At 42.1% G+C, this 106073-nt stretch overlaps 2 protein-coding genes across 3 annotated transcripts; one reads left to right on the top strand and one right to left on the bottom strand.

Annotated features, from left to right (window-relative positions):
- Nucleotides 1-3975: 3975 nt before the first annotated feature.
- On the bottom strand, nt 3976-48141 carry LRCH2 (leucine rich repeats and calponin homology domain containing 2). Of its 2 annotated transcripts, XM_068411929.1 has the most exons (21): nt 47856-48141; nt 32451-32595; nt 29764-29890; nt 27617-27722; nt 27379-27515; nt 27026-27159; nt 25536-25623; nt 24364-24475; nt 23954-24051; nt 23795-23862; nt 22958-23062; nt 18393-18461; nt 15808-15856; nt 14553-14669; nt 11212-11256; nt 10718-10768; nt 9578-9635; nt 7630-7742; nt 6341-6478; nt 5981-6058; nt 3976-4811 (listed from the first exon to the last, which is right to left on the bottom strand). In XM_068411929.1, exons 1-21 carry the CDS (start codon nt 48127-48129, stop codon nt 4692-4694), a joined length of 2232 nt encoding a protein of 743 aa, XP_068268030.1. In that variant the 5' UTR covers nt 48130-48141; the 3' UTR covers nt 3976-4691. The 2 variants fall into 2 exon arrangements, with proteins under 2 accessions (XP_068268030.1, XP_068268031.1); XM_068411930.1 differs by lacking the exons at nt 10718-10768; nt 11212-11256.
- An 8828-nt stretch (nt 48142-56969) lies between these two features.
- LOC137669773 (UAP56-interacting factor-like) lies at nt 56970-71310 on the top strand. The gene is made up of 9 exons (XM_068412067.1): nt 56970-57097; nt 61130-61273; nt 64639-64781; nt 66760-66887; nt 67742-67826; nt 68259-68302; nt 68389-68463; nt 69136-69247; nt 70004-71310. Exons 1-9 carry the CDS (start codon nt 57016-57018, stop codon nt 70097-70099), a joined length of 909 nt encoding a protein of 302 aa, XP_068268168.1. The 5' UTR covers nt 56970-57015; the 3' UTR covers nt 70100-71310.
- Nucleotides 71311-106073: the final 34763 nt, after the last annotated feature.

Below are 106073 nucleotides of genomic sequence, written 5' to 3'. Positions count from 1 at the left end.
CACCCTCGCCTTGGACAACTATACTTTGCCTTTCCCAGTCCTGGTCTTAATGCCTTTTTTTTTTTTCCGAAGAGTCACCTGTAAACAGGAAATATTTCACCAGTTTTGTGTGTGTTGGGGTGGTATTTTATTTATTTGCTTTTGTTTTTCAAGTAGAGGTCCCTGTTTAATATGATGTACCCTCCTGAAAGAAACACCTACATTAACCTGACGTAGTGAGAAAAAAAAGAGAAATTTGATTTATCAATACAAAATCATCTCCTACCTGCAGAAAGTGCTAAAAGCTCCCACAAGTTGCTTTCAGTTGAATTAACGTGATTTATCTCTGCATTGGTATACAGACTGATTCAGAGACAAACAGGCAGACTGCAGCTGTATCAGATACAACAGCTACCTTTCATACAAGCATTTAAGAAATCAGCAAAAGGAAGAAGTTCCAGACCTTTGTCCTTCTCTTCAATACATGGAAATTCATTTTTAGTGAAAACAGATGCCTTTTCATTTTTTGTTTGAATTTGGCTACAGATTTATGTAAAAATCTGAAAAGACTGCTGCTAAATTGTAAGATATTTGAAATAAAGTTTTTAGAGCAGTAAATAACTGATGGTAGCTCTCACCTGCAATTTTATTGAGGTGACATACCTTCCCATAGCATGAAAGCTGTGCTTTAAAGTAATTTTTCCTACCATCTTAATACTGTATATGGCATATCAGAAAAATTGTATTAAATAAATGAATCAGTGTAATTACAGATTCCTTTGACTTAGCAGAGATCACTATTTTTAGTCAAGAATTGGACACTGAAGCTTTGCTAATGTCCAACAAGTTTAAGCCACATTTGCTATGGTCTCCAGCTCAGGTGTTCCATAAATCAAAAAGGTGAAATCTTTACTGAAGTCAAGAGGAAAACTTGCATTGACTTCAGTGAAGCTAGGATTTTTCTCAGAAATTCTTATGATTCATGCCATAGTTATTTATTGTTTCAAACGTATTCCTCCATATTTTATGATAATTTTAGTTCTTGGTTATATTTTGGGAGGCCTCCAAATACACGAGTATAGATTCCCAGCAGTGCCCCAGCTAGCACACTGGATTAGCAGTGTTATACAATAGATGTGAAGCATTTCTGAGATACAGTGTGGGAAGTCACCACACTTGACAACGATTATTTTAATGCCACTGCTTTAAGATCTCATAATATCTGGGATATTATTGCTTAAATGAAAGATCATTCATGTATGACATACTGCATCAAATGACAAAAAATACACAAGGCCAGAAGCCCTGTCAGTATGCTGATTCACTCTGTAATTTACAGTTCATACCACATATTGCAGTAACTTTGTATAGCATTCACAATAACAAAAGCACCCTAGTTAACTTTTAAATTTATTAGGAAAACTTAATGCAGCTTCCTAAAGCTTTTAATGTTGACTTTTCTTCATGTCCAAAGTAAAAACTGAGTGACTACAATAGGAATTAGGCAGGCCTCTGTTTTTAACCATCCTATCAGCTGTACCAAGTATTAAGTAATGACATTGCATCCTAAACAAAATAGGAAAATGATATCTCAAACATACTAAATGTTGGGAGCAGAGATTCTGGAATCACAGTAGTTCACCAATGCCACTGGAGCAATTTCTTAAAAAAAAGTAAAGAGAAAGGAGGAAAGTGGCGTGCAGCAATGAATAATGTGAAGTCACTACATGTGTGAACAAACAAAAATAAATAAGAAGATGTTGGAATCAAATGGAAAGGGAGAAATGGGATAGTAGACAAATTCTTGTACAGGGAAGACAGCAACAATTTCCACAGGCTGCTTTAAAATTAAAACATAAAATTCAAAACTTTGGCATCTTTTTTGCAGTTGCTCCTAAAAAAATCATGATGGGAACAGTCAATTTTAGCAATGCTTTAGATTACTATTATTTGTAAAAGCATCTAAAGAAAGATGAGAAAAGATTTATCCAGACACAGTGGACCTTTTCTCAGATTGCTCCTAAGGGTACTTGAAGGCCTTTATCTTTGCAATGCTAAAAAAGAAACCCTGGAAAAATCATGATTATCCTTCCCCACAGGCACGAAGGCGGCCATAATAGTTTCTAAAGAATGGCAAAGCAAGACTGTTTCTAGCAATTTTGTGGGGAAGAACTCCAGAGTACTAAAAAAAAGAAAATTATGTTAGTAGTTTTCAACTTCAGAGATACAGTTTAAAATGAGTACATTAATTTCATATCCAGTTTTCAAGTTACTTAGGAAATAAGCTAAACTTAAAAAAAAACTGGCAAGCATCTGGCATGCTACTTCAAGAGAATTCTTAACGTTTACACTGTGATATAACTTTATAAATTTAGTTCTAGTAGGGAAAAAAGTTACTTTAAAATCAGAAAACATATTTAAATACGACAATGAAACAGTAGCGTAGATCAGTTTAAGCCAGATAACTGAAAGTGATAATTTACAGTTAGCAATTCTATAGCCAATATACTGAAATAGAACTTTGTTGTTGTCAAATATCATAGCAGGAATTGAAAGTGTCTTACACTTTTTGAATGGTTGTACTCTTCAAACATAGCCGACAAGTATTTTGCTTAATGCATTGCATTACTTTTTCATTCTAGTCTTAGCATGACTTTTCAGATACTGCCTTTAATGAAAAATAGATTAAAGTTGTTAAAGTATTATGTGAATGATTTAAAAAACAATTAGAGATTTGAAATACAAAATTTCAAAGGTCAGAGCAATCCATTTTCCTTAAACAAGTATTTATGTAACCTAAGATTTATATCTAAACTTTGCAGATTTAAGTTTTACACTAGCCTCTCCATGAGCTGTATTTGAAGAAAACACTATATAAATAATAGTGGGTTTTTAACTATTACACATGAATTAGCTTGTTTCAATGCATTTAAAAATAATATATCTTTTTAAAAAAACCTTGTAATCAGAGAAAGGTTATTTTTCCTCTCAGCTATTGATTTTGAGGACTATAGCAAATGAAGTAAGGAGTAAACGATGCCCCTTCTTTATTCTTTTATGAATTATATTGCATGGGGTCTTGATGAATTGGAAAGAACAGAATCAAATCTTACTACATGCTTGGCAAACATATCCCTCAACCGAAATTAATTTAGCCTGAAATAGAAAACCTGTGACAGAACTTTTTTTTTTAAATTGAGCTACATATTTATGAAGAACAAACTAATGTAAACAGATTTATTACTAAAATTATCAAATTATTTGCAGCTTGTTTGGAGAAGAACTCAACTGTGTATGGTTTCAGAATGTTCTCAAAACACCGAGAAATTGCGCAGAAACAGACGAATACATAAACTCAGAAATTCCAAAAAACCGCCACAGTGGAAATTTTTCTTTTTCATATTTATCCAGAAAAGTCTAATGTCTCAGCACAGTGAGATTTGTACAAACCGATTTGTGTGCTATGCCATATTTGTGTAAATTACACAATAAATCCCGTAAACACTACAATGATAAAACACTGATATTTCTCAACTAATTATGGATATACCTGTTGTAAAAATGTAATGTGAGATCAGGAGCAATATTACACAAAATCCTGAAAGTCACAGCGTAAACCTGAGATTTTGGCAGTTTTATCAAAATGTCCTAAATTACTCTGTATGCATCACTAGTTCTCATGTCCTACTCACTATGTATATTTGTTTGTCCCAAACAAAGAAAATTAGACAACTTTTTGTCCAACAATACATTAAACCAAAAGTGATTAGGTATTATCAAATTAAATAGCATAAATAAGTATTTACAGTATTTTCTAATTATTAGACAACAAAATAACCAATTGTGCAACAAACTTAAAACATCCAACATCAAAAATGTGAAGTATTACTTAAATCTTCACGTACTGATTTTACAAAAAAACTATTAAAATATTTAAAAATTTCCATTTTATCTATTTTAAACAAAGAAATTTCAAAAATGTTTAAGACTATTAATAGTTATCAATTACACAGGCACTTCACATGTAAACAATCTACAGTACAACTGAAAAAAATATTTGGCACCAACCTAGAAGACTGGAAAAAACTCAATAGAATGTGTCCTTTTCCCATTGGATACTGTTTTGTGTAATCACCATACGCTCAGACTAAATACTGGCAATGTTAGAAGTGTGTAAGTTTCAACCAGGAGTGCAAAAAATAAAGAACGCAAATATTAAGCTTTCTGAGAGAGTGAAAGTGGATTACAAGCGATCAGTCGCTCGCATTTTTAACATCATACCATCACTATATTTTTGTCTTTCCTTTAAATCAAATTATTGAATTGAAAGATTAAAGTGAGGGGGGCGTGCTTTGTACTTCTAAAATAATTCAAACAACATTTTCAATGTAGGAAAAGAAATCCAGCATTTAACTGTAACACCGAGATGTTAAATGGCAGCTTTTAACCTAAATTAACTGTAAAGAGAACCTGATGCTACCACAATCTGTGCACCCAATTACAAAAGAAAAAAAAAGGAATAATTATGTTCTTTTAACTGTCAGCTGACTCTGAGGTTTTCACGTAAAACTCCAAAGTAAGGCTCTCTACAGCATCTGGACAGATACTAGTTTTTGATGGCTTGGATGTTCCCATGTAGGAAGCTGAACTGCCTCAAAGCAATCCAAGTCAACAGATCGAACGGTAAGTTGCCTAGCTTCCAAGTAGTCATGTCACATGGAGGAAAGCTGAGATACTTTCAACACTGGCAATTCAAGCAGAGCTTGAACTGTGAGGCCAACCTTCACCAGACCCCTTTCCTCCAGGATGTGATGAGGCAAGCAAAGTCTCTCCTGCAAAACAAAGCAGTACGTGTATCAAGCTTCATTCATTTTTTCCCCAAGGCAGGTAGTAAATGCATTCTCTCTGAAGTCACACATACATCACCATAATACACTTGCATAGAAAAAGTCTTTAGCCTTAAATTTCGCATGTGGTTCTCTACAGTAACACAATGGTCAGAAACTAATTATATCTAAGATCTGTTTAAAGTGTTAAACTATGACAACATCAGAAGATACATATAAGACTGTTAATTTCATAAAGCCAAAGACTCTGTTTCTTTTCATAAGCAGAGCAAGAAAAACAGGCTGATGGGCACTGTTGGCTCAGTGGCCTACTTTCCCCTTCCCTTGTTTTGTAAGCTTATTACCAATTTTTTCCTTGGGAAAACTTGGAAGTGCTTATAGACTGGGTCCTCAGTAATGAGCCATTTCCCAAGAAAGTCATCTTTCAGTTTCAAAATTCAGCACAAGCTGGACAATTTTCCCAACTGCTAGCTGGTGTTACATGTAATTCACAAGGTAAATCTTAGCATCTCTAATTTCTGCATGGTCTGTGGCTCCACACTAGATAGAAGCTGTGGCAGAGCAGTAACCCAGGCTTCTAAATCCATGAACTAATTTCTATGTTCCACTAAAAAGGGTTGAGGGAATTTTTTGCCTCTCATAATATGCAGGAAATTATTTGCTCTTTAGTTTTTTCCCCCCTCACACAGGAAAGTAAGAGGATGAACTTGGGCAACAGAAGCATGAATAATGGGCTCCAACTACGGCTGTGCTAAAACAGATAGCTAATCAGTTCAGCTACGTATTTCTGCAATTGCAGGATTTTTCCTAAGCAGACACTGAAATTCATGCCAAAGTGAGTTGCTAAACTCAAAACTTTCAAATATTACAACATCATCCTCTCACATCAGTTCTTTTGTTTAGATGATAATTTATTTTACAAGGTGGTCAGGCTCAGTATTATTTTTACCATAAGGAGCTGACTAGAAACCCATAAGTAGCTTCCTCAAACTCATGTCACAGGCCAGAAGTGGGACTTCTTTTATATCTTCACATTCCCTGGTCAGTGTTACAATCACTATTGCTTCCTGAATTAAGCCCCCCCAAAAAAACAACTTCAGTATTTGCTGACTTTTTCTGTGGTTATTAATAAGTCAATAAAGCAGTTAGCATACCTGTGGAACGCCCAATTTTTTACAAGCATCGAGAAAGTTTTCAACATTTCTTCGGCACTTTGCCATACTGAGTTTAGGCTGTAAAGACAGGATGTTAGATATTCATCATCCATTCATGAAGGATTGTGTATTTATGATGCACATTCAGTAACAGTTGCTAAAACACAACACATTTATGAAGACTCAGTATATGAAAATAGCTCTTAAACTAAACTTCTGACTCTTGTTTAATGCTTCTTGCAAAAAAATTGAAGTGAGGAATGTAGCCAATATGGTAAACATGATTCATGATGTTTTAGTATTGAACTTCAAAACCTTGTTTTCACGTAAGATGCAACAAAAGTGAGGTAATTTACTTACCACTGCTGGTGATGGTACGTGAATGCTGGCAACAGAACGTGGCCTTATGTGATTGGCTAAATGGCAAAGAACTACTCCATCCATCAATGCTGCTCCAATGTCGTCAGGCAAAATTACTTTTAACCTTGATTCAAGATTCTATTAAAAAGACCATAAGTAAGTTACTTTCAACATTAGCTAATTTTTCATTTTAAATCCAGGGTATTTTAAAGCAGTTTAAAAGGGACATTTTAATACTAAAGTGAAGTAAATGGAGTCAACTCACACTTTACTGAGTATAAATATAATTTTCTCTTTATTAACCTTACATTCCTTTTGCTTGGTTTTTTTTTTTTAGTGACACAACTACATACTGAGAAAGACCTTCAGCCAACAGCTACCACGATACATAGCTCTCAAAACCACACGATGAATTCACTCCTCATAATAGGAAAGCACAGAATTTAAGGATAGAAATGTTAGGCTGAACACCTCATTAGCTGTTAGCGTGCAGAACTTGTGGGTTGAAATCATACACAGTTTTTACTAGAAGGAGGAAAAAAAAAAAAAAGAGGGGAACACAACCACTTTGGGCATGGCTATTTCACTTGTGCAGGTGACAATTAAATAGCTGAGCAAAGGGTAGCCACGAAGTAACCACACTTGTGTTGCAAAACAGAGAAGGGAAGTGAGGAATGTTTTTTCCCACCCCGCCAGCAACAAGCCTTCATTGCTCAGGAAGTGAACCAGACAAGACAGAAACAGCCTTCATAGAAGTCGCACCCCAAATTAGTACTGCCCTGGAAAGCAGAGCTGCTACAATTTACAGTTAACTATAACTGTTAAATGTCTTGCGAACAGAACTATATAGAAAAGAACTTACTGGAAGTCTGAAATTTAGATCCTATTCAGTATTTTTAACTCGTAGCGACTTTCTACACTCAAAAAGCATTTGGCTATTCAGAAGACTACGACCATTTTCAAATCTCAGGTCAAATAGCAGCAAACACAAGCAGACTTATTGTCTCCCTAGGAAAACCTAAAACCTCAGAGACCTAGAAAAATTTTCATTTTTCATTTCACTTCATTTTTCAGCTAAAAAAACATCTAAGTTCCTGGTTGGTATTTTGGTTGGACCAAAAATAGTACCAGTGTAGCCTGTTACAAGAAATTCCTTAGGAAGAAATCTCTCACTACAGAGATGCCCTTGTACAACCGTAGTGATTTGCAGGCCTTTATTATAAAGGTTTAAATTGTGGTACAGAGCAAGCCAAATGCACTGCACCCATATAGTAAATAATGGTACATACATTGCGAAGCTGTCTTATTTGTTCCCTTTCTTCCCTTAAATGCTCCATTTTCCTCCTCATGGTAAATCCAGGATCCACTGCACCATAGTCCTGGCGAGATGCACGGCTGAAAGCTATTAAACATTACTGAAGTTAGTTTTCAGAATTCAGATTAAAAAAATGCAATGACTAAAAGTCTACCACCAAGGATAAAAATGGGAAAAAAAGTTGCAGAACTTTTCAGAACAAATATATTCAAGTATCCTCATGTAAAAGATGCTATGAAACTTATCTTTCAAATAAAATACATAGATCATCTTAAGTGCCAATGGATAACTAGAAAATATAGACACAGAATTGAGTTCAAATATTTGAGATATACACTCCATTTGCACTTTTCCAAGCATATCTTGCAATCTAACTTTGAAAGTATTTTCATTGTGTTTTACTTTTAATCGAGTATAAAGCCTTTATGGAGACTAAAAAAAGGGACAGAACTCCCTGACATATCTTGCAATGAAAGACTTAAAATGCATATGTACACACACATATGCGCATGTGTTAGGTGTGCATATGCAGAGACACAGTGATTGCTTGTTAAAGAACTAATTGAAAAATATGAAATATCTCATCTAAAAGTTCAGAGTTGTTCTTTAAAAAGGAGGTCTGTTACATAATTACATTCACTTTACTGTTCTTCATGATCTGAAAGCCTTCAAATGACAATTCTGTTTTATAAAACACTGGCAAATAAAAACTCTTCCGTGGCAACACCACGGTATCCTTAAGTATTTTACCCCATGCTTTTGAGCAAAAGAATCAATACTTACACCTTTAGAACTTAGATTTTGGCTTCTAACTGAGACAAAGTGCCATTCACTTTCCCAGAACAGAGTGAAAGGGATTGCTGCTGTTTTACGGACATAAGCTGGCAGTGGCTCCTAGGAAGCCTGAGAAAAGATGGGCTGAAAAGTTCTAACAAGCCTGCTTCCTCCTATCAAATCTGCACCTTCGTGCAGCCAAGGATGTAAATAACTCAGAAGCCTCTAAATGATCAGAGCCAGGCATGTCCTGGTACATGCAACCAACCTATCTCTGGCACAGAAGTTTCACACAACTGCTTACAAATCTCAAGTGACTTAAGAGCCCTGAAGAAGCCACTTGCATTACCTCAGACATACTCTACTACTGATGGCTCACAGGTTAGCATTAAGGAGGTCAAGCATTGCTACCATAAACACTGAATGAAATTAAACTGAAGAGCTGAGATCATTCTTTCTTAATGAATTGGCACAAAGACTGTTCCCTTAAGAACAGAGAAGGGTGGTAATTAACTGGAAAAAGGACTGCACAGTGGCTTTTCCAAACTATGTTTTACACTGTTGACATCCAATATTCACATAGACACTTGCAAATGAAAGAATACTGTAACTGAAAAAAAAAAAAAGTATTATTTCTACCTAAATTTCAGAGGTCTGCTTTAGACACTACAACTTTCTTATGAGGGTATGGCAGAGTCTTGGAAGAGTCAGGGTGCAACAAAGCACTAAGCCATAAAACTCCTGGCAAAGCTTTGCTCAAAGCATCCTTTCATATGACAAATTACAAAAATCTGCTTCGCTTGAAACCCTCCTGCCTCAGCCACCACGTCTCAAGAACAATTGCATGCTGTTTCCCTGTTCTTTGACAGTGACTAAATATGCACAAAAAAAATCATTAGGGAAAAAAAATAAAAAATAATTAAAAAAAAAATCACTGTGCAACTTAGGGAACTTTTATTCATTTGCCAAAGCAGCTGTCTATGTCTTTCCCAGTACTATGCTTGTGATAAGTACACTAAGTGGATTGCTTTACTGTGGCATCTCTTCATATTCATTCCAGTCCAGGCATCTGCTGTCCTTACCCGCTGTTCCAGCCTGGGAAATAAACTTCTGTTCTATCATGCTATGATAAGAGAGCAACAGCTTACCTGACCTTGGTTTGAGACCAAATGGACCATGAGTGTTACTATCTGTCCTTTCATAATCCTGTTAAAAGAGACAAAGTAAATTTTTTCCATTCATTAAAAGAATTAACTTTTGTTCCCATCAAGAAAGTGTTTAAATTATTCTTGACTAAGAAAAGCAAGTCCTTCTGCTTAACTACAACACTCTTTTGAAGGAGAGAGTTAGAAAATAAATTGAAAGTAACCTCAGTATATGCAGATAAAATTTTCTTACTGAGGAAGAAAAGCAGCATCAGATCAACTAAAATCTACTCTAAAACATTTCAAACTACTGCAAACCATTCTGTGAGCAGAGTTCCAAGCCAGCTGTAAGCAAATCCAAATATCCTCCCAATGCTTAGCATCAAAATATTTCAAGAAATATTTACTTTCAATTATGAATATCAGTTTTTTCTCATTTCACCATCTAAAAAGACAGACACACTCAGTAATTTGGTATGTACATAAGCTATCCTTAATTTCAACTCATTTCACTGTATTTGGGAGATGTTCTCATTCTGCTTCCTCAGGTTCCTTATTGATATGAGACAGAAATGTTAATGATCTCTGGTATGCTTTATTCAGAGCTCAGTAGTGTAGTGCAGCCACAGTGAGACTACATGGACATGCCTTAAAAAGGAAAGCAACGAGTGAATGAAGCTGCAAGGCTGTAACACAAAGGCGATAGCCAGCACTGTAAAGGATGAAACTCCTTAATGTCAGTACCTTTGGGTTCCCTGTGATATATAAAATACTAAACCACAGGTTTTACTTAAAATCCTCTGGATGGCTAGTGCATAGGGGACGCCTACAAATTATGGGAAATTTGATTTTTCTTTTATTAGCTATTTTCATTAGGAGAGATAATGGAGACAAAGCAATGCACTTTTCTACACACCAGTCAAAAAAACAAATCTAGGAGAGATCAGATAGTTGCAAAGGTAAAACAAGTTGTAATATCTGTCTCCAGTTTCTACCTATTTTTGAATTTTTATTATGATGAAATATTTCTAATTGCAGCTTCAAAGGAAAGTAACAGCTTTACATCTGCATGGAAAACTTGGTGACAAGTAATGAGCACAAAGAAATGTTTTTTGAATGAAAAACAAAACCACGAACTTGTACCTCAGATGACACAGGAGACTGTGGGGACACATTAGTATTATCACTGTCTTGCTAAAAAGAAATCAAAGAGATGAAATTATAAAAATGAAAATTATGATTTAACAAGAACACAAAATTAGGAAACACGCAATACATGAGATGCAACATTTGCCAAGTATGTGACAAACTGGCAGCAACAAAATTCAAAAAATGTAAGTCAAGAAAACACTGTTCACTGTTTATGTCAAATATTACTTTTACATTACCTCTGCTTGACGGGTGAATTAACTTTCCTATTACCAAAGCAAGTAAATGCCCTACTTTTCCCCAGTACACAATCTTTTTCAAATAAAGGAGTATAATACTTATTTCTACTATGGCTTTGGAATGTAAAGTTTGTTTGCGTGGACTCTAGCCAACGTCCTCCAGCTCTGTGACTGTGCCCCACAGGTGTTTATGAAAGACAAATGAATAAAATGTTTTCTTAAATATTTTACACAATTACTATTTCTCACCTCATCATTTTCATTTCCACTTGAACTCTTTCTGGAAGACTTATACTGCAAAACATACACAATTATTACTTTAAAATGGAAGTATGGTTTTCATTTGAACTAAATGGCTTGATAACACTCACATGTTACTTATTAGTGGTGAAGCTGCTGAGAAAAAAAAAACATGTTACAGAATCAAAGGAGAAAAAAAGAAACAAAATAGAAAAGGAACATCTAGTTCCTAGGCTAGTCAAGATGTTTGTTATGTTGATGAGAGGATAATAGCGTTTTAAAACTAAATACTTTCATAATGTGAACTCTGACTGCATATGACAGTTGATCCAAATGAAAAGATCTTAACAACTGCTACTCTGAAGCATTATTTGTTAGAAAAATTTATGCAACCCATGAAAGTTACTTTTACAACATGTTTTGTTATGTAACTAAGATTGCTTGCATTTTGAGAGATTGACTCAGCACTGTAAAAAAAAAAAAAAATTAAAAATCAATATTTCCTTTGCAACTTCAAAGTCTGATCATATCCTTTTATCTAAGACCAGCACTTTTTCCACAGGTCCGTCTGATTTGTTGTGCACTGCCTTCATCACTATTCCACTTCTTGATTATCCTAAAAGTGTAGGAAATGAAGGAGGGATTGAAGGAAGAAATATACAAAAGCAGTACTTCAGAAAATAAGTGTATTTCATCGTCTGCAGAGCATGCGTACAAAAAACCAGGAAAAATCCATGCAGCTAGAATTAAAAAGATCCATCACCACAAAATTGATAAACGCGTTGTACGTATATGGCCAGCTTACCCATCTTTATGATATAACACACAGAACGGGCTAAACTAAGAGACTAACTTTGGAACTAAAAGGATGGTGCTCCTTCAAAGATCTGACCTTTAGGGGTACATACAGGTTTTAGAAGAATTTTTTAAAAAGGAAGAAAAATGTGCCTTGAAACTATGTTCTTTAATATTAAATAAACACACAAACTTACATGGCTCTGCTATAGAAAATTGTTATTTATTAGGTATGCATAGAAGATGCTTGTCTTCTTCAAAGTTACAACAGAGCAATATTGGACTGTAAAAGTGAACAGCTTTAGAGAGTTGAATTTTCAACAGCTTTTGAACTACATGCTGAACAATGCTGACAACAATTGTGAACAGCCTCTCTCTTGAAAACTGAAGTCTAGGACACACATAGCCTTTGTTAGCTATCCTACTGCCATTCATTTTCTGTGCAAATTAAACATGTCTTTTGAAGAGTGACGGAATAAAGTGTCAGTTGTTGATTTGTGGGATTCTTTTGTTATTTTGGGGTTTTTTTTGAAGGTTTTGGTGGTTTTGTTTGATTGTTTTGAGGGGGGTGTGGATTTTTGTTTGTTTTGCTGGTTGGTTTTTTTTTTTTTAAACTATGCACAGAGTACAAGTAGTTCTGGGGTCAGATAGAGACCTATTACATATATCCATAACTGGACATTTCTCCTCTTGGGTTTATTTCCTGTATGTTTGCAGTACAAGAGAATATATTACTTTGGCAGCTGATAAGGCAAAGCCTAATTTTCTATGCCCTGCACACCTCTGCTGCTGACTTCTGTTTACACAGGCCTTTGGCCAGTTCTCTGTTCATGTTTTTTCCACCACAATCAACCATATCAAAGCTAGCACGTAGTAATTATTTTCCACTGTGGATATGCTAACAAGAATTTCAGCTTGGATGTAGCTAGAACCCAAAATAACTACAAACTATGGCAGGGGGGAAAAAAAAAATGCATTTTGGTTGATAAAATTGTCTTCAGTGGTAAGATTCTTTTTACATATTTAATGCAACAAAGATTTCAGGTTCCAGCAAGACTCAGTGCAATGCCATAAGAAAAGGAGTTCTGATTCACACAGGCATTTTCCTACCCTTCTGCTGCACAGTACAATTGCACAGTAAAAATATATCATATGTATAACAAGGATGCTCTATACTTCCAGATGCTGATCAAAGTAAATTTTCCCTGTTCTAATGATGCCCATTGCAGTAATTTGGCATGTATTCTTAAGATATTAATGTTTAGCGGTACAGATATGATTATTCAAGGAGCTTTTTTGTCAAGAATCATGGACACGGTGTGAACTGTATTTTCACTGGTTTCTCAGAACAGTAGTGGTACCTATTTTTTTTTTTTTTCCCAGTTTGCCATGGAAGACAGACTTCGTTTCACTCATTTATTGCCTTGTTTTTGCAAACAAAACTATCAGTGATAAAATATTTTTTGTTACTGGTACAGCCTCCTTAATTCACTTTTGAGACGTGTCTATAGCTGTATGTAATGTGATTTCAGGTATCTGCTTTCATCACAGAGCTCAAAACTGAAATCTGTATTAGCATTTAAAGATGTCCTTTAGTTATGAGGAATCACTAACACAGGTCTTCTGTATTGATAGCACAGCTTTTTAAGGAGTCAAATGACTGAATTCTGTTTTACTTAGAAGTTTCTCTCCTTCCCCTCAAAGGCTGCAAGGCAAAATTAATTTTGGGATGAAAATTATGGAAAGAGGTCAACAGAATTCAGGTTAGGATACAACTCCATATACTCTTCAGGACAAAAAATTAATAGCTTCTGTAATCACAAGAACGTATCTGAGCTGTATGGCATGCTCTATTTTTTCCTAGAATTTAATTTCTTTGAAGTTCCCTAGCATTTCACAAAGATGTTTGATGGCAAAAGACCCAAGACACTAACTTCATAAGTGACAAATTTAATTTTACCTCAACCTAGCACTGGTCAGAATTCTCGTATTTCTCTACTATACCCCAAAACAAATTTTATCTAATGCTGCTGTAACTTTGTAGCTGTTCTGCACTACGCAGACACTGACATCTGGTGATCAATGGGACACACTACAGCAGCAGAGTAATACAGAGAAATTTCCTCTCTAAAATGCAAACTAATGCAGTGAGAACCAAAATGCATAAATTATTCTTATAACCACGCTGCACAAAAAGGTAATGTATATTTTCCTTGCACTACAAAAAAAAAATCTCTCAAAATGGATAGGGAAGGACCTATGACTGAAGATTAGTTTCTGGCTTTACCAGAAGACAACTGTAAATTATTTCCTTTTATTTAAAGGATAAACAAAGTCTTTGGCTGATTTTTTCCTCCTGATTTTCCTGCACTCTCACATTACCCTAAATACATACATATATATTATTTAACTCAAAAGAGCCAAATAAAAAATTACAGGTTACATGCAAAGTTAAAAGCATGACAGCCTTTGATGTTTTCTTACCTTTACCTAGTTAGAATATTTCTCCTACTCTCATTAAAGAAGTGTCACCCACCCACACTCTCCCCCATTACCTTGAAATATTCTTTTCTAATTTGTTTACTTCTCCTCCTTTCTTCATTCTGCCAAATCACTGGCTGTGTTTCTGGCCAGTGCTGCTCATCCACTGAATCCTTCTGGTTTTCCAGGGGCTATAAGGTTCAGAAATATTTTTACGTGAAAAGTTAACTATAACTCATGTGCAGTAACATAAATTATTATGAACTATAATTATGAATTGTTTGCCTCTCTCATAATCTAGCTTTACGACATGAAAGTGTTATCAGTCTTAATGGTAATTCTCGTAGAAATTATGTATTTCCTTTCAAATTTGAAAACACTTCACAGAAGAAAAAGAATTTATGAAATAATTCTTAAGAAAATAACACCCTTTTCTGCACTGAACCTAGTTTTTGCAGGTATGTTAGGAAGCCACCTAAGGCTGCCATAAATAACTTCAAAAAAACCAGAAGTGTGGTTAGCCACTAGCATATCTAATTTCTCAATCTCAATATTCATTGCACAGGAAAAGGATGGCTACAATAAATCTAAGTATTTGTCTGCTGTTCCTATCTAAAAGATTATACACATCAATTAACTGTAAAAGAAATCTCTTTCAAAGTATTGCATTATGCAACATATTCTGAAGAGAAGTAATTTATTCTTAAAATAACAATGAAAATGTATGAATATGTCTATTTTATGAAAACTGAAAGCAGACAATCTGAAGGGACCATTTCATAATAATGCTAAAACTACATTTCCAACTATTTCTTCATATTAAAATACCAGGCCATTTAAAGCAATTGTAAATACCTGACGGATTAAAATCTAAAATAATTTTAAAAGTACACTCTACAGTTTCACTGCAATTTTATCATATCATGCAAGCTTCTCGGTGAGGTATGGGGAATGGAAGGCCTACATAATTCAAACCATTTAGAAATGAAAATAAAAAGAGAACATTATGGTGAGGCAATAAAATTTATATGTAAAGAAATACGAACACCAAGTAAGTAAAACTTATGTTTCATTTGTTTCAAGATCTTAAAGCTAGTATCATATGCTCTTAAAAGGTCTCCATTATATACAAGCCAAATTATCTTGAAGCATAAGTTCTTGAAAGGTTTTATATTTTCCACAATTACATACATACAATAACTATGTGTGTAAGCAACCATATGGATGTATAAAAGTTTTCTGACAGAAATACAAAACCAAAACAAACTAAAAAAAAAAAAAAAATATCACTCAAATATGAAGTCATCACATTTACATTTGGGTATTTACCTGCCAGCTGTATGGGGACACTGGGCAATTCACTTCATCTGTTGAGACACTAGAAATTAAGATGAGAGGCACTATGAAATTTACTACATCTTATTTTTTGTGTACTTTAAAAACAAGTTACTTTAAAATATCAAAAAAAGTGAACACTTAAAAAGCAGCTTCTCTGCAGCACTACAGTATTTTTGGCTGTCTAAGGATGTCACAACATGGCTAAAAAGTATGACCATTTGATTAAAATCTCAAATCATATTTCACTCTCATTTACCATACACTGACAATGGGCCTTCCACACTACAGTACTTTATTCAGATCAAGCTTTTAATTAAGCATGTTGATCTTTAGAAATTACTAATGCACCTTCATTGTTTTATTTCTCAAAGCAACCAACGAAACACTTCTTTCAAAGCTGACAAAACACCTATTCTTAAACTTCTGGAAGACTCACATGCTTCATTTCACTGTCAGCTCTACACAGCAAAGTAGAAGCTTATACTAACAGAGAAGGGAAAAACATTTTAAGATGGGACATTGAAACTGCAAAATCTCAAAAAATACTTTCTGGAACATGGACTGCCTGACATTATTGAAAGTTCTCAGGAAAATAAAAATGTTTAGATTTCATGTCACTTCAAATTTTTCTTTCTAAATCTTTCTGTGAAATTCACTTCTATCATCTTATCAGCAACCATTTCATTCATATTCTGACAGCTGGCTTAGAAGCTGTGCAATACACCAGAAGGCTAGCAGCTGGGGATTGAATGCAAGAAGGATATAACACCATGAGCATTTATAATAAACCCTAAAGGGAATGCAACTAGGCACTTAGCTTCTGCTACTTTGTATTCCTTTTCCTTCCTTTGTCTTTCTGTTTGCCTAAAACCAATCTACTTTTTAAAGCTGTTAGGCATAGGAAATTTGTCTGAATCACGTCCAACAGCTTGACAGGCAATCCAGTTGAGAATTGTAGGAACTGCTGCAATAAAAAAATTGAGTTTTGCTGTTGATACATACATCTCTATTAACTACGACATGTTCTATAAGTGTAAATTCTTTAGTGACATGACAAGTCTTTCTACTCCCTTTGTATGTTCCTCATGCAGTGTGTGATTTGGGTTCCTATATACCAGTGCAATAAAACAACAAATAGCCTGCAACATCGTCCTTATCTTGTGTGCACATCTCAAAACTAAGGGGGTGGGGGGGGTGGCTGGGGGTTTTGAGGGGTGTTTTTTTGTTTATTGGGTTTGTTTTGTTTTGAAGTCTCAGAACTGTTTGTTTCATTAACAAAACGGGGAAAGGTAAATGTAACCTTTCCTGGATTGCCCTGTAATATGAAGACCTAACATAGCTGTACACGACAACAGGTGACAGCATCCCAAAGAACAGAAACTATAGGTGAAGTAACCAAGGACTGGAAAGTTCCAAATGCAAAACAATAGTTGCAGCATGGTTCATATAGCCACAGGACATGTGTGCAACTAGCTCTTTAACACCACAGATACCAATGAAAGAGAAGATAGCAAAACCAGGACATATCACACTGAAATACCTACACTGTGTCCCTTTTCTCTTCAAGTAAATGCTATTCTAATGTGTACCTGAACTGCAGGGAACCATAAAGAGCTGTCACCACCCCCAGTGCTCTCTACAAACACCAACAGCAGTTATGGCTTTCATGTCTCAGATTCACAGCCAAACTAGGGTCTGGACACAAGCAGATACAGATTCTTTTGAAGGCAGGCATGTTACAAGACTATGGGGCGAGCAAAAAAAATATCAAAAACCACCGTTCAAATGGAGTTCTCATTAGGAGGTTGCCAGTAAGCTCTCCTTCCTTAGTTTAAAAATTAAAATAGATTATTTCTTGACCAAACTGATTAAAAGAAATGATCTACGATTCCTTAAGGGAGGGAGGGCTGAAAACTTGCCAAGTTCTCTCTCACTCATGTAGTCAGAAATTGGAAGCTGTGATTTCTCAATTTCCTAAAGACAATGCACTGGGTATTTTTTTTTTGTTGCTGGTTTGTGGTGGCTTTTTTTAATTTAAAGAAAGAACATAAGAGTACAGCTCCTGCAAACAATGGATTCCTCATTGACACATCCTCCCCAAGCAGTAAAGGTTTTGCAGACTGAACTCCCAGCAACATTTTTCCAACAGCTCTTAAGAGCACAGAACGACTGCGAGGAAGGAAAATTTAGATGCCTAAGCACAGCTACAGTGCAGTTTATGTAACACGGGATCTAACACATCTGCACAGGACTGTTACCTATGGGAGACATGACCTTCTGGACTGGAACTGGATGACTAAAACACCACTGAATGCTTATCTTTAGGCACTTGGAATTGCTGCCATAATCAGACCCACAAATTAGTTTCTGGATGACATCAACTTTCCTAAAGGTTCAAAAGAACAGATTTTTTTTTTTAATCTGAAAGAAGCTCAAGAACAGATTATTTGTGTAGCTTCTATTTCATCCTGAGCTAAAAACATTATGACAGAAGATGGCAGTAGTGACCCAAAATAAATATCAAAATTAAATTAATAAAACATTGAAAGCTGTGATACATTTAAGTATATCGATACCATTTTTCAGATTCCATTGGCTGCTTTGGCCTGTTCCTTGTGCTTACTGAAACGGAATGATTAAGAAGCCTAGAAAGAAAAAAATACATATTTATTCTACAGCTTTGTAATTAAGCATTTTCCTTAGAATATGTTACTTTCACTGCGTAGCATTTCCTGTAAATAAAAAGTTTTGAACATTAAGGTGACATTTTCCATAAAATTAGAATATGTGTACACATATGAAATCCAAGCCCAATCCTGCTTCCACTTAAGTCAACAATATTGTTTCCAGCTCTTGAAATATTTCAAGTTCTGAATTTTAAGTAAAACTTGATAATTCAAACCAAAATGAAGTCTCCTTTTATTTTTCTCCCTAAATACATACTATTTCAATGGATCTCACACTTGTGTAAATTTATGCTGCTCTCAACACAAAAGGCACCACTGTTCACTAAAACTAGAAGACAGAAGATAGTCAGCCTAAAGCAGACAAGAAATGATACACAGATTGAGCACAGTAAGTCAGTCAGCAGGAGCAGGTAAGAAGGCAGCTGAGTAAGAAACACTGCAAGTGCAAAGGAAATGTAGGAAAAAGGAGAGGTGGAAAATGGAGAAACACAGGCTAAGAACTAAACGAAGAGGCTCACGCACAAATGAACCAATGGAAATTCCATTTTTCTAAACAGTAAACATTCAAAAAAGCCTAAACTTACATAGAGATCCAGAAGTATTTTTTCATCTGGAACAAATACGTACCACACGTGCACACACAAAAAGAAGATATGGATGTTTAAAGTGTTAAAAATAAAGCAATCAGTAACACTTAAAATGAAAAGTTTTCAAATAAGTGTCATGTTGAACAGTAACAAGAATGATTAATTCTGAATTCTGGGAGGTAGTAATACTACACTTTGACACTGACTTAATGTGCAGAACTATGATCAAAGTCTATTTACACTGAATTATGTAGAGAACTAGAATGTATTAAGAATTAGAAGAACATCAACTATTCAATGGAAGAAAGTAAAACAGTAGGCATCTTTTTATATTTATAAATATATTTATAAATTTATATATTATAAATTTATATTTATAAATATATTTATATATTATATTTCATTATATAGGGCAGTACAACCATTAACTTTAAATGGCTGATGATTTTCAATCAGACTTCTCTGATTGTTGTGATAACTTTGAGCTCAGTAATCTCATTTGTAGTTTAAATCTTTCACTGTGTAAACCTCAATTTGATGGGATTATGAGAAGTTAAGCCTGTAAACCAACAGTCTGCAGCATTCACAGTCTGCAGCATCTGCTCCCTACATTTTGTCTTCAGAAACTTAACTTTGAGGATGCATTCCAGAATTAAATTATACTATAGCCTGAAAAAAGTGTTACAAAAAATTAATATTCAGAGCATAGGTTACCAATCCATAATATAAACATGCTATTTTAAAGTCATTAATTTTTAGAGAGAATTCCCATTTAAATTAGCCTCATGTCTTCCACTGAAAGCAATAACAAATTCAGAGAGACTTTGTAGCAAGATGTGGCCATTACAATAGAATGACCTTAAAAAAAAACAGAAATTTGAGTCACCTAAACAGTTTGATGCAACACTTGCACCAAGTGACATTATCAGTGTAAATTCAATGATTCTATGTAACACAGGCTATTTCTTTTTTATACTCATTATATGAAATGTAAGAAAAAAGTATTTAAGCTAATTCAAACATATATATATATACACACACTTTTCAGCTATGCAGTTTCTATGAAACATGTATATAATTGATGTTTGAGTTTATTATAAACAAAGTATATTTTTATACTTTGTAAAATAAAAACACACACAATCATTTCAGAAACTTCCTGTTTAGAATTTGAAGAATATTGATGGGGAAGTAACAGCAATTTTAGTATCTGTGAGGTTTGCAGTTACTAGTCTAGTCAGAGAAATCTAAATTTCCTGCAGAATGAGGAACTTGAAAGTTTTTAGTTAAAGAAAATGGTGAAGAAAATTAATCTGAATTCACTTAATTGCAGACTAAGGAATTCATGGCAAAATAATTTCTTCAGCCAAAAGAGAGCGGAGGGTGAAAATCACTGTAGTCATGTTAAGAGCTGTCTTCCAGGAAATACGATGCAAAACTGAGTATGCAAAATGAAAGTACAAGCAGCTCATATTCAGAAATCATGCTCTTTTAAGTGTGGTGTTAATGGTGCAAAGACTCCAGCAACTGTTTTCATTCATACTACAACTCATTAAATCCAAAACTTTTTTTTATTAGATAGACCAATTATCAGGCCAATGACTTACTGATGGTCATACTAAATCACTAAATAAGAACTTGCATAAGACACTTGTTATTTAAAGAACCATAAATGCATTGCAATCTATTTCTCATAACAAAATATCTTAGGCTAACTTAGCCAATCCCTTTATTCTGTTTTTGTTCAAGAAATGGCCAAAAACGTTTCTTTTCTCCACATTTTAACTCTGGAAATCTGAAGCTCCACAAACTTTATACCTTGATGCACGTCCTGCCGCCCTTGTCCTCTGGAAGAGTTTTTCACTGAATGAAGTCCTATAGCTTAATGGCCTTCGTCTGTATTCACATTTCATGTACACCAAAGCCAAAGACGGAAGCAGGACAGGTTGATGGGAGAGGACAGGGAAGTCATTAGCATAGCAAGCAAAAAGAAAAGAGACTGCATAATATTTAAAAAAAACCACTCTGCACAAACAGGAATACGATTAGTAAGAAATTATTTCATCATGCTTACTTTTCTGAGGATTCTGTTTACTCAGATTGAACATATTTTCCACAAATAAACACAGAAGTATCTTCACTAAAATTCTAAATATTATTCTTATCGGTGTTTATGGCAAGAAATTATAAATTCACAAAACTAGATTCAAAATCAGGGCTAAATTTTATATCAGAGGTGATTCTTCCCCCATGTACTTAAAGACCACAAGCAAGCTTTAAAATATAAATGCTAAACTAAGAATTAAAAGTTAACAACTAGTAAGACTGCATATGTCTGAACAATTCAAGAGCAAAGCAGAACCATTAGCAAGATTACTGCATTAAGATACAACAACATATGACGAGTAAAATTTAAGTTGCAGTACTTCAGAAGAGGAGTGGCTTGGTATTTCAAATGATTAGATAACCAGCAAGTACTAAAACTAATCAAACAAGACCCACATGCAATATAAATAACCACCATAAAAACCTAATATAAGAAAAACACACTTATTCTCTCTTTATTAATAAATTAATACAAGAAAAAAATTAGCATTCTTAGTCTTTTTTGCAATACTTTGGTAATAAGAATGTATTAGCACTAAGATTTCATTCTTATTTTTCCCTTCCCAGTGTGAACAACCAATTCTTAAATACACTGCATGGAGTTGTAAGTAAAACCTATTTTTATCTTTTCCCCACACACACCACTGCTATTATATTTAACTAATATAAAATGCTGGTGAATTTTTAAAGGTCTGCAATTCATAGTATCAGGATATCAATTTGTCTAAGGACTTCATGTGTATTTCAACTACCTTAAAAGAAAAACAGCACAAAATGTCATCATTAGACAGAAATTCACACAGAAACAAAAATAGTATTTAAGCTGGTATGAAGTTAAATCCATTACTGTGGGATAATGAATGACTGTAATGAACTATTTTAGTTAATGAACTACTATTAACTACAACTTTTACCTTTCAGGAAAGAGCTTACTCTCAAAGTACCTCACTGGTTATTTGCCTGCTTGGTAAAGGAAACAGAGAGAACACAGTTCCTACCCTAGCCTGCCGATATCCTATGCAACTCCAGGTATTCCTTCCTGCTCTTCCTTTTACACAGTTGTTAACTTGTTCTATTATATTCCTTTAATCTGCTGCTTGTTCTACAGCTCCTTTTCAAGAATCATTCTGTTGTGATGTCCAACATGAAGTGGAGAAAGTCAGGCAGTTCATCAGGATGAACTTACACTGTTCAAATTATTTATTTTTATATATATTTATATATACGCTCTGTCATTTGACAGAATAATGTTTGAATGAATTTCTCCTCAGTCCATAGGAAATTTGCATCTCACATCAGACTGAATGGAGGAAGTACCACCTAAATTACCTTGTATTTGAATAAAAATAACAAGTCACAAACAAACTGTATGCAGGTTTCATAACTCATATAAACTAAGACAAAGTAATTTTAACATGTTATCAATAATCTACCTATATGAGCATTAAACGTGCCTACTTAAGTATATTGCTTTAAAAAAAAAAAAGAAAACAATAAAAAAAGTTAATATACATCAAACCAGGAACTCAAGAGACTTTCACATTCATCTCTTCCTCTCCGTAGTGGCATATCACTGCTTCTCTACACTGCAAATTTATGAAAAGAATCATAGGACAGGTATCCTGCAAGAGTCTGTCACTTTGTTTTACAACTGGACAAAACTGTTCTCAAAATGATAAGGTGTCAAGAGCTTTTGGGTATAAGGCAGGTTAAAGAATAAATTAATTGTAACACAAGTTATCTTAACTAATATTGTAATACCTGTGTTTTTGTTCTTGCTGCAGTAACTGAGCTGCTATTTTTCTCAAGTCAGTCACTTCTTTGAGCTCATCATCATCTTCAGCCAGCAGCTGTTCTTTCTGAAGTCTGAAAAATTAAACATTAGTGACTTGCCTGACTTCAGTAAAGCAAGACATAGAAATGGCTACATTATTGGACAATAAGTAAGAAGCACTCCCTATAAGCTTATTTTCAGTCCAAGAAGGAGCACTCTGTGTTGGGGCCCCCAACATACGAAGGACATAGAGCTGTTGGAGTGAGTCCAGAGGAGGGCCACGAAGATGATCAGAGGGCTGGAGCACCTCTCCTATGAAGACAGGCTGAGAGAGTTGGGGCTGTTCAGCCTGGAGAAGAGGCGGCTCCGGGGAGACCTCATAGCAGCCTTCCAGTACCTGAAGGGGGCCTACAGGAAAGCGGGAGAGGGGCTTTTTACAAGCGCATGTAGTGACAGGACGAGGGGGAATGGTTTTAAACCAAAAGAGGGTAGATTTAGAATAGATATTGGGAAGAAATTCTTTATTGTGAGGGTAGTGAGACACTGGCACAGGTTGCCCAGAGAAGCTGTGGCTGCCCCCTCCCTGGCAGTGTTTAAGGCCAGGCTGGATGGGGCTTTGAGCAACCTGGTCTAGTGGAAAGGCGTCCCTGCCTGTGGCAGGGGGTTGGAACTAGATGATCTTTAAGGTCCCTTCCAACCCAGACCATTCTATGATTCTATGAATATGAGATTTCTTTCCTCTGTATGCAAGGAGCTTAAAACAAAACCACCCTTTCCCCCCCACTGTCAGTAAAATCTTCCCAAAAAAGATCAAGAAGATTTACCTTTTTTCACCTCCCCAATCCTCATTCTGTTCTATTTTCTGGGATTTCTCAGGATGTTTTCCCCGTTCCTTACACAGAATGAAAAATAAACTTAGACTTGAATTAAAAAAAAACAACCCAAGCCTACTGCACAGTTTTTCTTTTGTCAGGCTATGCTACCTTGATATAAGACAGCAACGGTCCAATCTGTACATCGCCTTGCTCAGGAACAGGTCCCTCTTCTGCATTTGGATCAATGTAATCATACACCTCCTGGTCTAGTGAGGATTGATGAAAAATGGAAAATATTATATTAAACAGTTCTCTCAACCAAATGTTATTCCCGAGAGAGAGAATTACTTATGAAAAATGCCAGACAAAGATAAAACAATGAAATAATGTCTCTTGAGCTAGAAATAATCTTTTTCCTTTCTTTCTGGCCTTGTCTATTTGTGATTATTACATTATTTTCTGAAATGATGAAAATACAATGCCAACATGTGATCATATAACTTTGTGCAATTTTCTTATATTAGATTACCTAAACAAAAGTACATTACCTAAAATGACAGATGCACAACAGATATTACCTTTCTGTGGATCGAGTTTATTTCCCATTACATGATTGTCATTCTTTAATGTCTGATCCCTTGTTGATTCTGATACCTGGGAGTGAAGGCTGATTGTATCATCATCAGATGGCTGCAAAGACAGTCACATTTAGTACAGAACTTACTTATAAATTATATTATTACATGATTTGCTAAGAAGTCACAAATTATAGTCTAACTGACCCTATCATAAGCAATGGCTCCCAGGACAGATAAAATAACATCAATTCAGGTGGGTTTATTTTGTGGGTGGAGTTTTTTGAGGTGGGTTGGAAGGGGGTTTAAGAGAATCACTGTTTAGGGAGTGACAGACAACTGTCCAGTATGTAATGTAATACTGAAACACTGTATTTTGTTCAAAGAGGTCCAGTCCAGCCCTAAGAAAACTGTCCTTAGGTACTTTCTTATCTAAAGCCTCCAACTACTTTGATCCTTGTTACACCACTAAGAAAAAGATCACAGCTTTACTTTTAATGATTTGGAATTTTCTTTAAAAAAACCCCAACTAGTAATACTCCTTGGTCTACAGTTTTCCCACTAACAATCACTCTGCATTTGTAATACTTTTCTAAGTTTCAACAAATCTTTTGTTCTACACTATTCAGCTTTGATATCACTGTTATTAATTACAGCTCCTTTATCTAGATTTCTACAAATACAGAGATAACTTGTGGGGATTTTTGTTCATCGCTCTAAACTTAGCAAATCACTTAGAAGTTTATTAAAATTTAAACAAGAATGAGGATTACTCACATATACAACACTCAAGTTTAGTCCAGATAAACTTCCATTTTCTTAAGTACATTCATTTCATTAATAACAAAAGAAAGTTTCAAATACATTTTGCCCTTTGTGTAGAAAATGATTATACACTTCACACATTAAAAGATCCAAACAATTCCTTAGGTCAGAATTCAGTTTTAAAATGTATGAAATTTGGACTGGAATGAACCTCAACCAGAAAAGTCAAGGCAATATGTAAATAATTTGTCTCTGATACTGGCAGACTAATGGTTTAAACTTGACCGTACAGATATTCAAAGAATGTTAAATGCAACTTAGTTTAAGTATTTCTCAAATGATAAAAAATACAACGGAAAAAAATTCATAAAAACAAAAATTGCACAAATTCAGCAGTGAAAAATACTCACTTCTGTTGTCGACAACCTTTTATCCCCATTATCACTTCCGATGCCAGAGTCTGGTCCATGATTTTTATTGGGATAAAAGTCTTCCATGCTACATTAAGAAAAACAACACACAAAAAAATACAGGAATGAAAGAAACAGTAGTTTCACTTCTCTAAAAGAAAATAAACATCCTTCTAAAAATATGTTCTCTAAACTCATCTACAGTTGCTGATACAGAATTTTTGCGCAATTCTCCATATGCAGAGAAAAAATTCTTAATCTCCTACACAAGTTGTTCAAGTAAAAAATGTCAAAGCAAATTTAAAGTGGAAACAACCAATTACGGTACGCTCTCTGGATCATTTTAGAATTGTTCTATTTCATTCAAAAACACCAGTCTTCAGGAAAGAAGGCTTCCTCTGAAGAACTGCAATTCCTATTGGCAGACATGGTTTTCTTCTAGCGGCAAATATATATTCCCTAATAGACTGTCATATTATAATGGTTTAACTCTGCCTATCTGTGAAATATTTCCTCCAAATTTATGCCTTCTGAAGACATAGAATTGGCAGCATCAGCAGGATATTGTTTTCCAACTGTGCACTGGAGCTTGGTTTACATCATAAGATTATCTGGAAGGTTTAATTAAACAAGTTCTCGCTCCTACAGATGTGATGTACAGTGGTAATACTCATGACCTGTTCCTTTGCAATACATTTTAGTACAGGCCTTAACCTCAGTGGAGGCTTTTGGGGAGCAGTTGTGGACCGCAGTTTTTAGGAGCATTTAGAAGCTATCTACAGACACCATGGACTATTTCCCTGTAGCACAGGTGCCCGAGACCAAGACCATGGACTGAATCTGATAGTTCAGATGGTTCTGTGTAAGCTTTATTCATAACCTTCATCTTTCCTTCACCCTTGAACACAGAAAGGAACAAGCTGCACATGACATTTTGAGAAAATAGGCAAAAATAGTATTCTTCCATATGGTTTTCAATGGCAAGCCAACTGACAACAGAAAAGACAAAAATATTCCCATTTAATTACTCAAGAGGTACTCAGTACAGAAGTCCAACAAAATATTCTGCACTTTTGACCTTGAGTAATCTAATAAAAAATCCATGGTATTCCATTGATGTTTAAGTTAGTTTCCCTTAATATATACATGGGAGGCAGACTTTTCAACAAACTAACTTGATATTCAAGACATTTATGGGAACTTCTCATCTATTGTTTTGACATATCTGATAGGGAAATAAATAGCTGAGTTTTCCAATAAATAAATTTAAAATACATCTTTGTTCTGATCTCCAAATCTTTATCAAGTACAACGAAAATTTTTCAACTCAGATGAGCCAATTAAGCTCCCAGTAACATGTCATAGTATTTATTTTCTAAGGTCTCCTAAATAAAGAACAATTAAAGTACTGAAATTACAGCTATTATCTATAAACAGATAACTTCATAGCAAATGCTAAAGTAAAATAAAACAAAAACCTCACTACTCACCTGTCTGTGAGTGGCTGGGAGGGGATTCGTTTACCTAATGACGGAAGATCCAAAGAATCTGGTTTTTTATCTATTCTGAGGCATGCCTGAATGCTGAGGAATTTAAATATATGTACTTTACCCTTTAAACATATCTGTTGGGAAGCAAATGAACAAAAAAATTCTTAATTACATAGCATGTCTTTTGAAAATGCACCCCAACAAATACTTTCGACACTGAGTTTGTACCCACAACTTCCCAGTAGGAGAAATGCAGCTAAAAAAATGAAAACCTGATTGGTATAACTTAGAACACCTTCCTCTTTCTTAAGATCCTAATGCAAATTGATGAACTAGAATGCTTTAATACTAACCTGTGCTGGTGGTATCTGCATTGGATTGTTATCCAAAACTATAACTTGTAAGTGACGTAACTTTCTGTAACAAATAGGAATTTCTGTAATTTTATTACAAGAAAAATCCAGTTTTACCAAGGGAAGGTCTCCTAATTCTGTATCGGGGTAGACAAAAAAAAAAAAAAGAGAAGAATCAGGTATCTTCTTAACACTACCTAATTTACCCACATCAAAGAAATGAAGACTAGTAGCTTACCATCTGGCAACATATGGAGATTATTTCTTCTTATGTTTAATTCTTTAAGTGACTGCAATTTTCCTATCTGCTGGGGAAGAACCTGGAGTTCATTGCAGCTAATATCCTAAGAAAGATATAATAACTAAATTAACTGAACCTCTTAAATGAAATTAAGTAAAGGAAAACTGCTATCAAAACTACTATAAAGCATACTATGAAAAAAAAAGAAATCCTATCTTTCTTGCTTTTTCTGCAAAAGGAAGAAGTACCATAACAGATCTTGCTGCTTCTTCAGTATTTAGTGATTCATGTTTCAGAAACTCAATTTAAAAAGTTAAACCAAGGAATAATGAAAGACTGGTTCTGAGATTAAAACTGTAGCCCAAGAATCAGGAGTTCCTGGTGTAGTTCCCACATCAGTTAAAAAACTTCTTGTGCTATTGCTGGCAAATGATTTGCGTTCTGCTCCTTTTATAAAAATTCCTCTTCCTTAGAAAACCTTGAACCAATTCATGCAACTAAATTTCCAAAGAGCAATATCAGGCTCACCAACTTTTTGGATACAAGCACCGGAGGGTGACAAAGCTGCACCAAGCGAACACAGACTACAGCTACTTCTGTCAGTAGTTTAACATTTATTTACATAGTCCAGACTGAGTCAACAATCACAACGATATAAGACCTTTTTTATTTCTGATTCAGTAAAATTGACTTCAGAGACTAACTTCCTAGACTAGCAACAATGACAGATACCTATATCTGATGAAAAACTGGAAGCTGATTTTAAAGGCAAGCTGAGTCAGTAACCAGAAGCCAGGCCTTAACTGGACAAACCCAGCCTCCTTCTCCACTACACACCTCCACAGCTTCAGCTTAGGCACTGGTCATCTGCTTCTGGCAACCACGATGTCTGCACATAGCTGGATGTCTGAAAGCACAGGCTGCTTGGGATCAACTGTTGTGTATCTATTGCAAGTTCTTCTCTGTCCACATCACCAGATTTAAGATGTGATTCCCTTCCTAAAAGCATCTTTCTAGCACGTGGCTTAGTTGTTAACTTTTTTTTTTTTAACGTATATATTACTTATGTTCTAAACAGGTATAACACAGGTACTGGAATGAAACTCTCTAGTATGTCCTTAATCTCTGTCATCAAGCACACATTCCAGGTTTGACAATTTTGAAGAGTAAGCCAAAAATACCACAACTGCAATTCTGAAAAAAACATTCACTTCCTGTAAACAACAGGAGTGATCCCACCTTGAAATCCTATGACACTGAAGTAAGCATAAAGAATTTCTTATTAGAAAAGCCTCACAAACATGCAGGATATCTCAATATTATTTGTAAATTAAAAAAGAATGTTGATTTATAATTCAGAAATTAGGTCATGTTAAAAGAAATTTCCAAGGCATAGCCAGCTACTCTGGAAACAGGAAAAGGATTGCTTGCAATGAAGAGGGGGAAAAAAAAAAAAAGAGGAAAAAAAAAAAATCAGACCTAGTCCAAGTGCCAGGTCAGTGAATAATCGTGCATAGTTCGCCAAAACATATGAGTTTAACATAAAGGATCAGAAAAGCCCAGAATATTAAGAAATATAGAGAAAGTAATGGATGACAAAGCACATAAACTGACTATCACACATCATTCTATTCACTCCAATCAAAAAAAAGGAATAGCAGAAATGGAAAAAAAAAAAACAAGCACACAAAAAAAACCACCCCAAAACCATAGAACAAGACAACAATGACTGAACGGCATAACTTGCATAAGAGTACAGAGAACTCTTCAGCTGGAAATAAGATTCCTGATAACATATAAGAAAAATAAATAGAATTATGATTACTGTAACAAAGGTAAACAGAAAAAAATCACCATTTTTAAAAATATACAAGTGAGGGACTCAAATTAATCTGAAGAGCGATTTTATTTATGAACCCTTTAAGCTTTAGTTAACCCAACATAGTGATTTGTTTTTAATCCCATTTTTGAAACTCTGCAATATATTACACGTGTAATTTGATCTCAAACACTAAGAAAAAGCAGTAACTGAATTTACATTTTCTAGTTCTATATATAAAAAATTATTTATGTTTTTCTTATACTGTAAATAAACCATTTATAATTTATGTTTACTTAGTAAAATGGTTCACAATTGTACTTACCAACTCCATTAGATCTCTCAACTTTCCAATTTCTTCTGGAATGGAGACCAGCTTATTATTACTGACAACCAGAACTTTAAGTGGAAGATCAAACAGGTATTTTGGCAACGTTGATAAAAGATTTCGACTTGAAAGAAAGCAAAAGTGGAGAAGCAAGGCTAGATTATAACTTTCTTTTAAGCCTGATGGAGAGTCTAAGATGAACATTGTACATTTTTTCCTCTTATTCCAGAAGATATTCTGTACCTATTACAATTTCATCTAAACTTAAGCTACAATCTCCATCATCCTTCCCAGATAAAGCTTCTCAGATATGCGAATTTTAGGCCCCCATGACACTTGAGTACATACTATAACTGAATCTAACACTAAAATGTACAGAGAAATCTGTTAAAAGAAATGTGTTTGATGTTTGCTTTTATTCTGCTTTCTGATACCTTCAGAAGGACCACTTGATCTGACAGTCTACCAACATAAAGTTCATGTTCTCAGCAAAACAGAACTTTATGAGGCCGTTGCTTCTCACGTCATGTGGTCATGTCACTCCCAAGCCATCACAAAAAGCCCTTAACATCTATTTATTACTTTGCTGAGCAATAGTCTGGAAAGTATGTTTTTAATTAAAATTAATTTATTTTGTGTATATCATTTTCCAAATGCATGCATGTATGTCTCCTTTGTACACAAGAAATATAATGTTACTGACAATTTGATTTAAATCCATATTGGAAAAACTACCAACTGCAGACTGCCACTGCCAGAAATACATAGAATTTTTCTAATAAGGTACTTGCACATTTAAAAAAGCCATCGGAAAACCAGCTTGTTCAGATGTAGTATGAAAGCAATTCCTTTCATACATTAAAGTAAAAAAATTCAGTAATTCTGTTGCTTTAAGTAGAACTGTGTAGAGGCCAGAAGTTTTATTTAAAAAAAAAACCAAAACCCAACCTTTTAAGTGTTAACATTTGTGTTCACATTATATTAAGAAAAACTCAGAAGTTTTACTGTTTAATTAATATGTATCAGAGCACTGTTTTCATATTTTAAAAACCCAAAGCTTTTTACATTATTTTTCTCCATGACTACTGTTTATAGGGCTGCAAAACCAACAAAAATAAATGTATGTTCTTGAAACATTTCAGCTTCAAAGAAGTACTGCAATTTTAACACCATAAATGAAAGTAAACTTCTACCAGTATCTTTATAAAAAGTCATGTATTTATTCTGTTAATTCTAAGTGAACAACACAGTAAGTTTTGGAAGTAGCTATGCAGTGTCTCTTTTTGTATGTTGTATTTCAGGCAGATATGACAGGCTTTTTTAGTTGGAGAGCATAAGAGGCAAAAATATAATGTGCACGTAAACTTTTTTGAACTGATTATAAAAATGGGGCAATGAAACAGTCATTCTCTGCATCATTTAAATAAATGGTTCGGTTTCGTTGCCTCTTTTTTTTTTCTAAAAGAGCTGCCTACTTTACTATGAATTGCATAATACATTTCTTCAGTCACCTGAATCCAAAATTAGAATTTGAGACCATGTGGTTTTCTTCTGTAACAAAGTATTGAAACTAGTAAGCCAGGATTTTAGCCTGTTCTTCTACTCCTGTAGTCCTCATGTTCATGCATTGTGAAAACAGTCCTCAGACATTAACACAAAAATGAAGACAAAGCACAGTAAGGCAAATGATGATTAGAAGAGCAGACTCTTGAAGTAACATGCAACACCCAGTTAGAACTACATGCCACTTTATTTCTGTGTAAAGAATCATATTCAGCACCTCATAATTGAATGGAATTCAATCAAAAGATAAATGGGTTGTTGCTGCTCTGTGAAGAAAGTTAGGTCAAATCTCTTTCAGAAAACACTGCAGTTTTATCATATCATTAATCCTCTCTAGAATTGCCACAAAACAGACTACTCTTAAATTATCACTGTAAGTACTGATACTTGCAGATTTCGAGACATAGTTCGTGGTTTAGTTCTTTGGGGTTCGTTTTGTTTGGTTGGTGTGGGGTTTTGTTTTTTTTTTTTTAACTTTCGTCTTTTCCAAGGATCAATTCACAGAGTTTTTTCAAAATAAATTCTGGAAACAAATCTCACATGTTAAATAGCTCTTAGCTAAGAAGACTGTTTTGGACTTGATGTAGTCAATGTAAGAAACAAGGAATATTGTGGAAAACAAGGTCTTGGCTCTTTATAGGAGGGTTCTTCTAGATTCCCTCTCCTTCCAGAGCTCATATTAAGCTCCTGTTCTGAGAAGATCCAACCATATGTTTTCCAATTTTAAGAACAGCAGTACAGCAATGGATGTAAATAATGTGCAAAGTGAGTAGGGCCTTCTGCCAGAGTAATCTACCCTCCTGAGAGCAGCAAATTTTTACACATGTAGTTTCTGAACATTGTCTGTCTGCGTAACACTAAAAACAAAGAAAACTTTGTAAACTCTCCTTATCCTCAGCTACTATAATTTACAGACTGAAATTTCATAACGCAGTCAATTCCTTCCGACAAAGGAAGCAACAACTGCTGGCCCTAAAACATCAATAAGGCAAACAACCAACAGAATACTTTTACCTAGGCAAAATGAGGGCACAAGGGCACTCAATGACCTTATGAAGTAGAATGATAACTCTCCAATGAGGTAAGTTATATAAAGACCAAAAATAACAAGCATTACTTACCTAATGTTAAGGTAGGTAAGCATTTGCAGGTTTTTAATAGATTCTGGAATGGATTTGATGCAGTTGTGATACAAATTTAAAGTTTCCAGTGGTGCAAACAGCCAGACATCAGGAGGAATTTCAGTAAATCTGTTCTTTGAAAGATCTAGAAGAAAAAAAAAAAATCCTTTCTTAGTAAAAAATTTCCCTGCAGTAAGAGAAGATATAAGTACCCACTGTTATTCTTGTCATGCTCCTAAAAATAAGGTGTTGCAAGAAGTGTAAAATAATTCAGTTTTACCAGACGCTACTGCATATAATTAACACACAAGACACTTAAAATACTAAAAGATTATTGTTTCATATACTCTTATAACAGAAAATAGGAAAATGACAGGAATGCAAAAATATATCACCCACTACATAATTAAGAACATTAAAATGCAAGTGAATATAAATTATGATTGTCCCTCCTCTACCAGTCTTTGTTCTGTGCAACCGTCAGGTTTTTTTCCCCTCCAATTCTAGGCACAACAGTAAGTCAAGGTACAAACCCAGTAAACATTACTTTTCCTGTTTGACAGCTACATTAGAATCTATTGTCATCGTACAAAATATCTGCAGTGCTAAAGCCAAGTTTGAAAAAAACCCTTACATATTTATTTTGCTAAAGAACTACAATTCTCAACTAAAAAATATTCCTTACTGTAAGCACAGTAACTGAGACATTCTCCAGTTACACATTTAGAACTCAGCTAAAACGATAATAAAGTCCCAAAAACCAATGCCAAATGCATTTATCTATAAAAAATAAGGATGCAATTTAGCCTAGCCTAAGAGCAGAAAGAGGAGATATCTTTGACAACGGAAACGTACTTGAACTAGAGTTAACTTGACAATGCATGAATGCATTACGCAAACCTGCACGCAGAAGACATGAAAAACCAGTATGCTACAAAAATGCATACCATCTCCGACCGTATGAAATCTTTAAAAAGACCAGAAAATTCAAGTGGGATGTGACCAAGAATCCTGGAAATTATCAGTTAACTACCCAAACCTGTGTCATAAAAAGTCCATGAAACTATCTTGGAAAAAAAGAGATACTTACTTGAGAATGGCTGTCTACTTTTTTGAAAGTAACTCTGGTTCCCAACCCAAGATGTTTCAAAAGGATGTGGTTTCTCAGAAGCACTGAACAAACTCTTAACAGAGAAGCAATACAGATTCCTTGCTATTTCAGGCTTTAGTTCTCAGTTTTTAACACTTGCATGACATAACTCTGTTTCTGCTTAGCTCATATCACATTATCATTGGAACAAATACATAGTTTGTTCTACACTAGACTGAAAAAACAGACTAGGAAGCGGCTGGAAAAGTGGCTCAAAGTCTCTGTGAGGCTCAAAGAAGACAGCTCAACAGCCTAAAGTATAACTGGCAAACCAGCTACGAGCTGCATTTCTCAGGGTCCACACTGGAATCTATCATTTAGTATCTTCATCAACAACCTGGAAAACAGGATAGAATGTGCCCTCAGGAAGTGCACAGACAACACCAAGCTGGAGGAAGTGAAGAGGCAACTCACATGCTGGAGGGATGGGATGCCAGCCAGAGTGACCTCGACTGGCAGATGCCCATCCAGTTTAATAAAGGCAAATGCAAAGACTTGCACCTGCAGCAGAGTAACTCCTCACACTAGTGTGGGCTGGAAGACAAAAGGGTAGAAGATAGCTTTGCAGAGAACACCACAGTTATGCTGGCACACCACAGGCCAAATACAAGTCACCAGTGTGCCTAGCAGTGGGGATGGCCATTCACACAGTGTGCTGCAGTTGCCCATCAAATAAAACACCACTTTCCAGTAGCATTATTTTTGGAAGTAGCCTCAACTTTGCTTCTTGAAGTCTAGAATATGTGAAATTTGTGAGCTGACTGCCACTCCAGTATTCCTAAGAAACATTCTCAAGCTAAAGTATCACAAAGCCTTCCTTTAGATGAGGGCATCCACTGCTGATGCTGAATTCTGCAAACTCTAGCTGCAAGAGGCAGAAAGATTTAGGTTGCAGGACTAGCATTCTTTATGAACTGAATGAAAAATGGAATAAAGTTAACTAAAACTAAACATTCCAACTAAAATTAAAAAGCTATTAAAAAAAATCAGCATAGCTTCAGAAAGTTTTCAAAGTTTTTCAATGAGGTTTATTTTCTGTTTTCCACCACATCAGTTTTCAAACCATTATAGAAAAATGGCAGCTTTCACATGAAAAGAATTTTCTTCAAAACCCTTTTTAGATTAAACAAAGGCTCTCTTATTCTAATACTCAGCAGAGTGGGATAACTGTGTGCAGAAAAGATGCCCACAGTTTTATTGCCGGCACAGACCTACAACCTCCACCACATGATGAACGGTCTTTGATACAATCCCATTCTGAAGAAATCAGCTCTAAGGCTCTTTCTGATTTTGTTTTATCAGCAGCTAGAAAGATATTTGAAGGCTAGTACAAAGATCTAGTCCACAAAATACAAGTGACAGAACCCCACCCTACTGCCACTGATCTAAAGAGCAGTACTGTAGGTTATGTCTGAACTGGAAGATTCAAGACCACCATGAAAATACTGCTGCTTTATGTGCATCCAGCCATACCCCAACCACACGTCTTAGAAAGACACAGGTTAAAAAACAGCTTTGCAGTTCCTTCTGCAGAAATAAAACCCAGAGGTGGGCCAGACAACAACTATAGTGTGCACCAGTGCTCTGCTCTAGACAATGAGTGGACCAGGACTGTAGTATTCAACAGGCAACAAAAAAAAAATTTTTGGCCTGACAAAAATCGCATTAGCACAGTCTGGCTGAAGTCCCTTAGTGTATCCTCATACAATTTCACATTAGAAAAAAAATATACAAATATTGTGAAACTGGTATATACTACTGTTGAAAGCACTTTCCTGAAAACAATGCCTTAAGACACTGTGGGGCAAGGATTCCACTATTCCATTATGAAAGCTGGAAGTCCTATTAAAATAGGAAATTATACCCATCATCTGTCAATAATAAAATAAAAAAGTAAATAAATAGTTGGAAGATACTACAACTTCTCTTCCAAGCAATTTTTCATTCATTCATTACAAACAGTATTAGAATAGCCCCAGGGGTTCGGATTTTTCTAAAGAGAAAGATTTAAGTGTATATAGTTTTCCACAACATTCATGTATCAAATGTACTTAAAGTTTTTTAAAAACAAGTAATGCTATTCTTTATCCAAACTGAAAAATGACTTCTGCTCCAGAAATGTTTTCAAAATGAGCAAAAAAATGTATGAGTTCATCTATTGTGCTAAATAAAATATAGATGTGAAGCTTACGCAATTTAGGTGCCTTTTGAAGACTAATAACCCAACCTATGACTGAGAAAATATTGTTAAAAAAAAAGAAGGAAACTTCTGGAACAGCATGTTCCTCTATAAACAAGTCAGACTTCATCTCAATCAAAACTGAAGGACCTTGCTAGCACTTAACATAAGAATGGTTTTGTAAGGGTTAATAGACTGAAGAAGCAACGAAAGCTGCTAAATGCAGAACCATGGATGATTTAAGATGACAACTCTTCTAGAAGCGAGATTATAGGAATTCTTTGCTTAACCAGTTTAGACTGGAAACCTCTAAATTGGTGGTGTTATTTGAAGACTAAATAGAAGACACTATCCATGACTGCTCATGATCACGGGGTATTTCAATTCACTATCTCTGCAGAAACAATGTAAGCAAGAAGTACACCATTACTGAGGTTAAATTTAAAAGGGGAACTACAAAAACATGAAGTTGGTTACAGCTTAGTTTCTTTTTAACAGAAAGAGTAAAGTCTTTACTGACTGTAAGAGAACAATTGAAAGACAATGTATTGAAAGTTCAGAAAGGAAAGAATTTTAGGAAATCAGAGTTTGGAGGAGAAGCTATTAGAAGTAAGAAGGTATCTTGTATAAATATAAGCCATGATCAAAAGGAAAAACAAAGCTCAAGCTGCCAGGTTACAGCAGTGCGCAGTAATGTAGTCAAATAGTATTAACATCATGTTTACCTTGGTTTTGCACTTCTCCCTCAGCATTCATTGCTGCTTACTATCAGAGGCATGCTGCTAGAACAGACTGGCTTTTTATTTGATCCAGTACAATTGTTTTTATACTCATACTTTGCATGCACTACACGTTGAATTTGAAATAGAAGGTTTAGTTGGGAAATTTACACTTGAACCTCTCGTCTCTCTTTTCATAAAAATATGCTAATCCACGATATTGGTGTTGGGTTGTTTGCTCAAAGTATTCCAAAATTTTATTTAGAAACTAGACCGAAAAGACAACAACTCACCCCCCTGCAAAATCCAGATCTGCTCTCCTAATTCGTAATACACACACATTTTCCAAGCCAGTTTTTCTAGTAATGCTTTAGCAGAGTCTAAAATTAAAAGTATAAAAAAGTGTGTTCAGACTCGATCCTGAAAATACACTTTTAGCCAATCTAAACACAAATCTGAGATCGACACACAGAACAAGGGTAAAATTTATTAGTCTGTCAGATGCAAGATGATCGTGGAGAGGTAAAAAAAAAAAGCGGTCTCAAACACTGCAGAAACACTTGCATACAGTGACTCCAGGAGGCAAAAGTTTTCCATGTCCACAAAATACTCAGTAACCTTATAATTCAAATTATGTGATGGTTAAAATTTATATTGAACAATAACAACATTAAAAAAAAGCCTGTTTAATTATATTTCACATTGCGATTATTCATTCCCTCGACAGACCAATGGTACTGAAGAAACACAGGCAGGCAAATGTTCTTAGTGTAACACTCCAAAACCACCTTATGACCACATGTCCTACCAGCTATTCTGTTACATTCTGTCCAAATGTAGGATGATTGTACATACTGATATAAACAGCAACTACTTCAGCTGCAAAACAGACAAAAAATTTTTAGAATTTACTAGCAAAGAATGTTCAAGAATTAAAGCAAAATAATTTTTGCATATAACTATGTATTTCACCTACAAACATACATTTGCCCTCCAACAGTCAGAGCTATAGTGAAGGACTACACAGAATAAACTGAGCACCCATCAGCTCTTATGCACAATAAGGAAACTCCGATACACCTGTTAGACACCTATAGCTCTCACGAAACTAAATTGACCAAGGTACTCTCTTTGTCACAAGGAAAATTAAATACATTTAAAGCCTATTGTCACAGAATCAAAGAATCACAGAATGTTAGGGATTGGAAGGGACCTCGAAAGATCATCTAGTCCAATCCCCCTGCCGCGGCAGGACAGACTTGTCAAAAGTCTATGTAATAATATTTAAATTGATTTTTATCTGTTGTGTATACTCTTAAGTAAAATAGAAGCACAGTCTGTCTTCATCTAACCCGTGTGGTTGCTATATATTTTAATTGACATATCAAAATGACATAGAATAGACAAAACCTCAGAACTGGTTCATAAGCCCCACAAGCATTTATTATGGAATCACAAACAGCAGGGCTCACCCTCTGCAGCACAGTCTTCCCACAAATGGGAAGCAACTTTTTTAACAGAAGACACAGGCACAACTTGTTATGAAGTTATGCCTGAGCACTTAACAGTAATGTTGTTTTACTTTCAAAAAAATATTAGGCACTTGTAGAAAATAAGATTTCATATGTAAGTATTTAATGCCACCTAAAAGATCATCCTCCAAATATTTTTAATACAACATGGTCACAGTTGAAATTTAATGCCAAGTCATCTGGAATATTAACTGTAAAACCTGTATCTAGAAAAGCTCCCTCAAACCAATGAAACTTTTAGAAGAGTATAAGCCTCTTTAATCTGAGCATGGAGTCAATGTGCAGAAAGAGCAAATAACTACAGAAGCAAAAGATCATTTTAAGAAATAAGCTTTTTGGTGTCCCTGCTCAGAAGGACTTACTTTAGAAACTGTATGGTTAGAATTTTCACATTTAAACAAACGTAAATGATGTTACCAGAATTTCATCTTCACTTCATTATTAATATTGCAGTAGCTTATGATTAAAAAAATGGAAGGAAAGTCTTACACACACTTTGCATTTTCAGCAATATTACACGTGCAGCTACTTCTACTGCTGTTTCCAGTGTTGCTTCCTATTTATCTCAGGCACAATTTTGAAGGGATTTCACTTCCACATGCTTCTCTAGCTTTAAAGTATTGTGTTTAACTAGTAACTCAGAAGTGAATATGCTGACATTTCGAAATTAAGATTCATCCAGCCACTACTCAATTCTTGATTTTTTGAAAATGGCAACTCAAGTCAAAGGCACAAAACAGCACTGGGAACAGAGACAGAAAGTTATTTCATTGCACACCCGTATCTTGATACCGCATGCAGGTCCTGGCTTATCTCAAAAAAAGATACAGTACAACATATACAAAGGGTATATACACACATACGAAAATTTTTTAGTATAAAAGGAGATTATACAGAATAGGTTTCATCAGCCTGGAACAGACAACTGAGGACACAATCTATTTTCATTATTTTCAGTAAAAACATGGGGCTGCAAAGGAAGGTATCAAGTAACAGATTAAAAATATTATTATTAGCTTTTAATAGAGAACCCTGGGCAAGATACACCTTTTGTATCAATACAGTCATGTCCAATTTATATATCAGAAAAATTTTTCTAATATATATGTATAATTTTCTATATTTTTCTAATTATATAGTACATAATCCTACATATAAGCATGATCAGAGCGACTGCACATAAATAAAGACTAGTACCAGGGAATATAGTGGGAGACAGCAGCAAAGACAAAAAGAACCCTTTGCAAGTGATGTCACAGTAATTTGACACTAAGGGAAATAATAATGAGAAGTTTCTGAAACTAAAAGGAGAAAGAGCGCCGATACAGAATTGCAGCTTTTATACAGTCACAAAATTGCAACATGTACCCATGAGAAACTCACGACTTCGGAGCAAGTTCAGAAAAAGTATAACGGAAGTGTTTCCTTGTTGCCAATGTGACACTGTTTAACAGCTAGAGAGAGATGAAAAAACCTTCTAGGAAAATTAATTACTTTGGCCAGTTTAACAGCTTACAGTGCGTGTTCAATCATTTATTCAGTCTCTAACACATGCAATGCCTTCTTATACGCTACTAAAGTGAAGCACGGGGTACTGGATTGTGCTAATGTGAGTGACCACGTTTCTCACAGCAATACGCCATCAAATGTTTTAGCACAGGGCTGCTCCGTATTAGAGAGAAGCTAACCATCTTCTCACATTGCTTCTCCGTTTCATAGTCCTCTTGCTTGTTTCTTCTTCAAGCTGTTTAAAAGACACTCCCAAGACTGTAGGTGGCTACAAGCAGCTTTTACTTTTTTTAACTGGGTGTTTGACAGAGCACAGAATAACTTCCAATGTTGTGAAAGAGATATTACAAAGAGATATTGCAAAGTGGTGTTTGACTTCTAAATCCAATAACAGAAGAGCTAGGAAACACCTGCTTTATGGTTATCCATGGCACTAATTTTAGTTACATACTCAGTCTGTGCGGTTAAAGTGACAAAGAAACTGTACACGACCGTGTAATTAAAGTTTCTCATCAAGCCCAGAGGGAAGGTTGTACAGGCAATCAGAAACTGTATTTTACAAGTTCTGAGTTCTTGGCTTTTCAAACTAAACATCACCACTAAAGAAAAAATCCCTTTTTTAAAAAAAAAAAAATAAAATATATATACTCTCATTACTTTAGGAGCTTAAACAAAAAAAAGCATCCCGTCAGCTCAAACCACAGTTCTTCCATGTGAAATACATGTTTCTGTAACTAGAACGGACCAACAGTTGTCTCTCACAGACTTCTACTACAGGGGAAGAAGGACTGAGATACTGCATACGGGCTCTGAAATCAAGGTAGCCTTGAGGAACCCACTATTCCGGCCCATCCTCATTGGACCTGGTCTCCTAGTCTACACTGGACACGTCTACATTGAACATGTCTCATTCGGCAGTTCAGTTCAAGCAATTCTTGTTTTTCATGTAAGTCTGCTCCACTCACCACATGTTGGTTCAGGTACATGAGGTTTTTCCTGAAATTTGCACTCATCAAAAACTAAACCAGAAGCTCTGATCTAAAGGTTGGAACAACTAGGGGGCATGTGGGTGCTGACCTGCTGCACACCAATGCAGGGATGAAACTGAGATGAATTCAGGGAATTCCTCACCATGTTGCCACATAAGAAGGATCCAGACATTTCAAACACAAGACGGTACACTGCTCCAACTCTTGAATATATGTGTCCGGTTATTTTAGCATAACATGATTAAAACAAAAAATAAAGAACACATCACCAAGAGGAGGGAATCATTTACTCCTCAGATTGGCATATGAAGGAGTAAACTGGCACACCAATTGGTAGACAGTCAAAAGGACATTACTACATGTCAAGGATTATCTTCCTCTCCACTTCTGAAGGCATCTTGTCACCACAAATTGTTTGTAGTTTGAAACAGTAAGCAGCAAATCCCACAGGAAGCTTATTTTTTCCCCTAAACAACACCACACTTTAGTCTAGACTATAATTCTTAAAACAGCTTACTACCAGAAAGAGTGAAACGTGTTTTCCTGACAAGTCAGCAAGAGTTATTAAGCTTGTGTATTACAGCACAGGGCATCTTCCTCCCACTTAAATTGGCCACTACTTATTGGTTTAATTCTGTCAATTTCTTTTTTGGTTTTGAAATTTTTAAATTCCAAGTTTCAGTTTCAAATTATTTTAACTCTTTCACAGAAAAGTAACATAAGGGAAAGTAAGCATCATTTGTAAATGAAGCAAAGTCTGGGTTTGTTAAGAATTACCTAAAATGCACACAAAACTCCCAAGTAAAGCTTCTTATGTTAGTCTCTGTATGCTCAGTTATATACATCCAAAGCCTTTGCCCTGAAGAGCTTAGAATTTAAACATCATGAGGCAGAAACAAAAGGCTACAACCAAAATGTAACCAATGGTTACTATATGACATATCTTTTGTGCAGATAAAATTGCTTGACACTGGAAAAACTAAGCAGAAACATTTTTAAAGCAAACTAGACTGCTGCAAGACAACATTGGAAAACAAGGTAAGTGAAGTTAGATTGAAGCAGAAAAAAACCTGAAGAAAATGGGTAAACTAGCAGTCCACGAGCACAGAGTGAATGGGGTCTAGCAACAACTACAGTATGTTCTCTTGAGACACGAAGGCCACTGCTGTAGCAACTTCAGCATCTGTTCTTATTTGCTGGTGCCTCCTGCTGACTCCATCTCACTCGTGCCAGACCTCATGGCAGCATTTAAGAATGGCTGTAGCCACTTTTATTAGCTTAAAAAAAAAAGCAGGCAATAGCACTCATTACTGCACGTAACGATTTGAAGTGAACACTTCCACACACCTTTTAGTTCTAGGTCAGTCTTTAATATATCAAGTCCACTATGTACTGGTTCCACCTATTGAAACAGTGGTAAATTGACAAATTAAAGTAGATGTTTGTTTGAAAACACAGATGGTCAGGGATTTGCTTCATTGTGCAGTTACATCTGCTGGTCAGCAGCCTATGAACACAGGCCTGAGATGCAGGGTTCCTTCAACCCTTGTAACCACAAACACTTTTTTGAGAAATCACACATTGACACTTGGGAACACATCGACATTTGGGAACACATCAGTGATAAACATGTCTGCCAAGCAACAAAATGTTCTGGTTCTGTAACAGAAAATAAGACTTTTTTTTTCCCCCCACCTAAAGTGCTATACCTTCTCTAGATCTGCCAGACCTGGCAGCAGATTCTCCAAGCAAGCAGCAAACAATTCCAGGTCAGTTGGAAGAATGAAGAAAATCAGACTGTTGGACAGACACAGAGAAGCAGAGAATTCAGAAGTCTCTCCACACTATCATGTAGAACTTCCACCACAAAAAAGATCTAGTGAGTATCTTTGCATTTTCTGTGGACTTCTAGCCTTCAGTCCTGATTCAGTTACCTTTCTGCTAAGGACACATTTCAGCATTAAACACCAGCCTTGCCAGTAAACTGAAGATATACTTTTGCATCAGCTCCAACAGAGCTTCACAAGTCACATGAGAAGATACTTTTCACAAATAAAAAAAAAATCTGAAAAAGCAAAAGCTAGTCCATTTTCTTAACTGCATAAGGTTTTGCAATACAGTTTGTGATCTAAATACATTTGCCCCCTCCTCAAATAATAAGTAGCAAAGCAGAAATATGTATCACAAAGGGTTCTTTAGATCAATCAAAAGCAGAAATATCTGAGAGGTTAAATCTTTTTGATATTCCAAGGCACAAAAATAGTCAGCGTGATGGCAAATTTAGTAGCGATGGATGGAGAATACAAAAAGTCAAAAAAAAAATCACACATTATATGTTTCTGATAGGTCAGTATTTCAGATAAGGCTACAACATTTAATTTTTTTCTAAAACTAATAATCAGTGGTTTTAACTTCAACTCACTGAACTGTGACTTTTCCTAACTTGTCTATAATACCATGTACCCTTAACAAGCATCCTTATTACTGGCCTTCAGCAAGAAAGCCTCAGGCAACACACACAATTCATTTGCCCTTAGCCCAAACACTGCATAGGCTAAGAAACTACTGTGGGGAATTTCCACAATTAATTGCTTATGAACTGCGTCACTTCCAGATTTTGCATCTGATGCATTTCTGAGCATAAACACTATCCTCTCCTCCCAAAAAACCCATACAATCTGAGTTTCTATTTTCATTCAAATCTGAAGACATTATTACATGTTTTTCAACATGTTTGATGCCTAGGATGTAATCTAGATTTAGGATATACATCATATATGAATGTTATTTTCTTATGCTGAAAACTGTATTCGGTGTTGCTATTCAGTTACCTGCCATCACTTCAATCAACACTGGTACCACCAATGAAAATAACTTAATTCAGACAGGAAAATAAAATTGGTTTACAAGTGTATATTGTAAAAGCAGAAGAAGAATATAATAAATTAATATTCTCATGCAATTCACACTCAATATTAACCTGTAGGTTTTGCTTTTAACCCATAATCACATGAATGACTATATACCTTAAAAGGGCCAGAAAGATGATGTAAAAAATCAACAGTCATGCAAGTAATGCTAGGTAATTGTATCTTAAACGACAAGTGTGTCTCCTCCCACCCCATCCCCTCAGCACACACATGCAGGAATCACAATGTGGGAACTCTCCCTGTGATGCCAAGATTGTTATTGGCCATGACAGGAGGGCTCATCCTGAAGTCATATTGGGAATACACTGGTGTTACTTCTCAGCTATATAAGAAGGTAGCAGATGGTGAGAAAGGAGAAATTTAAAAGTTAATATATTTACAGGCAATGATTCACCTACTTATAATTGCTTGGAGGCTCCCTCAGAATTAAAAATTGGGAATCAAGTTTGTTGTGGCAAAGTCATACCTGATGGCATCACTGTATTTATCCAGAGCAAATAAATTGTTTCTTGAGCTGCCAGTCTAGTACCTTTCATATTTACTACCTTAATGTTTAAGAAGTGCTCACAAAAAAAGGGGGGGAAATGCTGAAGTTCAGCATCACAATATAGCACAGGAACCTACCTTTAAAAAAACAAAACAGAAAACACAACTCTTCAGCTAAGCAGACAGTGATTACATTGATGTGATATACTCAATTACTTAACTGCCAGGGGCCTAATGTTGCTCACGCAGTGAGAAACAAAATTACACATGTTAATAAAATGACTGGAATATTCAATACACCTCTTTATATCTCATGACCTACGATTTTTTTTTTTTTCAGAAGTTCATTTAAGAGCAGCACAAGATCTGTTTGAACAGCCAGAAGACAAATTCAGAGAAATAATAAAATAAAGTTTTATGGGCCAAAGAGCTGCAATGACAATTCATAGTTACAAAAAGATATTACAAACATAAGGTCAGAGGCTAAACAGACAGGTATCACCATTATGCTTTTAGCTCAGCAATGATTTTTGTCACATAATTTACGATGCCAAAACCATGCTACAGTATTTGCAAATTATGTACTGGCAAGCCATTACATAAGCTAAACGTAAAATATGTCCAACCCTCAAACAAAAACATCTCAGGGTATTTTTGATAAATAGACAGCAGTTGTGCTTTAATATATCTGAACCTTACCGAGAAGTGTAGTGGTTTTCTTTCTGTTGCTGATTTTATTGATGTTAAGGCAGAATATTCTGGATTTACAGTGACGCTGTAGGTCCTACCACATAAGGGTTTGTGATACGGAAAAGAAATCATTTACATCCAGATTTGTTATAGGTTGTTTTTTTAAATGTTTGTTTCAAGTACCACAGAACTGAATTTCAGAGAGTCACTGACTTATAACAGAAAGTGAAACACAAAGATTTTTGACCCAATCCCCTACCTCTCATGCCTCAGCCTAAATCTATGACCTTATTCATGGGTATATCGTAATGTGAAACAGTGATAACTGCTACAAAAATGCCAATAACTAAATGACTATTGCCTCTGAGGCAGTTGCTGATCCTCCATGAAGCTCTATGCCATACCGATACTCTGTAAAGAATGTCTGTGATTCACCAGAATACCATTTACCCACTTATCAAAACAATTCTACAGGTTAAGTCAAAATAAAGACTACAAATCTTTTGTTTACAAGCATATTTTGAAAGACATCTGAAACTTGTACTTCAAAGGATTAATTCTTAAGTCAATGATATATTAAATCAGGATTGTTATGAGATTGCACTTGTATAGACCCACATCAACTATTTAACTAAGTTGTTTTTAGAACAGTAAGCAATATGGCTATTTTTGTCAGAGACTGTCCTTAAACATTTTCACACAATCTTTCATGAGGAAAATTCAATCCTGATGGTAGTGACTGGGCTCTACTACATCCTAAAGATAAAGACAAGATCACTGCAGACAGCTTTTACTCAAATATGTTCAGATTCAAAATAAAGCAACAAAAAAACAAACCCAAAATGCAATTAGTAATAATTAGAAGCAAACACAAGATATGCATACTTGATGCACCTGCTTCAGGATACAGAAGAAGTCTTTTTAATAATAGATTGCCTGCATACAATGCTTCAGCTATTGAATATTTGTACATAGAAGGGACCTACTATGTTGCTGAATACATTTTTATGCTACTACAAGGAAAAAGAGCTATTATTTCATGGAATCTGTTTTTATTTTTATCTTGCACTTCCACTATGAAATAGATAACATACTTTTACCTATCCCTATTCTGCATTGTACATAGGGATGCATCACATGTGTCAGGAAAAAAAGCTAATAACCTACAAATCATCAGCAGGCTTCGTACTGGCTACAGAAATTGGATTTTTAAATCAGTCCTTCACAAATTCTACACCCTACACAACCTAATATACCACAGAAGAATGAGTACATCATTATTTAACCCTCTGCACAAACGCAGCCCACAACAAAGAGCAGCAGAATGAGTATTTGATAGACCAGGAGTACAGGATTGTCAGAGATGGATAAGGTACCACAATGGGCAGTCTCATATTCAAAACAATAAGCCAGCTATTCATAATCCACGGGGAAAGAAAAGCCCCCCCAAAAAAAAACAAAAAACCCCATGGAATTAATTCACCCAAACAACATTTTGGAGTGCCACTACTACTTGTGAACAAAAGACACTAAACCTATTGTTAATATTTTGTTCTAGCACATTACTCGAAATTATCCATTTTCAGCAACTATTCCAGGAGCAAATAAATCCAGAAGTACATCAGAGACAAGCCAAAACATAACAGAACCCCCATGGAAAATGTAGTTTTGTCTTCTAGGAACTGTATAGAAAAATGCCTCCAAGTTTACTTCACCTAAAAGCCGGGGAAAATCCAGGCTCATACCCATGCTATCTGAGCCTTTACCAACACGGTGAATACATTAAGCTCTGACACGCACACCGCTAGATGCGCGCACAGCCCTCGCACTTGTAACCATCTTCCTGCTGAGCTGGGAAGAAAGACCGACCCGAATACCCCAGGTAATAAAGCTTCGCTGCAAGGGATTTGCCACCCTTGAAGGTACAAACCAACCACAGCATGGAGCTCTTATTCCCCAGAGCGCGAAAGAAACGCCTCCCCTCATCCCGCACACCCTCCTCCAGGCACCGTGTGCGCGCACACGAGTTGCCAGTCCTCATCCTTACGGCACGTATGGACAGACACACAGAACACAGCGCCCAACTCCCTGTGCGTGCCCGCCTCTCTCCCCCCCTGCACGCACACAGAAAGCACAACCTCTCCCGCAGCGCACAGGCACACACAGACGGGAACCTCTTGTCCCCACTGCACAAGCACACAGGGAGCGCCGGCGCCCCTGCCCACCCCAGAGACACACACACACACAGCACAACACCCCTCCCGCTGCACACACGCCCCCCGCACAACACCCCGCTGTGCACACGCACACACGGACGGGGTTCAGCGGGAGCCCCTCTCCCCGCAGAGCCCTGCCCGTGCACACACACAGCAGCAGCGCTCCGCGCAGGCGCACGCTGCCGGGGTACCCTCGCCCCTCGCCCCCCCCTCCTCGGGCACACCGCAGCAGCACCCCCGCCTTTGCACGCACACAGCGCAAACAAGGTCCTCCCTAGTGCCCAGCCCGCCACCACGTACCCCCAGAGCAGGAACGCTGCCCCATGAGCACACACAGCAGAAGCAACCCCCCAACGCACGCAGAGGGGGAGCACCCCACCACTGCATACCCCAGATCCTCCATCCCACTGCATGCAGGGGGAGCCCCTTCATTGTCGTCGTCCCCTCCCTCCCCCAACACGGAGCCTCCCCACTATCCACCATCGCCCTCACAGAGCGAGGGCCCCTGTTCCTCCCCACTGCCACCACAGCAGCCCCCACACACACCCCAAGATTCCACTGCCACCACCGCGGGGCTCCTTAGTGCTTCTCTCCATTACCACCGCACCAGCCACGCCGCTACTTTACCACCACAGCACGTGCCCCCCACTGCTCCCCCCCCAACTGCCACCACAGCGGATCCCCCCGCCGCATCCTCCCCATTGCCCCCACTGGGCACCCCCCGTGCCCCCAGTGCCACCAGAGCAGGCCGCTCCCCTGCCGTTCCCCCCAAACTGCCACCACAGCCCCCAGCCCCTGCAACCCCCCTTCGCCACCACAGGAGACCCCTTCGCTGCACCCCCTCCACTGCCACCACAGCGGGGCCCCCGCACACCCCCCTGCCACCACAGCGGGGACACCCCCTCCTCGCCCTCACAGGGCCCCCCATCCGCCCCACATTACCCCCACAGCCGGACCCCCTCGGCAGGAGGCCCCGTCACCCCTCCACAGCCAGAGCCCCCTCACCTGCTTGCGTGGTGTCGCTGAGGTCGTAGCCGCTGCCGGGGAAGTCGCGCAGCTTCCTCCCGCTGAGGCAGAGGATGCCCGAGCTGCCCGCCTCCTCCAGGGCCCGGTCCAGGCTGCGCACCGTGTGCGGCTGCGGCAGAGTCGCCGCGCCCCAATGCGGCCCGGCCGAGAAGGAGAGAGTGAGGTGAGCGGGGATCCCCAGCCCCCCGGCTCCGTTGCCGTTGCCGTTACCGCCGCCGTTGCCGCCGCCACCACCCCCCTGCCCGGCCGCCATCTTCGCGCGGCGCAGACCAGCCCCACAATAACAACAGGCGGGGGCCGCCCCGCCACCACTGCGCAGGCGCCGCCGAGCCCGCAGGGGGCAGGGGGGGCCGCGGGACTGAGGCGGGGGGGGCCGGCTGGCGGATGGGGCGGGGCTCTTGAGCGCACCTCGGCCGCCCTCACCAATCCGCGGCGGCGTGGAGCGAAGGGGCGTGGCTCTGGTGCTCCTCTCCTCCTCTCTCACCAATCCGCGGCAGCGAGGGCAAGGGGGTGTGGTTCCCCGAGGCGGTGCTCGCCAATGAGGGGCCGCGCGCGCTCCAGGGGGCGGGGCGGTTTGTGGCAGGCGGGCCGCGCGCGGGGGCCCGGCGCGGGGCGCTGAGGGGAGCTGGGTGCTGCCGCCCGGGGAGCTGCAGTGGGCCCGGGCGAGCGCGGGGCGGGAGCGGGGCCGGGGCGTCCCCCCGGCGTGACGAGCAGGGCCTGGCGGGGAGCCGGGGTGCCTCTGGCGGCCGGGCCCGGAGCGGGCGCGGTCAGTGTGTTTCGGGAGAACGCAGCTGCAGGCGGGGTTCAGGGCAGGGGCCGCCCGACAAAACGGAGGCGACGTTTATGTGACACGGAAAACAGCTGCTCGGCAGCCACAGCGGCGGTGAAACGGCATGCCTTGCCGGTCGCGGAGCAGCCTCGCCTGTCGGCGGCACGGCAAATGGGCTATTTTCACTCCAGTGAGCCGTTTGGCACCGTTCAGGTTTACTGTCGTGTCTGTGACAACACAGATTATCGATCGCTCCTCAGGTTAAAAAGTCGCCTAAACCAGATGCAGCAGAGCATCGCCTCTGTGTTGAAAGCTAACAGCGAGCAGTGCCTGTCAATAACTGCAGATCCTCGTTAGTGGCGTGAAAAAAAGTGAGGAATCTCCAAGAGCAGAACAAAGGGGAATAGGAATAAGGTTGTCACCCTAAAATGGGTTAAGAAACATTCACAAAAGCCTCAGAGAGACTCAGAATGTGAAAGGGGAGCGGTGAACCATAAATCAGAAGCTGGTTGCAATGTCCGAGGCCCCTTTACATTAATGAAATGCTACACAATTGCTGGAATACTGTATGGATGAATAATTATCTCTATTAGCATGTAATCTGTATTTGTTAGGTGCTGCATATTTATTTGTCAAAAATTACTCTGGAGCCATAATTAAGAAATGCTAAAGAAAGGCTCATAGACCCACATTTTAATGCAATTGCCGTGGGTTTGATAAGCAGAATCTGCTTTTATGCTTTGATCCTCCTGAAGGTCCTTAAATAGCTGGGGTTTTTGCATGCATGCATCATGACTAATTTGGAGATCTAAGGGAAATTCCTTCTATAAGCATTATGGAAGAGGCTAGCCTTCAGTCACCAATATGTCAGTGAGAGACAGCTGAGCCATTATTAGTCAAAAGAGGAACAGCCCTGTAATATTCTCTGGGTGATATCTGGCTGAAATTCAATAGAACCAAATCAGCCAAGATCAGTAAGAAGGTACTGAAGAGTGAAGGGTTTAATCCTTTGGTGTAGCACTGTATGGACTTTGGGATCACTGTGTCATTGCAGATTGGCTTTCCAGCAAAAGAGGCCTATGTGTAAAATGCATGTGTGGTGGGGAAAGGGCTCCCATTGTCACCTGCAAATATTGTGGCTGTCTGCTTCATTTAACCTTAGCTGTGGATACTTCCATGGGCTGTGCGATTAAAGCTTACAGATGAACATCTACAGACCAGCCTGCCTGGGCCAGAGCCTCTCATCTTGCCCTGAAAAACCTAATTGTTCCCTGGATTCACAGCAGACAAACCTGCATAAACACTGCTGACTGCTGCCCTCGGTCGTTTCCAGCCAGAGAGGGTGGAGGTAGAGTAAACTCACAGACTGATGTTGGGCTAAGTGTGTACGATTATTTTGCCTGCAGACGTGGAGTGGGAGGTACAGTGGCTCTGCAGCTGGCAGAAGTGAACCAGAGTAGCAGCCAGGACCAGCTCCGGTAATGAAATGTTACTAAATGTTAGAAATAGTTGCTCTGAGTTTACAAAGCGGGTGGCTTGGCACAGGGCCAGCACAGAGATGCAGCTTTGCTATCCTCTCTCTAAGCCACATCACACAGCCGCTTGATATTTAGAGCCCGACTGATCTCTGCGACAGTAGACAGAGAAAGGGGTTCAGCTCGCTTTGTAAGAAATAGGTCTGACAAATTGTCAGGACTCAAAAACACCATTTAGTCATGCTGGAGTTCTCACGTCTGAGGGGCCTTTTTATCTTTAACAAAATACTCACTGTGTCTGCAGGTGTTCCTACTGAGAAGCAAACCAAGCACGCTCAGTCTGCTCAGGCACATGCTCACATCTTCAAATGCATTAAAGTGTCCAATACAATAGGCTAGAAGCAATGTTTGAGGCTTTTTCTAACAGCTAACCAAAAATCCCCCATTTGCAAACTGTTTTAAGCAAATTGCTGCTTACTCAGGCAAAAGCTTGGGAATTGATTGCATGTTCCTATGGTATAGCTACATACAGATTTACCTGTGGGGGTCATTTATGACCTCAAATAGCTGCACAATCAGAGCAGATGTCTGGAATGCTAAAGTCTAATTAATTTTATTTATACTGTATTTCACAGCCTTTCAACAATTCTTTCTCTCCACGCCCCCCACTGCTCTTTCTTTTTCATTTCAGAAGCAAAACCAGTCACTAGTCTAGTGGCAGAAGGCTCCCAAAACCAACCTTCTTGTCATAATGAGTAATAAGTTATAGCTGTGCCATCTCTCAGTTTCTTCTATAAAAGAGAGATGATAGCATTTTCTTATTTATTAAGGCAGTTAAGATGAGTACAGGAAGCAGTGGAAACACACAGATGTTGTAATGACACTGCACAAGACAAACGTATTTTCTTCCTGCCACACCACAGACAGAGTCTGTGTTTCGGGAGCCTGAAACTCACTGAAAGTGCCCCACTTCCATGACGAGCTTCCACTTTGAAAGTGTTTGTGGTTACCCATATCCGCTCTAAATGAGATAAAAACTCGTAAAGTTATGACATCAACAAACTTTAAGAGGTAGTATTAATGCCTAGAGGAATGAGATCTAGATAAGGCTTTGATCTACCTAACTTTCAACGTGGATTGCAAGACATAGTTACTCACAAGTCTTGCAATGATGTAGTGCTTGGCATGGTTAGCCCAAGCCACGCTCAGAGCAAGTGCGAGAGCTGTGTGTCCGTCCTGCTGCTCTGCCTGTGCTGTTCCCAGCCTCTTCTGACCCCTGCTCAGCATCATCACTCACAGCTCCCAGTTTCCCCAGAGCGCTGCCTTCTGGAGAGAGACAGACAGGTTCGTCTGTAGTGGAAATGTCAGTATAAAATTGATTATGAGAGTAGGGGAAGCAAGAGTCCCTTATCTCTCCTGTACCTTCATAATTCTCCAGAGTATACTGCAGCCTGTGTCCCAGGTCAGGTCAGTGCATGTGATAAGAACGTCAAAGCACAGTAACAAAGCGAGATGCGGTGCAATGCTCCCTCGACACTTCCGCTGGACTTTCAGACCTCTGCCAGGCAACACAAGCTCTGGGCCAAGCGACAAGGATTGCCAAAAGCAGAGACACCCCTGAAGCTTTCAGTGTTCCTGAATTAAATACTAGAGCTGAATAAAAAGCAGACCTTTATCAGTCTAGATTGTTGTTTCTGTGAGAAATGTAACTCTCCTGAGATGTCAGCACTGCCCCTTTTTTTGCATCCCTTAGAGACTTTCTTGCTTTGAGCAATTAAACACCAGAGCTTTCATAACAGTCTTACTATGTTTCTTTGTGAATAGCCTCAGTCCTCCTACATGTGTGAGGTGCTGAGATAACACACTCACTGTTATTTCAGCATTCACACAATCCTTGTGCCATCTCCTTGATTACTCTTCAGTTCCTTCTCACTTACTTAGCATATCAGTGCATGCTCTATTCCTAATTGATACTGCTTTTCTTCTTCAAGACCTGCAAGCGTCCACAGCCTCACACGGGGAGTTAAAATAATCTCCAAATAACTGGATTCAAGATTTATACTAAAATGCATCATCTGGCCCAATTTGAAAGCAAAGCAAGCAAACCATATATTCTTAGTTAGGTCAAAAGGCAAATGCACACTGTCAGTGCTAAAGAGTGGCGATTTATCTGAAGCAGCATTTTGAAAGAGCTAGAAATAGCTCAAAAATCTTAGCATCTGATGCTTGAATAGAAAAGAAGCAAGCAGGATTCCATCTAGCTGCTTTGGCGAGCAATATCTGTTCTTAAAGTCTTTTCTTACAGACCACAATAAGACAGCAGATCTATTAATGAGAAGATTCCTGGTACCTTTTCCATTGGGAGCATCTGATTAATTGTACAGCTAGCAATGCTTCATTGAGTACCAGAAAATATGTTTCTGAAGGCAGCGGGGAGGGTGGACTCTACCCTCAAAGATGTCATTTCAAGTACCACTTATTCCAATTACACACACTGGAAATATCTCCTCGTGGTGCTGCAGAGGCCTTTGTCCTTAACTGATCATTCTAGTGCGATTTCTAACAGGATTTTTCCTTTTGTTCTATTTTGAATCACTTGTTTGCCATGCAGCATCATACTTGCCTTGCTTGTTTCTTGGTAAAATTAGAAATGTAGCCCTTTAGGTGAAGGCTTACTTTAATATTGAACTAAACATGAACTAAACATGAACTAAAACTACTCCTACACTGCAATCAGAAGCACAGCGGCATGGTGTGTATCTGTATATCTCAGTTTACTGGGGCGTATTCTAGGCTACTTACAGATTGCACTGAAGCTACCAGCTCCCCTGTCATCCTGCACGGGTGTGTGTTGAGTCCAAGCCCGTGCCATTGCAATTATCTTTTATCAAGTATGCCATGCATTTCACAAGCCACATCTCTGACACACAAGACAGTCGAAGATAAGAAGTAACTGCTGTCACTTTGTCCTAGATAACTGCACACAGGATGATCAATTGTATTGTGCTTCAATACAAATGTTAAATCATCCTGCAGACCTCCAGATCTAGGTGTGCATTTTTATGAGATGACTTTAAGGATGTTCTGCATAGCCCAGAGGTATAGCTCATGGGTATTGTAAGTGCAGTTTTGCATGTACCAAGCTGAGATCTCCATTTTAATACACAGACAGAGGGGAAAAAAAAATCAATCCTTCTTTAAATACCTTGCAGTCTTACAATATACAGGCTGCATCTGCTAAATGTGTAAGAAGCAAATCATGGAATTTGTGATTAACTGTTAACAAGAAGTTACCTGTCAGCGAATAGTTTTTTCACTGAGTACAACTCAATGATATGTGCACCTCAGCCACTTTATTGCATCCAGTCAGAAGTTCTGCATGAACACTGAAGTATTATCATCAATGTAGCTCACATTGTGGGAATGGGTAATGTAGAGAAATATTGGCATAATCTGGAGTTTTCTTTTCTCGAAAAGCCTTAAGAACAGTTTTGTTCTCTCCCATCTTCTCAAGATGATAATTTTCAAGTAGCAACATATGGTTAAAAGGCCATGTTCAGCATCTAACAATAAAACATAAGCTCTTCGGTGGTGGCGCACCAATTTTGGAGCAAGCTAGTGAAGCTGTACTGCTACCAGTGTTCCTCATTAAGAGCTGAGAATAACGCTCCTGTAGTTCTCGCCAATTAAGAGGCCTAAACACCCCCCCTTGTGGGCAAAATACAAAATATCACCAAAGTGGTCGGATTTTTGGCCCATTGTTTGTGCTTCAAGCAATTCTGACATAGGGTGCAGCGCTTCCATACCCACAGATGCAAATGTATGCATGCAGATGCTAAACATTTCCTTGACACGTATTCCTACAGCCACTCAGGCTTACTTCCCGAGGAAAAAAACATTTATTTGCAATTGCAAAAAATCATGTAGTTTTGGGTCCATTTCACTGAAAGTGAACAGTTATTTTTTTTGGTAATTTTGTATTAAATGTGATATGAGGTACTCCTGGGAACAACAAAGTGGTCAGCATTAATTTTAAGATACATATTTTTCTATCACGGCATAAGATTTATTACAACAACAAATCATCACGAGGTATTTAACATGCAGAAGATTCGCTAAATCTACTAAGAGACCGAGAAAACATTTCAGATAATACAAGTGTTTGAATGCTGGCATGTGTTCCCTTCTCCCACTGACTTCTATTTTTATTTGTTTTTAGCTAAAAGCTTTCTAGGGTTCCTTGGCGTTTGATTATGTGACAAGAAGAGCACCTGATAAATTGAAAGGCTCAGTGCACCAAAATAACACTTTTTCTTTGTGAAGAAGTTCATTATGCATGTGCCCTCCAGGGAAGGAATACCTGGCACCTTCAGCAGGGGTGCCCCAGTTTTCTTTGAGGGCTTAGCTTGGCTGCTCGTTGCCACAGAATTATTTAGTCAAGCAAATCAGTTCTAGAGGAAAGCATGAAAAAAATCCTTTTTTTTCATTGTTCCTTTCTTTTTTCTTTTTTTTTTTTTTTAATAATCCCACTTTAACCTTCAGAAAGTCACATTACTGACATTCCTTTCTTAGGATGCAGGGTCCAGTCTGTCTGCCAGACACCTGCAGTCCTCTCCAGTGCAGGGGGATTGTGCTTTAGAGGAGGTTCTGGCTCTTACAGCCTTTTCACCAACTCCAGCATGTGTCACCTACACTGTTAATGTGAGAAATTACTCAGAACTGAGTTAATGGCAGTGCTTAGAATACTAAGCAAATGGGACACTTGCCAAGACATTAAGAGGTCACAGACTGGCAGTTGAGAGATAACAGAGTGCATATCAGCTCATACTTCCCAGATGCAGAAATACGGCTTGGAAAGGTTTTGTCACTGCCTTCAAAGCTTTGATAAAAACAGATAATTAAATCTCTCACCTGGTGAAGTGGAATTTGCTGCAAAAGCTGTGCTGTAGTTCGATTAAAAAACTGTTATTTGAAAATACCTACTATTTTAGAAGTTGGTCTCAGTATTTCTAAACTCTGCCTTTGTCTTGTTTTGTCTCAGATGTTTCACTGAACATGACCAAATGGAAACACTATTGGAAATCTCTCAGCTGTTGCTTTCAGATCTTCTGAAGATAAAAGTATGATTTTGCAGAAAGCCACAAAACCTTTCATTACACTCTCCTCACAGCAGGACCAACTCCAGCTTCTTCCCAGTGCGGAAACCTGGGTCTGGCCTGTACCCAAAGGAGACGCCAGAACCCTCCTGCAGTCCCTCCCTCTCTCGTGGCTCCCGGCAGCTGCTGCTTACCAGCTGGTTCCAGGACACCTCCCAGAGCCCTTCTCCAACACCCTCCTTACGGGCTAGAAAATGACACTGCTGGTGACTTCCTCTCCCTGTGCACTGCTAAAGGCTTGGCTTATATGGATACTGCCAGCTCTTTCCCAGCAGCCACAGCTTCCCTGGCTGCTCTGACTAAATTGCTGGGAAATTTTAAGGATTCCCTTTGAAGCAAAACTCTTGGACTCGGGGGGGCATTAGAGCCAGGGCTCCCCAAGGAACAGCAGCACACCCAGGACACCTCGCATGTCACAGAAAATTACAAACGGGGTATCATGACCTTAAGTTCCTAACATTTCACTTTAAAATGATTTAATGATCATCCTGCAGTGTCATTGCAAAGGACAGCTAAGGTTATTTGTTGCTCTCTCAACGCTGTTCTGTTCTTTTCTTTCATGAAAGAACAGTTCCCTAAACCAACACTTTCAGAAGCACTTGATCTTGCTAAGAGCTGTACACATACCAGGAGGCAATCTTTGCCCTCTTTATTTGCATGTAGAAATTTCTCCCCTATTTGAAGTGCAAGCTGTGAAAAAGAAACTATCTTGAAAACACAAGAAACTGTCTTGACAACACAGAACACGCAGACTTTGTTCCGAGATTTATGTGGCTTTTATTATGTATGTGGCGTGGAAGATTGTTTCAGAGCATTTGTTATATAGAAACTTTAGAAAAAAACCATGCTATTCAGCTAATGCACAGTAGCGCTTTGGAAGAGGAGTGGTTGTTCTCCCAGTTCTTCTCTTCCACTTTGCTTGGTTTTGGAGTTTGTTTTTTTTTTTTCCATCTGCTTTGAAAGTAGAGGAAGATGGTTTAGCTCACATTTTGCATTCAAACAGCAGAATAGCACCAGTGCCACAACCAATGAGACACAGAGACTGAAAGATCTCCTGAAGAATCTGACTTCTGCGAGTGATCGGGATGGAGCTGAAAGACCAATCCCAAATGACTGTTGGCTCCCCAAGAAGCTCACAAATACAAACAACAGACTTCATGCCTGAGTACAAGCCAAGAGTGCCTCCGTTTGTAAAGTTACCTTGCTTTTCTAGTCTTCAAACTGAGTCAAAGCCATTCCTCCTTTTACATCACTCAGAAATGACTGATGGGTTTTTAAGACGTAACTGCTGCTGGCCTAAACCCCAAAGGAGAAGGATTCCGGCGGGAGAAGGAGGAGAGTGTCAGCACAGAAGCTGTGGACTGGTGCTTACGAGGGAGCTAGAGGGGAAACGCTTGTGAAAAGGATCTCCCGAATAAGTGGGGAGGCTGCGAGGGTGGCTCCTGGGGTGTGGAGGAGCAGAGAGCCAGGGCAGGGCTGAGCCAAGGGGGAGTTCCCCGGGGCACAGAGGGCAGAGCTGGCTGGAGAGCGGGCAGGGGCTGGAGGGGATGCTTGGGGGGTCGGACGGCCAGCGTGCGGAGAGAGGGGGTGTCCGGGCACAGCGGGCGGGGTGCTGGAGTTGGGTGCCGGGGCAGGGCTGGCGGGCGGGTGCCGGGCGGGTGCGGCCGGCGGTGCCGGCACATTCCGGGCAGGCGCACTGGGCGGCGCGCGGTGGCGGCGGCAGTGCGCGCTCGGAGCCCATGGAAGCGGCAGGGCCGCAGCCGGGGTCGGGCCCCGCGGCGGGGCCGCAGCCGGGAGCCGAGGAGATTGACATGTCCCTGGGTAGGTGCAGCGGGGCAAGGGTCCCCGCCCGGGCGGGGGGCGGCGGGGCAAGGGTCCCCGCCCGGGCGGGGGGCGGCGGGGCAAGGGTCCCTGCCCGGGCGGGGGGTGGTGGAGCCGGGCCGAGGGCGCTCGGAGGGGCCCGGCCCGGGGCTCCGTGCGCCTCCGGGGCCGGTCCCGGTCCGGGGCTCCGTGCTCCCGGCGGGGCCCGGGGGTTTGGTTTGTGCTTGTACGTGTGGTTGCGGGGTAGGCAGAGTCAGGCGGCGGGGCGCGGTGCGGCCCCGCAGTGCTGGTGCCCCCGGCACGCCCGCACCCGGGTGCGGTGGAAGCAGTAGCCGGGGGGCAGGAATCACGGCTTCAGCCCCATCTCTGTGCCTTGCTGGCAGCACCCCATAACTTCAGAGGGGAGAGCGTCAAAAGCCGCTGGGAGAGGCTTACGTAAATGAGGCCTCTATTGAAATAAAGATATGAGACATACCCTCGGGTGTGCAGGCTATTTATAGCAGCTTGCTCGTGATGCTCGCCATTCCTCTGGCACTGGATATGTGAACTGTGCATAAACAACTGCCCTTTTATTAACTCCAAAGGCCTGGACTCTGGTGCTTGGATGACAGATCTTGGTGGATTATCGTGTTGACATCTGCTGTGGAAGGAAAGTGCACCAGCACCTTTTATTATTGTGTCGGCTTCCTAACCGAAACCCTGTGTCATTTCTTCCCAGCAATGAGCCACTTGTCAGGAATAGCAGAACATTTTCCACTGCAAACTCAAACCAATCCCTTGGCTGATGCACCCTTATTTTAATGGTGATATGAGGATTTACAGCAATAGCGGGTCCCTAATTTTTCATTTAGTTTTTTCCCATGGTGTTGCACACCCTTTTTCTGTTTGCTGACATGCGATACTCCCTTTGCTATTGCTCTCCCTTAGTGCTTCCGTCGGTCAGACCTCCTGTGGTCCACCTCCATATTCAGTCCAGAATACACCTTACTCAGGGCATAAGAGAAAACTGGAAAACAAGAGCCCTGGTAAAGAACTGATACTTTTACTGTCAGGTGCTTGTTTCTGCGCTTTCAGATACGTTGGTCTTTACTTGAGTTAGCAGTTACAGGAAACTGCAGGAGTTAACTCTAAAGCCACCCTGGTAGATCTAATTCTGTCTTGAGGGCATAGGGGTATACCTTCAATGACCTCTCAGGATCCCTTCCAGCCTTATGTAGTACTCCATTACATTGCCCTGCTAACCCCATCATATTTATGGGTGCAAAAGACAGGGTAACAAGATACCCAAACAAAAAAAGACACTGAAAGGTGACAGACAAGGCACCTGAGCATTCATCTCCTCTCCGTTCCCAGCGAGCTCACCCTAGGATGCCTGCGTCCACCTCCCTGCAGAGCAACCAGGGATGCTCTCGTTATGCTTCAAAGCAGTCTGTGCCCCAAATAGCACATGTCCCAAAGGCACACTTAGCTGAGAACATTAGCGCATTCATACCAAGAACATCGGCCAGCCTCTCCCAGCGTGCTCTCTTCCTGGCAGACTTCATAGAGAAATCACAAAAGCAGTCACGCAGCCTATTCTTACTTCTGCTCTCATTTATTTTCCCTGGGCTTTTTATCAATTTGGACACAGGAGTTTCTTGATAGAAAATGACAAGTGACAAGCGCTGGAGGTATGATGTGCTGTTCATGATAATCACCCATTGAAAGCTAATGGCACTTCTGTGCTTCCACTCCAGTGATTCTTTTAAGGAGCTGGAGTAGCCACTGCCTGGGAAAAGGCCTGATTTGAACACTTCTTTTCTCGCTAATTTGTTAAAGTTAAAACATTCTGCTTGGAGCTTAACAGATGTGGCTTTATTACTTGCTCAATATTTTCTGGAAGGTTCGAGGTTAGAAGAAGAAATTGTTGGTAAATATGAATTAATGAGATGGCCCTTTGCCTTTCCTCTTCATCAGAACAGCTTGAGTTAAGAATATCCCCTTGATTTCAGACCAACTCATTGAGAACTGAGGGGCTTTGAGCTGTTTCTTGGTAGAGCTCTGCATCTAAAAGCAGTTTGTGTGTGGTCGAAATACCTCACCTTTCAGTGCTGTCTTTTAAAGAGTTAAAAACACTTGTTCAGGATGGGCTTGAGCTTTCAAAACCCTGTCAGGTATACTCTGAAGGTGGATCATCACCTTCCTTTGTGTCTCTTGTGCTCTTTCTGTCATAAAACACAGCAGTTAAGTGCAGCTCAGGGGATGTGCAGCTGGTTACAGCAGCAGTGCCTAGGGAAGCACACGGGATGCTTGACTGGGTCCAAACTGGTGAAGCACAGTGGAAAATGTCCTTGGGAGAAATTTTGTGTCGTCTTCTCAGTGCTACTAATATAGTTTTAAACGAAAAGTGTCTAAATCAGAGGGAAAATAATTGGTTGTTTCATACAGGCTCTGCACCTTGGGAACTGCATTTGGATGGTGTCTTGCAAAGACAGTGAGAAACATCTTGTAGTTCACGGAAGAGCTCAGTACAGTTCATTTTCAGAGCTGCCTAATAAGAAGTTTGGGTGAGGGGAGTCCTGGGACATTGGCAGGACATCCTGGGTCTGTTTTTCTACATCCAGGCTGTTCTATACCCCTTTTGTGGTGGGTGGTGATGGGGACTCAGAGGCGAGAGGCAGCTGTGCCTGGTCCCAGTGCTCGTACTGCAGCAGCATGGGAGCCAGCTGGTTGCCCTCCCTCCTGTCTGCAGAGCTGTGCGGGGTTCCCAAAATACCTGACTGCTGCTGGCAGTGGGGCAAGCATGGAAATCGAATCAATACGTTCAGCCTGAAGCAGAAGAGCTGGTTCCCTCAGTGTGGTGTAGACAGGTCTGTAAGGGAGAACCCAAGTTTGGCAGGGGAGAGCAGTCATCCCCTGCGCAGTATTTGGGATATTCTCCCTCACTGCTTCATCAGACAATGGCAGAAGCTAAGAGGTTCTTGCTCTGTGGTTGATACCTCTTTATCCAGCTGTTTCTAGGTTAGCTATATTGAGTAATTAAGCAGGAGCATCTACCCCAGGTAGAAAATCAAGAGTCAGGTCCTGAAGACTGTGGAAGTTAAAATACCAAATACTGCTGATATTCATTGTGCGTATTGCGTCTATTTGCTTACTGGTTTTTGAGCCATAGAGGTTTATGGCTTCAATCTTCATCTCATACCACCGAGGGCTAGAAACTTTGTTTTTTTTAAAGCACTGAGGAAAGACATGCAAGTAGCTGACTCCACGAGATGGGAATTGAAAGGAAACCGTTCTACAACCACCTGGTGAACCACAAGTGTTTGCAGGACCATGATGTCCCCTTTATTGACAGTTGCCCTGTACAAGTGAGATTCCTTCCGCGCAGCCCTCGCAGCGCAGCCTTCGCTGCACCAAGCTTCAGTTCTCTCCTTTATAAATTTAGGGGCTAGGAGGACTTGTGTTTGCATCCCACTTGTGATTGCATGACACTTGAACCGCGTTTGTGTTGTTTATACATCAGGGACACATCCTCTGCATGGGGCAGTGCCTGTGTCCAACATGTGGCAAGAAGAGCCCTTGGAGTGGCCATCACAGCATGGGTGCACCCATGGGTGCCTCTGCCCATTCTCCCCTCTTTTACCACTTCTCCTGCAACCTTCCAAGTCAGACCTTCTCAGATAATGTCTGCCCAGCACTGAGCTCCTGGTGCCCCTGTAAATATGTATTCCCTTATGCTTATGGGAAATCTGCAGGATCAGATCTGCAGTGGGACATAGGTCTGGAATCTCTGTCCTGCACATGGTGGATACGTGCTGGGTGGTAGCACATTTTTAAATAATTCACTGCCCTCTAATCTCCAGCCTGCAGGAGCCGAGTAAATTGATCCTATACTTTCTGAGCTAAGCTTAATCTTTTATTGTTTGGCCAGCATAGCTCACAGAACTGCAAGCTCCATTTTTACTGAGGACAACTGCAAGCACCAAAAGTGGGAATCGCTGTTGGTAGGAAGTGCAGGTTTTATGGGTTTCCCCCTTTGCCATTTCAATCTAGATGACATCATAAAACGCCACAGGAAAGAGCAAACAGATGCCAGCGCCGCGGGGGACGGGCGAAGGCAGCAGGTCAAGAACAGGAATTCGGCGTACGGGTATGGGCGGCCCCGTTTCCGTGCCTGGATGCAGAGGAATTTGCAAGGTAGGTGAGCGCCTTGGGACAGCTTTTCCTGCCAAGCTGGAAAACACATTTGTGGAACAAAATACAGCTCTTAAATCCTTCTCCTATCTAATTTCTGTGTGTGTATAAGATGTACTGGGGCTCTGAAAAGCTTTTCTCTCTGCAACAATGGAGTATCAGGGCCCTTTCAGAGCATAAATTCATCTGTTTCTTTCCCTTCCACCCTCTCATGAATTACTAATTCAAAGTGACTTAATATCTATTCTCTATTCCCTTTTGGCTTTGCATATTTTAATTATACCTCTTCCTAATCCTCTTTTTCCCAGAACACACTTAAATTACCCCTTCAGTCACTGTCTTTGATAGCTCAGTTATTGGAGTTAATTTGTCACTTTTGCCAGCCATGCTATTTTTATGATGAGGTTTTTTATAATACCATGTGATCACACGCTCATCTATGTTTGGTTCCACTAGCTTTTATCTACAAAACCAAAGTGATCTGCTGCATGAAATGCCATCTCTATCAAAATTCTGCTTTTTTTTTTTTATAAATTACTGCTAAATCACTTCATTGAAGACTTTAGTGACATCTTGCAGCAATGTCTTTGCAGTCTTCCCTTGGAGTGCCAATGGCACAATAGGACAGTGGGATTGCTGGGAGCAATGCTGCTTGTCTCTGATCTGCCTCCCACACTCGTATTCTTGGTCTCCATCACATATTGCCTTACCGAGAATCGTTCCAGTTCATAACAGAATGATGATAATTGCCCTTTGCAAATTGATTTTTCTGTCAAAAACACAGGCTTTGATATTCTTCTACACTCAAGCGACTACTGCATGCAGAGTCAAATAAATCAAACAAAATATTTTTTTAGCTGTTCCTTAGAAAGGGGGACTCTTCTGTTCATTTATAGAATTATTTCTGATAGTCTTAGTGTTTCATAGGTTTTAACCGAGTCTGGATTCAGCCCTGCCAAGTGCAGAGACCCACCATGCTGTGTGGAGGTAATGTCAGTAGCAATTTTGGGAAGCTCAGCACGACTGGGAATCTAGCCCATAATTCTTCAGGGGCTCATTTCACTTTGGTCCCTGCTGAAATGCAGTCCCTTCTGGGCTGAGATGTGATAACCATTATCAAAATGACAATCAGAACATCCCAGCACTGTAATGACAGAGGATGGAGAAGGGTATTATGCTGATTAAACCAGCAAGTGAATTCATGCAAGCGAAGTGCTGTTATCCCTCCTGGAATATGGCTTAAACCGTCTCCCCAGTGGGGGAAAGATGATTTTTAATGACAAGAAATTTGAATTTCAAATATCCTTGGAAAAATAGTCTGTCAAACCTCGGGGCTTCTCCCCAAACTGGACTTGCTGGGCAGAGGTGCCTGTTGGCCAACCCAGGTGTGCTCAGCACCACACTCTGAGTGTGCACCCAAACACGGTGGATCTCTTCCCCAGCTGCTGATGCTTGTGGGGTTTTATTCAAATGTTCTTTCATTAATAAATATCTGCCAGACTTTTTGCAGAGATGGAGCCTCCCATGTGTCACACTTCAGGATACATATGACAGACCAAGGCCTTGGTCCCCAGCTGGCGTACATGGGGTACCCCTTGGAGGCTGATGGCTCCGTCATTAGTTATTTACACTGGATGAGACATGCCTGAGTGCACTGCTGAGCAGAGGCTCTCTAATATGAACTGACTGACAGGGGCATGAATTTCTAGTCAGGGATGCCTTTTGCATCAGTCCCTCCCATTGCACTGATGAAATACCGAGGAAAGGCAGCTGAGCTCAGTCTGTCTTGCTGCAGAGGAGATGCCCTTTCCAGGGTGCAGGAGAGCTGTGGTGCAAGGCTTGGTGGCCCGCAGGAGAGCGGTCTGGCAAACAGGCAAGAGAGAGGGGCAAGTGCAGGGAGGTTGTTGAAGGGAACAAGAAAGGCAAAAACAAACTGTGGGGACAGACCCAGGAGGAGAAAAAAGGGCCATTAAAAGCAGCGAGACCATGTCTGGTTAAAAAGACACAGATTGCCAAAATTCAAGTGTTTGTTGGGAGAGAAACATTTACACACCTGCAATTCTGTGGTGAGAGGGCATTGTTTGCAAAGAAAATAACTACTGGCCCCACAGAGCTTGTGAACAGCGTTGCATTTTTGTGTGTGTTCCTGAACAGCACCTCCTGCCGCAGGGAGCAGAGCACCCCGACATGCTGTTCGGGAGGTGCTTCCCATGGGCATGCCCTCGTGCCCTTTTGTTTTAGAGCCAGAGAAGCTCAATCATCTTCACTTGTATTCCAGTCTCACCAGCCCATGCTGGTGCTGACCGGTGTTACACCCTAGGGCTGGAGCCTTCATTAATCACTGCGGTGATGGCCCCTGACGGCAATGTCACTGCTGCCTTAGAACACTTCATTTCTAATTGCTCCAAGTCCATATAAATTGCTGTGATGTAGGAATCAATGGTACGGGATCAATACATGCAGCTTAACTGCTCTGTGGTCTGTATCAGTGAGGTTCTGCTGTAGGGTGCAAGGTGCAGTCTTGCTGCCCTCTGCCATGCACTGCTTTATACACCCCTCTGAGTGTGTGTGCACATTTCACTGGTATAGTGACTCGGAAAATGTCTACTTCATTATGACTGGAGAAGTTTATCATGTGGAGTAATTAGGCTTTAATGCACTGTGCCTCCAGCTGACGGAGTGCTTTCCTTTCTCTCGACACTTCAGCACACTTCAAAATCATAAGCAGGCTTAGGGGAAAACGTTAAATGCAAGATGGGCTGTGGGTGTGTATGTACTGTGCAGTTATGTAAAACAGCAGCAGAAGGTGTCCCTTTCAATATAGGCAGTAAGTAAGGATATGTCAAGCTAAAAAAATAAATGTATGTATATATTAAAAAAATTATGGTCCAGTCTTCACTTATCAAGTGCTATAATGTGGGCACTCAGACCTGTTCCAGGCTGCTGTGGGGCTGGCTTCCAGATGCTCGAGTCACTTGCGTATCTGTATCAAAAGGCTTTTCCCATTTCACAGTTAATTCATAACAATGTGAGCTCTGACAGCAGATTGACAGGTTTCCTGATGTGAGTTTTCCTCCTTTATTAGGAATTGGAATTGTGGAAGGCTTTTCTCTTTTATATTCTTTCAATCAAATAATGTGTTTGTCAATCCTACATATAATAAGAATGTTAGTGAGACATTGGGAAGATAAGTTATTTAATAATCTGCAAAATTAATTTACTTTTCTGGAAAAAATTAATGTGACTCTTGCATTGCTATTTATATAGATACTGCTATATCATATTAAGTTAACCTTGTAATCCATTTGCAAAACTGTAATCATAAATTGAGTTTTGAAGGATGCTAAAATAAGGGTTTATTTTCATAGGACCTAACCGTTTTAGAAGAGGATTTGGACAACAACAGTACAATCGGAGACAGTTCAGGAATACTGTGCCTGGTCCCAGGAGAAGAGCAGCTGCTGCATTAAGTGGAGTGAGCCCTTTAAATCGCCAGGCATCGACTCAGGAGGTAGGGGAGTAAGGAAGGTACAGCTGTTCCCAAATGTCACGTAGAAATCTGCTGGATTTTATAATCCTGGATCACCCCAAAGAGCAATCTACATAAAAAATTTACAGGCACCATCTTTTATATGCCTGTGCATGGCATTTGAATGCATAGGTGAGTAGAGACGTATGCATATAAAATAGCAATTTTCCAGTTGGTTTTATAAGCAGATGACTTGGCATAATTTTACTGAATCAGTTCCCATGGGTTTTACAAAAAAGATTTTTTAAAAATCTGTTCTTAAAAAATATTAAAATATTTCCATAAAAACAAATTCCATGTCATGTCATCTTACTATTATCATTTGGAGGAGGTATGTTAAGATTCACCGTTATTTGTCCTCCACCCAGGGCATTTTCCAGGGTCCAGTGAAGTCGTAGGACAGACTGTTGTTGACTTCAGGTGGCTTTGATTCAGCGACATACTTTTCACTAGCAAGTGGATATCCCCTCCAGAGACACTGATTCACGTTACTGTGACAGCCATGGGTCACATTACCCACATGCTTCGGTGTAGAATGCAATTTTTTTCATGCATGGCTTTCCCTTTTTCAAATTTAAATGTTTAGGTCTTGTCTCTGCTCAAAAACGCTTTAAAAAAAAGATTGAAATATTTTCATTTGTTTTTTGACTTATTTTTAAGACTCAAGATGGGAAGGAAGGTACATGTTCACCATTAAAGTAATTCTTATGCTTTCTTCTGAGTATCACTAATATTGAACTGTCTTGGTGTAGAAGGTGGAAATTAAGCGTCCTCTGTGAGAGGGGGTTGGGTTTTCTCTGCACTGATGGAAATCCACTCTATTAGGAGGTCATGTATGCTCAGTAAGCTTTTACAAAAACACCGAAGTGGCGAACATGATGGCACATTTAATGGCTGTGTCCTGGGGGTATAAATAAGAGAGCCCTAAACTGAGCATGCATGTGTGTGGAGTGTGGTTATTCCTGAAAATAAAGACTGCAATGACTCAGGTATTGAGTGTAGCTGGGTATTAACAGAAAGCAATAAGCAGTTGCTAGGAAGCGTAATTCTATGGTAGCTTCCATTTTGCAGAAATAAACCAAGTGGGAAGAATGTGGAAACACATCTGGGTTAGTGGGTAGTAACAGTGATGGTGATTGTCCTACAGAAATAAATGGGATAAAGTCTGTGGCAGTTTGTACAAGTAACTGCAGAAGGACCTCCACTGCTGAGGGGTCTTCTGTGTGCTTCATGCTTCAGGGCTTGGACCAGGCAACATATGTGTCCAAACAAGAAAGAGTCAATGACCATAAAGAAACCTGAGCAAAACTATAATGCTTGACTTGTGCGAGATTTGCTCTCCATGGACTAATTTTTTTTTGGTATTTCTGCATCATTAGAATGAAACGTTCTTTGTGGTACTTGTAGTTTCGTGCCCAAGAGCTGAGGCACACATACTGATTGTTGACAGCAGTGTAGACTAAGTCCAAACATTGAGACTACAGCAACACTGCTCAGTAGAAATATTCCTGCCGTAGATACAAAAGACCATGGAAGAGACCAGGTTTTAATAGATTTAGCAAGGAATCAGTTTCCCATCAAGAAAATATCAAAGGAGGGAAAAAAAAAAGCATTTGCAGGGCAGGGTTGTTCTGTTGTAAGACTGCAGAAGTTGCAAAGGCAAAACAGTAGGGCATGAGAATACGGGGAGTGCAGAGCACCCAGCCCCCTTTGAAGCAATTGCAAGTGCTGCTGAACACATCCCGCTGCAGTGCCAGCTGTCACGCCCTGCTAGTGGGAGCAGGCTGGATTTCCTTCTAGACAGAGCCAAGGAAAATGCCAAATAAATGCACCGGCTTTTCAGGCAGCGGCAGTCAGGGGAGGGAAGGACAGTTGTGTGCTGTCGCTCGCGCTCACTCCGTCTTCGTGCACCAAGTTTGCGGCGCGGGTGGCAACTGCTGAGCTCTGGCTGTTCTTTCAGAGCAACAAGAACAACGATGCTTTCGCCAAAAGCAGCAGCAGCGGTCAGCCGGAGGGACGGCGACGGCCACCCCTAGGCCCCAAGAGATTCAGAGCAGCTGCTGCCAGCACCCACGCCCCGGGGAGAAGGTAAAATCTTTGGTAACTCTGGGCTTTTTTGGTTTTCAGTGATTCCCTGTGCAGCTCCTGGGGCTCTGCTCTCAGTCTGTGCCAGCTGAGCGTGGCTACAGCCATGTGCTCGTGCAATGTGAGAAAAATACCCCTGGGTATGTTAGGAAAGTACTTGGAAATAAAACAACTTTGTGCTGATAGTTAATAATTCAGGTGTTAGATCTGTTGTTCTATTTTAGAAGGCATGAAAAATGTGACCTTTGTATTTTTATTAAACTTTTCCTCTGTCGCTTTGGGGAAAACTTTTGAAGGATGAGATAGCATTTATTTTCATAAAGGCAAGAAATACAGATTCCAGCCATAAGGGATAGGCAGGGAGAGGGGGTCTGTCCCAGTGAGAGACTGCAGGAGCAGGCGCTGTGCCCCAGGAGCTGTGGCGAAGGCAGGCTGCCGGGCGCTGGGCGCAGCCTCGGTGCCTGTCTCATTGCCGTCGTTGTGCTCTCCGAGCTCGAAAGGAAGCTCCGTTGCAATCCTGTCCTTCTCTGCTCTGAGTAGAGCAGGGACTGAATGACCTCCAGAGGTCCCTTCTGACCAGATTTTTTTCTACAATTTACTTCCATGATTTTTTTTTTTTTGAATGAGCAGAGTTCAGACCAAACACAAGCTGTTGTTTCATTTGAGCAGAAAAACGAGTTCCTCTGAAATCCTTTGCTGGCAGAAAAACCTGTTGGGCTGAACTTGGTAACACACAGCCTCATTTGCTTCTCGTACTGCTTTTTAATACCACATTCGGTTAGGTATTTCAGCATTAAACTTTAGGAGAGCGTGGCATCTCATTAATCTATGTCCTTTTCTCTCTCCTGCTCTCCCAGCAGGCCTTTCCTGCTGAACAGGGGACCAGCCTTCCAGCAGAAGCGGATGCAGCAGCACTTCTCCAAAGCCAACTTTCAGAGAGGAGTCAGTATCGAGACATTTTTTCTGCAACCTGCTGATGGTGACAAACCTTCAGTGTTACCAGCTTTTGCCCAGTTTTATCTTTGCTTCCAAAAGTAACTGGGAGAGATGGATGACTTTAACAATGAATATATTCTTAGGAAAGTATTTGAAGGACAGGTGATTTTTAATGCAGCTTAATATTCTAGCAGCTGGAAAATAAAACCTAGGCAGGTGATAAAAGTAAACCGTGCGGCTTATACAGCAGCACAAGCAGGGCAAAGTAAAGCCACCCCATAGAGATCGCTGTGGCAGCAGGAAACCCAAGATTAGCAAATTTCTTGACAACATGTGAGGAAAGAGCTATTCAGATACACCAAATGAAATACTGGGAAAGGAATCATTGTTTCTGAGAGTTAATTCTTTAAGTCATTTTTTTAAAAATATATTTCACAGCAGATGGATGCTAATGGAGAAAGGAAACCACCAAGGATGAGAAGGTAATTGGTGAACAAAGGCACACTGCAAACACGACGTGCTTTTTCATGCTCAAATCGGAGCTGGATGCATCTCCCTGTCTCAGCAGGTGGCAAGTGAAACCCAGCCCTGGAGCAGTTCTGACGGTTTCTGTGGCTAATCCCCATGCTGGCCAGACCTGCATGTAAGTAAATTAGGTGATTTGTTAGGATGGAGCCCTACAAAAGCCATTGCAAATCCTTTAGTGTTATTGCAGCTTCACTTTTTCTATAGCAAGCACACAATGAATGGTTCAGACCCAAAATGGTTAGCAAATGATGTCTCATTCCCGGCGTATCTGAAAGGAGACAGTAATTACTGTCTAATGCAGCTCATTTGTTATCCAGAATAAGGAGAAATGGAAGTGCCGGCAGCGTGTGGGAGGTGGCAGGCTGGTTGTGCTCCTGTGAGGTGTTGCAGGGGAAATGCTATGCGCCCTGAAGGGACACCGCATGCTCGCTGTGTAAGGGGAGCACAGAGGCTGGAAGGGGGCAGCTTCACCCCTGGGCTGAGTCGGTGCAGCTGCAGGACCTGGCACCCAGCTAGGGGCAGAAAGAAGGGTGGGTGAGGGCACTTGGCATGTCCTGGGCGCAGAGAGCACCACATGATAGCCTTGGCATGACACAGTCCCCAGTGCTGGAACTCTGCCTGCATGGCAGCTCTCCTGACACCCTTTAGATTCACCCAGGCTGCCGTGAGACATGCCGTGGGATGTATGGGGCATGCAGGTGTCTCCTTTACTCCTTGCTGGTTTGCAGATGATAGGAAGTGAGTTGCCTTCGCATCCTGAGTGACTGCAGATCTGTGCTTTCCCCAGGCCCGGATCCAAGCACCCGTTCCTGCGGAGCCAGAGGCCCCCACCACGGGTGGCCAAGCCCCAGCCCAAGGGTGTGCTGCTGAGATTCAACTTCCGTGCGATGGCCAACCAGGTAGAGGATTGTCGACGGGACAGGCAGCGCCTTGCACCCTGCAGCAGCCCCGCCACTAAGCTGTTAACATCACGCTCAGGTTTTTGGGGCTGCCAGTTGGGTTTATCTAGCATAACCCGGGAGGAAAGTCCTATAGCCGTGTTGGCTGGGTTGCTCACAAAACTGAAGGCACCTGAGAAGACTGTTCAGCAACTACAGACTCAGCCCAGTTTCCCCCACTCTTTTGGCCCTTCTTGGCCTGTCCATGGGCTTGCTTGGAGCAGGGAGATGCTCCCTGTGAGCCATCCTGGCCAGGGGGGACTGTTTCACTCTTGGTGCTCCCCACTCCTCAGAGACACACAGCTTTTCTGGGCTTTGCTCTCTCTTTGCTTTGGTGACCTTCTGGGTGCCATGTTTTATGCTGAAGTATGGTCCAAGAGCCCCAGGGCAGGTCACAAATCCTGCTCCACCTTCTTCATTGCCGGCGTTTCTTGTCTGGATGGTTTGGTTTTACTTGATGCCTTGTGCTCAAATGCCATCTGCTTGCTCCTGTTCTTGCTGAGGAAGCCTGGTGTCTTGGGGCTGAGCGCTGCTTGGAGGTTTTGCAGCCACACACAGTCTGTTGAGCTCCTTGTCTCCGTGTGCTGAGTGGTTTAATTGACTAACTGGCTATGAAGCACCGTCCTGACTGATGGGCTCTAATCAATACCCCGCTACAAGTTTGGCCGTGCTTTGCCATGAGACGCGGGACTGACTCGCTCTCCCTTTCCCCTGCAGACCAGCCTGACGCTGGATGAGAGGTTCTCTGGTCTGAGGAATAAGAGGCGCTTTACAGCAGCCAGGAGAGCCAGCCGGACGGTCACCATGCCGTAGCACCGCATGCTCATCACAGGGACTGCCCGTAACAGTCCAGGCCCTGTAACGGGCAGCTCAATAAAACTCAATAGATTTCCTCTGAGATAGCTAATCTGGCAACGTGCCGTCTCCTTCCTTACATGCAGAATGAATGAGCGATTGAGGGCAGGGATGAGGCAGGACGAGAGTCAGGGCCAGAGCACAAGGCAGGTGGAACATGAGTGGGGTGGTGGAGAGGGATGAGCAGAGATGGATTTGCTAGGAGTACTCTGCTGGGGAGCCATGCGGCTGGCACCAGCCCTGTCCTCCTGCCAGGGCACCCTGTGCTGCCCAGGGTGACTCCTGCAAGAGGGAGGGCAGATCAGCTCCAAGCCATACCCGTGGAGCCTTCCCTGCATTGTCCCATGGGTAGGACAGGGTTGAGGACACTGTACCTGCCTGCATGGGAGACAGAGCAGGGAGTGAAGCATGTGCAGGGCTGAGGGACATGCCCCAGCAGTGGCAACAGCAGGGATGCTCCAGCTGCCCATGTTCCCCAGCATCCACCTGATGGCCCGACTTGTGCGTGCAGGCATCCCTGCCTGGAGGTTTGCAGTGTAAGACCCCTCCATCCTGAAAACGTCTCACTCTGCCCCAATAGTCGGGCCTGAGTACCTTGCGTTTCTCTTTGATTTGCTGTGCTGTTCTGACTGCTGCTGCCAGCCTGGTTGTGGGGATGGGGTGAGATGTGCCATGCCACCAGAGTGACTGTCCTCGATGTGGAGCACAGACAGGCTGCCCCAGCCCAGATCAGGTTTTCCAGTGCTGCAGTAGTTCTGCATTAGGATTTTTGGAGGTGCAGCTCCACCCATGCTCAAAGCACCGGCATAATTGAACTAGCAGCTGCAGGAGGGAGGGCCAGGCTCTACAGCAGTCCGATAAACGTTTGCTGAGATGTTAATGAGCTGGTTCTAGACATTTGTTAACGAAGCCCTGCACCAACCATGAGTCACTGATCCATTCTCCACCCACTGCTGCAACCCAGCACCGAACGCGCTGGACACAGCCTGTTACTGGGCTCTCAGCTATACTTAATAAAGTAAATATTTGATAGACTGCTTTACATTTTACACTGAGCGTCTTTAACAAGAGAGTGGACTCGGTGTTGGTTTTATAGGAATGTGTGAAATGTTGTTTGATGAAGCAGTGATGTGAGTCCAATGCACTGAATAAAAACCTAACTTGTCAAATGTCACCTCTGGTTATTTCCCTTCCTTCAACAGGCTTTTGGTGCAAGTTCAGCCTCTCAGCGTGGCACTGGGGGGCACAGTATGTGCAGCTGCATGGGCTGCCACCTCGGTGCTTTGAGGAGGCCATGGTCCCCATCGGTGCCCACCCGCGGGCAGTGGGGCACTGGCCTGGCCATGCAGGCAGTTTGCTGCTGCAAAGCTGGCTCCAAAGCTTACAGTGGGAGGTTTTCAGTAGGTATTTTGTAAAATCTTTGCTGTGATCTCTTTTGCCTTTAATGTTATCTGCAAAATTACTAGAGCAGACCTGGCTCCGAGTGTGTCCAAAGAGAAACAAATGCCAAGTGACTTCCAGGTTAATGAACTCGGGAGAAGACATCACCCCTTCATGCAAATAATCAGGATGTTGTGAAAGATGAACAAGAAACTCTGTCACAAATGGCAATATCCCTGATTTGAGTTGCACCTTCACTAGAAATATTGACAAAGGATGGTAGACTCATTAAGAAAACCGATCGCTTATTAAACCACGTAGCAAAGGGATGGAGCCGTTCAGTCCTGAAACAACAGCTGAGTGTGCAGCATCTCCTCGGTGTTCAGAGCTCACCCTGATACTATTCTCCAAATACACATTTTTCAGCAATCTGTACCTTATATATTTTTAAGTACTCCTTAAATTAAAATTGAGGGCTCAATGATAAAAAACTCACTTTTTTTCTAGCTTGATTTCCCCACAGGTCTGGGTGACTTTGCGTGCAGCAAGAGGCAAAACAGGTTTTGCACAGAAGGGCACTGAATTTAGAAGTAGCAAAAAAGGATAACCATTGTGCTAAAAACATATTGGGAGAGGGCACAGAGTCAGTTTGCTCCAACAGGCATAAAATACCCCTTTCTGCCACAGTACTAAAACCGCAGAATAATTCTCTCTAAACTTATCCCTGCTGTTGTGCACAGGGCGAGCTGCTGCGCAGAGCCTGGCTGCGCTTTGGGGAGGGTGTTGGTGTGATGCAGTTCAGCACGCTTTTAACTCCCAGCCTGGGAGATGTGTTTGTCTAGTTGGGCCGTTTCTGCTGGTTTCCATGTTGGTGTCCGGTGCCGCACAGGCAGTCGGTGGTCACAAAATCACAGATTCAGAGAATGGTTGGGGTTGGAAGGGACCTCTGGAGATCATCTAGTCCAACCCCCTGCCAAAGCAGGTTGCCCTAGAGCAGGTTGCACAGGGTCGCATCTAGGTGGGTTTTTAAATATCTCCAGAGAAGGAGACCACAATCTCCCTGGGCAGCCTGTTCCAGTGCTCTGCCACCCTCAAAGTGAATAAGTTTTTTTCTCATATTTAGATGGAACTTCCCATGTTTCAGTTTGTGCCCATTGCCCCTTGTCCTGTCGCTGGGCACCACTGAGAAGAGTCTGGACCCAACCTCTTGACACCTGCCCCTAAGGTATTTGTAAGCATTGATAAGATCCCCCCTCAGTCTTCTCTTCTACAGGCTGAACAGACCCAGCTCCCTCAGCCTCTCCTTGGAAGAGAGATGCTTCAGTCCTCTGATCATCTTTGTAGCCCTCCGCTGGACTCTCTCCAGTAGTTCCTTATCTTTCTTGAACTGGGGAGCCCAGAACTGGACACAGTACTCCAGGTGTGGCCTCACCAGGGCAGGTGAGGATGGTAGAGGGGGAGGATAACCTCCCTTGACCTGTTGGCCACACTCTTCCTCATGCACTCCAGGATACCCCTGGCCTTCCTGGCCCCAAGGGCACATTGCTGGCTCATGGTGAACTTGTCCACCAGAACTCCCAGGTCCTTCTCTGCAGAGCTGCTTTCCAGCAAGTCAACCCCCCAGCCTGTACTGGTGCATGGGGTTCTTCCTCCCCAGGTGCAGGACCCTACACTTGCCTTTGTTGAACTTCATTAGGTTACTCTCCACTCTCTCCGTCTCCTACCCGGGAGGTGGCAGCAGCCGGCTGTTGGCCGAGCCCCCCGCCGGGACGGCTGCTCTCAGGCTGGGGCCACCGGGAAGGGACAGCTATGCAACCTGGAAAACATTTTTACTTTATTTCAAGCCAGCCAAAGCCATCTCCAGAACAACACCTCTCATGGTGTCTGAGAGGTTGAAAAATGTAGGAGCAACTGTACAGGGTCAGAAGAGAGTCACTGTAGTGCATCCCAGGGGAGGGGGGACACCAGCACATGCGTGTGGCTCTGGTTGGTCACTGCACCGAACCCACAGTACAGGTGATTTTTCTCTTTATCCACTTACATCACTGTGTTTAACGGCATTTGGTGGGGTTTTCTTCTGCTATTGCTTTTTGCTGTTCACTTTCTGTGCCTCCAAAGGCTGGTAATATGAGTGAATATTCATTCCTTTATGCCCTTTGCAATTTAGAGGCCCATGCTCTGCTCTCCTTTGCTCACCTCCCTTCTAGGAGAAGAGCCTTGGTGTATCTACCTGTCCACTGCCTGGAAGCTTATGCATCCCTCTGGTCACCTTCGTACCTTTTCTAGCTCTGCTACATCTGCCTGGGACAGCAGGGCTGAAGCAGACACGATATTTGAGATGGATTTATAGGGAGGCTCTGCTTTGTTTTCTGTTCCTCTCCTAATAATTCCTAGCATTCCAGTTGCTTTTTAACCCAGAATAGCCACTTGGGGTAGGAAATGGTAAGGCACATTTATATTGGTTTAATGAAACAACTTCCCAGGGAACATTTTCTGCAGAAGCTGGTCTCACAGCCCACGTATCGGTGGTAGAGAGGGCACCTGGAAAGGCTGGCTGCAAGAGGACATGCCCAAGGGTCCAACTTTCCCGTCTAAGCACTAGTGCTGACGTTCAGTATTTTCTTAGCTGTTCATGGGATGTCTGGTTGGATGCTAAAAGCTACATTTAATGAGCTTAACAGATTGGGGGTAGAAGGCCAGCTTTCCCTGCGAATTTCCCTGGTTGTCAGTTCTTGCTGCTTTTAGTGTCATATGACCAGGAGGAGATGTGCATCTGGTCACTCCCCAGTATTTTGGGGCACGCGTATTGCCAAGCTAGCACAAGGCAGGGTCCCAAAGCGGTGCCCCAGGAGCAGCATGGCAGTAGGGGCCTCAAGAAAACACATGGCTTGGGGCAGACCTGTTGGTCAGATCCATCCTGGTAAAAAGCAGCAGCCAAGGCGTTACACACCGGGGCTGACAATCTCTCCTGCATTGCACAGGGGTCTTCATGCTGGCTTTTGTCAGACTGGCTGCAAACCAGAGTCAGGGAGGGCATGAACTCACTGCCCAGGCTCGAAGGTGCAGGGGGGAGCATTGGTGGAGGTGGAGCTCACTGTCAGCAGCAGGAATTGTTAGTTTTTAGGGGTCCTTGGAGTGATTCAGACAGCCAGAAACCACAGGCAAAATATTTAAACAGAAACCTGAGACCCAAACAGCATCTTAGGCACTGTGGTTCCCTCGGAGGGTGGAATAAACTGAGCTACAAGCAGAGCATTTGCCAGGCAGCAGCCCAGTAGAAAAGAGTCACAACAAGCTGAGAAAAGACACGCAACCCCCTAGACAGCAAAACAACCTGGAGGGGGGAAACAGTCTGTGGAAGGTTAAACAATATTTTATCAACTCATTTCCAGAAATCTCATATCATTGCTGAACAAACCAGCATGCTACCCCAGCACAGCACTAGCTGAGGAAGGGATGCAGGAGAGTGCTACAAAGCTGAAGGATTTACCATAATTTCCTAGAGGACCAGAAAAAGGAACAGCATGCCCCCAGACAGCACGGGGCAATCCCAGCCACTTCAGTTGAGGCAGAGTTGCAACGGGCAGGATGCCCCGCTTTCACGGCCAGCCCTGCTCGGAGCCAGCGTTAGCTTTGTCAGGAGCCCGCACCCCGCGCTAGGTGCAGAGACCTGACTCTGCTTTGTACCCTGGAAAAGGGATAGCCTCTTTGTCCTGGTTTGGCTTAAACCAGGCCAATTTTCCTTTCAGTGATTTTTACTTTCAGCTAAGTCTCTTCTAAGTAACTGCACTTAGGAGAGTGCAGTTAACTGAAACTAACGGCATGTTTTGCAGACAGTGTCTGCTTCTAGGACTGGTAACGCTCGAAATTCATAGTTATCACTGAGGCACCGGTAGGGATGTTATGCAGAAAGGCTCTTGCTTGTATTTATTCATAGAGAAACCAAGGTCACTGCTAAATTCCTCACTAATTACAAGTGAAGAGCTGCAGAAGGGTCGCACCTCTAGGGAGAAGCGGACAGGACAGGTGACCCAAAATTGACCAACGAAGGTATTCCATCCCATACACGTCATTCTCAGTATAAAGCGGGGGGGGGCGGTCACGAGAGTCTCAGGCCCTTCTCCCTTATTCTCCCTTCTCACCCCCCTTCTGCTATGGCCAGTGTCCAAGGAGGACTCTGTCTGTTTTCCTGCTGCCCCCGATCCCGATCCGTGCATCCCTGAATCCAGCTCTCGACCATCACTGGGCCCAGCCTGGGCCTTCCCGGAGCCTGCCCTGCAGTGCCGGTGGTGATGTGATTGTCATTGGGTGAGCTTGATCTTGGTTTTGTATATATTTGTATATATTTAATTATTTCCATTATTATTATTATACTCTTTTTCATTATTATAGTTTATTAAAACAGTTTTAATTTTCCAACCCATAAGTCTCTCTCCTTTTCCCTTTCCCTCGTGGGGGGGGGAGGGTTAATAGAGAGCGTCTGCCACAGGTTTAATAGCCAGCCCAACTTTAAACCGTGACACTCTTCCAGGGTTTGACTAATGGGCCTTTAGCTTCCATTTGCAAGACAGAGAATTATTTTCCCCCATTGCAGGTTTGATTCGCTGAAGTCTTATTCCCACTGTTCATCTGGATCAACTCTGATCACTTTTATAGGCAACATAACATAAAGTGCTAAAATGTGGAGGCAGGAACACAGAAAAAAATCAGATTTGGGCTTTATCCACTTAAGATCAGGGGTTTAAGATTTATTATTAAGCCACGTCCTAAAGCAGAGCCTATGTCAGGACTGCTGCCAGCTCTCATGATTTTACTGAAAATCCTGTGATGTTTAATGGTACAGTTAAAACCCTGGTTCCTGGAGGCAGGTCAGGAGGTGAAAATCTCGGCTTGCCTGTATTAAAAAGGCAATCTGCAATGCTGTGGCTGTGTGGGGAAGACCGTGACCCAAGAGTAACTTAAAAGCTTGGGCCTCAGATGCCAAAAAAAACAAGGAACCTCTTCATTATTATTTTTGAATGTCATGTTTCTAAGTCAACCTCATGATGTTTGGAGCTTGACTCATGACTCTGAAATGCTCCGAGCACAATGCTGAGCCAGAGTTAATCCACAGTCGTGTCTCATGGTGAATGGAAATCTCTGTGCCACCACCAGCATTTGGAGACCTTTGTCCTTGCATCCCGCATTGCAGCAGCAATATCTACTAGTTGAGCAATGATACTACTAGTTGAGACAGCAATATTTAACACCAGACACATTTGCACCACAGTAAGTCGGCCTTGCCAAGGAATACTGTGTCCAGTTTTGGGCCCCTCACTTCAAGAAAGACGCTGAGGTGCTGGAGTGAGTCCAGAGAAGGGCAACAAAGCTGGTGAAGGGTCTAGAGTGTAAGTCCTCTGAGGAGTGGCTGAGGGACCTGGATTGTTTAGCCTGGAGAAAAGAAGGCTCAGGGGAGACCTTATTGCTCTCTATGAGTACCTGAAAGGAGGTTGTAGCGGGGTGGGGGTCGGCCTCTTCTTCCAGGCAACTAGCGACAGGACTAGAGGACATAGCTTCAAGCTGCATCAGGGGAGGTTCAGGTTAGACATTAGGAAAAATTTCTTCACAGAAAGGGTTATTAGACATTGGAACAGGCTACCCAGGGAGGTGGTGGAGTCACCATCCCTGGAGGTGTTTAAGAAAAGACTGGATGTGGCACTTAGTGCCATGGTCTAGTTGACACAGTGGTGTTGAGTCAAAGGATGGACTCGACAATCCCAGAGGTCTTTTCCAACCTAGCTGATTCTGTGATTCTTTGATTCCGTGATTCTGTATCTGCAGGAGCTCCTGGGTTTCACACCTCCTCTGGGCCTGCAGAGAGCACACATCCTAAATTCAGATTTTCCCCCTTCCCGAGAGCCGGCACAGTGATTCATCTGTGCATTTGCTTAAAGGATTTCTCTGTCGACCAATCCAAGGTTTCTTTGTTGACCACAGTTAATTTTGGTATGCAGAAAATGCCTGGGTAGGGACAGGAATCTAGCTGCAGTGTCAGTGTCTGGGAGCTGCCTGCTATATATTAACAACAACAGACTAAACAGCTCTTGCTCATTGAGTCCCAGTTTCCATCACTACAGTTTTGTAGTTATAACACTTCTGCAACATGGAAAATAACTTGAGCAAAACCTCACCTGATGAAGGACCAAGCTGAAATATCCTTAGAGGTCTGGGTCTTCTCTAATAACTATGGGTGTGCAGGAGCCTGTGGGTTTCTTAGCCCACATGGATTCAGGCTAGAGAAGGGAATGTGGTCTGACATGCAACAAGCCTTGGCTGTAGGATACGTGGCATGGCTGAGGATTTTCTCCCTGTAGGAAAGACTGAGGTCAAATAACTTTATTTGCATATTAGTGGTGATGGAAGTTGCTTGTGTGCAATGAAAAGAGAACATAGTCCAAACAGCTAGAGACTAGAACAAGATTGATTTACCTTTTTTTTGCATAAGCCTATGAATTGTCCAGAACTTGCTCCTTTTTCTGAGAAACTGCTATCATCTGTAAAAAATTTGACTAATTCCACCTCAACACAAAAATGATGCAGGGGAGGGGGGAGCAGATTCCTCAGGGATCTCTGTTCCTGTTCCACCCTTTTAGGAGTTCACTAGCTCTACGTGAGGGGAAAAAACATACGTTTGTTCCCCTTGCTGATAGTGCTGAAAAGGGAAAGGACCATCAGGAAAGCGGCCTGCTTGGACCTTGGCATCAAACGGCTGTGAAGGGTTGGGACAGATGGAGAGACTGCAAGAGAATGCAGAAAGGAGACAAAGCCCTGTGGGAACTGTAGACATCTCTTTTGCTCAAGGGGAGACTCTCCAGTTGCTGGCATAAGCTCGCCTCTGTCGCATATCTGTGCTTCCTGATCACCTCCTCCAAGGCTCGGAAACCCTGGCAGCGGGAACAAGGCTGGTGAGACAGAGGCATTTTGCACCCCACCACAGCCATGAAACACTGGAGGGTGCATCTGAATGTTAACAAGAGCCAAAGACACCCTTGTTCCCAGGGTATCCTTGGGCAGGGGCTCCCCAGCACTGCTCAGGCATTTGGATGACCAGTGCCCTGCTTGCTGCAGCTTGTGGCTGCAAGCCCTGCTAAGCAACCCCAGCGGGGAAAAAAGGAGCGGTTTGGGTTGTTATGTTTCTACAGCCATCCAGAAACACACCAACGGCCCCAGGTATGGCTACGCCTGGTCTGATTCTGGAGTTGCCCTGGATTTGCTGATGGGCATGCAGAGCCTCGTTGGGTGCAACAGATCTAACATCGCATTTAGAAGCACTTTGATTCATGCTATTAAATGTGCCTGGTCACGGATCTATGATGCGAATGAACACCACAGCACTTCTGGAAGGAAAAGGGACTTTTGTGTGCTGCGTACAAGATGTTCTGGTGATGTATTTATATCAGCTCCAGCAGTGTTCATTAAAATAGACAGTAATTGCAGCACTTTTAAAGCAGGATGAAAACAGAATGTAGGCAAAAACAGAATGTAGCCACAAACAGAATGTGAAAATCTAGCGATTTCTACCCCACCTAGCTTTAATGCAAGATTTTATCTTCTAATTGGAGCCCTGATTCACATCTTTCTATGTGTGGTTGTCTTTGCTTGAAAATAGGCTAGGTGGTACTGATCATATGTATTTATCATATTTTGTGGTGTGCACACAGGCCAGCATGCAGCTGCTGGCCACACTTCACCTCCTTTAACTAGCTCCCCACCTTCTCCTTTGCTCTTGATCCATTCCCATGTATGCTGTGAGGACCTTGACCTCTTTAGCTGCTATGCAGCAGCTCCTCGGTCCGGGGCAGAGGGCAGTCTTTGTTCCGGCACAGTGCTTGCAATGTCCTGGCAAAGGCAGAATCAAGCTCATAGCACAAAAGCACCCATGGCTGCTGCCCACCCTGGACTTGTCAGGCCCATGCTCCACCAGCCCAACCACTGCCACAGAGGGTTTTACTGTGCTGGAGCTGTCAGAGCCCAACTCCATCCTGGATCCATGTGCAGAAAACTCTTGCAGAATTCTCCAGTCCAGCACTCGCTCCATCTAACCAGAAATCTATGGTATATTTGCCTGGTTGCAGATTTATAGCTGGGTAATTTCCTGCTCATCTGGGCTGCTGAGGACTTTGGCTACCTCAGGGCCAGGGGCACATCCTCTGTTAACTCAGCTGCTGGCATCCTGCTCTGCTCAGCCATGCAAGACAGCAACTTCCAACCACCACAGAAAGCTGGAAGCAGGTAGAGCTGAGAAAGAGCCTGGACCTGCTAAAAAACAGCTCACGGTCATTCAAGATTCACAAAGATGTTTGCATCAGAGACAGCTGGCTGGGTGATGGAGGGGCTGTGGAAGGTTATTGCATCTCAGACCTACACCACTTCTTAACTTGCAATAAACTGCCAACAAAACAGTGTTTTTCCTTGAATGCCCTCATGTGGGTCTGTAGGAGCAGTTAGAAAGCAGCTGTCCTCTACATACAAAATCCTTACAGATGACAGTTAGAACCAGGAATTCTGGATTTTATTCAAATATTAAAACTGACCATTTTGGTGGCAAAGATGGACAAATTACATTTTCAGCTGTTCAGGTGAACCCCCCCTAGCTCTTGAGGAAAACCAGAAATGTTTTGATGAAAATGCTGTGTTTCATCAAGAAGCTCTCACTTCTGGGAATAAAGGAGGTAAACATTTTTATAGGGATTATTTATTACATACCAGTGTCCTGACAAGATAGGGGATATTCAGTCTTTTTTTCAGGTTCTTTTGTCTACATTAAATCAAGTCCCAGAAACATTCAACAATTTATGGGCTCCTTTCCACATCATATCAGTCTCTGCAGGTGCCATTATAACAGGTCTCCCTTCCAACAGCTGCTATTGTCTGCGCCTGTCTCTCCTCTCCTTCCTGATAGTCACTGGGAACTGTAAGGTATAACTCTGGACATGGTGAAGGAAAATGTTTAAAAGGTTTTCAAAGAATATTCAGTGAATTATAAGAGTTAATATAACTTGTATGTCAGGGTCAGATGGGCTGCGAGAGGCCCTGCTCGGATGTGCTGCATCATTTTGCAGCAGCAATGAATTTTATCCTGCCCAAACTTGGATGAACATCTTGGATACAGCAAAAATGACCAACGATCCTGCCCACAACTACGAAAGCCTTGCATATTCTACAATTCAGACCCAAACATGCGCTGCTGAGTGCTGGCTGGCCCTTCGGCCAAGCTGCTGCATCGCCACACTGCAGTGAGGGGCTCCCCTGGAGCAGGGGAAGGACGGGGGCACCACGGAGGGTAGGCTGCCAGGCCAAGGAATGTAGCTCATCTGCCATCCCCCCACTCTGTGGGTTGGAGTGACACATCACCTTTACGGCATCGCAGCCACCTGTCCCTCTGCCTGCTGCTCCTCAGGATTGCTTGGTGTCTTACACTGATGGATGAGCAGCACATTCAACTCCTTTGTCTAAAGACAGATTAAGAGACACCCCAGAGGAGTCCCATCCTTCACCCTGCGCGCAGTGGATCTGCAAAGGACTATGCAACTACACAGAGGAGCAGGTAAAAGGGGATGTGAAGAACATAGTTTGGGCCAGGCGCTTTAATTTTAAACTGGTTTTTGCTCTGCATTCCTTTAAGCCCTGCAAAAGCCCTGATGGTTCTGCTTTTTTACTGGCACTTGTATTTTTAAAAGACATTAAAATAGATCTGACCATAAGCCCAAACGTACAGACAATAAGAACTTTGCATGTGTCAGGGTTCAGGACTAGATCCAATTTTTGTGGCATTTTAAGCCATATTTAAAGTAAAACCTGTTTCTGACTATCAACTGGTCAATGTTTGGTTGAACTCTTTGGTTCGGTCTTGCTGAGTCGGATTTATCATGTTTACTAAGCTATAGAAATGCTTGATAAGTTTTTTCTGCTCCCCTCCTTTTTTTTTTTTTAAACTCAGCATTCCCAGAAATTGCTGGTTGCTTTTTAAAACAACTGACAAAGTAAAACCCACACAATGCAAGAGAACTAAAAGATCATTCCACATGTTATTTTGCTCAATTTGCTAAATCACATTAGCACTGTCAATAAATTTCTACTCCGTACCTTAAAAAGTTACATCTCAGCCCTTTGTGTTGTTCACTTGCGTTTTTTGTGAGAGGGAGACCTTCTAGAAGCAGATTGTGCACAATGCTACCCTTCGCCAGACTTTATGCCGCCTTTGCACTGAATGCTTTAACAAGTGTGTGTTAAATGTTATCATAAGAGCTGAATTGTAAAGTGGTGAAATCATCTGAAAGTGCAACAGGCCTAAGAGACACAGCACAGTTCATGTCCATTAGAGCAAGCTCAGTCACAAATATTCTCTTGATATTTGCCAAGAAAATCTGTTATTTTCCAGCAAACACAGAGGCAGAAAGCTGAAAGCAAAGGGTATTTTTCATCATTAACCCCTGTCCCCTTTGTTCCATGTTCTCTGTTCCACCCAGGCAATACAGAGCCCAAACTCTGCACGAGAATTCAAGCAAATGGGATGAAAAGATTTTACAGGCTTTTAAAAAATAAATACCCATTAAGGCCAAAGACCCTCTCTGCTTCTGCAGAGGCCCAGGGCCATGGGGACAGCAGGAGGGGTGCATTGGCTGCTGCAGGGCTGGGTGACCAGTCTCTCTCCCAAACTTCCCCTACCCCACTGTTTTCCCAGAGCCACAGTCAGCAGCCAGCTTTGCTGCTAGGTCACATCTTCCTCACAAGTGCACTTCACTGTGGAGGAAGGGCAAGTAAGAGCCCTGTGTGTGCAGCCAAACAGTTTGTCACCTCTTTTCAGATCATTTTCTGTCTTCTGCTGCCACTGTGTGCTGTATTGGCAAATGCAGTGCACTCGTTCACGTTATCCTGATAAACATGCCAGCAGATTTGAGAAAGCAAATTTGTTTCTGCTCTGCCAAAGCCAACCGATGCATGCCTGTGTTTTCCTTTCAACACAGCAGTGTGGTTTGCTGTGATTTACCAACAGTCACTGAGCAGGATTTTGGTCCCCATTCAGATTCTGTCTATTTTTGGATCTAGAATTTAATGGTAGCATTCGGTCAGCTTTGACTGTCTGCCTGATTTTAGCTGAGAAATTTCTTATCTATTGGAAGCAGATCATTTATTTCTCATGACTACCCCCAAACCAAGATGAAAGTGTTTTGCAGTACTTACATTGTAAAATTTACTGTGTAGCAAAGTCTTCTAGGATCTACAGTGGGTGTCTAACAGTCTACACAAAACTGCCTTTATATCTGTATCTTACCTTTTACAGCTAATCCAGAATAAAAACTGCAGCTCTCTATATTGCGCCACTTACAAATTGAGAGCCCTTCTCCTGCCCTCCCCTGCCAGCGCAAACTGCCTGCAGAAGCCAGCACTGTCATCACCGCGGCAAGAGCAAGAAATGGCCTCTCCCCAGACACGTCCTGGAAATGATCATCTAACAGCCCTACTCTTCCTGCCTTGCACCAGCCCAAATCAGATCAGAATTGCACACTCCCAATATAATACCCAGACATCTTCTGCTTTATTCTGTAATAAGATGTACCCAAGGGACTAACTAGGCATGGTTTGGACACTAATTGCTTGACAGCCCTGTTTGCCTTCAGATACCTTGTTACAGCAGTTGCATGCGTTTATTTGTTTCATCTAATCAGTGGAAGGAAGTTGGGTAGCAGCTAGGTCTGCCAGGAGCGGTTTCAGTCCCTGTAGCACCTGGGGGAGAAAATAACGCACAAGCTGCAGGGCTCCGTGTTGCCTTGACTCTGATGCAAAGCACCTCTCCTGGCTCACGAATGGCATCTCGGACCCATGGAGCTACATCTTATGGCATGGGAACTGCAAGGCAGAGCTTGGTCCTTTGCCGCAAGGAAGATGACATCTAATCGATCAGGTGGTGCTCAGAGTCACCCCCAGAGTCCCACAGTCTGCAGTTACATGAATAGTTAGGCTTGAAAGAAGGTAACGTGGCATGAATGGTAAGGAAACTGCATGAGCGGAGATGCACAATGTTTCAATGCATCATTCGTGTGGGAGCTTTGTTTAAAGCCAGTAAGTCTTCTCCTAAACAGAAAGACTGGAAAGGTTGAAATGTCAAATTCCTGTGGGAGAGAAACTCTCTTTCTGAACTCTGCCTGTTATCTCTGTGCAAACTGCAGCACAGTCTCTTACACCATGCAAAGCTCTGGTTTCCTGACACACGTGGATCATCATGTTTGAGGTTTCAGGAGGCAGAGCCATTTGGGCTTGCTGCTCTTCCTCGTGATCAACACAGAATAAAGCAGGCTCAGTGTAGTTCTTCAGACAGCATGTTCTTTCTGAAGTCCCGAACAAGCTTATCAAGGACGACTTCACATCAAACCCAGGCAACTAATCACTTGGGATTAGACAGTGTGCTCCCTTCCCCCATGCCGCTTGCTTCTAGGCAAGACCAAATAAGCACCACTGCTTTAATTCCAGACCAGCAGCTCCTCCAGGGAGGCAGCTCTGTCTATGTACAGCCTCTTGAAGATTGCGGCCGTGCCATGTGCATCGCTATTAAATGTACGGTTTTAGATGCTGTATTAACTACACTTACCATTTTTCTGCTGCTGCAAACTACAAAATAATTTTAAGCTGACATATCCTACAAAAGCTGAGTAGGAAAGAGTTAATCTCCTGTGGCAAATACTCCTAACCAGAGAAGCATGTTAACATCCTCATAAATTCTCTGATATAATAGTTTGAGGGACTTCAATGATCGTAACTGGGTCGCTCAGAATATTTTCCTCAGAGAAATCAATATGTTTCACAGCAACACCTACCACCACGAGTATCCTGAGCTCGCTGACCTCCTGCTCCTCCAAGACCTGCATCTGCCATCCAGCAACACTCACAGTTACCTGGTGGAGCAAGGTACACCAGGTCAGGCTTTGGAAGCAAAGAGCCGGAACTGAATGGGTTTAAGGAATTCAGGAGAATAATTAAAAAAGCCCAGAGGCTAAATGTTAAGCTGAATCAGGGCCAGTTGAAGGTGATTTATGATAACCACTACCGATTTCTAAATAAATAACAATTCTTAGTGTATTTGTCCCATTTCTTGGCTAAACAGTGAATAATTGGATCTAGACCAAATATTGATCCAGAAAATGACTTGCTTCTGTTGAGTAAACACAAACATGTTTTGCTAGGAGACCATGACCGAATTATCCTGTTACTTTTCTTACAAAACCCTTTCCCCCAGTCTTAGCTGGCATTTGGTCTCAAAAAGGAAGCTAAAGTCATTATTCTAACAATACGCTTGCTAAACAGCATCTTAGCACAGGAGTCTGAGATTCAAATTTTGTTGCTGAACTTTCTTGCCAAGCCAGGCTCATGGTTCTTTGACAAAACTGTCACTTCCATGTTTTTGTTTTGCTTTTTTTCCACTTGCAAATATGAAATCTTTCCATTTATCTGCACAGGAAAATACAAGCTTCTCCTTAGTTGGTAAAAAATCTCTTTTCTGTGGGTAACGGTAATTTTAAATTCTGCCACCAGGAAAGATCATCATTGGCTGTAAAGCACTGCTCAAGCCAAGCTTTTGCTGAATGGAGCAGTTCTGATGTGAGACAACACTTTCCTCTCCAGTAAGCTGTGCCTCAGAGGCCATGCAGATGGAGCAGCAGGACCCATGATGTCTGAACGGCCTTTTGCAGCAATTCTGAGCCCTCTGTCTGCAGCTCTAAAGGAGTCATCAGCCAGCGCTGGCAGTTCTCCTTGCTTTGCTGCTGACAAGCCTGACCCTTTTGTCCTGGATAACACCCCTACACATCGCTGTAAGCTTGTGTCACCCCACCAAATACATGAAAACAGCTTTTCTTGGGGATTAAAGCCCTGATTGCCATGGAACAAGCCTTGCTTAGGAGCACGGAAGGTCAGGCTTCCTCCCATGGGTGGGAAGGTGGTGGCAGGTAGACCCTGTCACATGGGCAGGAGTGGGGTAAGGGCAGAGGTGCAGAAACAGAGCCAGCTCGGCTGGCACCTGGGCTCTCAGAGTAGTATAACCAGTTAAGATTATACAAACACAGCTTTGCTCTGGAATTAGTTTTAGGTGTTTCAAAGGCCAAGCCAGGTCTCCAGCAGATACTCCATGTGTTTTATTTGGTTTTATACATATGAGATTTCTTAGAGAACAGAACAGTCTCATGAAAGAGTTGTTAATGAAACCTTTCAGTCATAACATCCCAAAACTGCAGGAAATGCTGGAATGGTAAATAACAAATATTTTCATAAAAGCAGGCTATATGTTGTGCTCTTCCTCTGTCATTGACTACAGCTGACAGACCTCATCTACAAGGTCTCTTAAGTAGTACGTTTCTGTGATAGTTTGCTGTTTGACAAGTATGGCCAAAGATCTGTAAACAGAGACAAAAGCCTAAGAGTATGTGCCCAGGCTATCACAGCCCCAACAGCACGTCCTCACAGGGGCTGGGTGCCGGTGATTGCCAGGATGACACCAGTTCCTACAGGAGCACAACAAATAACATCAAAGAAGGCAATCACATGATAACAGAGCTATCCACAGCAACTGGAAAGACCCACATCTTTTTCCTGGGATGACCAGACAACACAGAGCTGTGCTAGAGTACTTTTCCTAATGCTTTCAACAAGTTTGGGATTTTTTTTAGCCAGATTCAGAGCAGATCACAAGCCTCTCTATGCACATTCCTCTTTCCTGCTGCACAGAGAACAGAAAACTGCAGCTCTGCTCCATGGCGTGCTGCTGCTGTTGCCCCAAGAGATGCTACACAAGTGCACCACAGCCACACTAACTGACCTGGAAAGGGAGCAGAGTGCTGGGAGAGGAACTAGAAAAGCAGAGTAGCTGGTAGCCCTGTTCTGCTTTATAATGAGGTGTCGGGGATGCAAACGACAATCAGGTTTTATAAACTGAGAGCCACAAGTGCTGCTTTAGTAACAATCAGCTCTCTGCAGCTACTCCTGCTTTGTGCTATAGCTGCTTGCAATAAGCAACTGAGTGGGAAGCTCAGCTAAGGACTGTTGTTAGGCTGTGGAGTTTTTTCTCCCATCTGGACCCAGAGCTTACCTGGAAAGCTGTGGGAGGCTGAGGAACTGCTGATGAACGGAGCTGATAGAAGGAGGTCTGTCCTGCACTTCACATGGAGAGCATGGTGGGTAGGTCAGAAATGCTCCTGCAGGTCTTTGTGTTGCCTTGGCTCTGGTGCAAAGCACCTCTCCTGGCTTGCAAATGGCATCTGGGAGAGGTTCAGCTCTATATAGAAGATAAAAGGAGCTGCTTTCAAAGAGGAAATGTGCAAATTAAAGCTGTAACTGGATTAGGCTGTGAGTATAACTTGCCTTTAGATTATTATGTCCCATGTGCTTAGTCTTGATCATACCCATTACAGCAAGTACAGCCCAGGATTGTTTAAACTCAGAGCTGGGACAGTTGAAACAACAGCCTTTGGGCAGCGGGGTGTCCTGTGGCTGCTGTGAGCAGGTTGGGTAGGGAGGTGTCGGGAGAGTGACTGTGGCTTTGGGCTTACTTCTGAATCACACATGCTATTTCAGGATGATCACAGGACGACAAAAATACACAAAGAAGTCACACTTCTGCTTTTGAATTTTTTGTTATTTTTTAACGCATCCTTGCCTGATGTGTTGTCCTGGCCTCTTAATGTCTCTACCTTGTTTTAAGTGGAAGATCCACAGACACCCTCTGAGCACTGTTGATTCTGCCTGACACTGTCCACCCAGAAAACAGAAGCGATAATGCCTCTGATCTGCAGGTGCACAAGAGGCCAGGCCCAGCCATAGAGCAGATACCTGCCCCTTTTTCCTCCAGAGCAGCTACTGGGTGACCCTCATGGGGCATCTCTGCAGACAAGGACTATGGAGAAGCAGCTGATCTTGTTTGGAGCCTGGCCTTAGGGCTGCTCTAAGCAACAATGGGAAGATAACCAGTGTGTTTGACCCATTCCTGAGTAAGGTGGACTCCCATTTGGAGAGCTTGCAAGTGTTTATGGGCACATGTCCTTTATTCATCCATTTCAAATATGAATCATAGAACCATAAAATCGTTTTGGTTGGAGAAGACCTTTAAGATCATCAAGTCCAACTGTTAACGTAGCACTGCCAAGTCCACCACTAAACCATGTCCCTAAGCACCACATCTACACGTTTTTTACATACCTCCAGGGATGGTGACTCCACCACTTCCCTGAGCAGCCTGTTCCAATATTTGATAACCTTTTCAGTGAAGAATTTTTTCCTAATATCCAATCTAAACCTCCCCTGGCACAACTTGAGGCCATTTCCTCTCGTCCTGTCACTTGTTACTTGAGAAGAGACCGACATCCGTCTCGCTACAACCTTCCTTCCAACTTGTAGAGAGTGGTAGGGTTTCCCCTGAGCCTCCTTGAACACATCTTGCAGCTTCCTGAGATACTGAAGATCTGCTGAGTTACAGCAAGTAACTGTGTGTGCTCTTAGCCCTCAGCAAACTAAGTTAAAACTCATTATGGTGCTTTGCCTGGCTGCTGATCCTTGAACGTACACAGCTTGCTGCTGAATTGTTTCATGGCTGCATTGCCGTGATCAGCACTTCGGTTTCTGTTTGTTTGGGAGCCTGTTGGGAGGTCAATGGGCATTGCAGTGTGCTCACCACCTCCCAGGGTAAACTCCTTACCCGCTGCTTTAAATAAAGTGGCATTTGATTTGAGAAGCTCATTTCTTTTTGTGGGGAAGCAGTTTGCACATAAACAAAGAGGAGAAAGAATAGATTCAGACTTCGTTTATGTGAAGACATGGAAACTATAGATTACTGTTCTGCTGTCTCATTGCTTGAAATGACAGACTTTGAGAGTTTTTTACATGACAGATTCAAACATTGGATTCTGAGTCCATATTTAGACAGTTGCCCAGGTTTTAAGAGTACCAAATACCCAGAATCTCCCACTGAGGTCAGACAGGATGTTTCTGGGGTGAAGAGAGGACCAAGATGTTCAGTCTTTTTTTGTAAACAGACTAACTATAGAAAAGGATTCTAACTTGTGGCTTGTTAATTTTTGTAGCTACAGTCTGGAAGCAGCTTTGTCTTCTGAGCTGACCTTGGAAAAAGTGTTAGTATTATTTTCTGCTTTCCATATCAGGAAATGTTGTTTGCATCTTAGACTCCTTTTTCCTTTTTAAAAAGAACAAAAAAGAACCAAATCATGTAGCAATAAACTGAAAACTAAGAACTTTATTTCATATTTTAAAACCAAAATATGAGTTTTTGTATCTGAGCCTTCTTTTTCACAGTGGAGACACTTTAGTCCAGTGTCCAACTAGTTCTGTGTTTAACTGTTAAAATTTGGTTAGAATAAGTCTGTGTAATGCAGAGCAGTGATACTGTCTTTGTGCCTTTGCCATTGCACGTACTAAGACCGTACGTGTTAAAACACTTCTGCATTTTTGCAGGAATAGTCCCTCAGTGTTCTGGGAAGGTTCCTCAGGGATCTATCTGAGCAGTGGAAACAAGCTGGCTTGCAGAGAGGCCAGCACCATGCCTGGCGCTTGGAGCGTGAACTGCCACATCAGCATCACTTGCAATGGCAAGTCCTAGAGGAAAAGCTGATGCTGTGAAGGAAGAGCAGTGACACGAGGGTCTTGCTGAGCCTGAGGCTCAGGGTGATGGGTCTCAGGGATGCCCATGGCTGTGACACACAGCTGAGTATACCCTGAGCCACATTCAGACCAGTGAGATGAGCCACCTTCAGGTAGAGCAGCACATGGGTTCATGGCTACCAGTGCCTGGCACTGACCTGACAGCTCTGGTTGTGGATATCCCCAAGTGGGGAGGAGGGATAGGCCACCCAGAGCTCCCTGTGCCACATCCCAGCACAGATGCTCCATGAGCTCCTGTGCCCTTCTGTGGATGGTGGGCTAAAGTGAGACCGTGTACCCTGGCCACCTCCTGGTCCACAAATGCCACAGCGAGGCCCGAGCTGGCCCCAAGACCAGCCAGACAGCAGATGGCTGTCTTGTTTTCTCTGTAGCACCATCATCCCACATGCTTCTTCAGAAGGTTTCATAGCTACTGCATGAAGTAAATATAAACCTCAGTTTTAAAGAGCTGGATTCCACAAAGAAGAACCATAGCAGCAAGTTCTAAGATAGCCACCAAGTGTTCATCTCGGCCAATTAATTCCTGGCCTGTGCTGTATTTTTGTCAAGACAGAGCAGATCCAACAAAGAATGACACCACAAACTAGTATGTTTTAGCAGAGAGATTTTTCCAGAGAATGTGGTTTGGAAAAGCAGCTCAGAGCTGTATAGCAAAAGCACAGTTCAACATTACTAGAGATGCTGCATCATTTTGCAAGAGGATGTGAGCAATTTTTCTCCTGCTTGTACCATTTCATCCCAGAATTGCTGTGTCAGTATTGCACAGTTTTTGGGCTCCAGATCCTAGGAACTGTGAATTTGAAGAAAAATTCAGCTGACACAACCATCTTGGAAAGGTTGCTGGATAAAAACACTCTTTCTAGTCTTGTATGACTTGCTCCAACCCCAAATGGGGTTCAGAGTTGCTCCAAAAGTTTGGGGATGTTCTGATGAACACAATGAGTTGTTCCTACTTCCAGACTTGGCACATTTTACCTAGGTGTAGTTACTACCCACACAGGCTCATACCATCAACCTGCCTGTGATGGCCTGGCTCCTGAGAAGTCCTTACTTACAGTATTTAGAGAAAAATCTGTCATCAGTGCTGCAGAATCCAGATCAGCCCAGGAGTTCTCCCTTGCTCTTTGAGGGATGTGAAGAAAAGTCTCATTAATGTTAATAATAATAAATTATGCAGGTCTTATTGCTATTAAAAGGAGGATGCTGAATGGACAAGAATTCCCTGAGCCAAATAGGTGGCATGGCCCACAGCTAGGAATGCTACATGTGGATATATTCCAAGCAAAAGGAAAGGATACAGGATGACATCCCTTGGAAGACACTAATGTGGGCTGTGCATCTTCACTGAGCAGCTCCTGCATCCAGCCAGTCACTGCTGATTGTGCTGCAGAATATTTTATAAAAGGCCAACAGCAACTCTTTCTGTTGCTATTAATGTGATGGAAAAATTTACCTTCTTTCTGAATTGTCTTAAAAATAACCTAGCTTCATTACTAGCTGTATGCATCTTAATTTCAATTTTCCCCTTTTAGGTTAATTTTAAAAGTGCTTGTTCTTGAAAATACATTCTCATGTAGGCAGACTGTGACCAAGTCACCCTCCTTTTTTCTCCTGAATAAGTAGACTGCTCAGCTCTCATGCTGAAGGTATTTTTCTAGATTGCAAGTAATTTTTATGGCTCTACCTTGAACCTCTTCCAGGCATTGAGCATCCTGGAATATATTTACATCAGAATGGGAGGTGCTGGGTTTTGTTTGCCTGTGTCTCCCCCTTCCAGTCCCTCAGCTTTGTAGAGCAAACTTCTGCTTCATATGCACAAGTGGCGATCCTGCATGGATTCAAGTTCAAGCTACCATGAATTAATTTGTGAGAGAAAAGTTGTCTGAGCATGATCTGAGTCACTTGTATGCCTAGCAGGGAGCCATTTTGTTTTCTAAGGAGTTTCCACTGAAAAAGGGGAAAAGCATTTTAAAGCAGGACCCGAGGCTGACGATGAGGTTTCAAACTGTGCCAGCACAAGGTCTGGGTTTGCAGCAGTCTAGACAGTGGCTGCCACATCTTGCGAGGGTGGCTGGAAAGCACCATGCCCTCAAACCAGAGCAAGCCACCAGCAGTCAACAATTTGACTTTTTTTTTGTCCCATTACCCAAGGAAATATTTTGGAACAATGAAATTTACCCAAATCACCTGCCTTGAGCGCCGTTTGTCAGCTCCTCTGTCATTTGCCTGCTTTACTAATAACCCATTCTCAATTACACATGTGATGGAGCTGGTCAGGCAGCCACCCAACATCAGTGATGGGGTAAGCTCAGCTGCTCCAGCCTCAGCCCACTGGGACTGATGGCAATGGGCAGGGAGAAACTGCCCCAAGCTGAATAGGGCCGATGACTCAATGTCCTCTGTTATTTCATTCCCGGATTTCAGGAATTAGAAATGCTGATTGAGTATTCTGTTAGTCTCCTTGTATTGCTTTTTTGCATTGCTGCCTAGTGCAGGCAGATGGAGAGGGTAAATGGGAGAGGAAACAGTTCTGGCCATCTCCAACACTCTGTGTTCTTGAGGGAAAGTGAAACTAATCAAGAGGTTGATAAGTTTTCTGGAAAAAGGCTCCACTGAGACAGAAAAAAAATCTTAGCTACCTGACAGCATATTTTAAAGCTTTTCAGCTCATTAGTGAGAAGATGACTACACTGGCAACTGCAGGATTAGTTAATACTGATCTTCCATCACTTTTAAATCTCATTTCATTTTATTTTTTAGCAAAAATCCGTAGAAATTACTTGCAGTGGTAGTATGATACCTTCCCTAGAGTTTTCTGCAGTGGTTCTCCACTTTTGAGGATACTTCAGTTTGTTTTTAGGATAAATTCCAGTGTAACATTTCTCCCTTTGCACTCTCAAGGTCATGGAGACGGAACTTCAGGCGTTCAACAGCCCAGTTTCAACCCTTGTCAGTCTTGTTCATGGAGTAAATGAAAAGAGGAGATTTTTCTTTAGACGAAGTCAGTGTGGAGGCAGGAAACGGGAGCGTGAAGCTGTGGGCAGAGCTGTAAGTGACTGTAAATTCAAAGCTCACCTTTATCTTGCTGCAGAACGGAGTCGCACAGCAATGATTTTTTCCCCACTTGCAGATGTCAAGGTGAGATAAACCCGTGAAAGCTTAATGCTAAAGCCTGACCCTGAATTTGTGAATAAAACGTAATGTCCAGTGGGATTTACAGCAGCATAGCAGAATTAGGAAGGTAGCAAGCCTTCCTGTAATGCATGCAGGCAATGGTGAGAAATCCCTTGTAGCTTCTCCTCTCTCTCTGCCCTAAACTTTTTTTCTATGGAAGAAGGAAAGTGTACAAAGATATTAAAGTCCTTCTGCAAGATAACAAACAGTGTGGTTACAAAAATGTGGTAAGAATAGGAAAAACTGGAACACTTTCACTACATTAAGCTAAACCAAGACAGAAAGTTTATATCGCAAAGAGCACTTCTCATAATGCATCTTTTTTTTTTTTTTCCAAGAGCATAACACAGTTTGTTCTCAGACTATCAGTCACAAAAGCATCCTTGATGGTTTCTAGTTGTTTCCAGTGATACGGGTGGATCTAGCAGCCACTGCAGGCTGTATTGTCTTTATCTCCTGGGGCACGGCACCCTCCTTGATGAGAAATGCTCTTTACCGTACACAGTATTCCAGCAAGCAAGACTTATAACATCTCCATAAAAGAGATGATAGATAGCTGAATGATGTTGTGGTATATACTGGAAATGTTTCCCTGGTGTAAACTGGTGTTGCTTCATTGCCTCAAGCAAAGTTTTCCTCTTTTACAGAAGATGAATACTTGTACTTTTATACTACAAAGAGCCTCCAGACCCAATGACATGGTTAAATTTTGCACAACCAGCACTGAATCTCACCTTAAAAGTAAAAAATGTCATAGTAGATGGGTGAGCTGCTAGAAAAATGTGACACTTGGAGAAACTCCAGTTGATTTGGTAACAGATTAAGACTGCCTGAACTTGTGGTAGGTCTTAGTTCTGGCTACACAGAACTACTCTGAATATTGCACAATGAGTCTAGGAAGTTTGGGATTTTCATTTGACTCAAATCTCTCCTACAGCATAAATTGATGGTGTATGAGCAATTTGCCTGACCTAATGCTGCAAACCGTTCACTTGAGATGATATGTTCACCTAAGTGCGTCACCTTGTCTTGTCCCATTTGTGCAAACATCCACACGTGCAGGGCTTTGCTAGCATTAATGTTCACGGTGGCTGCTGCTCTGACAAATCAGGGCACTCGTGGGACAGAAGGGACGATGTTTATTAGATGTCTTCTAGTACAAATGGGGTCAGACTGCTCCATGTTCGCTCCATGCCTGGCTGCTCCCTTCTCTTCTTTCCCAGAAACTGCTTACCCAGAGACAGGCCAGTCCAAGCGAACAGCAGCTCACAAACAACTCACCATCTCAAGTATGCCCAGGCCTTTTACTGAACAGCTACCGACAACAAATACATCAATAAAAAAGCACATGTTCATTTGTGGATAACTCACAGGCAGAGAAAAGCTGGCCTTATGTGGCCTAGTAAATTGTTTGCAATGAATAATTCAACCAGCCAAAGTGCATTTGTTAATACAAGAGAATGGGAAAGGAGATGTGCTAGCGTCAGCAATGTGTTGTCAAGCCAAGATGAAAATGAAAGCAAGAAGTAGGGCACTTTGCTGCCTTCCATCTCTCCCCTGCATTAATACCCAAGAAAGTTTAGACCCTTTGAAAGCCTAAGAGATTTGCACTCCGGCAGGAAACTCCAGAAAGAAAAGAGAGAGCACCGGGTCGTACAGTTCCTTGCTTGGGATTCTGGAGCATGCACAAACACATCATTTCTGTTATCGCACATTTCCATTGAGATGGTGCCCAAAGGTGCCGGTGGGGCAGGCTCACACCGCATGAAGGGCTGAGCAGCATCTTCCCCCGAAGCCGCTGAGGCTGAGGGTGACTGGTGAACATGGCGGCTGTACCCACCAGCAACTGATGAGACCTGCCCTCTCTGCAGCTGTCAAGTTTCAGCCCAGCAGCAGGATTATGCAAACACTAACTGATTTCAAACATGCTCCAGACAAATTTAGGAGCAGCTGATGGTTCAGAGGATGGAATTATCACAACAGGTTCCTTACTGCCGTGTGTGACATTATCAGCCAGGCTCAGCACGCTGCCCACCAGCTGTCGAATCAGCCAAAGCTGTCATTAGCATCAAGGGTGCTGCGTGTTTTTGACCCAGTACTGGTCAAGATGCTGCCTCCACTTGGAAATGAATATTAGCAAAGCTGTCTGGGCGTTTGCAGGACAGTATGCCTGGCCTGCAAAGAAAGCGGTGTGGAAAGCTGAGAGTTTTACAGAAAAGCTTCCAGGCTTTTCTTTCACTCTTTTCAACTTTTGCTTGGGCTGTAATATTTAGGATAATCAGATAATTCAGGGGATGTTTCAGATAAGTCAGAAGGGACGTTTCTGTGTGTGTGTTACAGCTCAGTCTCGAAAGATGCAAAGAATAATCTTTGTGTATTCAATGTGCTGCACTGTCACCTTCCTCGTGAGGCTCATGGCTCACGGTGCTGAGGGTGGTGGCAGCTGGGCTGCAGGGAATATTAGGACTATGTAACTGAGGAATGCTGCTATTTTCATCACAATTTGGACCGTATGTGTTGAGAAGGAGGATTTTGCTACACACACCTCTGCAATGGAAAGTGTGATAGGGGGCAGATCTCGGTGTGGGACAGGAGTTCAGGCAGAGCTCTTTCCATAGCTGATGGCTCAGTGTTTTTCCCTAGCTGAGCCTCAGTCATCTTATCTGTTCTTTGGGCACGAGGGGTATTAACCTCATTGGTAAAGTGCTTGAGATCCACTGGGGAAATCCCCTTGGTAAGATGAGAGGTTGTTTTTAAAACATTTTAAATTCCTTCATGACTGTTTTCAAACCGTGCTTTGCAACATAGTGGAAAAAATATTTATTAATGCCTCTTTCTTCTCTTGGCTGCTCTGCCACAGCCCCGGGTGCTGCTTTAATACTCTCTCCCTCTTGCTCCAGTCTCCTTCTGTAACCCACCACCACAGTTCACTGTTACCTATATACTCCACGGGCCACCTAATCATATGGATGTCTTAATTTTTCCTAGATGATCCTTGTTCTGGGGACCACTAGAACAAAATATCACTTGGGGAAAAAACCTCTTCTCCTCCAGTTCTCATCCTGATACCTGGCAATGGCTGGAGCAATTCTGTTCTCCTTCCTTAGGGCAGAAACTCCTTTGCTGTGTTTCTTGCTTCCCCATCCCTGAATGCTGCAGCCCCTCTCACAGCTGATGGTGCATTTCAGCACATGCGATCTCAGCTGGGTGGTAATACTGACCGCTGACTCTTTTGGGCAGAGGATGCATATATGTCTGTCCAATGAGTAATGCACTGTGTGCACAGCGGGGTGCGTTAATTCTTTGTTTTATGAGGGCTGGCAGTATTTGCTGGCTTCCTCTCCTGCGGAGATGAGAGCGGAAGCACCGTGCCTCCTCACCGGACCCAGCCTCTGACCATCGCTGCTGTTTGTTAGTCACACACCAGAGACCAAGACTAACAGTGGTTATTATGGTATTCAAGGGAAGGAGACAGAAATTGCATTAAACAGAGTGTGGTGAAACAGTTCAACAAGGGGCAGCTTTCCTCAAATGCACCTTAAATACCTTAGTGCACTGCTGGAATGCCTAAAATGCTTCTGATTTTACCGTAAGTATTTCTTTTCTTACAGGAGCCAGTCTTTTTCCTTGCAGGGCACAGGGATTGAAAGCACTTAAGAGCAACAAAAGGAGGCCAGGTGATTTGGTGACGGAACACAGGTTGCTGTTGTGAGAGCCAGAAATAACAAACCACTTTTGAAACAGAATCGCAGTCAGAGGCAAGGAAAGGGACACCAGCCTTGCATGGTACAGGAGGCTGTCAATTTAACTGCCTCCAGGGCAGTTGGGGATGGGCAGCAGATCTGCAGCAGATCCTGGCTCATGCCTCACAAGAGTCAGTGTCTCACCAGCCCCATTTGGGGCCAGCCCTGACCTTGCTGCACAGGACATGGTACCCAGCCCAGAGGACTGGGTCGCTCAGCTCCCTCCACCGGTTCCCAAGCTGCCTTTCCGCACTGCTGGTGCTCCTTGCAGACAGATGGGGGTCAAGGTGACCTGCTGGAGTAAGATTTCAAACCTTGTTATGGTGCACTTGTTCTCAGTCAGGATTTATGCTCCTGGCATACTCGTTGCTTGGCTTCTGCTTTCTCTGACACCATTAAAATTAAGGGACCTGTGAGGGTGATAGCAAAGAAGAGAGCATTCAGCATCTATTATACTGGCTAAGGAAGAAAGCTATGGCAGGACAGCATATTCCCTCCAGGCGTGCAAAATATCGTGTCCCTATTTGCCTTTGAGACAGCCCAGTGAAGCAGACTCTTCCCAGGACATCAAAACTTATTGCCCCAAACTCGCAGTGCAGGAGAAGCTGCCGGCCTGAGCCACTTGCCTAACCTAAACCTGAGGACAAGGCTGCTGCAAAGAGACTGATTTGCACCAGGAATCAGCAGGGACAGCACAGCACCCTGACATCCAGCACCCCAACATCCAGCGCTTGCCCCCAGGTGCATGTCAGCAGGGGGAGCTGGACGGCACCGGCTGGCTGTGGTGGTGTGGGCTGCGGAGCTGATGTCCCACGGGTAAGCCCATCAGAGCCACGGGCAGGACAGCCTGCAGGACGAGTACACGGTGCTCCCCTGCTCCCAACACCACCTCTGCTCTGCTATTTCCTTCAATTGACCCCACAGCAATTTCCCAGCTGGAAGCAGCTCCCTCACACCCAGTCCGGCCGATGTGTTCAGGACCATTATTAGCACCTAATGCTATTTCTAAGTTCTCCTCTGAACTTTCCCGGCTTCATAGCCGATCAAATCTGAAAAGGATACGTTTTACAGAGGTGCCCTCCTTCTCGCTGGCCCCTCCCCATATCCACGAACCGCCCCAGGCACGCAGGCTGCAGAGAGGCAGAGCACAGTTTGTGGGAGCTGCGTGGTGCTTGAGTGCTTACGAGCTGGGTGGAAAAAACGTTGAGCTGCGGGAAGCAATGATCTTTCAATAACCACTGAAAAGTGTACAGTCAGACATTTAAGAGCTGCCCTGGCAGAAAAACAAAGAGAAGCTCTGGGTGAACTAATCCAAAAACAACAAAAGAAGTTTTCCTTTGCCCCTCCTGGGTTAGAGCACTGCCTTTCCATAACATCAGCCTGTCTCGCTGTCTCTTTCTCACATCTACCCCTGCCCAAAAAGTGTTCAGAAAGGAAAACAGCTCTGCTTGGGGAACACGAATTTGCAGATTCTTTCTGTACTGCAATCCAAGAGGAGAAAGAAGGGGGGAAAAAAAGCCATCAGATGGCACACAGCACAGGGTAGGTCAGCCCATGAACGCAGCTCAGGAGCAGCAGCAGCAGTGCTGTGCTACCAGCACGTCCTGCAGGCAGATCTGCCCTGAAGGGAAGGGGGGAGCAGCAGTGACGGCGTGTGCAGAGATACACAGCGGGATTGGAATGGGGACGGTCTCTTCTTCTTCACCTCGAACACTTCTGGGCTGCGGAGTGTAGATCTAGTGTGAAGGGGAAATGGCTGTTCAGGGAATGGGGGAAGGAAAGGCGTGTGAGTAACTGTTACTCACTTGAGCTTAGTTTAGTTACTCAGTTTAGCTTAGTTTAGTAACTCGTAATCACAACACGTCACAAATGACACAGGGTGTTGCTTCAAGAACAGCTTGGCTTGCACTCCCACGCCAGACTGGATGGGGTTTGGTCTCCTAAATACACATATTTGGCAAGGAAGGAGCACTCACCTCCTGCCATCCTTTCACAGAGGCATGAAAATGAGGATCCTATTTGCTTTTAGGGTTTAAAAGGTTCTTCAAAACAGGTCCCAGGGGGGCTATGATGACTCCATCCCCAAGCATGGCTCCACACCTGCACCCTGAGCCTGCATCCTTGGGCTGGGGGCTGCCACCACACCACCGCTTCCTATCACACCCGATGGGCATTTCCAGGCAAACTCTGCCTCACTTGGAAAGTTCCTGCCTGCCCAGAGGTTATTATTTGCAACAGAGCTGGCTGCTGCAGAGCACTGGATGTGAAAGGCAATGCCCTGGGGAACATCTTTCCTCTGGTCAGGAAACATCTTTCCTCTGGGGATGTTTCCTCTGGGGAACATCTTTCCTCTGGTACAGCTGCTTTCTGTACCGAGCTACACCCTGACATTGCCACATCTCCTACACACCGAGGGATTGACCTAGGGAGATGCCTGGCAATACCTGCATGGAAATGTCCTGCTCCTCCTCTGTTTAGGTGTCTCAGGAATGCAGCAGGCAGAGCTGCTCTTAAGCAACAGCTCATATAGCGACAGCATTCACGGGGCAGGTCTGACTTCCTTGTACGTATGCCTGCGTCCCTCTGCTCCCACTTTAGCAGGTCATCTGCAGCTTGCTGCTTGTAGCAGGAAGGATACAGGGGCGCGATAAGCCTCTCAGCTCATCCCTCACTTGCCCAATAAAGAACAAGAAAAAAAAATTATTTGCTGTTTAAACAGACAAAATTCACTAGATTTGCAGGATTAGGGCAATTCTGGATTTTTATCAAAATCTTTTGACATCTGGGAAAATGAACATGGTCGTGTTGGAGCAAATCTGAAGATTAGAGAAAATAGACTGACAATTTTAGCATCTTTTGCAATTACACTTCTGATTTTTGAAAAATGCTGGCCAATTTAATCAAAGTTTTTTTTAAAAAAGCAAAGAGTAATTATGTATGAAAAAATAAGTTTCCTGCAATATTTTGAATCACTGTGGAAGATGAGTTTCTAGTTTTATGAGCTTTGGAAGAGACAAATTCCTTTGCTCTTCAAAGCAGCAGGCATGGCTCATAGCTGGGGAGCTGCAGCCAGAGCAGGATTTGTCCTTCAGGGCAGCCAGCAGCATGGCTGAGCTCCACAGCCCGGACTGCATGGAGCTGCATGCCTCAACAGCAAATCCACAACCAATTAATAATTATTTCTGCATTAGTCTATGATGGCTGTTGTAATATTTTCATTGTACATTTCTGCCCTTTTACGGGCAGCAAAGCCGACATCATATAAATTAGAGGGCAGTGAAGAGCAGGGAATAGCACATTTCCATGCAAACTTGTCTTCTTTTAGAGAAAGGGTGATGGTGTCCAGTGCTTCTGCATGTTTATCTGTTCCTGCCCCTTCCCCAGCTTCTTTCATGGTCGTTACTTCTGCATGTTATCTCCTTGTGCCATTTGTCAGCAGGGAAGGACGCTGGGTTTCCCCACTGGGTGGGACCAGGCACGCCTGTGTGCTCCTGCAAACCCCTTCCCCAAATGCATTGGCTTCTCATGGCAGTCCTCGGGGCACATCTCTTATGAAATAGTACAAAAATAGTCAGCACACAACTCAAATATCACACTGCGTTTTCTTTAGAACTACCCAAGACCTGGGACTGGTTTGGGAGGAAAAGATCCTCCTGCGAACCATCTCGTTTCCCAAAAACTGCTCTTTTGAATGACTTCCCAAAATATCCACACGGCTCCAGGAAAAGCTCCAGAAATCCAAATTAGAGAGGCTTTGCTCCACAGTCAAGACTTCAAACGTTGCCATTTAACAGCCTTCTGAAATACGGTATTTCAGTGTCCCTTTGCACAATAGCAGTAATACGAAGAAATCTTACAAGCACAGCTGGTCTAAATAACTACGTGTATGAAATATAAACAGACTTCTTGGGCCTGGTACGTACATCCTGCTGCTCTGTATGATTTCTAAACACAGAACACAGTGAGCATCAATTGACAACTCATAAACTATTGAAAAGGGATGCTGGGCTATTTCTGTATCCTGAAAGTGTGCACTGTCTGGGGAAAATGGGAAGGAATAGTTTTAAGTTGAGCTTAGCTTTAGTGAAAGGATTTAGACAACTAAGTACATTTGAAAATACTTTGGCCAGTAGTTTCTTCTCTTTTTCTGGAATACCTGTTAAGTAGCGATTTAACCATGTATTAATGCAAACATACAAACAGCCCAAGCCCAGAAATGCTCAGTGAATTCTTTCTTAAGAGGGAGAAAAAAGGAGGCAATCTATAGCTCTGAATTTGGGAGAGAGATATCTCTGGCTACAAAGGAAAATTTGTAGCTCACATACAGACATTTAAATGTCTGTATTTTAATCGGTCACTGAACCTCACCCACTGTGTTTGATACAGGACTCACATAGGTTAAAATAATTCTTATTTCTAAGCCTAACGTTGTGCTTAGTTTGGCTCAAAAGACAACATTTCTAGATGGCATGTCAAAATATAGCTGCTGTAGGGAATACTTTGTGTAAGGATTTAATATATGACACGAGACCTGCTGAAGGACAGGGGATAACAGGCTCATTTATCAGCCTGTCCAAAGCAGTTGTCTTCTGGATATATTTCAGCATCTCAAATATTTTGCAAGCTGCTATCTCATGCAACTGTACTAAATTTTTGCAGACACCACTGTGGTGGCTTCACTGTGGGTAAAGATGCCACATTACACTTCATTACTGTCCCACTGTAAGCCTGGCACTGCTGCACACAAAATCCTGAAATCTTGATGATACTGTTGACACCAAAGCCAAAAACTATATGTGGCCAGTTATAGAGATGAGCTAAGTGAAGGGTTTAGTGCATTTCTTTCTTTCTTGGAACAGAGAGGGAAATATATACATTATAATTATACATATTAGTAAATCACATTTTTTGTGATTTACTTCTCTCTCCTCCAAAAAAGGTTCTTTGCCAGTTCAGACAATCATTATTTGATTCTTAAAAGCATGTGGTGGGCAGAAACATGTTCAATATGCATAAAAATCATAATTTTGTTTTATATAATATGCACAGAAATTCTAAGGATTTTGTCCACATAAGTCAAAGCAATACTAGATAACCACTGATCTACTCAGATCACTAGATCTACTGATACATTGGGCACTATAGTTGGGAAATTAGCTGTCTTTCTTAGGAACATCGAATCTATCAAGAAATAAAAGAGGCTGCGGAAGTCTCTGATAAGGGAGAAATTCTTGTTACAGTGGTGAAGTCCTGGTAACAACATCATCTGCTTCCAGATACCAGGATCAGCAAAACCAAGGAGAATATTAGAATGGCATTTAATGACATTTTTCTATGTAAAGATTCAAAAAGACAGCGCAGCAGAAAAATATGCCAAAAGAGCAATGTGAATATTCCTGGTGTGACTGTGCACTGTGCCAAGCGCAGGTACCTGCCTGTGGTGCAGAGGGTCATGGGGCACGAGCCAGGGCATCTTCAGTGATCAAATTGTCAGGAGGAGATTTCTTCATTCAGAGTGAGAGTTCAGTGACCCTTTTGCAGCTTTTTGCCTCTCACCAGAATATTCCTGCCAGCAAACTTGTTTATTTGGATATTTGTGGAAGGTGAATCATAACAAAGGAATCACAGTTGCAGCTGAGACAGGCTGCCGCCCGATCCTCATTCTGGCAGATCATTTTAGGAAAATGCCACTGATTTACTGCCACTGACATCCAAAGTCCTATGGAGGAATCAGGCCTTCGCTTCTCAGACGCATGTGTTTTGTTTTTGATTTTTCTGGCTGTGCTGGGTAACAGGAGGGTTAAATGGAAACAGTAAGTACAGTGTAAACAGAAGAAAGAAAAAGAGAGAGAGCATCATGACTGCTGAGACTCATGACTGCTGTGACACCTTCAGTCTCAGCAGTCTGAAAGTCGTGTGGCATTTCTACAGAACATCAGGCCAAGCAGTGCTGCCTGACCGCCAGCTTTCTCTGTAGTGCTGTGGTAGACCTTCGCAGGGTTATGAGAAGAAGGCAGCGCTCACCCGCTCTCATCCCCCAGCCCAGGCTGGCCCCTGCTGTGCTGCGGGGATGATGCTGACTGCTGGTGATACTCTGAGTAGGGCTGTACAGGTTCTTGGGACTGTGGCCCATGTCCAAACAGCATCACAACATCAGCCTACAAACCCCTTGAACACAGTGTCTTCACCTACCGTCTGGCAGCATCAGGAGTGTAACACAGTAAACTGCAAGGAGCTCATCTGCTTTGGTGCTGGGTGCTAGGCAGGGCATTGCTCACCTGTATTTCTGGCCCAAAAGCCAACATAAAATATCAGGAAGATCCACCTTAAACAACACAGAGTCCATCCTTATTTAGCAGATACATGCATGTTATTTTGGGGATCAGACACTTCATTTATGATAGGAGCCATGGTCACCACATAGTGCTTTCTGTTGAGCTAAGGAGGGGGCATGGCAGGAACAGCTTCTCCAACTGCACAAGGGGAACTGAGCAGCAGAGCTCAGGTTGTGTCCCAGGTTTGTACACATGATGGATTTTGGGGGCCAGTTCTCCAGCAGCAGTAGAGGCGTGTGGGAGGTCCCCACTGCGTGGGAGCCAGCCCTCCCAGGATCGCTGTGTCAGAGTGGGGGAAGAGTCAGGCGCTGCTGCAGGTGATTTCTCCTCTCTGCCACTTTGGTGCCACAGGCAGGAGTTTGTCCTCCTGCTGAAAGGTGTTGCTGAAGCTGAACGATAATGTTTCAAAGAACTTCTTGCATTCAGCATACGATAACTTAAAATCTTATCAGGATCAAAATGTCTCTGATATAAAAAGCCATTACAAAGGGTTTTTTAAGGGCTTGAATTCCTTTGCTCTGCAGTGGATACAGTCCAAGGTAAAGTCCAAACTTGAGACTGTCACACTAGCTGAGGGACGCTCTTTTTGCTAATGCTGACACCGCTTTTTGAACACATCTGAAGCTTTGCTGTGGGGGTAGATGCTAACTCTGAAAAACGAGCCACCGTCACTGCTGCTGTCACAGGGTGGGACAGGATCTTTCCTGAGTGCTCCCCACTGGGCAGCAGGGTCCTTGGGATGCACGGCTGGCAGGGGTGGTGCCTCTGCGAAGGGAAACAGAAAAAGCATGTTGTGCCAGGATCTGCCATGCCGGAGTCCAGCAGAGCAGCCCCTCTGCACAGCCATGCTTGATCTTCTCATCTGTACTCTGGGTAGTCAACTCGTGAATCAAAAAGCTGCTCTCCAAAACTCTTCATAACCAAAGATTGCTCTGAAATCAGTTGTTTGCTTCTTGCTTTAGCTGTTGGATAAGTTATATCCTGTTCCAGAACAGGGGGCAAAGTACTGTACATTAAGGTCAAAATGCTCCTGTACCAGGAACCTACAAAACACTGCTATGAAGTCCGCAGGCTGGGAGTTGTCCTGGAGGGAGGCGGGAAGAAAACGTGCCGTATGTCGTACCCTTTGCCCCCTCGTTGCACTGCCACCCTTGAGCCGAGCCGCCCCTGACTTTGACAGTGCTAAGGAACATGTTCCACATAAACGCTCGGAAGGAGATTTGGCCCCAAAAGGTGTGTCTGGCACCGTCCTGCCCTAAAAACATAGAAGCCAAAAACACCAGGTTCTCCTGCTTGGCAGCACCCTTGGCTCCCCCTTGCACCAACAGCCTCTGAGCTGCTGAGTCTGTCTTGCCCCATGGCAAGGAGGCTCCTTTTTCTCATCACTGCATCCAGCGTTGGATACTCCAAAAACTAAGCCAGAGGGGGCTTATCAGGTATGAGTCAGGTGCCAGGCTCAAGGGCTGATGAACTATGGCACCCACTGCTATTTGCAGTCGGGTGATTATATGTTCATAACAAATACGCAATCAGTTCAGTGCAGTCAGGAACCTGTTTCATCACGTGTGCACCAGGGCACGGGTTCAGGCTTGAGTTGCCTCGTTCTTCTTAAACTCTTTAACGATTTTCTCTTCTGCTGGATAGACCCTGAGCTGCTGCCCTTAGTAGTTCACACACCTCCCCTTCACAAAAAGAATGCACAAATGCATTTGGGGAGAACTGAAATTACTCATTATTTCGACAACAGATACAGCTGAAAAAAATGTTTGTTTCAACATCTTCTATTTTCCCCTTTGTTTCACCTTAGGATCCCTGTAACTATTTGAATTTCCAATGGAAATTTTTAAAATGCATTTTTTCCATTACAAGTGACCTTAAGTGTAAGGGGAGTTAACTATAGGGTTAGGAAACACAGCAATGTTCAGGTTGAACTAAGTGCCTTTGATTGCTCAAGATTAAATATTTTTCTCCTCCCTGTCTCGCTAACCCAGACCTGTTCTTTTTTTGGTTTGTTTTGACCACAGAGCTGACAAACGCTCCCGCTCCTGTGCCTGCTCGAGGGTATCTGTAACACCAGTGCAGTAGATGCACCTTGCAGTATGTTTCGTGTTTCTCCCCCCGGCGTTGTCATTTGCCTTGAGCTCTTTGAATTTGAAACCTTCATCTCTGCTTTCCAGCACATCTTCTTTGCCAGCTGAGAAAAGGCATGTTCAGCACTGCAATGGCGGAGGCAGCCTCGCTGAGCCCTGCATGTGAGGGCTGTGGCAGAACAGGCTCACGGAGCTGCAGAAACCTGCTGTGCCCCTGAGTCCCAGCATCAAGGTTTCTCTTATGAGAAAGGAAAGATGCTTAAACTTTTCCTTGGTGGATTTTTTTATTTGTGAAAGAACCAATCTGACATCAACAGGTCCTCTTGCACATCTCATTTTGGGCAGAGCCAAGGCCATGGAGCTGCATGACACTTCATACCTTTCTTGGGAGTACTCCAGTGGCAGATGGGGACATAGTCCTCTTTCATCATGAGTTTTATGTCGTCTGTTCATCCACCCCATCAGAGCAACCTCCGCTGTCAACCTGACTGGGTAGGCAGTGCAAGAAGCAGCACCATCCCCATCCTCCCACATGGAGGGGCAGCATGGCAGCAGCTACAGCTGTCACCCCCAGCCATCACCCCCAGCCGGGTGGGTGACTGTCTTGCCACACCAACAGTGTCCTGCTGCATGGGTGTCCGTTCCTTGTCAAGTCACAGGTCAACTGTCACTGTTGAAAGCATCCTTACTTTACAAGGCATGGGGATTCAGAGAATTTTGAGCTTGGCAAAGCATTTCGGAGACCCACCGTGGCACAGTAAGTTTCCTTGGTTTGTGGTTCCTTCACCTTCTGCACTTCATTTCACATGGACTCCCAACACTGTTCACTTTAGGATGGGTATTTATCACACACTTAGAGCCTGTCTCCAACTCATCAGGGACAGAAACTTTATCCAGACCAGCAGTTTGATGTGTGGAAGTTTCAATGATGTCTGCATCAGTGGCTTGTTTAATTCTCCTTCCCAATCCCCCAGCATGGAATATTGCCACCCCTGATCCTCCTGCTAACGCCTGCTTAGGGTGGAGAAACGTCATAGGAGAGAGTCCTCATTGAGAAAACCATAAACACGGGCAGCTTTACGGGAAAGCTGGCATATTATATGTGCTGCAGATAACTGTGCTGCTAGGAGAGAGATAGCACAGACAATAAAATTCAGATAATGGGTGTTTGCCCAGCAGTTTGTGAACTTGCAGCAGGCTGCTGGAGGAAGCAGGGAGTAGCTCATATCAACTACTTCACGGTCAAGGCCAGAGAAGCAGTAAAGGAGAACTCGGGGATGATCTGCTGACAGCTGGGACCCTGTTGGATAGATGTCCTTTTGTGGTCCCTTAGAGACAACTGCAGCCCTTTGGTCCCAACCACCTGCTAAAAGAGGCCATGGACCGAGCACGTGTGGCTTCCTCCTCTGCCTGTTTTCTTCTACGCTGTGCATTTTACAAGGAAAAGGGAAGAGAAAGCAGATGCAGGTGCAAGCAGGAGTGTTGACCATCCCCAGCTGAATCATACTGT

This window comes from Nyctibius grandis, chromosome 13 (assembly GCF_013368605.1).
Source record: "Nyctibius grandis isolate bNycGra1 chromosome 13, bNycGra1.pri, whole genome shotgun sequence".
Taxonomy (NCBI): Eukaryota; Metazoa; Chordata; class Aves; order Nyctibiiformes; family Nyctibiidae; genus Nyctibius; species Nyctibius grandis.
This window is presented reverse-complemented; position numbering and strand designations above follow the sequence as displayed.

What these genes read in the sequence shown, in the direction of transcription:
- LRCH2 (XM_068411929.1), bottom strand. Translation starts at nt 48,129, where the DNA reads ATGGCGGCCGGGCAGGGGGGTGGTGGCGGCGGCAACGGCGGCGGTAAC. An exon ending in TGTCCCCATACAGCTGGCAG is followed by an intron (nt 14,670 to 15,807) that starts GTAAATACCCAA and finishes TGAACCTTATAG; the next exon opens with CCCCTGGAAAACCAGAAGGA. An exon ending in AAAAATTGGGCGTTCCACAG is followed by an intron (nt 4,812 to 5,980) that starts GTATGCTAACTG and finishes TTTGTTTTGCAG; the next exon opens with GAGAGACTTTGCTTGCCTCA.
- LOC137669773 (XM_068412067.1), top strand. Translation starts at nt 57,016, where the DNA reads ATGGAAGCGGCAGGGCCGCAGCCGGGGTCGGGCCCCGCGGCGGGGCCG. An exon ending in GATGCAGAGGAATTTGCAAG is followed by an intron (nt 61,274 to 64,638) that starts GTAGGTGAGCGC and finishes TTATTTTCATAG; the next exon opens with GACCTAACCGTTTTAGAAGA. An exon ending in GCCAGGCATCGACTCAGGAG is followed by an intron (nt 64,782 to 66,759) that starts GTAGGGGAGTAA and finishes CTGTTCTTTCAG; the next exon opens with AGCAACAAGAACAACGATGC.